This window comes from Mustela erminea, chromosome 14 (assembly GCF_009829155.1).
Source record: "Mustela erminea isolate mMusErm1 chromosome 14, mMusErm1.Pri, whole genome shotgun sequence".
NCBI classification, from domain to species: domain Eukaryota; kingdom Metazoa; phylum Chordata; class Mammalia; order Carnivora; family Mustelidae; genus Mustela; species Mustela erminea.
The window spans coordinates 70,684,551-70,828,729 of NC_045627.1; the positions used below are offsets into that span (position 1 = coordinate 70,684,551).

The 144,179-nt window shown below is 39.3% G+C and overlaps 1 long non-coding RNA gene across 3 annotated transcripts; it reads right to left on the reverse strand.

The window, feature by feature from the left end:
• Window positions 1–34,364: 34,364 nt before the first annotated feature.
• LOC116573342 lies at window positions 34,365–115,567 on the reverse strand. 3 transcript variants are annotated; one of them, XR_004278720.1, is made up of 7 exons: window positions 115,460–115,567; window positions 109,021–109,110; window positions 76,131–76,258; window positions 75,505–75,569; window positions 74,257–74,350; window positions 54,458–54,769; window positions 34,365–35,377 (listed from the first exon to the last, which is right to left on the reverse strand). It is a non-coding gene; the product is annotated as an uncharacterized LOC116573342 (long non-coding RNA). The 3 variants fall into 3 exon arrangements; XR_004278719.1 differs by lacking the exon at window positions 34,365–35,377 and adding an exon at window positions 76,359–76,392 and having other exon boundaries at window positions 52,871–54,769; XR_004278718.1 differs by lacking the exon at window positions 34,365–35,377 and having other exon boundaries at window positions 52,871–54,769.
• Between the last annotated feature and the right edge of the window lie 28,612 nt (window positions 115,568–144,179).

Below are 144,179 nucleotides of genomic sequence, written 5' to 3' on the forward strand. Positions count from 1 at the left end.
ATGATTCTCTATATCTGCCTATCTGTATCTCCAATGCTCAGTGCAGTTTTTGCCTTATGACCTCAATTTTCTGATGAATCTAATAAGAATTATTAATTTTTAGTTTGTTCAGCTTTTCTCTTTTTCTTTTTTTCTTTTTTCTGACAACAAGAGTGAGCTCCTTAAATGATAGATCAGGAACCAGGAATACTCCTTAACTTTTTGTTACCCTTTTAACATCTTTATATTCAGTCTTCTCTGCTCTTTTCCCTTCCTGTTCTTTCTCTTGAGCTGTCATTCTTTCCTCAGGAGTCATCCCTGGTTCTTCATTCTATTACTTCTTCCTCATCAAACCTTCAGACATTTTCCTTCCATCCATTGTGATTCATGGAAACAAATCTGTGTTCTCATGAGAGAATGAGAGACACCTCCATTTCCACCCAAGGTGAGATAAAGGAGCTTCTAGTTTCTGATTTCAGCATAGACTGAACTGTTTGAATTCAGCATAGACACAAAACTGTTCAGTGCTGCTGTGGTTTTAGGAAGGATCACAGATAGAGGTTTGCATAAAATCCAAACAAAGAAAAAGTAAACAGAGGATCTGTAGCATTTTTCTGAATAGGAGCATAAGAATAGAGAAGTAGGGAGCTGGGGGAAGTATAGAAATACTACCCTGTTTGCACACAACAAAACATGTTCGGATAATTTCTTGGGGGAGAAAAGTTTAAACCACTGACTGAGTAGAGTGTTCTTCTCTACTGAGCTGTCAAAGGAAGTATTAAATGAACAAGAATGAAGAGATACTGTCCTGGGAGACAGTGTAAACACAGGCTCCTTTCAAAAGTGATATGAGTACTTTGGAGTTATACACAACAGAGAAATAATTAAGTTTGCAGGTTGACTGGACTCAAACAATCCCAGAAATATAATGGAAGAAGGAGAGCAGGATAACTGAGGACCTCAACACCAGCCTAGAAGCATAGCTTGTGTTTGCCAAATTTTGTAGATACCAGGTTCTGTTTGGCACTTTATAGAGAATTTCTGCCACTTAATCTTTACAACAACCCTATCAAAGAAGAATTATTAGTCTTATTATAAGGATGAGCAAATTAAGCTTCAAAGTATTAAGTAATAAGATCATGGCCACCCCACTTCTTATTTCTATAATCAGGATTCAAACGCAAAGCTGCAGTATCTCAAAAGTCATGCTTTTAAATCATCCTGCTCTCCTCTTAAGAAAGCTCCTTTTTGTTATCACCATTCTCTTGTCATATTAGGAATCGAATTCTTTAGCTGAGAACTTGCTCCAAGAAAGAAATTGAGAGTTCCAGTGCCTTAGAGAAACAGCCTCAATTCCCAAACTGAAAAAGCAGAGTATGTTATTAGTATTTATTTAAATCCACCATACTCTTTTTTCCTTGATTCTTTTTTTAAATTTATTTTTTTAATTTAAATTCAGTTGATTAACATATAATGTATTTTTAGTTTCAAGGGTAGAGGTCAGTGGTTCATCAGTTTTATATAACACCCAGAGCTCATTACATCACGTGCCCTCCTTAATATCCATCACACAGTTATCCTACCCCCCACCCCGGTCCTTCCCCTCTAGCAACCCTCGGTTTGTTTCCTATGATTAAGAGTCTCTTATAGTTTGTCTCCTTCTCTGATTTTATCTTGTTTTATTTTTTCCTCTCTCCACTTTCTCTTTATGAACACATGGCTTTTAGGTACGGCCTGTTAAAAACATATCACATCTTTCTGGGTCACAAGGATCCACTTAACTATGTAATTGAGCTTTATTTTTATTTTATTTTTGTCTGTAAGCTTCACTTACCCCTCTTTCTATAGTATTAAGGCAAATGCCATATTAGATGTAAGAGTACATGAAAATGTCTCTGGGAGCAGATGAATCTAATTATAGTGAACAGGAATGAAGACATTTTCTCTTAGGATGCAGTCTTCTTTATTAGCTAAATCTCTTCCTGGGATGTATTGATGCACCATGTTTTGTTGGAACCTTTTTTATTATGGAGGAGTACAGAGAAGATTGGTCATGAGTAAGGTACTTGTGAAATAGTATTACTTAATTCCAAGACACTTTTGAGAGAGATAAAAGAGTCTCAATCAGTCAGGATGTTGGGGCAACTGGTATAATAAATAGGGAGTGCTTTGGGTGAAGTAAGGCTTTTGGTGATTCTATTTATATGTTACTATGTGTTTGTATTCCTCAGAGTTCTCCAGAGAAAACAAACCTGTAAGAGATAGAGGATACATAGGTAGATAGATATACATAGATAGATAGATAGATTTATTATAGAAATTGACCCATGTGATTATGGAGACCAAGAAGTCCTACAGTCTGCCACTTGAAAGCTAGGGAACCAGGGAAACTAGTGCTATAAATCCTCTGAGTCCAAAAACCTGAGAATGGGGGGACCAATGTAAGTCCCTGTCTGGATCCATAAGTGTGAGAATCAAGATGGCTGATGTCGGAGGGAAGGAGAAGTTGAATGTCTCGGCTTTAGCAGAGAGAGTGAATTCACCCTTCCTCTACCTTTTTGTGGTATTCAGGCCTTCAATAGATCAGATGATGCCCACTGGCATTAGTAAGACACATCTTTGTAAGGACCTATTTAGAAAGAGGCTTTCATTAAAGTTAAACTGTCCCCTATCCCCTTCCCCCAGAGGATTTACTTAAAAACAAGTCCCAGAAACCAGCTCCAGGTAACAAAGCCCAGATACAAGAGTGGGTCAGGCCAGGTGGAGACATCTGATCAGTGGGGGGTTGCATACTGTCTCCGTGGCTACCAAGGAGTATGGGCCCCCGCCCTTTGGGAGCCTTTTGGGCACCAATCCTAATCAAGGTGTAATAGGCTGGTTCAAATGTCTACTAGGGTAAATTGTAATTCAATTGGTCACCTAGCATCACTGTGCAGATTTCTCTGTATGTTACAGTTTCATTGGCCACCTGTGCGTGGCCAGACCCGACCGCATGGCCTTTGCCCTTAAAAGCTAATCTGTGAAAGAGAGAAGGGTCACCCTCTCTTGTAAGAGGTGCATCCCTGAACGTTCGGTTAGATTCTTGATGATTTTTGACCTTTGCTTTATATCAGTCTCGCTCCTGGGGCATAACAATCTTCTTTACTTGGTCTGATTCAAATGTTCATCTCTTTCTGAGACACCCTCATAGACATACCTAGAAATAATGTTTTACCATCTGTCTGGATATTCCTTCAGCCTAGTCAAGTTAACACATGAAATTAACTATTATAACCATCAAGGAAGGGTGAAGGAATTTGGATAATTACAATTCTTGGAGATTTCTTGGGCCAGGCCAGGGATCCTCTTGTGTCAGCTAGTTACTTATTTGCAATTCAAGAGACAATGGCTTACTAAGAAGAAGTCAGTTTATTCAAAATCAGAGTAAAGTCAACGTTGGGGATCTGCGTGCTATTTGAATAACAAAATAAATTGATTCATTGCAGATATTACAGGTTATGACTGTGCCTCACAGGAAACAGACTATATGTAAAGTATCTTCTCTGTTTACAATTTATCCTGAAATACTAAGGTTTAACAAGATCTATTAAAACACAATGTAAGCAATAATCTCTCTCCCTCTTTTCCCCAATTCCACCTATAGATGTGAACATTATTCAGTTTTCTTTTCAAACAAGCCACTTTTTAAATAGTTCAAAATATATTTGTTCCTATGATATTGTAACTTATAATAAGAAATATGTATTTGGTCTTTGTCCCTCTCCTGGTGCAAAGCTCCTAAAAACCTAGGAATTTCCATAAGTGATAGGAGTGGTAAAGTGCATTTTGTCATGTTAACAAAATGAATTTTGGAATGCCTCAAGGTCTTCTAAAGATGAGGACTGGTTACCAGGGGAACCAACCCTGTGATTAGAGGGTTGACTTTGGGGAGGAGAGAGTGGCTGAAGGTTGAATCAATTGACAGAGGCCAATAAATTAATCAATCATGCTCATGTAATGAGGCCTCCATAAAAAATAATTAAATAAAAGGATGGATTCAGAGAGCTTCTGAATTGGTAAACACATGAAGATATGGGGAGAATGGAATAATTGGTGAGAGCTTGGGAGTTCTGTGCTCCTTCCCAAACCTTACACTATGCATCTCTTCTATCTGGGTGATCCCGAGTTCAATTCTTTTATAATAAATTGGTAATCTAGAAAGTAATGTGCTTTGAGTTCCATGAGCTGCTCTAGCAAATTAATTGAACCCAAAGAAAGAGTCATGGAAATCTCTGACAGCTAGTTGGTCAGAAGCACAGGAAACAACCTGGGATTGTGATTAGTGTCTAAAATGTGTGGGGTTTTTGCTTGTAGGATGGAATCATAACCTGTGTAATCTGTGGGATGACCAGATTGGGTAGAGGCAGGCAGTGAGGATGGTGAAAGAATTCACTGAAGACAAAACAAAGGAGATTGAAGTTTGTTGAATAATCTGCAAGGGAGCCATGAGCAGGACAGCAAAGGGAGACTATCTGCCAGTGGGGAATAGTGGGGGGCTCTAATTAAGAGGGGGAACTGAGGAGGTATAGGAATGTATGGAATTTTCTTTTTCTAGTACCTGTGTTAGGTTGTAAGTAGCCCATTGATCAGCTAGGGCTTATGGACAGTTTGAGGTAGATCACCTAATGGGTCTGTTTGCATTCATCCCAGTGTTACTGTGAGCCCCTTTACCTTGATCAGGTTTCTATTGCTCAAGCCTGTTGCCTAAAAGTGGCCTCTGCTGACTCTCATATCTCCAGGTCAATAGTGTCAGAATTTAGTTGAATTCTAGAACACTCAGGTAGTGTTCGGAGAATTGCCTGGTGTTGTGGGGGAACCCCTTCCCCAATATACATTTAAGAATTGGGTTCAGAACCCAGAATAGTTACCAAAAGACATAGTTCAAGACTGTACTCCCATTTTCCTCTATAAGCAGTCCTGAAAATTACAGATTTTCCATCATTCCACAGATCCAGGTCAACAATTCCATTAAATAGATAATATTAAAATCTTATAAACCAGTATACGTAAAAATCATATAGAGCTTTGAGGGGGAAAGATAATCTTTTTTTTTTTTTTAATGTTTTTTTTTTTTTAAGATTTTATTTATTTATTTGACAGAGAGAGATCACAAGTAGGCAGAGAGGCAGGCAGAGAGAGAGAGAGGAGGAAGCAGGCTCCCCGCTGAGCAGAGAGCCCGATGCGGTACTCGATCCCAGGACCCTGAGATCATGACCCGAGCGGAAGGCAGCGGCTTAACCCACTGAGCCACCCAGGTGCCCCGGAAAGATAATCTTTTAATCATAGTTTCTATATTCTCAGAATCAGCAAGATGCCTAATACATAATGGGCACACTGCACATACATACAAACACTATACACACACGTACTGGCAACTATGCATACACACACACACACACACACACACACACACACACATATATATACATCCACAAACACTGCCTATATATGTATATGCACACATATATATGCACGTACACACATACCGCCTATATGTGTATATGCACATATACACATATACATACACATATACACACATATATATGGCATGACAATAGAAAAGTATCAGAAAATTTAGAGGAGCTTGAGGTACTTAAACAGTCTATTGGCATGTATTTTTTTGTAGGACTATCACATAGGAAGATATTTCCATTCTAGTTTTAATACCCCTAGAATTCTTTTCAAGTGACACAAAAAATTATCTGTGAAATGCTTGGTTATAGCATGTTGCATAGAGACTCAAGCACATAGGCCACCATTTCTTTTGGTCCCCAAATGTGTGGGTCAAGTCATTTAATGATGACCACTAAACGGTTTTTGGTAATAATTTCTAATGACCACATTTGATTTCCTTAGTGGTTTTCTCACTCTTTGACCTTGAGTCCACAAGCAAGATGGCAGGTCAGCCATCCAGCACATGTTGAGGGGTGAGCAGTGCCGATGGTACTCTGTTGAAAGCCTCTAGGCCATGTCTTACTACAGTAGCACCTTTGTTTCTTGGCAACTCTCTTAGCAGTCACTCATGACAATGATTAAAAAAGCACAGAAGTGCAAAAAAAAAAAAAAAAAAAAAAAGCCAAACAAAGCAAAACAGAGTTATTAAGGATGGTACAAATATAAATTGAGCTGGTGGCAAAAACTAAGAAGCACAAAGTATTTGGTAATTTATTGGTAATTTATTGGTATTGCTTTAGCTTAGAGGGTCCTCAAAATATTGAGGTATTTTGAGGGTCTTCAAAATATTGGTAATTTATTGGTATTGCTTTAGCTTAGAGGGTCCTCAAAATATAAACGTTCATTCTACAAATATAGACACTGAGGCTCAGAGAAAGGAATGAATTTGTCCATTTCTCATTTGATATAAATCCAAGTGATCAAGGAACATGAAAATACATATTTTTATTTAGACAATGTGTTCTCTTAAGGCAGCAATTTTTATTAGTTTTTCTCAGTTAAATGTACTGTGACTTGAGTAACTGAACTTCTCCAATCTCAAATGGAAGGCCAAATGAGATAATGCATGCAGAATACCTTATGCAGCCTGACACATAGGAAGTACTCAATAAGTATTCAACATGAACAATGGGCATCATCATCCTGTATTATGTCACAGATATAGATTGTGTTGTAATGAAGATAGTTTTCACTGACTTTAACAAAAACTTTAAAAATGAGTCAGAACAAGATGATGGATTATAAAACTAATGTTCAGAAATAAGTGATTTGTTTAGACTTATACAATTTAATGAGACCAAAAAGTTCATCTGTAAATAAATATGAACTTCATCAGAACCCTCCTTCCTACAGTATTTTACCATATTAATTGCTGAAGATGACTGGGCTATGAAAATTGTCTCCTAATGTTATTACATTACTGTATATTTTGATAACTCAAGGAGATTGAATGAGGTTGTTAAAGGCAAATTATACAAATTGATTCTGAATTCTGACTAGGTTATCCCATGGGTCAAGAAAGCCAAATATCCAAATGTCTAATTACAGAATAATTACTAGTTAAAATTTAGGTGACTCATTTTTATTTTTTTTTTTATTTTTTTTTTTAAAGATTTTATTTATTTATTTGACAGAGAGAGATCACAAGTAGGCAGAGAGGCAGGCAGAGAGAGAGGAAGGGAAGCAGGCTCCCTGCTGAGCAGAGAGCCCGATGCGGGACTCGATCCCAGGACCCTGAGATCATGACCTGAGCCGAAGGCAGCGGCTTAACCCACTGAGCCACCCAGGCACCCTAGGTGACTCATTTTTAAACCTACAAATAAAAACAGCAAATGGAAAAGGAAACATGCTTTTTGTAAAGAAACCAAACACAAAAACAATAGAAGTAAGGGGAGAACCTTCAAAATAATCCATTAAAACCCCCAAGTGTTTTTCTGGAAGCCATATTTGGAAGGAAATGCATAGGGGGAATAGGAGAAGCATAGAACACTATAAAAAGACAAAGATGCAGAACTGAAGGTTAATGAGAACAATCCCAGATTGCCACCATTGACATATGCAGCATCTCTGTCTTCAGTGCTTAGCTCACTTTGAATTCACTTTCTTAGGGTGAGGACTCAGAATCTCTCTGCTTTCTATCACAAGATAACCCACAGAGACACCTGCTACCTCTAGAACTAGGAAATAAATTTCATCAGGAGAGACTTACAAGATAATAGCAAGGTATATTTACCTGGGAGTCAGTTCTGAGTCTGAAATAATCAGTCCAGGATTACATGTGGACAAAGTGGACATAGTCACTTCATTTCAGAAACTCCAATTATTAAAGATGTTTCCAACACAGGGGAGATGAAAAAGTACTGGCACTGGCCTAGGCATCATGAGGGTCAATGTGCTTATGATCTAGTAGAGAAGATAAGACAGATACCAAAGGGAGGCAAGATAGCAGAAGAGTAGGAGACCTCATTTCCTCTGGTCCCTTGAATTCAGCTAGATGGCTATCAAATCAATGCCTATGAATTCAATCTGAGATGTAAGAAAAGAATTGTTTGTATTCTTAAAATAGAAAGGCAACCACTTTTTTCAAGGTAAGAGGTGGGGAGAAGTGAATCTGAGGGGATATTTGGAAAGATAAGTGGTGGGGGGAGGGAGCCACTATAAGCCATCTACTGGAAAGTGATGTAGCCCTGGAGCACAAAATTGGAACTTTTAGAAGTCTGCTTCAGGGAGAGTTGTCCCTGCCTGAAAAATGCTCAGGTGTCAAAGTGGGGCGGAATCCTAGGTGGGAGAGTGTAGTCTTGGGATTCCCAGGACCACAGAAAGAACAGGGGTGCCTGAGCTGGCAGAATTCTAAGCATTGGATTAGAGAAATCCACTATGGTCAGCAAGCCCAGGATTTGCCATAAACCACCAACTGTGGCATGATTGGGTGACTACTTTCCATGCAGGTGCCCTGCAAGCAGCAGGCCCACAGTAACCCTTCTCCATACCCTAGAGGATTGGCACAGGAACACACCTAAGGAGTACGCTTCTCCCTCAGGGTTTATGGGAGAGTGTGATCCATGATCTTTCAGTTCCCTTTTTATTTCCATCCTCTAAAGTGGAGCAGAAGCCTTCACGGAACAAAAGCCACATAGAGCAACACAGAGCAACTTACAGTGAGCCCAGCCCCCTGCCAGGGGGCAGTGCAAAGACACCTGAGAATCAGTGCAAAAGGCCCCTACCCCAGGAGACCAGCTGACCAAGTTTACCAACACAGAACTGCAAATTACTATACTAGAGGAAAATAGTATATAGAATTCAAAGTTTTTTCTCATGATTCTTTTATCTTTCAATTTGAAATTTCTTTTCTTTTTCTTCTTGTTCAACTAGTTTCTTATTTAATCACCTCTTTGTTTTTAAGTCTTTTCTTTTTAAATTTTCATCTTTACATTTACATTTTATAGATATAGTCTTTATTTTGGCTTCCTTTAACTGTATTCAATTATTTTTTGTTATATATGTAAGTTTTTATTTCTTTACAATTGAGGGATCAAGTGTCTTCTAACAAACAGACCAAAATACACCCAGGACCAAGGGTATAACCTTTTTCTGTCTACCTGCTTGATTATATTTTCTTTTTTTCTCCTTTTTTGGTTGTTTGTTTGTTTGTTTCCTGATCTCTTCTGATTTATCTAGTGTATATTTTGCTAGGGTCATAGTTGATATTTTATTTATTTATTTATTGTTATCTCATTTATTCTTCTCTGAACAAAATGACTAGAAGGAGGAATCCATTAAAAAAAAGAAGAAACATAACTAATATACTATCTGCCATAGATTTAACCAATATGGCTATAAGTAAAATGTCAGACCTGGAATTCAGAATAATAATTATAAGGATACTAGCTGGGTTTGAAAAAAACATAAAGACACTAGAGAATCACTTAGTATAGAAGTAAAATAAATAATATCTAATCAGGCCAAAATTTAAAATTCTTTAACTGTGATGCAGTCTAAAATGGACTCTCAAATGGCTATGGTAAATGAGGCAGAAGAGAGACTTAGTGATATAGAAGACATAATGTTAGAAAGAAAGGAAGCTGAGTAAAGGAGAAAGGAACAGCTAAAGGATCAGAATAGAAGTCTTTGAGAAATCAGGAACACCAAAAAGTGAAACAAAATTAGTTTACATTTTTTGGGGTTCCAGAGGACAAAAAAAGAGAGAGAGGAACAAAAGTTATATTTAAGTAAAACATACCTGAGAACTTCCCTAATCTATGGATGGGGATGGGCATTCAAGTCCAAGAGGTATAGAGATCCCCACTCAAAATTAACAAAAATAGATCAATATCTCAAATATAATAGAGAAGCTTGAAAATTTCAGAGATAAAGAGAAAATCCTGAAAGCAGCTTGAAACAACAAGTCCTTAACCTATAAGGGTAGAAACATTAGACTGGCAGCAGACCTATCCACAGAGACTTGGCAGGCCAGAACAGATTGGCACAATATATTCAGGGTGCTAAATGAGGAAAACATGCAGTCAAGAATACTTTATGCAGCAAGGCTGTCATTCAGAATGGAAGGAGAGGTAAAGAGCTTCCAAGACAAACAGAAACTTAAGGAATTTGTGATCACTAAACCAGCCCTTTAAGAAATATTAAAGGGGATCTTTTAAGCAAAAAGAGGCCCTAAAAGTAACATAGAACAGAAAGAAACAGAGACAGTATACAGAAACAGTGACTTTACAGGTAATATAATGACAATAAATTCATATCTTTTAACAGTTACTCTGAAAATAAATGGACTAAGTGATCTAATCAATAGACACAGGGTATCAGATTGGATAAAAAAGTAAGACCCCTTCATATGCTGCCTACAAGAGTCTCATTTTAGGCCCAAAGACACCATTAGATTGAAAGTGAGGGGTTTGAGAACAATGTATCATGCTAATGGACATCAAAAGAAAGCTGGGGTAGCAATCCTCAATTCAGACAAATTAGATTTCCAACCAAAGACTGCAGTATGAGATGAAGAGGAACACTATATCACACTTAAAAGGTGTATCCAACAATAAGATCTAACAATTGTAAGATTTATGCTCCTAACTAGAGAGCAACCAATTATATAAACCAATTAATAACAAAATTATAGAAACACTATTGACATTAATACAATAATAGTAGGTACTCTAACATCCTACTCAGAGCAATGAACACATCATCTAAGCCAAAGATCAACAAGGAAACAAGGGCTGTGAATGATACACTGGACCAGATGGACTTCACAGATAAATTCAGAACATTTCATCTTAAAGCAATAGAATGCACATTCTTCTCAAGTGCACATGGAACATTCTCCAGATTAGATCACATACTGGGTCACAAATCAGGTCTCAAGTGGCACAAAAGATTTGGATTATTCCCTGCATATTTTCAGATAACAATGCTTTGAAATTAGAACTCAAGTCACAAGAGGAAATTTGGAAGGAACTCAAATACTTGGAGGCTAAAGAGCATCCTACTAAAGAATGAATGGCTCAACCTGGAAATTAAAGAAGAATTTTTTTTTTAATTCCAGGAAACAAATGAAAATGAAAACACAACTGTTCAAAACATTTGGGATAAAAGAAAGGTGGTCCAAAGAGGGAAGTATATAGCAATACAAGACTTTCTTAAGAAATTAGACAAGTCTCTACACTTTTTTTTTTTTTAAGATTTTATTTATTTATTTGTCAGAGAGAGAGAGAGAGCAAGAGCAAGCACAGGCAGAGTGGCAGGCAGAGTCAGAGGGAGAAGCAGGCTCCCTGCGGAGTAAGGAGCCCGATGTGGGACTCGATCCCAGGACGCTGGGATCATGACCTGAGCCGAAGGCAGCTGCTTAACCAACTGAGCCACCCAGGCGTCCCAAGTCTCTACACTTTAAGACTATTTAGGTGTATGCTAACCTTACACCTAAAGGAATTGCAGAAAGAACAGAAGATAGATCCTAAACCAAGCAGGAGATGAGAAATAATAAAGATTAGAACAGAAATCAATGAAATGGAAACCAAAAGGAGAGTAGAACAGATCAATAAAACTAGGCTGATTCCTCAAAAGAATTAGTAAGACCAATAAATCCCTAGCCAGACTTATCAAAAAGAAAAGAGGAATGACCCAAATTCACAGAATCATGAATGAAAAAGGAGAGATTATGACTGACACCAAGGAAATACAATTTTAAGAGCATATTATAAGCAATTATATGCCAACTAATTAGGCAATCTGGAAGAAATGGATCCATTCTTAGAAATATTAAACCACCAAAACTGAAACAGGAAGAAATAGAAAACTTGAACACACCCATAACCAGCAAAGAAGTTGAAGCAGTAACCAAAAATCTTCTGACAAACAAGAGTCCAGGACCAGATGGCTTCCTGGGGGAATTCTACAAAACATTCAAAATAGAACTAATACCTATTCTTCTGAAGCCATTTCAAAAATAGAAATAGAAGGAAAACTTCCTACCTCATTCTATGAAGCCAGCATTACCTTGATCCCAAAACCAAACAAAGACCCCACCAAAAAGTAGAAGTACAGACTAATATGGATGATGAACATGGATGCCAAAATTCTCACCAAGATATTAATAGAATCCAATGATATATTAAAAGGATTATTCATCACAACCATGGGGGTTTTAATCCTGGGCTGCAAGAGTGGGTCAACATCCACAAATCAAGCAACATGATACATCACATTGGGATTTAAAAAAAAGGACAAGAACCATATGATCCTCCTAATTGATTCAGAAAAAGCATTTGACAAAATACAACATCTTTTCTTGAGTAAAACTCTCCACAGTGTAGGGATAGAGGGAACATATCTCAATATCATAAAAGCCATCTAGGAAAAGCCCACAGTGAATATAATTCTCGAGGGGGAAAAGTCTGAGAGCTTTTTCCCCTAAGATCAGGAACATGATAAGGTTGTCTACTATCACAACTGCTATGCAACATAGTATTAGAAGTTGTAGCCTCAGCAATCAGACAAAAAAAATAAATAAATAAAAGGCATTCAAATTGGCAAAGAAATCAAACTAACTCTTCACAGATGGCATAATACTTTATGTGGAAAACCCAAAAGACTCAACCCCCAAATTGCTAGAACACAAACAGAAATTCAGCAATGTGGCAGGATATAAAAACAATGTACAGAAATCAGTTATATTTCTCTACACTAAGAATGAGAAAGAAGAAAGAGAAATTAAGGAATTCATCCCATTTACAATTGCAACAAAAACTGTAAGATACCTAGGGACAAACCTAACCAAAGAGGTAAAGGATCTGTACTCTAAAAACTACAGAACACTTACGAAAGAAATTGAGGAAGACACAAGGAAATGGAAAAATGTTCCGTGATCATGGGTTGGAAGAATAAATATTGTAGACTGTCTATGCTTCCCAGAGCAATCCACACATTCAATGCAATCTTTATCAAAATACCACTGACAATCTTCATAAAGCTGGAACAAACAACCCTAAAATTTATATGAAACTAGAAAAGACCTCAAATAGCCAGAGGAATTTTAAAAAAAGAAAACCAGAGCTGGGGGCATCACAATGCCTAACTTTAAGCTATATTACAAAGCTATAATCACAGTATGGTACTGGTACAAAAACAGATACATAGATCAATGACACAGAATAAAGAACCCAGAAATGGACCCTCATCTCTATGGTCAACTGTATCTTTGACAAAACAGGAAAGAAGATCCAATGGAAAAAAGACAGACAATCTGTTCAACAGATGGTGTTGGCAAAATTGGACAGCCACAGGTAGGAGAATGAAACCAGACCATTTTCTTTCACCATACACAAAGATAAACTTAAAATGGATGAAAGACCTAAATGTGAGACAGGAATCCATCAAATTCCTAAAGCATACAGGCAGCAACCTCTTCAACCTCAGCTGCAGGAACTTCTTGCTAGATATGTCTCCAAAGGCAAAAGAAACAAAAGCAAAAATAAAGTATTGGGACTTCACCAGGATAAAATGCTTCTGTACAGCAAAGGAAACAATAAAACTAAAAGGCAACAAATAGAATGGGAGAAGATATGTGTAAATGACATATCAGATAAAAGGATAGTATCCAAGATCTATAAGGAACTTATCATACTCAACACCCAAAAATCAAATGGTTCAGTCAAGAAATGGACAGGAGACATGCAAAGAGATTTCCCCAAAGAAGGCATTCAAATTACTAACAGACACATGAAAAAATGTTCCACATCACTTCGCATCAGGGAAACACAAATCAAAACCACAATGAGGTATATCACCTTACATCAGTTAGAATGGCTAAAAGAAACAAGTCAGGAAAGGACAAATGTTGGCTAGGATGTGGAGAAAGGGGAACAATCTTACACTGTTGGTGGGAATGCAAGCTGGTACAGCCATTCTGGAAAACAGTATGAAGTTTGCTCAAGATTTTAAAAATAGAGCTACCCTACAACCCAGCAATTGCTCTACTAGGCATTTATCCAAAGATACAAATGCAGTGATACAAAGGGGCATAGGATTTCCAATATTTATATCAGCAATGTCCACAATAGCCTAACTATGAAAAGAGCCAACATGTCCATTGACAGATGAATGCATAAAGAAGACATACACACACTGAACTATTACTCAGCCATCAGAAAGGATGAATACTTATCATTTACATCAACATGGATAGAATAGGAAGGTATTATGTCAAGCAAAATCAGTCAATCAGAGAAAGATAATTATCATATGGCTTCACTCATATGTGGAATATAAGAAACAGTGAAAAGGATCATAGGGGAAAGGAGGGAAAACAGAATGGGAGGAAATCAGAGGGGAGGACAAACCAGGAGAGACTCTTAACTATAGGAAAGAAACTGAGGGTTGTTGAAGGAGAGGTAGGCGGGGCAACAGGGTAATTGGGTGATGGGCATTAAGAAGAGCATGTGATGTGATGAGCACTGGTGTTATATGAAACTGAATTACTGAACTCTTCATCTGAAACTAATAATGTATTACATGTTTGGCTAATTGAATTTTTTTTTTTTAAAGATTTTATTTATTTATTTGACAGACAGATCACAAGTAGGCAGAGAGGCAGGCAGAGAGAGAGACAGGAGGAGGAAGCAGGCTCCCTGCTGAGCAGAGAGCCTGATGCGGGACTCGATCCCAGGACTCTGAGATCATGACCTGAGCCGAAGGCAGCGGCTTCACCCACTGAGCCACCCAGGCGCTCCGGCTAATTGAATTTTTAAAAAGACCAATACCAAAGGAAATTACTAATATTTAAAAGGATCATAAATATCAAGGATTCAGCAAGGATTTTGAGGACTGAATGAGTTCATAGGGAGAGACCATACGTGCAATCACTGAAAACCTATACAGTCTTATTCAAACTAAGCCAGAGTATTGATACTTTACTTGAAAAAGAGACCTCCAGATAGAAACTTGACCAACCTTAATTCTCAGGCCCATATTCTTACCTCCAAAGAGTTTACTGAAAAATCAATATTTTTGTTACAAAGTGGGTCACTAATAACATTTCTTGGTTTATTGGCTGAAAATTATTCATTGTAGACATACTATACATCAGGCCATGTGCAATTTTTTCACATGGCATAATTCTTATTGGGACTCGGCTGCCTCCTTCTCATACTTCATGCATGCCTTAGCTTAAATGGCAGTCTTCTTTGATCATTTTCTCTAATTAACTCACTTACTCTAGCCACCACCCCACAACACACACATATTTCATTTTCTCTCCTAACATCTGGACTTTGCCTGTTATGATTCTCTGAAGAGTGACATTTCCCTAAAGACCAGTTAACTGGGTTGTATTAAAATTCAAGACTCAGCCTCTCCTGCAGGGGTCAGTAGCTGAAATTGTCTCTCAGCTCTGTGAGGTTCCAGTTGTTGCTTTTCCATCAGCTCCTCTGGGATCTGATTGGCGCACATAGAGTTCAGCAGTCAAGTCTAAGCGAGGAATTCAAATGCAGTTTTAAAGCTCAACTCTTCTGTGCCTTCCTTCTTCCAAGACTTTTCCTTTAACTTTCTGCTATTCTACAAGCCTCCATATCTCTGTCCTCTAATACCTTGGAAAGTTAATTCTGCTGCTTTGCCTTGTGGTCAGCTTTAATCTGTGAATGCGCAGGAAAAAGCCTCAAACTTGAAATTCTCATCCTTTACAGTTTGTTTTTCAAAGGTTGATTGCCCTCTACTTGATTTCTGGTTTTTATTATTCTCCAGAAATCCTCTCTTTTTTTCTCTAGGTTTTGTAATGGTATCTATAGGAGGTATAATCTACCCAAATTATGCCACCATTGCTAGAATCCAAAATTTCCTGAAATATTTTCATAATGGTTGAAAGGAATTTTCTTTTTTCCTTCCTCCCTCCTTTTTTCTTTCTTTCTACCTGCCTTTTTTCCTTCCTTCCTTCCTTTTCTGTCCTTCTTACTCTTTCTTTCTTTCTTTTCCTTCCTTCCTTCCTTCCTTCCTTCTTTCCTTCCTTCCTTCCTTATATATTTTTACTACATCTAGCAAAATCCATAACAGATGTAAAAGATAATCTCTGGAAGAGAGAAGGAAGGCCCTGAGAGCCTAAAGGGAAGATGAGAGACAACATAGTAGCTCCGTACAATGCTGCTGAGGGGTAAAGGCATGGATGAGCCTGCCAAACACTACACATTTTCCTACCTCTTTTACTGGAATCCTCTTTTGGTTTTACAATGGCCTGTGTGCTATAGTTTCTCAACTCATCTCTAGAGTTCTCACAGAGTTATTCTGGTCTATACATTGTTGTTAATTCCATGTCTCTGTTGAAGAAGGAGGGGCTGTAACTTCCTAGTCCACCATCTTCTTGACATTGGGCACTGCAATACATTTTTAGGGGATTTATTTTTGTTATTTTTTTTTCAGCCATTGGTTTCCTCAGCTCATGATGATTGATTTAGGCTAATATTAAATTCACTTTGTATATTCTGAGACTCAGTTACTGAAAGTGGAGAAAGATGACCAGGGCCCATGTTGGGCGTCAGAAAGGAATTAACCTGCCATTAATCTTACTGTGTATTTGAGAGGTTAATAATACAATGAATTCAAAATATGCTTTTATTTCAAGATTCACAAAGCAGAGATCACATTGTAGTTTTACTCAGATTTCCTAGAATTGACTCCCCTCTTAAATACCTATTAATTATGTGTTCTTAGTCAGGTTATTTAAAATGTTCCTACCCTCAGTTCCTCACCTAATTTATAAGGATGATTATAGTACCTAAAATGTAAGATTTTTGTCTAGATTAAATAAAGGGATGCATGTGAAATTCTTAGCATATTACCTGACACATAAGTGTTTAATAACATCTAAAGTCATGTCCTTCTTACTAACTTGGGAGCTCCAGGTAATGTATCCAAAAATATATAAGGAAGGAAGGAAGGAAAGAAGGAAGGAAGGAAGGGTCTTATTTTAATATACAAAATAAAATATCTTAATGTCACTATTAAATAGCATGATTAAACATCAGAGTGCAAATTTACTTTTCATAGATAGCTGAAGTCATGATAGCATTGGGTTATGGTCCCACTTATTCCAATGATATCCTGATGATATGCAAAGCCTACAGCTCATTCTTGTCGTCATTCTCCCCGTGCCCCCACCCATTGGCAAAAATAAGGCATAGAGATAAAGGGAAAACTTGGCCCAAATTAAATAGCAATTTATATAATTTGTGTAAAAACTGAATCCAGCTCAGCCTTCCTCTCAGAAGTGTACCAACTGGAATTATGACCAATAAAGAATGAATCCTGTGTTCCATGTATGAGTATACAGTGTAAGTTACTTTTTTTTTTTTTTTTGCTTTTTTTGTGAAGGATAAATATATAGTATTTCTCAGACAAAAACAACTGATAAAAAAGATTATTGTTACAAGTAGTCACAGAAATACAAGATCAAATATCCCTTTTGGGGTATCCAAATTCTAAAATATATGTGGGTATGTGTTATGTTTGTTAATAACTACTCTTGGCCATAAAGAAGGACTTCACTATTTAGCAAAATTTTGAAAGCCAAAATTTTTTCATGTACTTTAACCTAACAATTCTCCATACAGGAATTTGTCTTATATGTGTAATTACAAATACTGAAAGATTATAAATGTTGTAAGTCATAAAAATATTGAAAAACTCCAAAAGTGGCCACTGGCCAACTAATTTTCAGTACATAAAAATGATGGCTAGCAGTATTTAGCCAATAAAATCAAATTTTAGAAGAATAATTCATTGCAAGAGAAAACAGTTACTAACCATTGAGCAAGAAAGCAGGTCAAATGTCAGGTGTTATCTGAACCAATTTTGCAAAATATGCACAGAAATCATTGGGTGAATAATCAAGAAAAATGTTGTCAATTTTTATTCCTGGGGCACAAATTATGAGAAAATTTTGACTTTATTGTTTATACTCTTATCTTTATTTTCTAAAACCTATTGACAGCCATACCAAGTGAAAGTGGGGATAAAAATTACTACCCACCACTTGATCTGCACTAAATGTCAACATAGGCATTCTTAAAACTGAATAATGAGAAAGAAATTTTGCTTCTTGGATATGCCACTGGCTGTGGAATTCAAATTAATAAAACTCTTTTCTCTAACATTTTCTTTCATGGAATAATGACATCAGTCAGATGGTGTGAAGAAATACATATGCACAAAACATTTTATCTTACTATCTAGCTGACTATAACTAAAGTCATCAGGAGACAAAGCAGGTGTACAAACAAATTTAAAAGTTTCTTAGCATAAAGGGGCAATACAACTCTTCTAGTACTTGGTGATTTTTGTGATCTCTTTCTTTGCTTGGGGGATTTTCCCAAACACTTCCCTAGCCCTTTTCCTCTAGACTGAGCAAGCTGAACTTCAGTTAGTTACTTTTTAAAAGTAAATTACTTTTGTAAGTGGACTTTTATATTATACTAATATTATCAAACTTTTAAGAATTTCTACTTTGTACAACTGTGTAAAACTCTGTTTTCTCTTTCAGTTACCTAAAGCACTATGTTAAGAATGACTTTTGGGTGTCTGGGTGGCTCACTTGGTTAACTGTTTGCCTTTGGGCTCAAGTCATGATCCCAGGGTCTTGGGAGGGAGTCCTGCGTGACTCCCAGCTCAGCAAGGAGTCTGCTTCTCCCTCTCCCTTTGCCCCTCCCCCTACTTGTGCTCATGCACACTCTCTCTCTCATAAAAATAAATAAATAAAACCTTTCAACAACAAAGAATCACTTTCTTAGTGATCAAATTGTCCCTAAAATATCAAATACTCGACTTAAGATCCATACTCGCGCTGACATAATATAGTTGTTTCTCACAGTACGTAATTCATTCAAAAGCTTTCTTTCATTAGCTGTTGTGGTCCATTATTGGCTTACATCCTAAAATTTTCCTGCAACATCTGCAAAGTTAATAAACCAATTATGGAAGCCATCTGGAACTCGAAGAGAGATTAAAAAAAAAAAAAAAAAAACACTAAACAGCCCCCCTCCCCACCTCTCTTCTGAATAGCTGGCACAGTAATGGATGGTTAAGTCACAGAACAGTTATGTTTCAAACCCCACTATCATTAAAGGAGAGAGGAAATATTTTTCCATAAAAGAAATACTGGTAGAGCCATGATAGAGCCCCATGGAAATCAACTCCTGAAACACTTTAAACATCTGTATCTATGGCTTACTTGTCCAAAGGCATGGAGCTCTTAACTCATTTATCATAGGAAACAACAGGGTTCAATTGCATGGATGGGGACACATTTAGTGACCTTGGGCAAGTTAGTCAAGCTCTCTGGGCACTAGACTCATTGATAAAATGGGAAAACTTGCCATTAACCTACCCTCTAGACTTAGCTGGAAGAAAATGTGATTGTTGTTGTAATGCTCAGCTTCATTAGGCATAGGTATCTGAGAAAACAAGACAAAGCTACACCCAAAACTCAGACTGTGTCACTGATAAGTCTGGAATATTCTTAATCCATCAGTGCTGTTTTATGGCCATAGGGGATACTAAATATGGGGTTTGATTAAATGGATTGGTGTCTCAACTATTCTGTTTCAAATTCTAACTCTGCAATTTACGGACCACTGGGATTGGGAAACAGTACCCCTTCTCCAGGCTTCTTTTCCCTCAAATCCTACAGTGAAAACGTCATACAGTTTTAGTTAGAGCTCAATGGTATAATTAAAAAAAATTAATATAGTAGGTTAGTACTCAATAAAAGCAGTTTTATTATTTTTACATTTCATTTTTATTACAATTCAGTGATGTGTATCTAAGTCACTGAATGAATTTCTTCTCTCTCCTCTTTTGACATATTTCCCCCAAATCTTGTAATTAGCCATTAAGATCCCATAAAAATTGGGAAGAATCAATATCAATTTTAAAACAAAGAGAAAAGATATACTCTCCCCATGCTATCCTAGTTTACAGAAAATTCCCAAGACAGGAAGATTTTTGCTCTGAGTCTGCCCCTGATACCTGCTGTTTATTGGACCTTAGAAAATAAGTTACTCTCCTTCTAGAGATTCAGTGTCTACAATCATAAAATACAGAAGTCGTGTTTTACATGCTCCATTCACTCGGCACATGTGAAAATTAAAGACTAATATTTATGGAGAAAATTCTATCAATTTAAAAGTCTTATATATTGTTCAGATCTTTTAACCTAGTCATCCCATTCCTGAGAATTTATTTTTAGAAAATAATTCTAAAGAAGAAAAGAAAAAATATATATTCCAAAATGCTTACAGCTATCTTTCTCAAAAATTTATTGTGAGCATTTCTCAAGTTACGGACAATTTGAAAGAATACTACAATGAATACTTATATAAGAACCAAATAATATCTACCTTTAATGTTTAACATATGAGCTTTATCACAGATCTCCCCAGCTATCTACCAATTTATCCAATCATATACCCATTTTATTTTTTAGCGCCTGTATTGACATGATTGCATAATTTAAAAAATTCTCTTGAAATGATAAATTATACTGATTGATTTTTATAGTCCTGGAATAATCACTTCTTGGTAATAATATGTTATCTTTTTTATATTTTGCTGAATTTATTTTAGCTAATATTTAATGAAGAACTTTTACAGTTATGTGCATGGGGGATATTTGTCTGAAATATTCCTTATTGTAACTGCTTTTGTCAAGGTTTGGTAATAGTCACTCTAGCCTCATTAAACAAATTGAGAGGTGCTTTTTCTTCTTCTATTTTCTAAAACATTTTATGTAAAATGGGTATTACTTATTCCTTAAATATTTAATAGAACTCTCCTAAATGTATGTATTTTTTTCTAGTAAGAAGTCCACTATCATTCACATTGTTATTCTTTCTGTAATGTATCTATCTTCTGATTGCTTTTAAGATTTTTCTTTTTATCTGTGATTTTCATCAGTTAGCCTATGATGTACCTCTATAAAATTATCTTTGTATTTATTCTTTTTGATCCCTTTGACTTCAAGATCTTGGATACTTGGTCTGAATATGTAGTTTGGTGTTTTTTTACCAAATTTGAATACTTTATCTATTTCCTTAAAATAATTTTTCTGACCATTCTTTCTTTCCTGAGGTAATATGAACCCACTTATCTAGACTGCTTAAGACTGCAGCACAATTTTCTATGCTTCCATTTATTTTTTTTAAACATTTTTTCACTTTTTTGCGGATTGGATAATTTCTGTTGAACTTCATATGAATAAGCCCTTTCAATTACAGTCTTAAATATATTGTTCAGCCCATCTAATTCCCGCCCCCCCCTTTTGAGAAACTGCCTTTAATTTCCAGAGCAAAATTACAGGTTTCATTTTTCTTTGCTGGGATTCCCTACCAGTTAATTTGTTCTTATTGAACTTTAAGTCCTTAATCCTAATTTCAACAGTGGTTTTAAATTCCTTATCTTCTGAGGCATCTGGGTGGCTCAGTGGGTTAACCCACTGTCTTTGGCTGAGGTCATGATCTCAAGGTCCTAGGATAGAGCCCTGCATCAGGCTCTCTGCTCAGAGGGAAACCTGCTTTCTTCTCTCTCTGCCTGCCTCTCTGCCTACTTGTGATCTCTCTGTCAAATAAATAAATAAAATCTTAAAAAAAATAAAACAAAACCCAAAAAACTCCTTGTCTTCTAATTGTAAACTGAAGTTTATCTTGGAGTCTTTTTCTAATTGGCACTTTTATGTACTTGTTTGTTTATTTATTTTTAAATTCTTGGGCCTTTTTTTTTCCTTCTTGTGGGGGGAGGGGCAGAGGGAGAGAGAGAGAAAGAATCTTAAGCAGGCTGCATGCCCAGCATGGAGATCATGACCTGAGCTGAAACCAAGACTGATGCTTAACTGACTGAGTCACTCAGACACCCCTATATATTCTTGCCTCTTCCTGTGTTAGGTAAATTTTGTTGTGTGTCACATATAGCATATTATATATAGTAGGAAATCTGAAATAGGTCTTTCCTGACCTATTTAATTTTATTTAATTTAATTTATTTAATTTTGTTCATTTGAATAGTTCAGTTAACGGCAGACCTGTTGTCATTGACCGGCTTCTTTTTTCTTTTGCTATTGTGGTTTTGTTTTCCTGTTGCTCTTAGTCCTAATTCTTCCTTCAGAATCTGGGCATGCTCTTTCCTTCTCATCTGCCTTTTCTGAAGTCTCAGCTAAATGTTTGTAGTGCTTAGTGAGGTCTTTTCACTGGTTTGGCTGCAATCCCATGTCTTCCAACATTGCCCAACATCTGGAGAGTTTCTCAAGTCAAGTGACACGAAACGAGCTCTCTTTGAGACCTTCTGATGGAAGGTCTCATATCTGCAGCCTATCTCGGAGCCGAGAACCGCCGAGAACCGCCGGGGACTCAGGATCCGTGTTCTGCACAGCGTTCTCTTCTCTGTTCCTTTGCCCAGCGTATACTAGTTGCTCAGTTGTCTGAACGCTATCCCTGCCTCTTGTGTTCGGTAAAACGCCCGTCTACTCCAAATCCTGCTGGCCCTCATCTCTCTGGGAAAGCTCTCTCAGTGCAATGTGTGCACGGTCCAGCCACAATGCCCTTCGTCTCCCCTTCATTCCCCTGACTTGACTGAAGCCAGTTCCCCCATTCCTCCCCAGCCCCACTCCTCTTGTCATATCACTGTTCGGGTAGGGAAGAAAATAGCTGAATAATTCAGCATTCCTGCTATGACTCTCACCTATTTCAGTGAATCTAAATTAAGGTTAGGTTACTTCCCTGTGAAGCTGATCATGGCTGTGGCTCCCAGTGGCAAACTTTGAACTTCTACTCTCCTCAGACTCAGTCATCACTCCTGCTTTGAGCCTCAAACAAATGACCTCTGATTTCCTCACATTGTTCATGTGTTCCAGGCCACTCCTGTATGATTTTCCTATTCTGCCCTTGGGATTCATGCAATCAAGCTCTTCAGCTATATATACCCCACCCCACATTCCAATGAAACACCATTTTCTAGCTCTGAGCTTCTTTATTGATCCTTTCAGAAATTATACTGAGGCATTCCAAAATTTCTAGGCACAGCTTTATTCTTAGAGCCTTGAATCAAATGGAATGCCTCCGTTCAAACATGTCCATCCTTTAAATGAGGTATCTAAGTTGTTTGACTCTACCAGTTGCTTGTAAAAAGGTGTGGGGGGGGAGTGTATTGTCTAGAAGCAAATCAGCAAAGTTCTCATGATCTTATAGAAACCTGATAGAGGGGCACCCGGGTGGCTCAGTGGGTTAAGACTCTGCCTTCAGCTCAGGTCATGATCTCAGTGTCCTGGGATCAGGGCCCGCATTGGGTTCTCTGCTCAGCAGGGAGCCTGCTTCCCCTTCTCTCTCTGCCTGCCTCTGCCTACTTGTGATCTCTGTCAATTAAATAAATTAAATCTTTAAAAAAAAAAAGAAACCTGATAGAGATCTGTGACTGCAACTGTGGTAGTGTTAAATACCTTCAACAAAGCTAAACATTCCTATAAATTCTCTCTGTTTTCCCTCTGACAATCAAGTAATGAAAATATGTGTTATGCCTATATATGAAATATTCCTTTTATTTGCTTTTCTATGCAGAAGGAAAGCATACCATAGTTTCTACCCTGGAAATGACAAACTAGTATGGGGATCAAGACCAACACCATGATATCAAGGTGCCCTTTCCAGGAAATCTTGTGGCAATTTATATGGCGCACATTAGAAAGCATTTCTATTGCTCTCAGATGGGAATTTACTGGGAATAAGCTGGAACAAGAAAAACTGTCCATAAAGTTGATATGCAATATCTATTTATGTCTGCATACCTACAATAAAATAACTACAGAAATATAGCAGATATACCTACTACAAATATATAATCAATTTACTCCAAATTCATAGAACAATCCCCACTAGTCCATCAAATTCTTATAAGGAAATAAAAGAAACAGCGAGTAATATCAAACATACATTTTATACCTATTGCTTATCATCTATTTTCATGTTGTTTGTCTCAGTTAAGCATCACAATAACCTAGAGTCAGGACAGGGCAGGTATTTCATTTCTCAGTGAAAAAAGGGAGGCTCAGTGTAGTCAAGTGACTCACTGAAGGTCACACAGCCAGTTAATTATCTATCCGGTCCTCTTTTGATTACACCACTCTAATTTGGCTTCTCCAACATGATTGGGACATCAAGACACTTCAGTAAGTTTAAGCGTTTGATCAATAATTCAAGGAGCTACTAATTGAATGGAGCAATGCTTATGGATTCATTAAAAGGTATCACCTCTCCACGAAGCACTACCAAAGGTCATGTGATAGCTGCCCCTCCCTTGTCATAATCATCCCTCAAAATAAATTATTCAGATTAGGAATTACATGCCCATTAGCTTTAGGGAAAATGCTGATAAGCACATTTATTCTCACACTGCTCCCTAAGCCCATTAATATGTATTTTCTCAAATATAAAAAACAAATACACTTCAACCATGAACAGGTGAAGGCATCAGGAGAGCCCATTCAGAAATGGGGAGAGAGCACATTAGTTAGCTGGTTTCAGCAAACCTACACTATTAGGCCTGTGCTTCCAGCGTGTCATTTCAGAATAAACGTCCTCTGGGAGGACGCTCAGACGCTCCCAAAGCAGAGTGAGGAGTGTTCGCCCCTGCTATCAATGAACGGCAGATGGTTGCCGGTGAGCTGGGATCCCTGACTTTAATTGCAAGAGTGAAATGATCTTTGAGAAGGAAAAAAGCCCAGTGTTATGAGTCACTTTTGTGGAACCCCTGCACACCGAGTAACTAATTACCTGTGAGAGCCAGCTCCGTTGTTCCGAAGGATGTGGAAGGCGGATGGGGGGGACACATGACATTTACCTGCCTGCACCATTTGGATAATTTCGCCTTATCTGGAAAACTTCAGGAAGAGAAAAGCCTGTAGTCGTCAAACTCTCAAGAAATTCCTTTGAACTTAGGTGGCTATTGGTAATTGGTGAGTGGATGAAGGAAGAACAGAAAGTTCTAAAGCAATTACAGTGAATTTTCTTCCCATTTCATATAGAACTGAACACAAAGGAAACAGATACACTGATTTAAACCAAAAACGATCACGAATAAAGAACAAATTACAAAATTGTTAATATTATTCTACAAAGCAAGTATCTAGACTATTACTCTTAATTAAGGAATCATTAGCATTAACAGTGGTTTGGATTAGAGAAGAAGTAGTTTCAGATCTTGGAGTCAGGTAGATCTGGGCTTAAATCTCCAGGGGCTCCTCAAAAGCTGTGTATTTAAAAATACACATTAAAGTTTTTTTCTTTGGTCACAACAGAAACCATCTGAAGGCAGATAGGGAAGGGTACTGGGGTGTCTTTTTGAAACCAATAAATACTTGCATAATTAATTTATGGGAAGCATCAGAACCTGGGCATGTCCAAGGACCTCAGCATTGAACAGAGGGAAGCAAGGTAAAATTCTGCCATTAAATGTGCCAGTTCTCTTGGAGATCACAGCCATGTTCACTTGAGGAGAGGCTGATGTTCTGAACCTCTTGGTAACTTGAATATGTTAGAATGGAGCTTGTTTTATTGGGGCAAGTTACCTTTGTGTTGCACGTCCAGAAGTGGTGAACGTCCTCCTGCAGGTGGGGGAGCACTCCCACAGGCACAGCTGCAAGATATATTTTCTTCTTTTTCTCCTACAGCTAACCAGGTGTCACTCTATCGTAGCAATTCTTCAGGTGTTCACCATAAAGCCCTTTTATAAACCATTGCCAAGGACCTCCTCCTACTCTCATCACTAACTTTTGGTCTTGCAACCAAATATCAAGTCCTCCCAAATTTTTGAACTCCTTCCTCCCGTACCTGTGCAGAAAATGCCAGCTAAGAAGGCAGTCCCTCCTCTCTCAAGAAATGGAAGGTTACCAGGGTTCTGCTTGGGAAACTTGAAGAGAGAAGCTACAGCAATGTCATGTTAGAAACCAAAGTGTCTTGTAATCAAAGAGAACTTCCCAGGGTTTTGTATTCTTAAAACTGATGAGGAAGGTGCTCAGACTTCGAGGATTTGTAGGATTTTAAGCCTGCATTATTTGTGATCCCTAACTTATCCAGCTATTGCCAACCCCAAGAGTTTTCTCTCTGTGAGACAGAATGTGTAATAGGTAGTGTCTTCTCCCACATGAGGCAGAGGCACTACGAGCTATAATGCTGGCAGTATATTGATTGCCTTCTGTGGATCATATAACAGCTTAATTGATCTCTAATAGATATAGGGAAGGGGGAAAGGTGAGAGAGAGGAAGGCAGAGAGAAAGAGACTGATTAATTTATTGTAAAGAATTATGGTAATGGAAGCTGACAGTCTCAAGACCTCCAGACAGCAAGCTGCAGACCCGGGAGAGCTGGTGTCCCAGTCCGAGGATGGGACCAAACCAAGGTCCCAGCTCAAGGCTGTCAGGCAGGAGGAGCTCCCTCTTACCTGAGGGGAAAGTCAGCCTTTTTGCTGTATTCAAACCCTTCTGTCTTATGCTTAGCTCTTAAGTTAAATAAGAGCACATAAGGGACTAGGCTGATTTCTCCATGGATGTAATTTTAGAAACCCCATCAAAATCCTTGCTGTACCCCCAAAACAAACATCCTTGCTTCTCTGATATTTGAAATGTCTTTAAAATAAAATAGCATTTGCATCTCATTATGAGACAAGGATTTAAATGCAATGCAAATCCACCAGAAAAGTCTATGTCTGTATATTAACCATGGGGCTTTTTTACTTGGAGTGGTGGAAACCTAATTTCAAGCTTGTTGAAGGGAAATAAATGAATTCATTTGATTATGTTACTGAAAATAATAAAATTTTATATATATTTGAAATAGCTGGATCTAGGGGTTCAAATTATGTTTTTAAGAAATACAGAAATACATCTCAGTACATTATATCTCTTTCTCTCACCCGTACTTAATTCTGGGACACCTTCATCCTCTGGCAGTTTCTCTCTTCTTGGTGGCAAAGATAGTAAAAACTTCCAGGTACACATGCTTCTTATAGCATGTGAACTCAGGACAAGAGGACCTGCCCCTCCTAAAATCTCAACCTTCTCCTAAAGGAGGCCTCTAATTGCCCAGACTGGGAAGCAAAATCCTTTGATAAACTACACCAGCGCCTGTATCACATTGAATCCGGGAGGGGTTGTTTCCAAAATGGAGGCCTTTGGGGAAGATAAAATGGGTAAAAGTCTTTGACAATGTGACATTCAGACTAGAGTTTGAATGACCTGAGCATTCAGAGGCAGATGAAGTCAGATACTATATTACTATATTTTAGGACCTACCCATTTCATCCTCAAAACACCACCATGATGTTTATTATACATATAAGGGAAAAAGCCTCTGAAAATGGGTTATGGTTCTTAACCCTTCTTTGTTTGCTTGTTTGTTCCCTTGACTTAAGTGTATCTACAGGTAGAAAATATACTTGTCCGAGTCCCTGAATAATTAGCAATGAATCTCAGCATCCTAGGCGTACGTGTGTGTGTGCAGACTTAGAGAGGAGGGTCCAGTTTGTTTTTGCTGTGTAACAAGATCACCCTGAAAGTCAATGGCTTAAATTACAATGACTTATTATTTTTATGTAAATAATACATGCTTATTTATACGAACATATAATTATATATTATTTGTATAAAAAATAATCATTTATTTGTTATTATTTCTAATTCTGTGCATTGACTAATTTCTGTGCATTGACCAGGTTTTCCCTGGTGTCACTTATGTGGCCATCAGCAGAAGGGCTGTGTGATCTAGCTGTGCCATGGAGCTTGCAGGCAGCAAGCTGGCAATCTCAGTTTCCACATGGCTTCTCACTGTCTCAGAAGTCAGCCTGTTTCTTTATTTACTGGTCTCATGATCTAAGATCTCTCCCAGAACTTTATTTATTTATTTTTAAAGATTTTATTTATTTGTTTGTTTGTTTGTTTGATGGCGAGAAAGAGGAAGACAAATGGGTGACCAGGGGATGGGGGGAGCAGAGGGAGAGGGACAAGCAGACTTTGTGCTGGGCACAGAGCCCAAGGTGGGGCTTGATCCCGAGACACTGAGATCATGACCTCAGCCGAAACAAGTCAGATGCATAATTGACTGAGCCACCCAGGTGCCCCTCTCCTAGATCTTTAAACCTAGATTATTCCGAGATAATTGCCATGTTCTATTCATCAGAAAACACGGATGCTCAGTCACGGTCATCAATGAGCCACCTAGTGGTCAGCAGTTCAGTAAACTCTTAATAAAACTCAGTTTTTAATTAATACTGAATTTTAAAAATCTATCTTAATTTAAACTTGTCCCATCAATTAGCCTTAGGGATGAGTAAGTAAACACACATGGAATTTATCACTTTGTCAAGTTGACAAACACCGTGTTGATGTGCTCAGAACCCCAATACAGATCCATGAATTCACACATCTGATGCTTGTAAGCCTTTCTGCTAGCTAGCCTGGCCGTGCTCTTGCTCAAGATTTTAAGGTCAACAAGACGGGCATCTTCTTGCTCTTGCTACTCTCACAGTCTAGAGAGGAGGCTGAAATAAAGGTATTAGCAAACTATTGTAGAAAATGAAGTTGACTGTGGTAGAGATTATCCAGAGGGTGAAGAAGTAGGCAATATTCCTTGAGAGCCTACTGCATGAATTAGCTCATTTAAAGTTTATAAACATCATGTGAGTTAACAACAATAGCTGTGTTTTAGTTTAATAGTTTAAGAAGTCTCATTTAAGTTCAGAGACATTAACTAAGTTTCAGAAGAGCACAGCAAAGAAAGGCTGTGGCCAATATTCCAAACAAGGACGATCTGACTGCAGACCCCTTCTTTTATACAAATTATACTCATTTTAACAACAGACTCATAATTTGGTGTCTATTGTATTAGTTACATGTAGCTGCACAACCAATTGCTGAACTCTCCATGGCTGAACACCGCACAGGCCTGTTGTCTCACAGATTCAGCAGACCACGAAGGCAGGCACAGTTTTACCAGTTTATCAGCTTCAGGGTCTCACTAGACTCCAGACAAGGAATTAGCTGGGCTGTGTTCTCAACAGGATTGCTGGCTGAAGAATTCACTTTCAAAATCCCTCTAGTTTGGGAGGGGTCTTGTGGTTGTCCTAGTGGACGAGCTACTTCCTTGCGGTTGTGACTGAGAGCTTGAGTTTCCTGCTGACTGTTAGCTGGAGGCCACCCTCCGCACCTAAAGGCTGCCCTCTGTTCCCTCTCCAGTGGCTTTCTTTATAGGCAGCTCACAACATGGCAGCTTGCTTCTTCAAGGCCCGTGGGAAAGCAAGAGTGAGTCAGCTCACAAGAAGAGTTTGATATCATGTATACAGTCATGAAAGTGAACCCCCATCACCTCTGCTGTGGTCTCTTGGTAAGAAGCAAGAAACAGGTGCTGCTGCCATTAAGGGAAGAGGATGATACAATGTGCAAACGCCAGCACACAGAGTGTGTGGGGCCCCCCTAAGGTCTGTCCATCACATTGAGGGCAGACATTGGCATTGACTGGGGGTTCACTCATGGACTTCCAAGTTTATGAGTTTTGAGATGCCGCAGGGAGTGCACACACGCGCGCGCACACACACACACACACCTCATGTCACACCTTCTCATACTCCTACACTCACACCCATCTCTCCTAAGCTTCACAAACTATTTTGGAAAAACATTTCATTCATGGCACCAAACTGAACTTTCAGTCCAAAAAGAAATAACCTCTATCCTCACCATTATCAGTAATAAGGTACAGGGATGGGCATGGGGGGGGCAGCTAAGCAAAAACATTCAACTTTGTTCCCCTCAAAACTGAAAAACAGAGAGGCAGAGCTTTCATCAAGGAACTTGGCAGGCCACAAACAGTCCAAAACATACACAGTGAATAGCCACGGATAGAATTCTGTCTAGAAGGCAGCCCTGCAGCCTGTTGACAGTTTCCTTAGCTGGGCTGTCAAACAACGCACAATGTACACTGAAGCAGCTTGGAGTTAGATAATACCTTTGCCTCGAGTGTGGTGATAAACAGAGAGACTGGGGAGCGTGGGAGCATTCTATAGAGTAGAGAAGCAAGGCCAAGACGTGTTCAGGGTTTTAGCCACTCCCCATGGATCTTTCTGGACTTAGAACATTTTCTCCATCTAAGAGAAGAAGGTTGCTCTTTGGGAGTTAGAAAGCCTGTTCCTCTCTAGTGGATGGTGCCCCACAAGCACCATAATATCCTGTAATAATAGTCTTATTCCCAAGAATAATAAGAAAAATGGTGAACCAGTTGTGGGAAGGAACAAGATGTACCCAAAATGTACTCAACAATGTACCCAACAAAAGCGCCACCAAATTCAGAAAAAATCAATATCACAGTAAATCAGTACCTTGGAACATAGACTTTGGAGTCTGGTAGACCAGAATTAAAGCCTAGTTTGCTACATTCTAGTTGTTTGATCTTGGGCTAATTCCTTGTTCTTCTGAGCCTTAGTAAAATGATATTGGATGCAAAAGTAAAGTGACTTGTTTCTATGTGTAAGATTTTGTGTTAACTTCTTCCCATTTATCACCTCATTTAATATGGTAACTATCTGATTGTTCTTAATCAGAAGTTTTCAAAGTATAAACAAGAGAAGTCTAAAAACTCAGGGTCATTGGGGAGGATATGTGCTTTGGTGAGTGCTGTGAAGTGTGTAAACCTGGTGATTCACAGACCTGTACCCCTGGGGATAAAAACATATGTTTATAAAAAATAAAAAATTAAAAAAAATAAAAATAAAAAAAATAAAAACTCAGGGTCAATTAAGCAAAAATAAAATATACTGTTAGTATTAAGATAACGAAATGACGGAGGGGTTACAGGTAAAGATTCTGCTGAAATGAGTGGGTTAGGCATTACTAGTTCTACTTCTTGCATACTCTTTCTCCTCCCACTGACTTTTTGTGCTTTAGTTTTACTCTCCGTCCATTCCATAGACATATTTCCTCCCTATGATAAGGAAGATGGACAAATGAGGTGCAACAGATGGCTAGTTATGATTGTATCACCAGGTAAAGCCTGAAGAAGACATTAGCTGTTCTTCCTTGAGTAAACATATCTATCCTTCTGCTAATTACTACAGCTATGGAGTTGGAATTCTCTGGTTCACTTGCCCTAGGTCACATGTCAAACCCTAAGGCCCAGAATGGGAACTTTCCATTAGTAGCTCCACTATAATAGATCTGATGGGTGAATGAAGCAGACGGGGGAAAAAAAAATCGGTTAACCACACCAGGGAGGTATATTTAGTTAACTATTTTATAGATAAGAAAACTATTTTAAAAATTTAGAGCTATTAAGTAAATGGTGGAAGATTATCCATATATAGATGGTTTGATTTGAGTCGTGATTATGCCTATCATCTATTGTATGGTTAAGTCAGGACAACCAGATTCTTCTCATTGATTCTAGGAGTGAAACAGGAGTATTTGAGTGGACTAAGAAGTATTATAAAAGACTTCTTGTGGGAAAGGTATCTTACATGGATTTGGCTGGTAAAACAGAAAAGCAAGAGAAATGCTACTTTCTTAATTAGGTTTTTTTTTCTTTCAAAGATTTACTTTTAGTTGAAATATTATGGAATTTAGAGTTAAGGAGAAATTGGTTTGTTCCCCTTCTAGTTGAAGATTAGCAAACTAAGTTAAAGGAAGCAGGTTCAAGTCTAGACTTAGCTGCTGATCTCATATCTGATTTTGGATAAGTTATATATACTCCCTGAGCCTCAAACTCCTCTTGATCTAGAAAATAATATTACTTCACAGAGTCTCCTGAGATTCAAATTGGAAAGGAAATTTAAAAGTAGATTGAAAACCTAAAAACACAATCCAAATGGAAGATAATATTCTCATTTCATAATATGTGCTCCCTTCAAGGCACGCTATGTGCCACTGTTTACGGATGTCATTTCTAAAATCAGAGAGAAAGTGGGTCTTTATCATTCTAGTAGTTTTATAACTTGGTAACAGAAGATGAATCTTTTGAGCTAATTTACCTATCAATTTCCATTACTTTTCTTTTTATTTATTTATCATTTTTAAAAAGATTTTATTTATTTGACAGACAGAGATCACAAGTAGGCAAAGAGGCAGGCAGAAGAGAGAGAGAGAAGGAAGCAGGCTCCCTGTCAAGCAGAGAGCCCGGGGCGGGGCTCAATCCCAGGACCCTGGGATCATGACCTGAGCTGAAGGCAGAGGCTTTAACCCACTGAGTCACCCAGGTGCCCCATACTTTTCTTTTTACATATCAGTATTATTATTTAATGTGGTGAAGATAACTTTTATAAGTATTGCTATGGAACAAGATACTTCAAGATCATGTTTTGTACCCAACAAAAGGCTTTGCTTTAACTCAAATTAAATGTATTTTTCTTTATATGTATTACTATTCAACAAACAGGAATATTACATTGGCTTTCATTATACTGGTTCTTCATTTATATCCCTTGGCACTGTTTCTCCTGGACCTTTTCCACTACGAGCTCAGCAGTCCTTTTCACTTTCCCTTGTAAGAAATCTCTCCTTCTCTCCAACATCTCTAATCATCTTCAAGGCTCTCTTCCTATGTAATTCTAGATAAGAATAGGGTATTGATTTATAGTGAGTCTTCATCTACTGCTGTGGAGACACAAAGTGAACTGGTACATCTTGTGAATAATTACTTTAGAAAACAAACCCCCAATGCAGTAAGAGAAAGCAATGGAATTCATGCCCCGTCTCATTCATTTTGACAGTTGCAGGAATCCAGGTCCAATTGTGCTGCCATGAAAACTACAGGCAGAATCTGGCAAAAAGGAAAAGACATGTTCTTGTCAAAGCGACTATCATTGCAGCTGAAAGACCACTCAGTTTTGTCTGAGAAGGACACCAGGCTACTTTCTGTGTTCTTGGCAAGCTTTTATTCAAGAAGGGGATTCTGAGTATTTTTGCCTAGGTCATATGACCAATAAGCAAATAACCCACAAATAGCTGTCACACAGGGACCCTGTGTTCCACGGATGTTCCCATCTGTGACTGCTCCAAGCTGACCTTTGGTTTTAGGTCAGTGCTCTCTTTGGTCGGAGGGCGGGGACAATAATGCTGTAGAGCCTTGGGATGTATGAAAAAAGAAAGGGGAAAAATTTCTCTCGTCTTTTTACTCGGTTTCTCTTTTGGTCACCAGTTTCAGTTAGGAAAATCATTAGAAGTATTCTCAGAAAATAAATGAGGAAATATAGAAAATAAAGACAATTCAGTCTAAATTGAGCAAATTAACACAGAGTTTTTAAAAATTCTTTAATTTTTTTGTTTAACTTTTTTTATTATGTTCAATTAGCCAACATATAGTACATTATTAGTTTTATTTTATTATAACACATAGAGTTTTAAGAATACTGCTTAAGACCCATGAGTCAACAGCTAAAACACTTAAAAACAAATCGCTGAAATTAAAAGCCAGAAATTATTAAAATAAAACTTCTCGGGGAGTGAGGGTACAGGCAATGGACAATGGGGTGAGAAATTGCTGCTTTTCTTAATAAAACCATAGATTAATTTTGACTATGCCATATACTCCTTTGATACATGTAATTAACAGATACTATAAAATATGTCTATAAAATAAAAAATGATTTTGTATAGGATGCAAACTAATCTCATCACTTAATAATATAAAATTTCATTTACTTTCTAACTTTATAATAATAATAATATGGGAAAGTCAAGGTTTATTGCCATATTTGTCGAGTGAAAAAAAATGAGATTCACAAAAGGTAAGGAATTTTCTAAGATTATTTGGAAATCAGAGATACACTATCAGGAGAAAACCCAGGTCCCTGACTGAGACATCCACATTCTACCCGTCGCCCCTCCTCTTACAGAAGGGATATTCACAGGTGCCGCCGTCGCGGCCGGCGCGACAAATCGACCAGGAACGTGAGGGTAAGAGGATGGTGAAAAGAACTTAAAGAGACAAAGAGATGGGGGCAGGAGGAGCACTGAGGAGGATGTCCAACAGTGCTAAGTTTATTCAAAGCACTAAGGCCATATATCTAGTGATAATAGGAGAAGCAATACACCTGTGTCTAGTTGAACAACCACAAGTTTCCATAATAAGTTTCACATTTAACTATAAGCAGACCTCGTGAGGCCAAACGGCTGATGCTAGTACAATTGTTCTGTATTGATACAGCAAAACTGAAAGTAATTTATGAGCAGTATTAGGGCAGCAAGGACCAGCCATGAACTTATGAGCCGAACCGAATTGTTCTCATTTGTTTAGCAAGTGTCGGGGAAGTCACATAGGCAAGCACACAACACATAGCACAAACCCTTTCTCAGTGCTACTCAATTTTTCCCGTCCTAAATCTTTGGTTAAGTTATTCGAACTTTAAAGGAGGCACAAGTCAGGGCCTGGTTGGGTCCTCGTCTCAAGCCTTATTGCGGCCTCCCACGTGCCGCTCACTACAGCAAAACAATTTTAAGGCAAGTGGCAGGAAGAGAAAGCCACAGAGACCGTGACCTCTGATATAAAACAGGTCGAAAATACAACCTGGGTCAAGATTGCTTTAAGTAACGTGGGAGCCCCTGAGTCATGCCGGTTAGGAGGTATCAGACGTCCGTGGGAAGGAGGCCTAACACGGTGAGGCTGATGAATATGCCCTTCTACTCATCATGTCCCACAGACAGAGAATAATGGGACCGCAAACCCCCTTCCAGACTCTTGGGGATCCACTGCCGGGTGCAGTGCATCAAGGTTGAAATTTCGGGAAGAGCGCAGCCCGGGAATATATTTGTCTCACTGAAGGGGGCCGGAGGAAAGGAGCAAGTAGGATCCAGACCAAAGGCGACTTGTGCAGATGAATGGCAGCGCTGACCCGCAGCCTGGGCCCCTCTCTCATCAGTAATTGCAGTACGCTTGTTGGAGGAGGGGGCATCTGCTCTATTCAGGGCTTTTCTGATTGTCTAGATTTCTGTGAAGTATAAAGCCTGCTGCGGCGAAGCTTGAACAGTTTCTCCTTGGTGATTAATTCAGAAGGCATTTGTGCCTTACTCATTCTCTCTCTCTCCCTCTCTCTCTCTCTCTCTCAATGGAAATGAACCTTTTGGTGAAAAATTTGGAGTGCAGGCCTTTTAGGCTATGTGTTGGGCCCCGCCGCCTTTCTGTACCTCTCTGCATTGGCCTAGCTCTGGGTTTGTAAACTCTGTGCAGTCTATACTTTTAAAAAATAATTTTATCTTTGGATAAAAAGTGACTTAGGAGTAGAACAGAGTACGGACAAGCCAGAGTGGTCTCGTCCCGCAGTCCACCTTGTCACGCTGTAGCTGATTACAAGGAAGGAAGAGAGTTGGGGAGTTGTTCTGGAAATAAGATTCTGTAGGTTAAAAAAAGAAAGAAAAATCAGGATCTTTTCATTACACAAACACACATACCCCCTCATGACCCATTCCCAGAGTCCCCCACTTCAAGAAGAGTGTCCTGGATCTCCTTTCCAGTGAGGTCTTAGCAGATGAAAATAGCCCATCCCTCATCTGGTACTGAGACCTGTGGTTTGGTCTAAATTCCAAATTGTAAGAGGGACAGTGTGGGGGTGGTGGCAGCGGTGGTGGTGGTGGTGGTGGGGTGTGTGTGTGTGTGTGCGTGTGTGTAGTAGGGGAGATAAAACTAATAAATGTACTTCAGTTTAAAGCAGCATTCCTCTCTGATACAGGTTGTAATATTGTAGCCACTGAAAGCATTCATTCACTGGGCATTTAACCAAAAATTGAAGAAGGCTGGAAGAGTTTAGGTGTTTTCAGGGACAAAGTTGGAGATGGTAAATAAAGCAAGCGGCTATTAACTTTTCATCAGGGATCAGCAGGAAACAAACAGCAATTAGTCCCCATACAAAGTCACTCGCAGACTGTCTGCACTGTGTCCTAAACCCCAGGCATAGTGTGGATGACATAGCTAAGCAAAGACACAGTCTAAGATGCACCAAGGTGCACCAGAAAGAGAGGCAGACACAGAGCACACAGGGAGGGGAAGACAGGCACACAGAGTGGGAGAGGCAGACACCAAAGCAATGAGAAAAGCAGACCCAAGCTCATGGATATACTGAGTCCCCAGACATAGGGGCAACTTTTTTCTCACCTCCATCATTTTTACAATATCATTCTGTTTTTTTTTTTTTTTGCAATATCCATTATTAATCTGTATTATTATTGTTCTAATATTTTCCTTAAGCAGTAAATAACTTTTATGTAAACATTTTAGCAGAACCACCTATGCAAAGTCAGTATGACATTTAAATTTAAAAAGTAGGAATAACAGTATGCCATCATATGATGGCATTCTAGCTAAGTGTTGTAGCCTCCAAAAGGCTTTGATCCTGAGATTTGCTGTTGACAGTATCAAAAAAAAGGGGGAGGGTGAGGAAAGAGAGAAAAATTAACAAGTGTTAAACTATAGCAGCAAAAATGAGGCTTGTTCTGGGGTACTTGGTTAAATGCCTGACTCTTGGTTTCAGCTCAGGTCATGATCTCAGGGTCCTGGGATCAAACCCTGCGTCGGGCTCCATACCCAGACAGGAGTCTGCATGAGATTTTCTGTCCTTCTGCCTCTCCTGCTTGTGCTCTCTCCCTCTCTTAAATAAATAAATAAATATTTTTGAAAGATTAGGTTTGTTCCTTGATAAAGATCACAGGAGTTAAAAAGAATCAGAAAGTATGAAAAATATTTTTCTCCCTGAGATATAATGTGGCATTCCATGGTGTTATGACTCTGTACCATACAAAGGAATTTCAAGCTCCTGCAGGATGAGTGAAATCACCTGCAGGATGAGTGAATAACACACTTAGAGAATCAATGATGCAGTGGTTGAGAGTGTGAGTGGGCCCTAGACATGGAACTGGACTTAATATTGGCTCATTCATTCCAAAATGTGTGATGAGTACCCACTGGGCATGTCAGGTACTGTTCGAGGTGCCAGGAATAAATGGTAATATAATATAAAGAACCTTCTTTTATGGATCTTTTTAAAATTGTAGTGACCAAATTTTATATACAAAATTTAACATTTTAACCATATTTAATTGTACAATTTACTGACATTAAATACATTCACAATGTTGTGTAATCATCTACCTCTTTCCAGAATATTTTCACTGTCCCAAAAAGCAACTTTGTATCCATTAAACAACAACTCCCTATTCCTCTCCCACAACCCCTTGTAATCTCAGTTCTACTTTCTGTCTCAGTCATTTTACTTTTTTGGGGGATACCTCTGGTAAGTGGAATCATACAATATTGGCACTTTTGTGTTTGGCTTATTTCACTTCCCGTAATGTTTTCATGGTTCATCCATGTTGTAGCTTGCCTAAGAATTCTGTTCCTTTTCATGGGTGAATAATACTCCATTTTGTGTGTAAAATGGAGTATTGGATAAATGGATAAACAGCATTTTTGTTTATCCACTTATTGATTGATGAATACTTCGGTTATTTCCACCTTTTGGCTATTGTAAGTAGTACTAGTATGATCATCCTTGTACAAGTACCTAATTAATTTCCTGATTCCAATTATTTTGGGTACATACCTACTTCCTTCGTGGGTCTTGCTCTTGAAGAGGGTAATAACTTCAACTTTTGAATATTGTGTTTTGGGACACATGTTTTGTGACAAAGGATCACAAAAGAGCTGGACAGAACCCAGGTGGGGAGGAGATTCTTGTAGGGAAAAAAAAAAAAAAAAAAAAGGAATGGCACAGGTGAAACTTCTAAATTGACTGGATGCAGAGTCCGTTATGGAAAAAAAGAGAAATTCGGGGATGCTTCTTAGAATGGGGGAAAATGAGATTAGAGGGAAGGACAAGGAATTGATGTCACAGGGATTTATAGACCATGTTAATGTCATTGAATATCACAAAAAGCCACATGATCCTTTACATCATTCAGATCCCTTAACTGAAATTAAGGAATCATATTCTCATTAATGTCTTCTTTGATCATCATTTGCAATCTGACATATTACACTCATCAGCTTCTTGTCCTTTTCTTGTTTAATTTTTCTCCATAGCATTTATAGTTCATATATATGTATGTGTATGTGTGTGTGTGTGTCCCCTTCTGCCTCTCAGGATAAAAGTTCCATGATGCAGAGACTACGTCTTTTATTTTACTGCTGCATCCCAGGACCAAAGAATATGGCACATAAATGAGCTATAAATTATTAATGGAATTAATGAATGAATGAACCAAGGAGTAAGTGAATGGACTCTCATTTACTAGCTTTATGACCTTGAGTAATGTATTTCCTTTTTTTTAAAATTTAAGCACCTCTTTTGGGTAGTTGTGTGGACAAAGTAAAATGTCCATAAAACACATAATATAGAATGTCTGGCTGGCTCAATTGGTTAATCATCTGACTCTTGATTTCAGCTCAGGTCATGAACTCAGGATCATGAGATTGAGTTGCATGTCAGGCTCCATGTTGGGTGTGGCACCTGCTTGGATTCTCTCTCTCTCTCTCTCTTCCTCTGCCTTTCCTCCTCCCTGCCCTCCAACTTGTGCTCTCTCAAAAAAAAAAAAAAAAAAAAAAAAAAAAGTACTACAGGCCCTAGAGCATACTAAATGTCCAGTAAACATTAGCTCACAGAATTTAGGGAAAGGACATAAGCAACAAAAGGTTGAGGGAGATAAATACAGAAAAACAAAACAAGATAAAACTACCCATTCAGTATTTGGAGAATAATGAATGAATTATTTGGAGAATAATTTGGAGAAGGAGAATTTCTTCCTTGTATTAGACCCATGCATCACAAAAGGAAGCAAAATCAAAAAAGTCAACAAATACATACACTTTTAACTGTCAGAGAAAATAATAAAATAGTAGGAAAGAAGCTGGTTTTGAACACAAGTAGAATTGAATCCTTTGTTTCACAGAATCAAATATCAGATGGTTAGTCGTGAATTTTGCTTTCCTTCAATGATTTACTGGTTTCCACGCAAACTGAGGTGAATGAGTGAGTGTGTGAGTGTGTGTGTGTGTGTGTGTGTGTACGCGCTATGTATGTAAAAAGGTACCTGTGTGAAAATACATAGAATCGTAAGTTTTGGAGTGAATCCGAGCAACATGACCCCAGTGAGCATAATAATTAATCTCTTGTTCCCTTGCAGTACCTCGAGAGACATAGAACCATCAGAAAAATCAGGAAATTTGAAGGTTTTTTTCATGCATCCTCCTTACTTCCCCCAAAACTTCCCTCTCTACTCTTGGGGATTTGTAAATTGTAGTGATGCTTGTTCCTAATTTAATGAAAAACAAAAGTCAATAATATAGCACTAAACCAGCGTGGACCCTGGCAGTAAAAGAGAATCACATCATGGAGGTGTTAAAACACATATAAAATTGGAGATAATGAAGACAGTGTTTTTAACTGTAGCTTTTGGCTTGGACCTGATAAGAGATAATACTCTCCCACAAGGAAAGGCTTTCATTTCACACCCACTTTGTGGCGCTGGCGAAAATTCTGAGGCAGGTTGCAAGGACTAGAACTTTGCCAATTTTGTAGCTGCTCTTGGATCTGAGGAATAGAGATGCAAGTCTCCTTTAGAACTCACTGGGTTGTTGTTGATTTTCTAACTTATTTATTCATCAGCTATACCTTTCCACTTACAAGAGGAATTGGCAATGATTTAAAGCACACTTTCTTCTGTACCTACCAGGGCTGTGTTTTACCACTCTCCCTGCTCCGGGACAGGAGTTGGAGCTTGTTCTGTTGAGTTCCAGCAAAGGACAGCTCTGGCTATGGGTGTGGTAAGGGGGAAGATGAAGGGATTTTCATTTAATATATCAAAATGGAAACCATTTATTATGAATATTTTATTTATTTGTACCCCCTTTAAAATTCCTACTATAATATGTATACACCAGGCCAGTGGTTCCCATACTTAGATGATTGGCAAGGTCACCTGGGATCCTGTTTTAAAGCAGTTTTTCAGGACACAGCTCCAGACATTCTTTTGTGATGTATCAAGAGTTAGGTCTAAAAACCTCAATATTTAGCAAGCCCTGAAGTGAGCCTGATGGGCTGGGAGCCATATTTTGAGAAATCACGTAGTAATCAATACTCACTGATTGATTTGTTAATATTCTGTTCATGACTTTCTCATGAGTTCCTTTTTCTTTCTCCCACTGACCCTAGGGGCTATTCTTCTGGTCCATTCGGGGAAGTTGAGCTAGTTTCTGGTGAAAAAATCACCCCACAAGACTAAAACCTTCTTTTAACAGTTGAGGAAAGTACTGTTTGGAGAGGACAATGGGCTGGGCCAACATTAAAGAGGAGGGGGAGAGGTAGAAAGAACACAACATGTGGGGCTCCTATTAACAATGGCTATTTCTTGAGAGGCCAATCATCAAGAAACTGGCTGTGTTAAGTCCTGTGTCCTTGAGAAAAAATTAATGTAATAAAGAAAGAAGCAGAAGTTAGGTTTTGTCATAAAAGTCATAATGGGGGGACTCCTGGGTGGCTCAGTCATTAAGCATCTGCCTTCAGCTCAGGTCATGATCCCAGCATCCTGGGATGGAGTCGCACATCTGGCTCCTTGCTTGGCAGGTAAACTGCTTCTCCCTCTGCCTCTGCCTGCCACTCTGCCTGCCTGTGCTTGCTCTCTCTCTTCCTCTCTCTCTCTCTCTGACAAATAAATAAATAAATAATCTAAAAAAAAAAAGTCACAATGGGAAAGCCACTGGGATATAAAGCATGAAAGAATCAAGGTGAAAACATAAGGATCTGGTTTCTGTTTTACTTAAGAGTCAGGGTAGGTTGGGGAGATGAGTGTGTGTGTGTGTGTGTGTGTGTGTGCGCGCAGTAGACTGTAGACTTCCAGGAAAGGAGATTAAAGTCTTCTCCATCCAAACAAGATGAATCAGTGTTGATCAAAGACTGACATCAAACATACGGCCTCCATAATTAAACCTGCTGTTTGTAAACCCTCATCAGAAAGCAAGAAGGATCATTGTGAGTTTCTCGGGTCACAGATATTAACTCCACATCATTCTAATACCTAGTCCTTGGTCACTCTCTGACACATTCTTTCACTGCATTTCAAAATCAATTTGTAATTTAAAGTTGTGGGGTCTGCCAAAAAAGTTACGTTTTTCTGTCACCAAAGTTGCAAGTAAAAGTCATTAACACATGAAGCACTAAAAATCAAGGTGAAGCCTGAGGCTCTGGTTTCATTTCTACCTACAGTCAGACTATGTGAGAAGAGAGGGTCCAGCCTAGGGGTGTTGGGTGAGAATGTGCATGTATGCAGGTAATAAACCTCCATGAAAGGGGATAGATAGACATGTTGTCTAGACAGAAGGAGTTGAGTTGGTGGTGAACAAAAGCTGTATCAAATATATGCCCTCAATAATGAAATCTGCTCTCTGTAAACCACCTTTTGAGAAGAGGAAGCTCCACTGTGAGTTTCTCAGGAACATGTGTTAGCTCCACATAGTTTTAATTTCCAGCCCTCAGTCACTCTCCAACACACCCTTTCTCTGCCCTCTCAAATTCAATTTGCAATTTAATGCCATGAGGTCTGCCAACGATGTGGTCTTCCATGTCCTCAGTCACATGGAAAAACATACAGCATTCTGTGCAGGGACGTTACCCATAAAACACCAGTGGCATTAAGCCATCAGATTGAAAGAAAATCACATTTCATAAATTCTAAGTTTAATCTATATGTAAATTTAGCCAACATTTTTAAAGAATAATAATTCATGAGTATTGATGTTTACACTGCTTGGCAATGTTTTTTTTATTACTTTAAGTAATGATCCAGATACAAACAACATTCTTTTATTTTATAAAAACAGGTGCTTGGTTGACTGAAGAGATGCTGAATAGAGACCCATCTCCTACTTTCAGAGGAACAAAACTACCAGAATATTTCCTGAGCTAAGAAGAAAGAATAGTGATACTAAACAGAGAGCTACCAATTCTCAGCAATTTACATTAAAGCTTTTCTAAGGAAAATGTAAAAGTTTCCTCCAGATGCCCACTTCTTTTCATAATAACTATAAATCAACAACAAAAATCAACTAGTAATAACTAAGACACTGAGATTGTTCTAACATGGAGTTATGGTATTCCTTTCATGCATGGATATAGATCAACATCACTAAGATTTGGTGAGTTTATTTGAAAATGTAGTTTCTTTGGCATTTGAACAACAAAAAGACACATATGATTTAATAAGGGTGCTGGGTCCAGAATTAATATGACAAGAATCTCTGAATTCTAATTCATCAACTCTATCTCCAGTCTAAAACACAGGCAAATCCACACCAAAATGTCCACACCATCCTGTAACATGATATTTACATGAAAATCCTGAGTTGGGGGTCTATGAATCTGCATTTTAATAAATTATCTGGAAAATAATAATGCCTAGTCTAACATTTTTGTCTGTTTGCTAAGTGCCACTAAGTGTCCTAAAGGCTTTATTATAAATCAACTTATTTGATTTATTCAATTATGTTCTTACTTTTTTAAATTTAGTGTTCAAGAAACCGAATGAGATATTATTACCTCCAATTAATAGAGAAAAAAACCTGAGGCACAAAGACTAAGTTGCCCAAGCTTATTCTAGAAAGTCTCCAAGCTTATTCAAACCAAAGCAGGTTGAATGTAGAGCTTTTATCTTCCTCACTATACTATACCTTCGTGACTTTGATGCATATTAAAGCCTGAAAAGCACTGAGTTATGAGATAGCTATGTAGGGCCTTCTAACGTAAGTAGTCTAAAGAGCACTTTCAAAAACATGGAAATAAATTTTAAAAATAGTCTTTACTTTTGCTTTCAAACTTATGTCTCCAGTCCTAACATTTCTGAATTCGAAATCTGTATATTCACATACCTTTTTTTTTTTTTTTTAAAGATTTTATTTATTTATTTGACAGACAGAAATCACAAGTAGGCAGAGAAGCAGGCAGAGAGAGAGAAGGGGAAACAGGCTCCTGCTGAGCAGAGAGCCCTATGTGGGGCTCGATCCCAGGATCCTGAGACCATGACCTGAGCTGAAGGCAGAGACTTAATCCACTGAGCCACCCAGGCGCCCCAACATACCTTTTTTTTTAATGTGTCTCAGTTCAACTCTTCATGCCATAGAACAAATTCAGAAATTTCTCTGCTAATTTCTTTCTTCAGTGCCCCCTGTTGCCTTCCACCCAGTTGAACAGACCTAAAAAGGAGGCAGTCATCCTCACGCTTTCTTTTCTTAATCATCAACCTTCCCTGACATCAATGACTAATCCCTATCACCTTCCTATTAAGTCTCTAGCAAATCCAGCTCTCCCCTTCTATAGAGCAAGCCATCGTTATCATCACCATCATCATCACCACCATCATCATCATCACCACCACCATCATCATCATCACCGCTATCATCATCATCACCACCATCATCACCATCACCACCATCATCATCACCACCACCATCGTCATTACCATTATCATCATCACCACCATCATCATCATCACCACCATCATCATCATCACCACCACCATCATCATCACCACCACCACCATCATCACCATCATCATCATCATCATCATCATCATCATCATCATCAACATCATCTTTCCTGGACTTCTGCAATTGCTTTGCATCTTGTCTCCCACTTTTTCCCCCCAATCATCATCATCATCATCATCATCATCATCATCATCATCATCATCATCAACATCATCTTTCCTGGACTTCTGCAATTGCTTTGCATCTTGTCTCCCACTTTTTCCCCCCAAGCCAGTCTTCACACTGTGGCAAAAATGATATTGAAACATTGTAGCCCCAGGTCTTTGACATTTCCCCCCAAATCCTGCATGTGCCATCCTTCCTATCTCCTTGGCCTCCGATAAGATGACTATCCCCCAATACTTACACTCCATGGATGTCAGCATTCCTTTAGTTTCTCCAGCTCCCCACATTCCTTTGGATTCCCATTTTCACATGTGTCCCTGTGTCTGGAATGCTCCCACTAGGAGTAACTCCAGGCCTCAGCTGTTTCAGCTATAAAATGAGAATAAAATAACTATAGATCAGGGTTGTAAAACTATGAAATATAGGATGACTGGGTGGGTCAGTCAATTGAGTGCCTGCCTTTGGCTGGGATCATAATCCTAGGGTCCTGGAATTGAGTCCCACATCTGGCTCCTTGCTCAGCAAAGGAGCCCGCTTCTCCCTCTGCCTGCCTCTCCCCCACTTATGCACCATTCCTCTCTCTGACAAATAAATAAGTAAAATCTTAAAAAATAAAACTATGAAATACAAGTATTATATATTCAATAAGTTTTAATTTCCCTAAGTATGTTCAAACATTTTTAGATATCTTCTAATAATTTTCATATTAAAATATATTGAATAATGTATTCCTTCCCACCATTTCACCATTTATAACTTCACAGACTCTCAAGGTTAGATGTGTCCTTTAAAAAACTGTTTATCTCATTTCAGAAATTCATTAAAATTATCACAAATCTTGCTGTGAAGTATTCTTGCAATTTTTAATTGCTGGCTAATTAACAATATCTTTCAGAATGTTGCATCTTTCTAAAAATGTACCTGTTGGATAGCTATAATTTTCAAAATTATTACTTTGTTCTATAATCCATCAATGAGTCAGTAAAAATAATTAATGGAATTTTCACATTTTTGTGGGCCTTGACAGAAAAAAAAAAAGATTACAAATAAATGAGCAAGCAAAGGAGCATTAATTAGCATCTAATTTGTAATAGCAGAGTTCAGTGCTCAATAATTTGAAAATTAATTGAACTTTTATGTAGATGTATAAGGTAAAAACATGGCCAAGTTCTTGTTGAGCAAAGATTAATATTACCTTAGTAAAATCTCTCAAGACTACTAATTTGTTGAAGAAATAAATGTATATTGTATAAATGTTATCAGTAATATAATCCAGCAAGAAGGATGTTATGGCATCGTATATGTGAAATATGGAAATAGAAAGAGACAGAGAGAGAGAGAAGGGAGAAACTGAGCAAATGTTAGGAAATGAATAATAAGGAATTTAGGATTAAGGGGATCCATGACATGTTCGTATTCATCTTGCAACTTCTTTATACATTTGAATTTATTTCAGAATAACATGTGTGGAATCTGGATGCAGAGTACTCTTTTAACCTTTCAATAATTATAAAATTATTATATAAATTTTAAAAATTTCATTTTGTCCCTGGATCACCTTCATTCATGTCCTAATTTTCTCTACAGCATTTCCTATTGCTTAATATATAGTTGACCCTGGAAACAACAGGGATGATAGGGGTGCCAACCTCCCACACAGTCAAAAAACCACCTATACCTTTTAATATTTTTTAAAGGTTTATTTATTTGAGAGAGAGTGCATGAGCAGGGTAAGGGATGAAGGGAGAGAGAGAAGGAAGGCAGGCTCCCCACTGAGTATGGAACCCAATGCAGGGCACGATCTCACAACCCTGAGATCACGACCTGAGTCAGAACCAAGAGTTGGATGCTTAACCGACTGAGCCACCCAGGCACCCCTCCACCTATAACTTTTGACTCGCCCAAAACTTATCTATTAATTAGCTTACTGTTAACTGGAAACCTTATCAATAACATACACACTCAATTAACATATATTTTATATATTATTCTTATTATATACTGTATTCTTATAATAAGCTGGAGAAAAAAATTTAAGAAAATCATAAGGAAAACACATTTACACTACTGTACTGTATTTATCAAAATAAATCCACATGTAAGAAGACACAGTTCAAAACAAACTTTTGTTGTTCAAGGGTCAACTATAGTATATGATGTTTTAATTTATTATTAGCTGCCCCCTCCAACTAAAATGTAAATTTCTGAGGCTAGAGATTTTTTTTTTTCCATTTTATTGGCAGCTGCACCCTTTGGACCTTGAACAAAGTTTCAACACAATAGGCACTGAGAAAATTTTTGAATGAATGAATGTTTGAATGAATGAATGGACACATGAATCTATAGTGTGGTGGTACTGAGGGTCAGCATAGTGTATTTTCATTATACACACATGTGAGGCACCAAGCACAGTGTCTTAAGTTACTAAGTTAGGACTTATTTTTACTGAGTAGATGGGGAGGTTTAGATTTCCTGCTGTGTGGTGGTAAGAGATAGGACTGAGGAGGGACGCCTGGGTGGCTCAGTTGGTTAAGAGGCTGCCTTCGGCTCAGGTCATGATCCCAGCATCCTGGGATCGAGTCCCACATTGGGCTCCTTGCTCGGCAGGGAGCCTGCTTCTTCCTCTGCCTCTGCTGCCACTCTGCCTGCCTGTGCTCACTCACTCTCTCTCTGGCAAATAAAATAAAAATCTTAAAAAAAAAAAAAAAAAAAGACTGAGGCCAGGGACAAGGGCCACATAAGGAAGGCACGTGTGGCTCATCCTAAGAAAGTTCTTTTATTCCATAGCAAGTGAGGAGTGGTTTATTTGGATTTGTTTACATGAATTTCCCTGCTATAGGTTGGATTGTTTCCCACAAAATCCATGGGTCAAAGTCTTAATCCCTAGTAGCTCCAAACATGATCTTAATCTGGAGATAGGGTCTGGACCAAGATAATGTTATAATGAAGTCGTTAAGGTAGTCATGATCCAATGCGACTGATGTCTTATAAAAAAAGGAATATTTGGAGACAGACTTACATAACAGAAAGAATGTCATGTGCTCATGAGCAGGGACTTCTCCAGGCCAAGGAGAGATCTGGAGCGGACTCTCCCTCATAGCCCTGTCAACACCTTGATTGCAGACTTTAGCCTCCAGAACTGTAAGGGGATAGATTTCTACTTTTTAAGGCACCCAGTTAGTGAAATTGTATTATGGCATCCCTAGAAAACTAACACAATCTTTTTGGCCATCATGTGGGGATAAGTGGGAGGCAGGCTTGACTAAAGCAGGGCAAGTCCCGTAACCCTTCCAGGCTCCAGTTTTTTCATCTATAAACTGGAGACAATGCCTGATAAGCAAACCTCATGATTCCACATCAAAGAAAACCTGTGAAAGTGTGTAAGGGGAACTGATGAGAAACGGGAAGGAAGATGAAGAATAGGGCACATAAGGCACAATACGGGCCCCCTAAACCCATAGGACTTCTTTTATCCATTAGAGCTTTTTAAAATATTCATTATAAGCAGCTCTCTCTTCCCTAGGGAAAAATACTGTCCATAGTAATTCAGCCATCCTTTTCCTGAGCAGAATTTCCCACCAGGGTATCCTCTCCAGTTGCAGATGGACGCATCCGTGAAACGTGATGTGGACAAAGAATGAAATCTCTGTGATCAACATGGCATTTTTCTCCCACAGAAGCAGGGAAATGTGAAAAAGTCTGTCCTGAAAAATAACTGGCAGTGAAAGTCGAACCAACTGCTTATCCTCCTCTTGGGTGGGCACAAATGATTGAAGAGCTTAATGGGTGAAGGAAATTGCCCCCAGGGAGACAGAATCCTTTGAGAACACCACACTGGACCTGGCCAGTCCGAGACCCAGTGAACCTGTTGTTTCGTATACATGAATGAACATAGAGCTTACCGCCGGAGGGAGCACAAATGAACCAGTTCTTTAACTTCCATTTTAAATTAAACAAATGGAAAACTGTGCTTTCCAAATCTATTAGCACCTTATAATGAAGTCCTTAGCAGAGGCTCAATAATTGAATACTCCATCTTTTAAGGAAAATAAATTGTTGGCGGTTCACTTTTAGGTTGAGTGTTGTTAGTCTTTTACCTAAATTGGGACTTCATGAAAATGGAGTACTTACAGATTCTTGAAGAAAACTGTTTTGTTTTTAGGTGTCAGTCTGGTGTAGTACGAAGCCAGGCCACATCCACAAGCAGAGATCTGGGCTGTGAAAGGGTCACAAAACTGTGAGCTTCTTAATGTCCAGGATTGTGTTTTATTTGGATACTCACCCCCAGATACCCTAAATAGGAGGGCTTCAGAATATTCTTTTTGCTAAATTAGATGATAGATGCTTATGTGTGACTCAATAGGAAATGTTAGAAGGCAAATATAAGAGCAGAGGCAAAAATGTAAGAAAAATGGAATTAGTCTTTGTCACTCCAAGTCTTAGAGGTCAATATCTTATGTCTGAAACCTCCCCTTCATATATTATTCATGAGTCTTTCCTTACTTCTTTTCCTCCAATCATCATTCTATTAACACCTACTCTCAAGAAGGAATCTGAAACTCATGCACAGAAAGGGGTAATTGACTGTTGTACCAACTTAATGACCATACTATAATCCCAACAGGAATTAAATTCTTAATTGAACTAAGCTAGACACTTTTGATTGTTACAACCCATTGATGGGGAGTGGTGGGTGAGAGGAAGCTGTTGAATATCCTACAGTTTACAAGGCACCCACCCACCCCCAAAAGAAGAATTATTTGAAGATTTATTGGTAACAAAGTTGATGAGGTTGAGAAATCCTGTTCTAGGGGAATAAAATCTAAGCATTGTGATTCTCAGCATAACTGGCAGTGAAGAGAGGAAGAAAGGATATTTGTTGAGAAGAAATTAAAGCTCATCTTTATAAGGTATCGAAGTATATAAAGACAAGTGATATCCTTTTAGAGAGGCAGTCTGTGTAAGTAACTAAATACAGTCAGACCCTTGCCTACAGAATGGAGGGTCAGCCTGGCCGCATGATGGCTGAGCCTTCTGTGGGCATCAAAGCCAGATTTCAGACTGTGGCATTGGCGTTGTTTCCAATCTTGGGACCTGGTCCTCAGGTTCACATCCCTTTCTCTTAACTTTGTGATTTCCATAGAGCAAGTCTCAGTCCTCCTCATCTCCACATTCCCCACTGCTGGTCCTTCCAGGGGACTTGTATAAGGCTCCCACATCTCTTCAAGCTCATGTTGTCTCCGTTGTAAAATAGGAATAAGCCACAACAACCAAAGTGATTCACTGAGTGGGTTTCTGTAAAGTCTGGGATGTACCTGGGACAGAGAAAGGGGTGTCTCACTTCAAGTTTTTAGTACCATTTCATTTTTTTAAAATTTTAATTCAAGTGTAATTAACAATGTTATATTAGTTTCAGGTGTACAGTATAGTGAGTGATTCAACAGTCCCATATATGACTCCGTGCTCCTCAAGATAAGTGCACTCATAATCCCCTTCACCTATTTCACTCCCCCATCTCAACCATTTGTTTGTTCTTTATAGTTAAGAGTCGGTGTTTTAGTTTGTCTGTCTCCTTTTTCTTTCTTTAGTTCATTTTTTTTTTCTTAAATTACACCTATGAATGAAATAATATGGTCTGACAGGCTCTTTTCACTTAGCATTATACTTTTTATATCTATCCACATTGTTGCCAACAGCAAGATTTTTTTCTTCCTTTTTATGACTAGGTAATATTCCATTATATACCGGCTGCATTTTCTTTATCCATTCATCTACCGTGGAAGTTGGGCTGCTACCGTAGTTAGGCTATTGTAAAGAATGTTGCACTAAACATGGGGGTGCATATATCCCTTTGAATTAGTGTTTTTTGTATTCTTTGGGAAAATATCCTCTAGTGCAATTACTGGGTCAGAGGGTAGCTCTATTTTTAATTTTTTGAGGAAACGTCATACTGCTTTCTACAGTGGCTGTGACCACTGTGCTCTCTGCATTCCCACCAACAGTGCAAGAGGGTTCCTTTTTCCCCACATCCTTGCCATTTCTTTTTGTTGTTTGTGTTTTTGATTAGTCATTCTGACAGATGTGGGGTGATATCTCATGGTGGGTTTGATTTGCATTTCCCTGATGATGAGTGATGTTGAGCATCTTTTCATGTGTCTGTTGGCCATCTGTATACTTCTTTGGAAAAATGTCTATTCATGTCTTCTGCCCATTTTTAAATTATTCATTTTGAGGATTTGAGCTTTATCCATTCTTTGTATGTTTTAGATACTAAGCCATTATCAGATATGCCATTTGCAAATATCTTCTCCCACTCAGTAGGTTGTTTTTTCAGTTTTGTTGGTTTTTCAATTCTTTTTCTATGCAGAAACTTTGAATTTTGATGTTGTCCTCAGAATTTATTTTTGCTTTTGTTTTCCTTGCCTCAGGAGACATATCTAGAAGGAAGTTACTACTACCTATTTCATTCTGAGCTAATTGCTCAACTCTCAGAGCTCTCATTTGTGAGATGCATGTTACCTACATCGGGAGGACATTGTGAGGATTTAATGGGAAAATGGAGAAGAGCAATGAGCTTTAGTCCTCTCACACTGTCAAATAAATCATATTGCTGGTGAGATCACTGTTATCATGGATAATCTTTTCTATGGATTATCATTCACTGATTCACTGATTGTTTGGCTTATTTGTTCATTCATTCATTTATTTGACCAACATCTAGTAAGATCTTGCCATAGCTTATGTATTATAGAGATAAGTATTTCAAAAATCATCTTTCTTGGCCAAAAATACTTTGTGAAGCTGAAACTCTGAACTTGGGAGAAGCAGACAGAGATAGCCAATGTAGAGAATGAATGAAAGTAACCCGTGTCTGCAAGTCGTCTTGTGTCCTAGTGTCCCCAGGAACGCTGTACCACATTTTTGTTTTACAGGTTTCATAGCCTTTATAGTCTCTGAGATTCTCCTAGTGGCCTGTCAATGTGTTTATGGTCTGCCTTTACCCTGGTGTATAAGCTCCATGAGAATCACACTGTGGTCTCTCTTGCTCCTGCTCAATCCTGTGTGATCAGAAAAAGTTCAGAGTAAATACCTGTTGACAGAAGAGATGAAGAGACAAGGAGTGTAGAAGGTAAAATAAAGCTTGAGTCAGGGGTGCCTGGGTGGCTCAGTGGGTTAAAGCCTCTGTCTTCGGCTCAGGTCATGATCCCGGAGTTCTAGGATTGAGCCCCACATCGGCCTCCCTGCTCAGCAGGGAGCCTGCTTCCTCCCTCCCCTCTCTCTCTCTGCCTGCTTGTGATCTTTGTCAAATAAATAAATAAAATCTTTAAAAAAAAAAAAAAAGCTTGAGTCAGAAGTCAGAGGATGTACAACATCAGAAGTATGATCTCATAAAGAAATAATTGATAAGATGGACTTCTTGAAGATGAAAAATGCTCTATAAAAGATAATGTCAGAGAAGGACAATGGAAGAAAATATTTGCAAAAAACATTTGTAATAAAGGAACTGGTATCCAAGATATCAAGAGCTCTTAAAACTCAACCACATGATTCAGCAATCACACTATTTGGTGTTGACCCAAAAGAGACAAAAACTTAGGTCACACAAAAACCTGCACATGGATGTTTATAGCAGTTTCATTCATAATTATCAAAACTTGGAAGCAACCAAGATGCCCTTCAATGGGTGAGCAGATAAACAGAAGTACACCCATACCATGGAATATTACTCAATGTTAACAGAAATGAGCTATCAACCTGAAAATACGAGGAGGAAACTTACAGACAGGTTACTAAGCAGAAGAAGCCAATCTGAAAAAGGTACACACTACAGAATTCCAGCTCTGTGACGTTTTGGAAAAGGCAAAGCTGTGGAGACAGAGAAAAGGTCTGTGGTTGTCAGAGGCTATGGGGAGAAAGGGATGAACGGATGGAGCCCAGAGGATTTGGGGGGGCAAAGAAACTACTCTGTGTGATGCTATAGTGAGTACATGTGATATACATTTGTCAAAACCCATAAGAATGTAAAACACCAAGAGAGAACCCTGACATAAACAATGGGCTGTGGGGGATAATGAGGTGCCTGTGTAGGTTCATCATTCACAACAAATGCACCGATTCGGTGTGAGATGTTAATAGCAGGTGGGCTGTGCTTTTGTGAGAGGAGGAGTTATTCACTCTCCATACTTCCTCCTCAATTTTGCTGTAAACAAAAAGTGTTCAAAGAAGAAGAAAAAAAAAAAACCCTTAGAGAATGCAGGATCCGGACTTTATTCAAAAAAGGAGGACTTGGGGTTTCTGAGAAGAGTATCATTTTCAGAGCTCTGCTTTTGGCTGATTTGTATGTATTCAAGAAGCAGTGGCTAGGCATGGACAGAGATCTTGACAGTGTAAGGTCATGGTAAGCATTTGAATAAAGAAGTAAAGTGTATCTAATAAAAAGAATGATCTATGGGAGCACAATTGTTCTTCTCTACGTGATGTCCATACCGAAGAGAACATCAGCTGATTTTTTTTGTGTCTCAACACTGGCTACTCTGCAAAAGACTTATTTCTTCAGATGAAAGTTTTGTAACCAGAAACTACCCTCTTCCACATGAATCTACAATGGCTCTTTTCCCCCAGGTAATAATAGCCTTGAGAAAAGACCTTGTCTACAGTTTCTCGATCGGACAACAAAAGCACAGCAACACTTAAAGCTTCTTTGACAAAGAGAAACTTTTCATTTTCTTCCCTACTCCAGGCCCTCATGTGCCTTGGCCAGTTATTGGCAACCTTCCAACCTTATCTCCCTCCCCACAAACCCATTTCTATTTCTATTTTGACTCTATTTTTTTTTTTACACCAATCATGTTATTCACTCTTATTTTTCACGCTTTTATATTCAGTTGAGTACATTTTTTCTGCATGCTGATTTTTGAAAGTTTTGGAGATTTAGCTAAATTGACAGGTGCTGTATTAGTGCAATTATTTCCACTATCTTACAGCTTTTCATTTTGTGACTATATCATAATTTATTCATCACTTTTTCTGTTGAGGCTCATTTAAGACATTTTCAATCAATCTTAAAATTTTTTTCTTTTTCTTTCCTTTTTTTTTTTTAAAATACTTTATTTATTTGACAGAGAGAGCACAGCAGCAGGCAGGGGATGATGGGGAAGCAGTCTTTCTGCTGAGCAGAGAGGCTGATGCCGGGCTTGATCATGACCTGAGCCAACGGCAGGTGTTTAACCAACTGAGCCACTCAGGGGACCCCTAATCTTAATTTTCAATTTAAAGTGTGTTTCTGAACCACATACAATAACATAATGGATAGTTAAGCATTCATTGTCTTTTGCCCATGCATGAATATTTCTTCAAGGTACATATATAGCACTTATGTCACTGGGTTAAAAAATACATATATAACACAATTTATTCAATATTGTCATTTGTCCTTCGAAGATGTGTGCCAACTTTCACTGTTTGGAATTTCCAAATTTCCCAGATCTGTGTCTAGCGCTTTGGCATTATTTGACTTTAGATTTATGGAAATCTCAGGGGCACAAAATAATAGCTTTCTATTGTTTTAATCTGTCTTTCTCTGATAACGTTTCAGATTGATGACATTCTCATGTACTTATTGGCCATTTGGCTTTCACCTTTTGTGAATGACAGTTTCATATATTTTGCCCACTTTTTCATTAGGTTGTTTTATCTTTTTTTCATTTTGATTTGTAGAAGCTCTCTATAAATTCTGGATACTTCGCTTTTGTCAGTTTTATGCATTGCAAATATCTTCTAAAAATCTGTTCCTTGTCTTTTTACCTTGTTTATGATGTCTTTCGATAAACAGATGTTCTTTATTGAATGGATTCAAGCTTACCCATTTTTTTTCCTTTATGGTTCATCCTTTCTTATGTCTTTTAAAAGGGAAAATCTTTTCAAACCTAAGATTGTAAATATAATGTTTCACATTTTATTCTAAGTGTTTAAAAGTTTTACTTTGCACAGTTGGTCTTTTGTCCACCAGAATTTAATTTTGCATTATCTCTTGTTCCTCTTATTATACACCCTCCACTAAAGTACCTTCCTTTATTGCCTCAATAAATCTTGATTTGTTATAAGACAGCTTCATTCCCACTTTTCTTATGAAGCCATCTTTGAGCTCTCAATGCTTTGCTGACTTCTCTCTCCCTGGACTGCTAAAACATCTGTCTCTGAAACTGTAATGATTTTTATCTGAGTACTGAGAATGTTAATAGATACCTGTAGTGTCCAGACGGGTAGCCCAGAAAAGTGAAATGGGTCAGAATGAACATAATTAGTGGGGAATGTGACAGGTTAGGATGCACAACACAGCATATGACCTACTCATTGGTGAAGCTGCTACACAGGTTTGGTCAATTATTGCCATGGAAACCATGAGCCCACAATTGCCAGATCTTCTGACTTTCATTTTTAAAAGACACCAGGAGTTTAGATATTTACATAAAATCTTCTAAGTTTTAAAGCTGGCAACAATTTGAAATGTTTAAATGAATAATAAGGGGATCTGGGATATATGATCTAATGCCGTGTTTCTCTACCTTTTTGTCATTATTGCCTTCTTTAAGGAGGCTTACATTTTTTTCCCCCTAATCACTTACCCATGGGATTAAATATTTAAAAAATTCATAATCACACTCAGATTCCAAGGAGAGAATTTAGAAGAAATTCTACAGTGTGACCAGGATGCTTTCTCAGTTACTGAACATCTTTCACCCCAGCCAGACCCAAACCCTGAGAAAATGGCAAACACAACCTCTTCCTGAAGTTGAAGTTGTACCTCCACTCTTGTGGATAGAATGCAATTCCCTCCAAGAGCTTTCTGAGATGTCACTGAACCGAAGGCGTAGTTTCATAGTCCTCAGGAAAGCAACAGAGGAATAGCGAGAAGTAGACCGAACCCCATTGTCTTCCAGGGGAAGGCCTGCTCCCTGGGAGGAAGTTCGAGAGTAAGGCCATTGGGCTTTTAATTCAGTCTTGGTTCCTAAGCTTCAGTTTCTTCACCTTGCCCAGTTCACATACAGTTTGTTGACTATTTCAAAAGTTAGCTTGTCTGGTGACATCAGCCCTAGAACAGGAATCAGAGTATTAGGTTCAGGTCTGTGTGCGCCCCTGGGAGCTTGGTGCAAAGTACTCTGATCTTCGGTTTTCCCATATGTAAAGTCAGATGAGCTGTAAGGTCAACCCCAAGCCCAGGGTCTGCAGAAGCCTTGACATACAGCTGCCAAGAGCACTGGCTCTTAGGTCCATCAGACATGAGTTTTGACTTCTAAACATGCAATGCAGTGGCTGGATGACCTCAAAAATGTTACATAGTTTCTCTTGGGAGTATTTTCAGCAAGGGTAAAATGTTTGTAAATGAATTCTTCTTCATTTGGTTACTCTGAAGATCAAACGGGATCACAGGGAACAGCTCTGATATGATTAATTTAGTACATACAAGACAATTTATATTACAAAAAGCCATAAAGACATTACTTCTTTATTATCATTATTACAGGATATTTTGTTCTACTGTCAGCATTCAAACCTGAATGAAACATTCTTTACTTGCTCCCCGAATTTTCAGTTTCCTATGGGAGGAACATTTTCAATAGAATCTCCTTTTCCAGAAAAATATGTGTAATTTTCTCCTTGGAGGCTGGAATTTCAGTCCTGCCTTTCACAAAGCCCACCTGGGCGAGGGGCCAGGGATGCAGCTGAGTCTGGCAAAAATATTATCCACCGATAAGCAGCGAATAATACCACAACGCCCCTCCAGAAACCCGCAGACACTCACAAATGAAGAAGACCCAGAACTACTAAAGGAGATAGCCTGGGTTTGTCGGTGTCCTCTTACATCTCTGTTTGCTGGCTAAGTGTATCTCAGCAATTCTTACCCTTAATTTTTCAACAGATTTACTGAGATATAATTAACAAACTATGAGGCTCCTTCAGTAGTGATTCTTTCTGTTTTTGAGGATCTCTGATGGTTTTCCTGTGTGTGGGCTTTTGATAAGCATCCAGACATATATGTGGTGGGTGGCGCCTGGGTGGCTCAGTCAGTTAAACACTGCCTTCAGCTCAGGTCATGCTCCCAGGATCCTGGGATCGAGTCCCACATTGGGCTCCCTGCTCAGCGGGGAGCCTTTTTCTCCCTCTGCCTGCTCCCCCTGCTTGTGCTCTCTCTTTCTTTCTCTGGTGAATAAATAATAATAATAATAATAATAATCTCTTTAAAAACACACACACACACACAAAAAAAAAAAAACAAATAAGTATGTGCTTGTGTTATCTGTGTTTCTGTACCAATACGTAAATCTGTGTGACTCTGTAACTGTAGACCTCTTTTCTATGAGGTCTCTGTGTCTATGTGTGTCTGAGTTTGTACATATCTCAGAGCCTGTTTGTGAGGTTCTAGAAATGAATCTGTGTCTGAATGTGTATCTATAGCTGTGTGGTATAAGTTAAACCTGTTAGGGTCTCTATGCCAGCTCTATATTGTATGTTTCCTGAATGCGTAACAGTTCTGAACATGTGTATGCCAATATTTGTTACAAGTGACAAGGTTAAATAATGTTAATTTGGCCCATCAAGGTTACTGAATTGTCCAAACAAGCATGGTGAAAAACACAGGTGAATGATTTTAAACTTGGATTTTTTTTTTTTTTTTTCTTTTACTTCGGGATCTCTATCCTACTGCTCAAGTTGATTTTTGGAGGATGCTGAATGAAAAGCGATTAGTCTTAAGTGGCTTCAGTCATAAGAATTTTTAAAGGTCCCCAGGTAATTCTAACGTGCAGCCTAGGTGTTGAACACTTGCACCGGGAAAGTGGCTTGGTCCTTGACACTTTTCTTGAAATCTGCAACCTGCTTTCCTCCAATTTAACATCAAGTTTGTAACAGCAGGGAGGGAGGTTAATTTGATACTTTATTGGATGTGAAAAAGAACTTATCCTCCTTTTGCCTGTGGAGCAGGGAAGTGTCCCGGGAGACCTGAGCCCATGAGCTAACAGCTCCTAACAGCTGAGGAGGAGTCCCCCCCAGGCCCAATCCTCCTCCCATTCCAGCAGGCAGTGGGCTCCTTTTATGAGTACATCTGTCTAATTAGACAGATGTAGTGCTGCCTTAATTTCCATATACATCCTTCAGATCCACTGTGGGTCTTTGGCAAATCCGAAGAGAATTTACTAGTATAATAAACAAAATGTTTTATTTAAAAAAATTGCATGTTCTGCAACATTCCTCTAATGGGGAGGCTCAGGAAAGAGAAAATGCAGAGGGGTGTAGGACGGAGACCTGAAGAGGGAGGGAGAACGAGACGAAGGAATGAGATGAATAATGTCTTTGATACTTAAACCCCAAGAGAGGGACACCCATGAGGTACGAAGCAACTATATAAAAATTAGAGCGAAAAAATAAGCCCCCCCCCCGTTTTTTTTTGTTTGTTTGTTTCAGAGTACAGACCTCACTTATGGTGCCAATAGGACTCTTTGGAGTGAGAAACTGATTGCTGACATTTTCCAAACCCATAACTCCCAACCACTCTCCATGGAGAGATTTCTCAGTTCTGATCATTTGAATTTTGATATTCATAGCAATGAATCCAGATGGGTAGGAGACTTTCATTCACTGAGACTAGACAAAATTAGATTCCTTAATATTCGCACTATCCACTACCGCAACTAGAAGTTTACATGACGCACAGTAACTGCTCAATAAATATTTGAGGAATAAATAAATGACAGGCCTGGCTTTAACAACCTGATAGATCTGAATTGGCTACCCAGAGGTCTCTCTCTAACAGAAAGAAAAGGGAAATAATCAGTGAGAAAGCTCTCTTAGGTCTCTAAATTGTTCACAAGGGAACTATTAAATGAAATAAAGTATTCCTAAAAAAAAACAAAAATTTAAGAGGATAGAAGTAGAGGCTATGAGTCAGTGTTTATTAGCATAATTTAATGATGTTTACAGATGCTTATAGAAGGAAAATAAAATGCGAAATACCTTAATACCACAATCCATCTGGAAGTTTCAGTTATATGTTAAATAGTACTTTATACCTTCTAAATATAATTCAGTTAAAAGGCTTTGGGTTGTTAAAAATAATAGCTAACGTTTACTAGAACCAATGATTTACATAAAAGGCTTCATTTCGTATTTTCATTTACCTCGGTAGGTTGTTTTATGACACCACAAATTCGCAGGTAGGAGAAATTAAGACTCAAGAAGTTAAATTACTTGCCTCCGTTCACATGACTCTAGAATTCTAAAACAGGTCAACTGGCCACAGAGCCCATATGATTAACTGATTAACTATTACACTACTCAACTTGACTTTCTCAATTCAACTTTCTCAACCACAGTAGCACCAGGTGCCAGCCATCCTGACCTCCACTGAGGTCTTGATGGAAGAAGAATTACTGAATAAATGGGGACACTTGGAGGGGGATGACTTCAAACGCATGATTCACTTTTCTTAAGTCCTATGCCTTAAGACACTTTAGATACAACGCAAGGTATCTACCATCCATAAGTTTGGGAATACTTTATTATGGAAGGCATGAGACTGTTTTGCTTCACAGTTCTTAAGATAGGCAAGATGACCACCCCCCAGAACTTTATAGCTATCCCTGGGACAGTTCAGTTTAACTTCTGTTCTTTTATAGTTGAGGGTCCTCTGGTCCTTACACCTGGAGAAAGTTTTCCAATAACAAAGCAGTCAGTGACAAAACCGGGATGAAAATTTAGTTCTGCCAACTCCCTGGCTATAGATCTTTGGATGATATCAGATGTTTAATCTTTTTCTTGAAACATTTCAAAGATGGGAAGACAGATTTGTTGACCTTAGTGATCTCTGCCCACACTAAAATAGCCCCAGGGGATTGCTATCCATTGATCCAAAATAAATTCTTTATTTATTTTTTTTTTAAATTTTTAATTTTTTATAAACATATATTTTTATCCCCAGGGGTACAGGTCTGTGAATCACCAGGTTTACACACTTCATAGCACTCACCAAAGCACATACCCTCCCCAATGTCCATAACCCCACCCCCCTTAATAGGAAGATTAATCTCTTTTTTCTCAGATGGAAACCAAGAAGGACTCTTTCCTCTTCTCTAGACTTGGCATTTATAACAAGGGGGAAAGAGTTACAAGCATTATGCAGTCTTATTCCATAGACCGAATCCTTTGGAGTAGCTCCTGTCACTATTTTGGCCTCAAACACAGAATGATAGATTCTGGAGTCGGGCAAAGATTATCCTTATACCCAAACAACAGCATTTCTCTGCAGTAAGAAAGTCAAAATAAAAATGAAAAACAATTTTTTTTTCTAATTGTGGTTTCCCCAAATCTTCCCTGAAAGAACCAAAATTTTAGAATTTTCTTAGTGCATCATGCAGTCTTTTGAATCAGGCTCTCACTAGAAATTAGTCCAGCAATTTGCTAAATTGGTCCTACTTTTCCATTAGATGTGGCTTTTATCTGATCAGCAGCCTGTTATCTCCCATTTAATACCACGTGCAGCTGCTTCATTTCAAAATGAAATGAGCTTCAGTTTATTGATGAGAAAGAAAGGAAACAAAAAGGATCTTAAACAACTGAGATGAAAGACAGCAAATTTTAGGTTAAAAGTTGGCACGTTTTAGAAGGTGCTCATTGGAGCGGCCGCTAGATAAACGGCATCGACATCTTGTTCCTTGAGGAGAAAGATAAAGAGTAGAGGGGAGGTGGACAAATAGAGGCAGCATCGAAAAGGGGAAAAGGATTCTAAAAAAAATTTTCAGCTCTGAATTGAACAGTTGGAGATAAACTCACTTCTATGTATTCTTTTATCCCCAAGTGCAGAGTCAGGATTCAGAGACTTGAGGGTTTTTTATTCCAGATGTTACTCATTCATTGTCTCTGACACGTTCCAACCAAGTAGCTGGTTGGCCCATGTTTAAAAAGCACCTGACGTGTTGAATGGACAGACTCGCTCCTCAGCTCATCCCTTCGTTAGACGTTCTGATGATGCTGTTTCTTCACGAACAACGTTTAAGTGGGATTCTCAACTATTTTCACAGACTGGATACATGATCATTTCCACTGATAATCAGAGATTTGAAAAATAAAGCCTCAAGATGTCATTTTATAAAAGATAACTTAGCAACATATATTTGTTAATGATACCCAAGACAGATTTATAACTTTTTTTGATCCAATCAGAGACATAATTGGTCACACACACACAGTAACTGGGAATACAAGAAAGACAAGAAGCAAACACTGGCTTGAGTTGGGTTAGAAAGTGGGGGAAGGACAAGCATGCATGGTGAGAAAGTTTAAAGCCCCAGGAATGACTGAAATTAGGAGTCAGCATTCTCCTTGAGTTTTGTTTTTTGGGTTTTTGTTTTGTTTTTGGTTTTGGGTTTTGGGTTTTTTTTTTTGTTTTTTTGTTTTTGTTTTTGTTTTTTTTTTTCCTGTAGTAATCTCAACAGGTGCTCCTACAAAGATTATAGAAAGTCTTAAGAAAATGTCCCCCATCAGGCAGACCTGGAAGAGAACAGTAACCACACATAGTAAGGAGCAGGACTCCACTTGGACACACCTCCTGCTCCTATTGAACACATACTGTATCAGAGTTAGAAGATGCACTGTGTTGGGCACCTGGATGACTTATCTGGTCAAGCTTCTACCTTCACCTCCGGTCATGATCCCAGGGTCCTGGGATCGAGCCCCACGTGGCTTACGCACTCACTCTGTCAAATAAATAAAAACTTTAAAAACTGATATAAAAAAAGAAGATGCATTGTGTTGAATGGTGCCTTCCTCCTTCATGAATAAATGTCTATGCCCAAATCCCTGGGCCCTATGAATATTACCTTATATGGGGAAAGGTGTGATTTAGGATTTTGAGAGGAGCAGTTTAATTGGGATTATCTGGGTGCGCCCTTGGAATGTAAACCCTGGCAGTTGCTCTTTTTATCTCTTTTTGTAATGCAAGTGCCTGACCTAAGTTTTGACTGCTGGGGTATCCATTTCGAAGAGGCAACCACTTAAAATGAATAAATGCATTGTCAGAAACAGGACTAGATAAAGTGCCAGGCCACCTCCCTGACTGAGGTTCCTTTTCTCTTCCACTTTTATTACATTTTATTTATTTAAAAATTTTATTTATTTAGGAAAGCAAGAGAGGAAGAGGGAAAAAGAATCTAAAGCAGATATCACACATGAGCGCAGAGCCTGAGGTGGGGCTGAACCCCACAACTTTAAGACCATGAGCTGAAACCAAGAGTCAGACACTTTCCTGGCAGAGCCACCCAGGCGCCCCAGCTTTTAAGTTCACCAATAAGAAAGGAGCCTGTGAAACCCTAGGCCCTCATCCTTGACCTCAGTAAAAGCAGAACAACCTGCCCTTGGACTCTCTCCACGCCTGGGCTTGACCTAGCTGTGTGGCCCCAGGTGTGCTGTGTAATTTCCAGGTCTTAGAAATAATAAACCTCCATATTTTTCAGAATTTCCTGATGGTTGTTGATGTAGGGCATCTTGCAATCATAACAAGAACCACCAGGGCTTACCCAGCCTCAACATCTGTTCTCGATACGCGGAGACCTTCACAAAACAACCCCAAATGCCACAACCTGTATTCTGACAAGAGAGACAACCGAGAAGAAAACACAGTGAGGGAAGGACGATGTGAGGACAGAGGCAGAGACGAGCTAAAAGCACAAAAATATTAGGGCAGCCACCAGAAACTGGAAGAGGAAAGGGCCAGATTCTTTCATAGAGCCCCTGGAGAGAGGGTGGCTCTACTGGATTTCAGACTTCAAACACCCAGAACTGTGGGTGATGATATTTATCATTTTAAGCCACCAAAACTGTGGCAATCACTGCCACAGTCTCAGGATCCTAGTCCAGAAAGACAACAAACATGGATACGCTAAGGATACTAGTGAAACCTGGAGGAAAAACCAGAACAGCAAAAACAAAAACAAACAAACAAAAAAAAACCCAGGGGCACATGGATGGCTCAGTGGGTTAAAGCCTCTGTCTTCATCTCAGGGTCCTGGGATCGAGTCCCGCATCTGGCTCTCTGCTCAGCAGGGAGCCTGTTTCCCTTCCTCTCTCTCTGCCTGCCTCTCTGCCTATTTGTGATCGTTCTCTCTGGCAAATAAATAAAATAAAAATCAAAAAAAAAAAAAAAAAGAAAGAAAGAAAAGAAAAAAGAAAAAACCTACCCTTGGAGGAAGGGGAGGAGTAGGCACTAGAGCCACAGTTACAGCCACAGGGTGTTAGGAGCACTGACCCGACCACAGACCCAGGGCCATGGTGTCACTGAGACCCAGGCTTCATCAGAATAACTAGATAAGGTCCCACCTGCCTGCCCCAGCTGAGGTAAGAGGCAATGACTAACAAATAATGGGGAAATCATGCTGGAAGCGTAGGAGAGGGACGAGAAGTGAGAGACCCGGGAGGTCTTTTTGAGATGGAGGACAAAAGTTGCACATGGAATAGATGCTGAGAAAAGCTATCTGGCAAATAAGCCCCTACTTGAAGCACAAGGTTTTGCCAGAGGGATCTGAAGGCCGTGGCATCCTGAGGATAACATTATAGACCGCAAACTTCAAACCCCAAGTCCCAATTAGAATAACACCAAACTTCACTGTGAAGTCCTGGCAGAGGGAACGTTTTACCCACAACTGGGTTAGATACTCACCTTGCTACAAAAAATTAGGAGTCCTACAAAAAGTAAGAAAATACAACATTTTTTAAAAATAGCTTATTTATTTATTTGAGAGAGAGAGAGAGAGGCATGAGCTGCGGGGAGGGGCAGAGGGAGAGGGAAAGTCTGGAGCAGACTTCCAGCTGATGGCACAGCTCTGAGATCACGACCTGCACTGAATCCAAGAGTCAGACACTTAACTGGACCACCGAGGCACCCCTGCAACACGTTTAAAAAAAAATTATTTATTTGACACAGAGAGAATGAGTGGGAAGAAGGGCAAGGGGAGAGGGAGAAACAGACTACCAGCTGAGCGGGGAACACAACACGGGACTTGATCGCAGGACCTGGGGATCCTGACCTGAGCCGAAGGCAGATGCTTAACCAACTGAACCACTCAGGCGCCCCTATAACACACTTTCTAAAGACAAAGAAATCATCATTACGGGAGACTCAGATCTGACAAATATTGGAACTGTTCCTCAGCGGACTCAAAATAATTATAATGAATAGGTTACCAGGTTTAAAAAAATAGAAAATTTGCAAGACCGGAGGAAGAGTTTCAGCAGAGAGATGGGGACTATAAGAGAGAGTCAAATATAAATGTTTCAAATGAAAAACACAGCAACTAAGATGAGGACTACTTTTGAAATGTTCATGAGAAGGCTCAATAGTGTGAAAGAATCTATGACTTTGGGGATTATCAATGGAAAATAAACAAAGTGAAAAGCTAAAAATAAAAATGAAAGCAAAACAAAACAAAAACCATGTAACTAAGAGCTCTGTGACAATGTCAAGTGCTCTAACATCTGAGTAACTGGAAGTCCAGAAGTTAAAAGAGAGGTATGAGCAGGACAGAGTACCTACCTGACGAGGTAATGGCCAAGAGCTATCTAAAATTAATTGCAGATCTAAAAAGCTAAGAGAGTACCAAGTTTCACCACCCTACAAACACAAACATACCCAAATACATACAGTCCTATGCTTTTCTTATTTAAATTGCCTAAAACCAAAAAGAATATCTTGAAAGCAACCAGAAACCCAAAAGAAGTCATTGAGTGATGACACAGTAAGAATTATAGTAGACCTCTCTTTCAAAATCATACAACCTAAAAGAAAATGGAATGGTATCATTAAAGTGCTAAAAAAAAAAAAAGGAGTTCAATAAATGCAAATGACAGCCCAGAACTATAAAGAGCAAAGCAAAAGTAAATACTGATTCAGAAAATCCAAAACAAAAATTGAGGTTATTCCTTACCAGAAGATACATGCTATTGAAATAGTAAAGGAAAATTTTAGAAAAACAACCTGATAATGGTTGGAACTTGGGTCCACACAATGAAATTACCAGTACTGGAGATAGCATAAATGAAAGTAACATAAAACTACCTTCTTATTTTTAATTGTTCTAAGATATAACTAGTTGCTTAAGGCAAAAGTAGTAATAATGCATTTTATATTTTTAACGTATGTAAGTATAAAATATATGGTAATAATGGCACTGATATTATTGACACCAGTATTATTCTAAGGTTGGACTTGAAAAAATACTGTCATAAATATTGAGCTATATTATTCAAATGTTGATTCAGATTGTTCAGAAATGTTAAAGGAAATTCTTCAGGCATGAAAAATGTGTATATTTATAGAATTTGCAAAATATATAACAGCAAAAATACAAGGATGAAAAGACTTGGAGTCTACACAGTCGTATGGTCTTAAATTATACATTCAAGCTGTATAACATTATTTTAGGGTAGTATTTAATTGAATAAAGATATATAATGTAAGATATATAATCCTAGGAAAACCACCACACTTTTTAAAGAATTTTAATAATAAGTCAATAAATATATAATCATAAAATAAATATACAGGAGATAAAATATAATCATAAAATGTTCAAATAGTCCAAAAGAAGACAGAAAATAGAAGAAAACAAGCAAAATTAAATGGAACCCATACATGAACAATATGGTAGTCTATAGTTCAGTTACTTTAATGATCATATTAAAGGTGAATTATGGTAAATACATGACTCTATGCATATTTTCCCCAAGTGATAGAACTGTATACCACACAGAGTAAGTTTTACTGTTTGGATTTTTTTTTTCCAAATCTACCAGGATATGCAGGGAATTCAAGATATAGTAAAAACTGTGATGAGTGATTCTGTGTTGCCAATGAATCATCTCACTCCTCAAAATGGGATGGGAAAGAAAGGAGCTGACCTAAATAACTTTGGAAACCGTGCTTTGATTGTATACTGTAAGACAAAGATAACTCATAAAAACTGTATTCTGGTTGGTCAGTTTGTTTAAGAATGAGCAACTCTATGTGTACACTGCTGTCGAATGAGAGTTCCTCACTGTTAGAGAAAGAAGCTGTAAGGGTAAAGACTAGAGTAAATGAGCCCTGAATTGCCAAATTGGAATCCGGGATATCATCACAAACTATTTTTTATATACAAAGGGTATTTGCAAATAATTATTTGGAGGTGGGTTAGTATACATTTGTATATTTGTCAGGTACATTCACTAGAAGAACCAAGGAGCTGTGCCAGCACAGTATCCATAAGAACACCTAATGCCAGGCACCTGGGTGGCTCAGTCAGTTAAGCATCTGCCTTCAGCTCGGGTCATGATCCCAGAGTCCTGGGACTGAGTCCCACATCCAGCTCACTGCTCAGTGAGGAGTCTGCTTCTTCCTCTGCTCCTCCTCTGACTCATACTCTCTCTCTCGCTCTCTCAAAAAATAAATACATAAAATGTTTAAAAAAAAAAAAAGAAAGGACCCTTAAAACCTAGAATTTAGCTTCTGTAGTCCATGTTCTGATAAACACAATCTTCTTGGAGAGATGATTCTTTTTAAGACTGAGACAAGCAAAACACAGAATGACCCCAGAGTATCTTGTGGTATGTAAAATATGGGAGTCCCTCCCCACTCTTCCAAATAGAATGGGAGTATGTTGAAAGAACACAGACACTAATCTGAAAGAGCTCCAGTGGTCACAGCCAGAAGAATTGGAGCAACATAAATAGCAATGTGGATCATAATCCAAAGACTAAAATACATATCTATGGGTCCATGTTAATATAAGTACATGGAAGAATAAATGAATAAATAGAGGAAAAAGGATAATTCTTCCTTACAGAATAACCTCAATAAATATAGAAGAAATAAGGAAACTAGAAAAATCACTGTTAAAAGAACATAGTAATATTTGTTTTGATTCTTGAAGTACATGGTTTCAAGGCCTTTGTAACAATGAGATGGGACAGAATACTGATGTATTTTCAAAACATTCCAACTCCCAAGTACTTATTAATTGCAGGAAAGTAGTTATAATTACAAAGGTGGCAATAATGCTCTCCTATATGATACCCTGAGTTGGTCCCATCACTTAACATAATGAATATTTCAATTTAATCATTAGAAAATATCATATATACACATCACACAAACTCAAATTGAGGGGTATTGTGCAAAATAACTGGTACTCTTCAAAACCTTGGAGGTGGTAAAAACAAAGCAAAACAAGAAAAGATTAAGGAACTATTACAGATTGGGGAGACTATGAAGACATGAAAACTATGTACAATGTGAGATTCTGGATTTTTCTTAGTATTGAAGGACATCAGAGTAAAACTAGTAAAATCTGAGTAAAATCTGAAGTTTAGTTAACAGTACTTTACCAAGGTTGACTTCTTAGTTATGTTAATTTTAAAATAGCTATGCATGATGTTAAAATTAGGAGAAATTGAATTAAGAGCACTTGGCAACCCTTGCTTACAATTTTTGTAACCCTTCTGTAAGTCTAACTATCTCAATGTAAAAAAAAAAAATAATATGAAAAAAGTCTTAACATTTTTGGAGTTTAAAACATAACGCACATATCAATCATATTTGGAAAAGTCAGGAAGGTAAGTGGGTCCGTTTGGACAGGTAACTAAGGAAATAAGTAGATAGAGAGTTGGAATGAGTCTCGAGACTTCCATTCTTTCTCCCACAGTCACACGCTCCTTGACCACAGCCATCATCTATAGTCTCAGACAAGATAGCAAATGTGGGGGCTACAGTGGAACAAGTTGAGGTTGGACAACCTGAGTACATGATAAAAACTTGAATGCAGGGGTGAAAATATCAACTATCACGTCTAAACTCTCCATAAACTAAAAAATACATTAAATACCATACCTAACCACACAGTGTGTGTTGATCCTGCATGCCTTGACTCCCAAATTTCACACACAGCACTCCGTGATACATTTGATTCTTTTTTATTTTTTTTAAAGATTTATTTATTTATTTATTTGAGAGAGAGACAGTGAGAGAGCATGAGCGAGGAGAAGGTCAGAGAGAGAAGCAGACTCCCCACGGAGCTGGGAGCCCGATGCGGGACTTGATCCCGGGACTCCAGGATCATGACCTGAGCCGAAGGCAGTCGTCCAACCAACTGAGCCACCCAGGCATCCCGATACATTTGATTCTTAACATTAATATTCGTTGCCCCAAAGAACATGTAACCTGCTCCCAGAATCATTGCCAGCCAAGCTGCACAGCTATTTGGGCATAAAACTCAGCAGCAACCAGGATAAAAAAGAAAGGATGAAAGGCAGGCAGGCAGGCAAGTGGAGGAAGGAAGGAAGGAAGGAAGGAAAATGGACAGACTACAATCAGTGCAATCAAAATACTGATTCACTTCAAAGACTGAACAACTTAGTTGAACCATCCTCATTTGAGATGGTCAGAAAATTCAGTTTTAAGCAATAATAATTGCTTTTCTAGACTTTGTAACTATTATTATTATTATTTTGCTGGTACTTTTCCTTCATTTTATAAATATGGAAATCGGCAGGCTTTAAGTTTAAAAACAATATCGATTTCAAATAATTTGTCCCACCATGAACACAAAAAGTTGTAAAGAAATCAGCAATTTTACCAACTGACTCAGCACTGGTTGGAAGAATTTATGTAGCTTCTTGCATGAGCAGGCCAATGGTATATGGTCATCAGTGAATGTGTTGGATGTGATGACTATATTTACGCAGCACATGCTGTCCATTTTTCTTTATATCTCTTTTTTTTTTTTTCATTAAAATATTATGGGTGTAACCCTTGGGCCTATGAGGAACATAGGTACATTTCTTAGCAGTCTTCAACCTGCTTTGCTTTCAACCACCAAAGGAAAAAAAAAAAAGGCACCAGAAAAGTCAAACAGAAGATGTTTGGATGCTGCATATGTTAGAAAAAGTTATAACATTTGGTCACAGTTCAGAGCATTCAAAAAGAGGCCTTTGCTAAGTTTGAACACTTGCAATATAAAATACAGAGTTGGGATAAAGAAAATAAGGTAAAATTGCTTATATTAGGGAGTACAAATAAATATATATATTGACAACATTAAGCTGCCCCAAGATAGTGACATCCACTGTGGAGACAGTCATGATTAAAGGCAGCAGCCACCGAGAAACCATTTTCCCCTGCCCTGCCCTGTTATCTTACCTGCACTACTCTCACCTCACCTTCACAGGATGGACACAAGAAGTCTAAGCACATTCGATGCAAGTGGAAACGGAAAGGTCTGGTACCTGAGAATTGCTTCCTGTTGGGATGCTTAACCTTTACCAACTGTGCTTCCATTTTGTGTACTTGACCTTACTGAGTCACCTAGCCACCCCTCACTGGAAGGGAAGCTGTCAAAAGGTCAGTACCGTTATTACACTTAACACCACACTCTCCTCCCAGCCCCAGAAAGAAGAAAATGCCGCTTTCAGGAAGCAGCACTAACACTGGGTAGAAGGACTCCTGGTGTGGTGCGGTGGGGGCAACAACCGAGAGCACCTTCTAAGGCTATCTACTTTGGCTCAATGCCTTGTTCCATCTACAACTCTGACAAAGACACCAAGCCGCAAAATAGAACATCATGCCATGAGCCTTCATAATAGCACCCTCTGTAGATATGCGGGCTGTGCCCTATGCTACTATTAGATTGAAGCCATCAGTATGAAAGTAAGCAATCTAAATCAGCTTTGCCACATGTCCTCTACTGAAGATTAGTCCTGAAATGGCCCAAGAGAAAAATGTTCCTGTTGTCAAATACATTTGGAGCATCTTAATGTGCAGTAGAATGTTAAAGCCTCTGGCAAGTCCTGAAGTTAAATATGCTTCACATAATGTTTCCCAAATGACAAAACATACTTTTTGTGGTGTATATTACTGTTCCTGAGAATTAATTTGGACAATATTGATAAAACTTCTCTCATAAGCCTGGAAGGCTAATCCTTGTTTTCTGCAGAGGAACATTTTTGATAGAGGATTTCCTAATAAATCTACTGATATCTCAGCTCATTGTTAACAGTGCTGCTTGTCAAAATTGTTTGTATTTTACCTTATTTTTTCAGTTCGAGCAATTGGATCAGGTTGGAATGAGTAAGCAAGCTTACTCTTTTTTAGTTAACAGGTCTCTGACAGAATCCAGTAGGTTTTACTGAGTAAACTGAGATTTAGAAATATGACATCTTGAATTATAATATGGGCAAATAAATATCATGTGAGAAATGTTTTGTGATTAATCAAATAAAGATTCCATTTAGCTCCCTTTAAACATGACCCTCCTTTTCAAGAAAAGGAAGAGAAAAGCCACTGACTTAGAAGATCTCTCATGACACTTTATCTCATGCTTTTCTCTCATGTCTGTCTCCCTCCAGACCTTTCTGTCCCCTGTCTTAGAGTAGACAGATCCCAAGTAGTCAGAGTCTGAAAAGTAAAGATGGACCATGTCTTAGGGTTCAATAATATTGATCCCCAGGCTCATGACCTGACATGTTAATGGATGTAAAATGTGTTCTCTTCTCAATATTCTAAGTCCACATTTCAAGGGATGGACCAAGAAGTAATACAAGTATTTGTTGGCACTCATGTGGGAGGAATCACAATCAAACTAGTTAGACAAACACTTGGTTCAGACGTGAAAATTAGAGAACATTAAGAATGGAATACAGCCACTACAGAAATGCCTTTTTACTTCAAAGACTCTTTAGAAGACATGGCTTCAAAATATGATGAGTTAATTTCTAAGTAATGGGTTTTCCCCTTGCATAGTTAAGTAACCAGAACTCTTCAATATGCCTGGAAAACTTTTTCCTACAAATATGAAATGCAAACACACTGGCTGTAAGGAGAGTCAAAATCTTAAGACCTTGCAGCATTTTACTATGAATTCTGACTGAAAACAAAAACAAAAACAAAAACAAGTATACCAGAGCTTTGGAGTCTAGATGGCTATATTAAAACACACACACACACACACACACACACACACACACACACACACGTTTCTGAGGGTATCACCCTCAGCCTCACATTAGAAGATGTAGGTTAAGTGGAAAGCACACACAGGAATGGAAACCTTGGTATCTGGGAAAGGTCCAGTGAATTCATGTGAGAAGGGGAAATTCTGAGAATTTAATGTAATTTTCATCAGGAAGTGATCAACTTTCCTATACAGTTCCATCCCACCAGAATGTCCACATCAGTCAGAGCCTTTCAATCTTATGTTAAATGCAGCTTTGGACTTTTGGTATCTTAGAATCACCTCCATATTCTAGGTCTTCCACATCTGTCTCTTCCACAGAGCTTCCCTGGCCCTCGCAGCCCATGCCTTAGGGTAGTCAAGGAACTTAGTAAGGACGCCTTGCTAGTGAGTATTAAAGTTCAGATTTGGACAAGAGTCTGTCTAAATCCAAAGTCCAACATGGTCTTCCTTTGCTCAAACAGAAATAATTCTCTGTGGCTTCCCTAGTAAAAGGTGGAGTTGTGAAGTCTAATCCAAATGGAGTAAGTGCAGAGTCCACACCTCTGATGACTTTATTTCTCTCACCCGCAGAGGCATACTGGGATCGTTGTCTAGACTCTACTGAGTGACACCCACCTACTTTCTCACAGTCCCCACTTGTCAGCCTAGAGTTACTGATGTGTTAGTGATTCAAGGGAGGAATATTTTGGAGAAGATTTGAAGAAAAAAACAGTCGGGGCACTTCACATTAATGTCCTTATAGACGGTCAACTTGTGGCTTTATTGGCAGTTTCAAAACAACATTTTGGACATGCCTCAAGCAAGCGATTACTATAAAGTGAGATTCAAAACCCAATCAACTTTACGAGACAGCTGACACATTGACTTCCCTGTGACATGTTTGTGTGAAAAAAGCATCAAAAAAGCAGCTCCATTTATTTCTGGCAAGACTTAGCTTCTTAACAAGTGCCAGTTATTTTATAGAAGGCACAAGATGCTAGAAGATCCTTTCCAAAAGAAATTCCAACTCCTTTCCAGCTTAGGCTAAGCTACTAAGTTACTCCACTGGACCAAACTGGGGACAAACATATTTTAAATCACTACCTCCACAAATCATTTTCAACTGTGAGCACTTTCTAAAATTATTAGCTATTACATTTTCAGATTAAAAAAAAAAACAACTAGATTGAGGATTTAAACAATTTACTTAGAAATATCATTTGGAACTTGGTACTGTCACTGCCATCATATTTAACCGTCTCATAGGAAAATAACCTATGAGAAAATCTACATAATACTTTAAATTCCTTATTATTCCTCCAGCACCAGCACCACCTCAATTAATCGTTACCATAACACTCAATACATCTATTAATTAACCTTTAAAGAATTAAAGTGTCCCAGGGATATTTTTTTAATTATAAAAATATGGCTCAAACCAATCTTCTCAGTGGTGTAGCTCAGTATTGCAATTGTACACTTTCTTTCTCACTTTGCTCTAAAGACCCATCACTTTTTACAGCTCAGCTCATAGGTTCTCACCCACTCTCTGGATGGAATCCCTCCCTCCTCTGGACTCCCATAGTCTTTTGTTTATTCTTGTCCTAATGCCTTTATAATCGGACTTGCTTTTGAGATACTCTGAAAGACTGCAAATTCTATGAAAATGTATGGGGTTTTATTCATCTTTGGGGCCTCCACCACATCTAGAAAGAACATAATTATCCTAAAATATAATCATACTGAAATGAAGTAACTCAGTAAAATCTTACTAAATAAGAATATGCTCTCAAACCCAGTACTTAGCATTATTGAGGTGATCGGACACCTTCAAAAGAGTCTGAACCATATAAAAATAGATTAATACAAACCTAATGTTTATTATCAGGCAGGCTGAGATTTCAACACTGCCAGTTCCTAAGACTGGGCAATAGTTAAAGCCCTAGAAGTTTTGAGTTTTCAATCTGTACAATGAATTATATGAACACAATGTAGTCGTTAGGATTACTGCGAAGAAATACGCTGTCTACCATAGAATAACTTACCAGTGCAAGGTCATCATTTACATTCACTGACATAAATCAGGGGACCCTCCCTGCCTCAGTCAAGATAGCTTAAGGTGATTGTTTTCAAAGCTGGACTTTGGGCGAACAGCTCTGGCATCATGTGGCCGCTTGCACTCCTCGCATCCGTCACCAACCTACTAAATGAGAAACTCTGGAGGTGTGCCTGGCAATCAGTTTAAAAAGTCCTTCAAGTGATTCTGATGAAAGCTCCTCTCAATGCCTAGTGGCTTAAAAGGTTTACTTCTCTTGTATAGTACATGCCCACTTGATGGGAGCTTCGCTCCGAGTCAGCCTCAATGGAAGGCCAAACCTGAAGAGTTTTCTCTGGCACATGCTACTTTCATTTACATTTCATTGTACAAAACAAGTCTAACAGCCGTACCTGATTTCAAGTGCAATCTTAAAATATGCCCAGAAGAAGAAGAAAAAGAATATATATGGGTAGCTCCAGTGACAACGGTGGTTGCTTTCACCTTTTTATTTTCTTTCTTTGGTGGAAATGGAGCTCCTGGTTAAGTTAAATGCTAAGATTTTGACCTTGCCTCAAAGGAGGGAGGAGGTTATCAACCTCCACTCATGTAGAAACTTGACTGAAATACTCTACTGCTTTAAAAGGAGCACTTTACCCAGTTGTCATCGAGAAACTAAACAACTGGGTTAAATTTTTCTCAAGTTTAAGTCTTTCTTTCATAGTTATTTAATCCTCAAAGCTTGATTCAACTTGCTAATATTGGACCTAATATACGATAATGCCTGATAAAGACTGAAATACTTATATTTCATTGATATTTCAAGATACTCTGTAGAGACCCCTATAACCTCCAGGCATTCCACCTCTGCCGGGTGTATGTATCAGAGCATCGCCCCTGCCACCACAGACAGTCAGCTCCACCTAACTCTCGGTAGGCAGGACCTAAGAAATAGAAATGGAAGGACTTTCTCATGAGTTTTCTATACTAACCACCAAACCCTGGAGCCAAGGTGTGTGCTTGTACAGGTTGTGTACTGAAAGGAGTAACACACTAGAGAGCATCAGCACATCGCCAACATCAGATCTTTGTATCTTTATTAAGAAAACATTGACACAACCAGCAGCAAAATATCTAATTTTTCTAACAAGTGAATTTATCACCATAGTCTAAGAGAAGTAAATTGTATTGAGAAAAGGATGATCGATCTTTCTTTCTTTCTTTCTTTCTTTCTTTCTTTCTTTCTTTTTCTTTCCTTCCTTCCCTCCTTCTTTCCTTCCCCTCTCCCTCCCCCCTCCCTCCTTCTTTCTCTTTCTTTCTTTCTTTCTTTCTTTCTTTCTTTCACAAAGACAGCTGAAGGGTCAGAGTTGACCTGTGTACCATTTCATCCAAGATTTTACTTTAGGCATTGTCATATGTCTACCTTGTTTCACAACCTAGCTATAGTCTTAAAAAGCTACTTATAAAAACTGAGCTTTAACACACTAGAACTCTTTTACAAATAAAAGAGACCCAAAATTGTTTAAAAGCTGAGTCCTTTAGTAATACTAGCAATTACTATCCAGATACACCCTGGATATATTTTTTCAAATCAATCTGTTTGGAGAATTCCCCCATGTATCTGTACATGGGGGAATTCTGCTGTTTTAGCCCATCTAAGTTTAAGCAAATTTTACACCATTATAGGGAATAAGAGAATGATCCATAATTACTTAGAATGAAGTCTCTAAATGTGAACTTCTGGGTCAGTTAGATAAAAGTTTGGGGAAAAGGTTTTGTTTTTGATTTCCTTAACAGCCTTCCCATAGTCCTGGCTCTTGTCATATCTATTCCTACACTACATTGTGACCACATCTGGGTAAACAGTTGGCACTTAATAGTCAACATGTTAACTCCTAAGCTTACGACATTCTTAAAAGAGTATGTAGGAGCACGAGATTCATGATGAGAACTACGTTCAGTCTGGTAGGAAAGTACATGTGTGTATTGACATGTATTAATAAAGACAGAACGCTGATGGGCTCACTGCAAGGCTGAGAAAGCATCACTTTTTGCTCCATGACCAACATCAGTCCCTGCCTTATTCCTCACTTCCAGCCACTTCTGCTGGACTTCTCCAAGGTTCCTAACAGCTCAGCCAAAAACAAGAGCTGGGATGTCAAACATTCTGCAAATACACCAGTCACCTATTGAGTAAATCCCTGCAAATGACCTTCTCCGGGGATAAGCTTCACAGGGTGTTTGAAGGAAAATTCTGCTTTAAGCATCCTTAGGTATATACAAATGTGCAAGAATGAAGGGAATCTTAATTTGGGAACTGAGCTGCAGAAATCACATGCAAGTCTTCGAAAACTAAAGCCAGAGTCTTTCAAAACTGTTAGTCTTTCTTTACACATTTATTTAATTTACCACAATTTTACTTTTAGTGTATTCAGGACTTTTCCACTGCACTAACCAGTCATTTAAATCAACCCTTCCTACTGCCAGCAAAAGCTGGCACAGGAAGAAAGAATGCAGGGTGGAAACAGAGCTCACCTCTTCTGATAGACTGGCTGCATCGTTCACAAAAGCCGTAACGCACATGGTTCAGGCCTGGAATACTTCCCTGTAACCACTGAAGGTGCATGATCTGCAAAAGTAATCACAAAATGACTTGGATCTTTGGATCTTTGGATCTTTGGATCTTTGACTTGATCTTGGATCTTCATACACTTTGTTATGGTGTTTGCGATCCACCCTCAATAGATTTTCAAGTGTAAATATAGTAATGTTGACCATAGGTACGCTGCGTACAGCAGAGCTCTAGTAATTCCTCATTTCTGGAAAACCTGCATCACAACCACAAGGAGGTACAACTCATACCTCTCAGGTTGGCTGTGATCAAAAAGACCAAAGGCACGTGCTGATGAGGATGTGGAGAAACCGGAACGCTTTGCACTGTGCGTAAGAATGCAAACTGGTGCAGCCACTGAAGAAAACCCTGAAGTTCCTCAAAAACCGGAAGGGGAACCACCAAGTGAAAATGCAATCTTACTTCTGGATATTTATCCAAAATAATTGAAATCAGGGTCTTGAAGAGGTATTAGCACTTAGATGTTCATCACCGCATTACTCACCATATGCAAGGTATCGAAACAACCTAAACTCCCATCAACAGTGAATGTATAAAGAAAATGTGATATATACTATGTTCTGAGTATATATATGTATAAAATAGAATGTATTCATATACTTTTAAAACACCTACTATTGTGACCTTTACTCTCTCCTCCTTAATACACCTTTAAAAAGTCCCCAGCCCTATAAAACTACATACAAATCATAACTCTAGGTAGCAAGAGACTATTGTCATCATCATCATCATTGTTTTCACTGTACCTCTATTGTCCTTCTCCCCTTGCACTTTTCTTTTCTTTTTCTTTTTTTTTTTTTTAAAGATTTTATTTATTTATTTGACAGAGAGAGATCACAAATAGACAGAGAGGCAGGCAGAGAGAGGGGAAAGCAGGCTCCCTGCTGAGCAGAGAGCCCAATGTGGGGGCTCAATCCCAGGACCCTGAGATCATGACCTGAGCTGAAGGCAGAGGCTTTAACCCACTGAGCCACCCAGGCGCCCTCCCCTTGCACTTTTCAAAGATACTTCAGTGAAACAGGAGGTAAGAAGCAATATTAAGAGAGGTACAACATTTTCTTTAAAGCTCCTGATGAAATGGGAGAGAACAATTTTGGAAATCTCAGTCATTTCTATACAGCACACTAAATTAAATAAAATGTAATACTTACCTCATATGTTGTTTTCTTTTTAAAGCCATGTTTTCAACTTTCCTCTAGCTCTAGCAACAAATTACCTGTAAGCATAACACCCACATGTACAGAGATTTTTTTAACTTCTACTTCCTTTTAAGTACTCGTGTCTAGGACTTAGCAACAATTACTCAAATTTAGTGCTGACCTATCAAGAAAGTTCTATGAGTTTGAGCTTAGAAAATATAGACGAGGGCGGTACGGGTTTCTTTTTCATCAAAGTGCTGGTAGTTGTGTTAAGAATACTATTGGAACATTTATTTTAATAGCTTTTCATTTCCTGTTTCAGTTTGTAATACCTATGGGACTTGGGAAATAAGTGCTATTCTAGATAAGTTTCGTTTGGTAAACATTGATTCCTTTGCTCTTATTCTGATTGGAGCTGAAATACATTGTTCTCCTTCCCTGTTTTTATTCCCCAGCACCCCAGATGGATGTCCTGATCAGACCTGTGTCTGTTGGTCACGATGTGCTCTCAGCACAATCCCTGCCTCTCACTTTCCTACTACAGAGGAGGAATTTTTTCAGGGTAAAAATGAGGACTCATCTTACTTCCTTTTGCATGGAAAACAAACAAATCTACTGTAGGAAAGAGGAAAACAAACCTTTTGAGGGAACAGTATTTGTTCAACTGTATAGATCAGTTTTCTGATACATCTTCCTTCATATCATAGACTGGCCATCTCCATGGCCTTGAACAAGTGATGTCATTTCACCAGACCAGTTCCTGCATCTGTAAAATGGAATTAATAATAGTATTGTCTTCAGAGCACTATTGTGAGGATTCAGTAAATACTGCTTAATGAATAGAAATTTAGGCAAAATCTTATTACCTTGATACCTATGCATTCAGCCTAGAGCATGGTACTAGAAGGAAAAAAAGAAACAGCAAGACATAGCACTGGAATAGCATTGGAAGAGAGAGAGACACAGACTCAAACAGACACAGGGAGAGAGTGAGAGAGAGAAAGAGAGAGAGAGAGAGAGAGATGCTAGTGATATATTGTCTTGCAAATGCATAAAGAATAATAATACATATATAATAATTTAAAAAAGAATAATGTACAGTTCACATTTACTGTGCGTGTTGAGGATGAGTTAAAGTATATAAGAGTTCATCATATTATTTTTTTCTTTACTGGGTAGGTTTAAGATATTGCACAATTAAAATATTAAAGAAAACCAAATTCTTGATATGTAGGCCCCTACAACTGTGGGAGAAGCAGGAAATCTGCATGAGCTTAATTTTTCTTCTCTGCATATATTTTTTAAATTTTTATCTAGAAATAGCCTATCCTCATTCTTGCCTTTATTTTTGCCAGGACATGCTGCTGGGTATGTGTTTTTTGAGCAGCTCTGAGAATAGGCTTGGCAGTAATATTTCCCCTTAGTGAAGGGGGAGGCAGAGGGCAAGAGAAGGTTCCCAAATTCCCCAGGGAAGAGGGTCTCCCAAGATTTCAACATACAAACTGCCATAGGCTTATAGGAGATTGCAAATTACCTCTCCTGTTTTTTTTGTTTTTTGTTTTTTGTTTTTTTTTTTTTGGATCCTTGACCTAAAGGAAGCCAGGGAAACTGACTCACTGAGAAATAATGCATGGCATCCAAGGAGGCCATCTGGAGCTACTGTAGTAGAAAAGGCTGTGTTGAGAAGATTAATATGACAGCAAGTTCCCCTCCTTTCCTGGAATTAGCTTCTGACCTTCTGTTCATCTTCTTTAGCCCAAGGTACAGGGCACCATAGGCCTGAGAAGCTCCAAGGGGCTTGTATGAACATGAGGCATTATCAGTATTAGGTCACAGTGTCTGAATAAGTAGATGTTTCCATGTCAGTCAACCTGAGATTCAGACTTTTGTCATTAGGAAAAAGCCAGAAAGTGTCTTGCTGGGTGGTTAATGGTTTGTTTGATGTCTGTCTTCATTAAGAACAATTATGAGAAGAAATTTTATGACCCTCTTTTTCAAGGCTTTGGACAAAGGCTTCCAGGGGAAGATAGATGAAAATGAGGCTGAGCATGTCTTGATCCGAGCAAAGAATAATGTACTAATCATCTACTGATAAGTCACAGATTACCCCAAAACTGAGTAACTTAAACAAGAGCAGCTTTCTCAGTTTCTTTGGGACCATAATCTGAGTGTGGCTAATCTGGGACCCTCTCATTCAGGGTCTCTCATAAGGTTGTGATCCAGCTGTGGACCGAGCTACCATCATCTTAAGACTCACTTGGAGAAGGTCCCCTTCCAAGTTCATCATATGGTAGTTGTCAGGATTGAGTTCCTCATGGGCAACCCATCACAGACATCAGTGAAAGAATCCCAGGGATTGGTTTTGTTAATATTTTTCTTGCCTTTTACTTTTGATGGGATGTAACCCACACATTCTTCATAAATTAAACTAACATCTGTCTATCTGGAGAACACACACTATCAAAGTGCCTCAGTGTGGCCCTGGCATCCATCACCGAGCCAACTTTCAACTTACCCGTCACATCCCAACATCAGTGAACTTATCATTGCTTTCCCAAACAAAACCATGTGTTACATAAAATGATATAATTAATATTCTGTGATTATTTGTATTATAATGTTTCATGGGCAGTACGGTTTATGGAAAATAAAATAAAAAAAAAATCAAACCTCAAACACGAAATAAGGAAATGTGAGTTCAATGCCCTTGATGCCAAAAGGAAACTGAGCTAAGGTCACCTTCTCTTTCTGAATCTCAGATTCTTCATCTCCCAAATGTGGGACCAGATTGCCCAGTTCCCTTGGGGTTCAGAGTGTAAGAACTTCTTTCATTGCAGACTTAAAGGGCTCCTGCTTCCCACCACCATCTCATCATGACGTACCCCTTCAAATACTTTGAATATTCAGAAGTCATATTCCAGTCAGAGTATATGTAGGTAGAGCCATCTTCTATTTCAGTAGATGGTGAACACTAAGTGTCCACACATATGACCTAGTCTCCATGAACATTGCTTTTCAGCTCTGGGGGATGTTCTCCATTGTCTCTGGGTCCTATACATGAGCATCACCACTACTTGTGCTGAATCTCTTTCCCCAGAAATACAGACTTCACCTGATTCTCCTGGAATCTGGCAATAATATCCTCCACTCACAAAGTAAATGCTCAGCAAGGGTATGTAGACCCATTTAAAAATAAACAAATAAAAATAAGTGGATGAGTGTCAGAGGGACAGAGTTCCTTCCAATTAGTGTCCCCCACCCTGGTTCTGGGAGAGCACATAAAGACATTTCATGATTTGAAAGGGGTCAGTACCCAGGACTGGAGGATGGTACCATTCACCCAAATGCACTGATAACAGATTTTAGTTTTAGTAAACTAAAGATGAGTAGAGATGAATATGTTCAATGATTAAAACAATCATGACAACTTGGATCATCTGGTGGCTCAGTCAGTTAAGCGTCCAGCTCTTGATTTCGGCTTCGGTAGCCTAGGGTGGAGACCGCCTTGCACTCCACACTCAGAGGGGGGTCTGTTTGAGATTCTCTCCCTTGCCCTCTGTCCCTCCTCTCCCCCCACACACTCTCTCTCAAATAAATAAACAAATCTTTTAAAAAACGCAATAATAATTGGAGCACCTGGGTGGCTCAGTGGGTTAAAGCCTCTGCCTTCGGCTCAGGTCATGATCTCGGTGTCCTGGGATCGAGTCCCACATCGGGCTCTCTGCTCAGCGGGGAGTCTGCTATCCCCTCCCTCTCTACCTGCCTCTCTTGCCTGTTTGTGATCTCTGTCTGTCAAATTAAAAAAAAAAATTAAAAAATTTTTCAAAAAAAGCAATAATAATAACTGTGTCCTTGCCTTTTGTCCAAATTTGCAAAGATAAAAGACTCAAAAGAGTAAAGCTAACTAAGTTTTGCGTATTACCCTTTCCTCCAAGTTCTTTTCTGTTTCTTTCACGTTTTATAAGGGAAGAACCAATCCCTCAACCTGTTTTTATCATTTTTTCCCCAAATTACCAAAGGCTGATAGGAACACCAGAAAAGGATATCTACATTTTTACCAAAGAACCTTCCCTTCCCTGAATAAGCCTTTTTCCTTTCTTTTTCTGTGGAGACTTGAGATAATCCCGCGGCACTTTCCCTGGAAGGAAGAAATCAGATCCAACCCTTGTTGTTGCCCCAGCCCTCCCCATCACTTATTTTCCTGATTCACAGAGGAAGAGAGAACCTTGAACTGTACTTTGCACACCTGCCTGTTTAAGGAAAGAAACACAGAAGTCACTAGAACTAACATTATGAAATTTAGGAAATGAAACAAGATTGAGGTTTTGCACAAGGACCAAAAAGGTCAGGGTGAGGATTCTGGCCTGTAAGGCCCGTGTTCTTTAAGACCCTCTGTCCTGGGTGCCTGGGTGGCTCAGTGGGTTAAGCCACTGCCTCCGGCTCAGGTCATGATCCCAGGGGTCCTGGGATCGAGTCCCGCATCGGGCTCTCTGCTCAGCAGGGAGCCTGCTTCCTCCTCTCTCTCTCTCTCTCTGCCTGCTTCTCTGCCTACTTGTGACGTCTCTCTGTCAAATAAATAAAATAAAATAACTTAAAAAAAAAAAAAAAGACCCTCTGTCCTGCTCTAGGAAGGGAGCAGAGCCAGTGTTTTGAGGGTTTTCCCCACAGAGACATCCAGCACATTTCAGGGCTTCGACGGGCCACTGTTCTCCTCTCATGGTGGCACCTGTCTCAGTGGGAAGAGCACTGGCTAACCAAGCCATCCATTCAGCTTACGAAACAGGTGCAAAGAACGGAAGGAGAATGCATGCCTGTCTTAATGGATTGCTCTGAGGACAAAGTGACATGGCATGAATGTACTTTGTAAATGATGGGTATCAGCACAGAGAGCTGACTGAGTGCCAGGTACCGTGTTAGGGAGTGTTAGCAGAAGTCAGGGAGACGTTAGGGAGAACTTCGGCAGACATAAGACACCTCACTCACCTAACCTTCCCCCAAACCTTAGGGGACATGTCTTCTAACACGTATGCTATAAATACAGGAACTGAGGTCCAGAAAGTCTAGGAGACTTAACCTTGTTCTAGGTTGTTACATGGCAACGTGGGGCCTCACACTCAACTCTCTGACTCCAGAGTTTAAACTCCACCAATAATTCATCTCTTTCCTTTGCCCTTATTTATCTTACATGCAATGCATACAGAATCAGAGAAAACCTTTGGCACAAAATCTTTCCTTCCAGCCAAGTTTTAACGAATACCCCTACCAAATCTTGGAGAGTGACTGCCAACGAATCTGTGATTGGGTCTCAGCCAGCAACAAACCCTGTCGTCCGTGCGGAGATGGGGACTTAGGCATATGACTCAGGGAGGGAGCAGCGTGTTGAGCCAAAAGGTAACATTTTATGTAGTTCCTTTGTGGGTTGTAACTGCATTCCCTTTAATGCCCTTTGATTTCTCACTCTCAAGTGTGGGGGTGAGAAAAGAATTAATTATAGTGAGCCAACACTCCTGCCCACGACAGAAAGCTGCTCATAAACTGTCGGCTAGGGATAGATGTTCCTATAAAAAAATGGAATGAGAGGCCATTCCTCCCCTGGAAAAGGCTGAGAATAGGCCTTGCTCTACTTGTGTTGAGAGATGCTGTGACTATTCAAAAGGTACTTCCTTTTCTTACCAGGGGCCACATCCCTTGAAGTGACAAGATCTTCTCTCTCCTGTTCTAAGACACCTGTTCTTGTACATGTATGGATTCACATGCACAGATCTAGATACAAGTGTGACATGTGTGTGGACTCAGACACATGCAGACAGACAGACAGACAGACATACACACACACACACACACACCAGACCAAGAGAGAAGCAATCAAGTCTCAGAGCTGGCTCTGAGTCTGAGAGATTGCCCCTCAGACTTCAGGCCCGCCATGCATTATCTGGAGAACTTACAATTCTTTCCTTTCCTCTCTGAGATTCAGTTTTGTAGAGCTATAAATTAGGTGTAATACTACCTCTTTAAGGGATCGTAGCACAAAGTGAATCAAGGGATACAATGCATGAGAAAATAACTTAATACAGGAACTTGATGTGCAGTAAGCACCAAGGAAATCCTTCACAGAGCACTTACATTCCAAATGTGGAAAACTCTGAAATATGGGAGTTTGATAAATTTGATAAAGCTGGATAATAACCAGTAAAGAAATATTCATTACATCATTTTCTACTGTTTTTTGTATGCATATAATATTTCATAATAATATTCAGGCTAATGTTTAAAAATCTATATAAGTACATAGAACCTGAACACAGGATGTCTCCCAAAAGCAAAATGGAAAATAATAGCATTATTTAAAAATGTATGCCCTTGTGTATTGTTTCAATTGTTTCAAAATATGTGTAATATTTTTGCAAAAATGTTGAACTCTATACAGTCTTGTTGGCTTGACTGTTTAATATAAAGAAACCATATCTCATAATAGTTAGCCTGCAGACCACCAATCAAAATTGTCTTTTCCTTTCCTATGTGGCTGTCTCATACTGAAGCAACCTGTAGAGGGCTTTTTACATTTTTGAGCTCCTCTTACTTGATTTTAACAAAACATCTCGTAATTGGTTGGGTTAGGAAGAAAGGAGTACAAGAAGTACACTCACTGTGCACCTCCCTAAACCCAGAGGAACCCTCCCTCGCAGCCCGGAAATGAGCCCTGCTTTGGACACCTCTCCATGCTTGGCACTTGTTCCTCTGAGATAGCTCCTTTACCATTGTTCATACCTCAGTAATTATATAACCACAGAAAGAACCCTTTAAACCGAGCCAATGAGAAGATGAAACCAGAGGGCTGGGTCCAGGGACAGATACCTGAAACATATGTCAAGAATCTTTGTCCTGCTACCTAGAGGGAACAAACAGACCAAAGAGTAACTACATATTTTCACATTATATTAAAATAATGACCAGGTCCCATCAAACAAAGAACAAAGCAACCCATTTAAATAACTAAAAGGGAACTGGAGAGGATTGTAGGATGCTGGTATACTCAGTGCTTGCAGCAAAAAAAAATTTTTCCATTTTTTAAAAGGACAATCTGAACAGGTAGCAAGAGCCACAAAACTGATATGCACTTTGATCCAGTGATTCCAAAGGTGGGAATTTATCCTAATGAAAAATAACCTTAAAGCAAGTAAACAAACACTCCCAAAATAGCAAAGAATGGATAATTCAGATTCTAATAGGAGTTTGCAAATTTCAGGGAGATAGCTGAAGAGACCACCATGTAACCACAACAAATGAACTTTCTGAAGTACATGTTGGTGCTTGGAGAAGATGTTGTGAAATTATCAGAGTAGGAAGAGCCCTTAGAAATAGACAAGTTCATCATACTTTTGGATGGTCAGTATCAGTTTTGGAGTTTAGTAATGTAGATCCTCAGGCCCCAAATCTCAACTGCCCGTTGAGCTATGCCTAAGCCCAGGCTTCATTCCCATTCTTGGCTCTCCAAGGCTGGCTTTTTGCCACCTCATTATCCAGTTGGGTGTCTGAGATAGCAGCAGATGTATTGTTCTGCCTCTGCTGAAGACTGACTACAGGGACTCTCTTACAGTCTCCTGTGGTCCTGACCAGGAGGAATTCAAATGAATAATCCAGAACATGAGTTTACTGCCAGCAGGATCAAGCTCTGCTAAATCCAGTCTCTTTTCCTTTGCCAGTCTTTCCGCTTGCTAAAATGATCACCAGAGAAAGGTGTCAAAGAAAAAATATTGCACCAGAAGCAGTTCAATAGGCAAGGAAGTCTTTTTATTTTTTTTTTAAGATTTTATTTTTTTATTTAAGAGAGAGGGAGAGAGAAAGCATTAGCAGAAGGAGGGGCAGAGGGAGTAACAGACTCCCCACTGAGAAGGGAGCCCAACGTGGGACTGAATTCCAGGATCCTCGGATCATGGCCATAGCTGAGGGCAGACTCCAGGTGCCCCTATTTTTTTTTTTTTTTAAATAAAGCAGCTGGTGATCCAGTGGAAAACTATTAGAGGGCATTAGAAAAGAGTTTGGTTAATGTGATTACACCATGTCTGTTTGCTAATTGGTGTTTATTCAGTTAGCCTCAAAGACTGGGATATAAGATGCCTATCTTCCTTGATGATTATATTTCCAAGGGACAGTTTCTGTCCTTGAGAAAGACACTCCTGGGTCATAAAACTGGCAAATGTTAGAGAAGATTTACATCTCAAAGGGCAGAAAAAGCATTTATAATTCCAAGTTTTCTAAAGCAATTGCTCTAAAAAAGAATGCAGATCAGGGACCCATGGTCAAAAAGAAACTTTCCTGAAGTTAAGTCAAGCTGAGGGAATGTTCAGGCAGTGATGGCCAGAGAGCACATCCATGAGTGGACAGCTGACTGTGATCATGTTTGTTTGAGAATCAGAAAAAGATCCTATCTTCCTGGACTTAATACTGATAATGATACCATATTGCCATCAATTTCTTTATGGCTAAATAGACCCAACGTAATTTTGCATGGTCCACTCCTTATCAATTCCATCTGTCACAGGTCGTGTGAAAGCAGACTGTGGGACGCTGACTCTACAACAGAAATGTGTGTGCAGGAAATTTACTAGGGAGTGTTCTCAGGGTGGAACTCTGTGGGGGGAGTGAAGGAAGCAGGGTCAGACAGAAGAAAAAGTTGAAACGTGATGACTGCTCCAGGAAAGTCTCAGTCAACGTCATGGGGAATTTTGGAGTGAAGAAGGTTCTGCACAGTTGACCTTCATTAGAATGAGATACCCAGGTCTTTACACGCTTACTTGGTGAATCATTCCATGTGAACTACCCCCATAGTTCCCTGGAAGAGAAAATGATCTTGGATGAAGCAATACTCTTCAGCTGAAGGCAATCCCTGGAGTGGGAAAGTCATCTGCAAGGTTTATCATCTAATTTAAAATATCCCATTCAGATTCTCCTTATCACAATTATAAAGGATGCTTTTTATTTTTTACATGAAACTCTCAAGTTTATTTGTACAATTATTGTACAAATGTTTGTCGCGTGTCTCCTTCCATCTAGAATGTAAGTTCTGTGAAGACAGGGACCTTTGTGTGTTATTTGTCTGTATTCTGATCACTTAGCATAGTTTGTGGGTTATAATAAATAGTGGTATTTCCTAACTAAATCAATAAATGAATATGTTGAATGCTTTCTGTGTATGAACAATTTGAAAGCTCTGTGAGAAATTTTTGACCCTACTTCCTAGGAGGCCCATCTCTGAAAATCTCTGGTTCCAAAGAAGTTCATCTGAAGCAAATCTTCCTTTGGGGCATTCCTACATTAGGGCATAGATTTTTTTTTTTTTTTTTCCTCTGTGACATTTACAATAGTTGGCATTTAGTTGGTGCTTTCTAAGTATTTATTTAATGAATAAATGAATGAATGAAATAATAAATTAATCGATCTTAACTCTGTCCCTTGGAGCCACATGAAATTAACACTCCTCCATTTAGTCTCTGAAACCCCTGATCCTACTTAATTTCTCCAAGGCAATAACTCGGACATCTTTTCATTATTTCTTAGATGACCAGTTTCCAAACTCCTTGAACATCCTGGCCTGGCTTCAACAGGAGGCCATGGCCTCTTAGTCATCCTGACTAAAATCAAGATGGTCAAGAGGCTTACTCAAGTTTTACTGATGTATAGTTCCCTCCACATCTAAGATAGAAGATCCTGGAAGGCAGAGTCTGCGCCCTATTCTAATTCCCACCCTGCCTAAACATTTGCAAATGAAGTTGTTAGCTATGTCCAAGAATGCAAATTGATAAAGTTTAATTAAGCTAATTAAGTTGCCATAACTAAACCTCTTTACCTTTCCTTCATTCTTTAGACTTTATTTCCCTTTCGGTCTCTTTTTTTTCTGTGTAACTTACCCTAAGGAAATGTTACCCCCTTCCAGAATCTAGTTAAGATTTTCCAATAATTATAGTAATTGCCAGAAGACATGCATGCCTCGGAGTCTAATAGCAAGCAGTTTTTGAAAGCCAAGGTGACTCTGCCTACAAATCTTTCACTTTATATAGTAAGTAATAAAATCCATAAGAAAAAATTAAAGAATTAAAGGACAAAGTTAGAAAAAAAAAAAACCACAAAACCACAAAGAACAAAGGTAAAGAATATGGGGACAAGAACATGAATTTGTTCCAAATAAGGTATAAATAAAACAGAAGGACATAGAGTGTAGAAAATTAGAATCTCCAGCCTTATTAATACTCTCCATATTTAATGAAAATGGCCTCATTCCAACAATTCTGAAAATAATTTGCACAATTCATTAGTCCATAGAAATCTACTATTTATCAGCTGCACATGTCCCATAACTCCCACTAAAACTTTATTTCCCTAATCCCTCTTGTTTGTCTAGGCATTAGTTCACACTGACTTTGTATTAGAAATTATGTTTAGTACCAGGCATCCAGTGGTAGAGAAGACAGTCAAAGCTCCAAATGCTTGGAATTACATTCAAGCATGGAAGACAAACATCCAACACAAAACTACGCAATTGATTAAGCACAGTGGAGAGGCATTTTTCTGGTTAATCTCAGGCATATATTTTCTTGGCGTAGTATCAACCTTTCATTTATTAGGTGCTAACTCTATGCCCAGCACTCTGGATGATGGCTCACTGAACAACGTTCTCAGCAAGTAATCATTCGTTTTCCCATTTCATTGTTTTCTAAAGCAGATTGGCTTTTTTGATATAGAAGACCCTTACGTACATTATTTCAGTCACTCTCATAGCCATCCTACTGAGATGAAGAAGCTCAGAGAAGTTAAGGGACTTTTCCAAGGTCACAGGGCCAGAACGTAGCAGTGGTAGAATTTAATCTACTACCAAATCCCATGTTCTAAACCCTGAGCAGAGCTGAGTATTTTCGGGCAAATTGAAGCCTTAGAGAGGTGAAGTGATGGGCCCAGAATCACACACCTGATAAGTAAAAGAAGATGTAACCCAGCATGTCTGACTGGAAAGTGCACGGGGTGGCTCAGTGGGTTGAGCCGCTGCCTTCGGCTCGAGTCATGATCTCAAGATCCTGGGATCGAGTCCCGCATCGGGCTCTCTGCTCAGCGGGGAGCCTGCTTCCCTCTGTCTCTCTCCCTGCCTGCCTCTCTGCCTACTGTGATCTCGCTCTGTCAAACAGATAAATAAAATCTTTAAAAAAAAAAAAAAATTCCCTCCATGCTTTAGCTGAGGATGGAGAGTATCTTGATTTGGGCTTAAACTTCTCCAGGATAGAGCCAGCCTTGCCTGTCAGCATTTGAGGAAATAGACATTGCTGGTTCTGGCCCATCTGCTCCTACAGACCAGGAGAACTTTCCCTCCCTTTGCCAACCATACTATCATTTCCTTTCTCTATTCCTTCTGCCAAACTCTCCTTCTCTGCAAAGCCTTCAGCCGTTACACCAAAGCTGACGGGTTCTCCCTACTCTGCATCTTTTCAGCACTTTCCAGCTCCCTAGGCACTTCATTAATCGGCACCTGTTTATGTGCTGCTCTGAAAATGTCCTTAAGTCATTTTCATGTGTGTGTGCACTCTTTCTCCACAATTCAGCTTTATGTACCTGCAAGGCAGAAATAGAACACCTTAACAGTGTTTGTAGTGGGCTTCAGAGAGCCTGGTTCAATTGCACACAATGAGATTAACGAAGTCAAGCAACTCTCCTTCTTTCCCTGGACAGACTGATGTAAACTTCATGATAAAGGACAGAAGACAGAGAGACAAGGAGAGTAAGCATTTGCAGGCACTGTTCTTGCAAGGAGAAAAAACGGTGTTCAGATAGAACACACTGCAGAAAATGTTGCCCCTATTAGGAAGAGTTCGACACTATCTCAGAGGGTTGCATGGGTTAGAGAGAAACCTTCCATTTTAAGAGCAGAGAACACATTGGGAAGTCAAAGAGAAGAGGATATCTGAGATAATCTTTAAAAGATGGTAGTAAATGGGTATTTAGAGACGGGAGGGTATTGAAAATGATAGAACAATGGAAACAATGTCTCCAATGGGATAACTGCTGTCAGACTTGAGGGAGAGGAGATGAGTCTGATTAGTTGGGCCACTGGATGAAGCAATGTGTGTGAAGGAGAAAAAAATGTTTGAAAGGTGAGTGGGGTCTACATATAGGAGAGCTTGAACAGCAGAACCTAGAGCTTGAAATTTAATCAGTAGGCGAGGAGGAACCACAAGAGCTCTTCGTGTCAAAGACTGGCATGATTAGAAATGTGGTTCTGGAAAATTCAACTCCTTTACCATGGACAACCGGCTGAATGGGAACAGACTGTAGGCAGGAAAACAAGTTATGAAGTTATTCTAGCACATTGGAAAGAAGGAACAATGGTCTCAACTAAAGTAAGAATGGCAAGTAGGCAACGGGAAGGATTTGTGAGGGCTCCACAGAAGACGAAAGCACAGGACTAGGCCTAGACGCCTATATGGGGGCAGAGGAGAGACGGGGATGAATGCAAGGTCAAAACACCTACTCTGGTAACTGAACATAACAATGGATAACATTTTCTGCTCACATCCTCTGCTGCACGTATCATGCTAAGCACCTGTTCCACGCCTTACCTCATTTCATCTTTATAATAACTGCTTTGAAGGAGGTATCAGCTATGAAGTTAGATACTGCTGTAAACCTCATTTTATAATTGCAGTAATCAATGCAATGAAAGGTAAAATAACTCCTCCAAGTACACTCCTCTATTAAGTGACAGAGCTCAAATTATGAATCCACGAAGTCAGGCTCTTCAGCCCTCAGACTTAACCATAAGACACAAATGGAGTGTCAAATGCAGAAATGGTAAACAAGGAAACCACAGGGGGTAAAGGGTGACTGGACAGAAGGATCCCAGGAAACATCACCTGAGACAAAAAACCAAAAACACAAAAACAAAAGAACACCAATGTGGGGAGCATGGGATAGTTTCAACCAGGAAAATGCAGTGCCGTGTAATGAATTCTAACTGTCCCACACATGCACAACATATTGTGAATACTTTTCCTGTTGAATAAATGTAACTACATTATGAAGCAGGCATTACTACTACTATTCCTTTTTTAAAAAAAATATTTTATTTATTTGACAGAGAGAGAGATCACAAGTAGGCAGAGAGGCAGGCAGGAAGCAGGCTCTCCGCTGAGCAGAGAACCAGATGTGGGGCTCCATCGCAGGACCCTGGGATCATGCCCCGAGCCGAAGGCAGAAGCTTTAACCCACTGAGCCACCCAGGCACCCCTCCTTGTTTTTTTTTTAAATAAATGAAGAAATCAAGGCTCAGAATAACTAAGTAACTTGAGTAAGATCACATAAGATTGCTAGGAATTGAACCCAGGGTACTGCGCCAAAGCCTTTGCTCATAACCTTAATACACCTGCGGTCAATGTTGACAAGTGTCAGTGAGAATGAGGACCCAGAAGTGGCCATTTATATGGTGACTAAGATGTTATGTTGACCACCATGGATTCTCCAATCTGTGAGACTTTTGTGAATTTAAAAACAGAGATTCATTAGTATGAGCTCCAGGATCACAAGTATATACAGTAGTGATCCCAGGAAAATTAGGATGTGGGGAAGTCCTGCCAAGAGGACATGGGCATCCTTTAAAAAAATAGAATTGACAGACCTGTGGAGTGGAAGCCAGAGTTCACAGACTGAGAAGAAAATTGGAGATGAGCAACAGGAAGAATTAATGATTACATATTTTCTTCAAAAATGTCAAGATGTGAAGAAGGAACCAAAAAGGAAGATTGGGCCTGACTGTGGGCTGGGCTGGCATGTGGACCCAGGATGGGCACCCAAAACTTATCTGATGACTCACTGTCAGAGACAAAGAATAGTGCTACTTTTGTTTATTTGGCTTTACTTTTGTTTACTTTATTTATTCTCCAAGAGGAATATTGAGCATCTCTGTAAGCAGAAAGGGAGGACCCAGGAGGAAGAAAGATAAAAGGTGTGAATGGGAGAGGAAAAGGTAAAAAGAGAATGGTTGCAGAACTTGAGGTGTTCAAAGAGAGGAGTCATCTTGGAAAGAGAAGAAATTGATTTCCTTAAAGAGATAATACCACGGCCAAAAGATGGGCAAGTGTGAAAGAGACCACTATCTTGCAAGAAGTGCCCAGCTCCCTGGTTGAAGACAGGGGACAGCCACATTCATTCCAGGCCTCCTCAGTAAGTAGAGAGAGGGTGTCTACAGAGTGCCTGGCAGCTGAATGAACACACTCATAGAAGGTGGGCCCTTCCTGGTAGAGACTTCTCAAGTTATGACCATTATCTCAGGATGAAGGACCAAGCAGCATGGCCAGGGAGCTGGATTAAGCTGAGAAAGCTCTGTGCCCAGTGGGATCACTGGTGGCTTCACAACTTTGAACAAGATGGTTTTCCTGCAGCTTCCTCGCCTGCCAAGAAGGGAAACCAAACCATATCAGTGATTTCCAAATGCCTATAGGTCTATAGAGGAAGACAAATCCTTCATTTTTTACTTATTTTAATTGAAGCATGGCATGTGACAAAACTCCTGTAAAAGAGTGTATGGCTTGCTGAATTTTCATAAGGTGAAGAGACGAGGGCAACACCACCTGAATCAAGAAACAGAGTGTTACTAGCACCCTAGCACCCTAGAATGTGCCCACCCTCAATCCCTTCCAGACTCTCCCCAGACCCTTCCCATGTCCCTCTTGATGATAACCCACTGCCCTGACTCCTATAAGCAGAGAGTAGCTTCACCTGTTTATATCATTTCTACAAATGGAACTATACAGTAAGAGCTATTTCGTGTCTGGCTTCTTTTACTCACCATTAAGTTTGTGAGATTTATCTTTATGGTAGAGTGTAATGTTGAAAGGTTTAGTGATGCATGTTTTAAATATAAGAAAAAAATATGAAAATGAAGTATGTTTTTCATAAAGCTAAATTTATTCAAAATAAATGATTGTCGTTTCCTTTGAGATTATGTGCTTCCATCCTTTTGGGGACAAAAATCATCTTTTTTGGGGGAAATCTTTTGTTAACTGCTGGAAGTTTAGTTTTGGTGCTTTATTTGTTTGTTTTTATTTTCATTTTAAGAAGGTCCCTTATCAAATTCAGCTCCAAATTATGCCATGCTGAAAATTTTGACCAGGGCTTGAAATCCCCAATCTTGGGTTCCATGGGGCTAGGAATCCTTATGTTCTTTGACTCTGTGATTTACAAGCCAACTAGAGGCTCTAGGGCTTTGGTTATAGCTACTTTTTTTTTTTTTTTAAATAAGTGCTGTTGGTTTTTATTTTTTTTTTAATATTTTATTTATTTATTTGACACAGAGAGAGAGAGATCACAAGTAGGCAGAGAGGCAGGCAGAGAGAGAGGCGGAAGCAGGCTCCCTACAGAGCAGAAAGCCGATGTGGGGCTCCATCCCAGGACCCTGAGATCAGGACCCTGAGATCATGACCTGAGCCAAAGGCAGTGGCTTAACCTACTGAGCCACCCAGGTGCCCTGGTTACAGCTACCTTTGATAGCTAACTCCTGTGGACAGAGTCTCAAAGGTGCCCACAAAAACCACAGCTACCAATTATTAATGTATCTTCACAGGGACAAAAAGAGGATTTTTGTTTTTTGTTTTGTTTTGTTTTTTCATGCTTGTCATTCATAATTTAAAGATAACAAACAGGGGCGCCTGGGTGGCTTAGTGGGTTGGGCCTCTGCCTTCGGCTTGGGTCATGGTCCCGGGGTCCTGGGATCGGGCCCCGCGTGGGGCTCTCTGCTCAGTGGGGAGCCTGCTTCCCTGTCTCTCTGCCTGCCTCTCAGTCTGCTTGTGGTCCCTGTCTGTCAAATAAATAGATACACTCTTAAAAAAAAAACCAAAAACTTAAAGATAACAAACAACAGTGTCAATTTCACTAAGTATCAGGTAAGCTTGAGTTTCTTCAGAAGCCCTTAAGAATTGCAAGGGGCGAGGGGAGGCACTGCCAGAAAGTCTGGACTAGGAGGGGACAAGTGATCCACACGTAAGAAAGGAGAAGAGGACAAAGATAATCAGCACGAGATTTCTGTGCCCCAATGAACTTCTGGAAAAGGAAAATGTGCCCTGAGCTGGTGTCCTTAAGGAAATCATCATCACCAGAAGCAGAGTTTAAAGAAAATCTAGGGCTCTTAGCATGCATTCAATTAACAAAAATGAGTTATTTAATTGTCTGGAAAAGAGGACAAACTCGATCACATAAGTCAGAGTTGAAATAGCGTGTATGATTGCAAAGAAGAATCATATACATGCTCACACAGATGAAGAAAAAGAAAAGAGAAAGGGATCCCAGTACCTTTGGTTCTAAAGAGATAATTGTCTGGTTGAAGTAATGGGATCTGTGATGGAATTGTCCATCAAGATCTATTTAAAAAAGAAGCTTCCTGAAGGCAGAATTCAGAATTCCCTTCCTTAAGAGAACTTAATTATGTATTCATAATTCATAAGTTCTTTAAGAGAACTTAATTATGTATTCAGAACTTAATTATGTATGTCCCTTAAAACAAGGCATTATCAGATAATTCTACTTTTAAACAATTTGAGGCTTATTTGGCATTTGCATTACTAGCTGTGAAAAGATACATCACCCAAATTATTCTGACTAGATTGTTACCCTTTACAACTGAAATAAGAAACATTTTAAATACAGTTTTTAGAAACCTGTGTATTATATAATTATATATATAATTATATATAATATTATATAATATATAATATATAATTATATTATATTAATATAATAATCTATTATATATCTATATATCATTATAATTATATTAACATAATATATTATAATAATATATATTAATTATAATAATATTATTATATTATATTATTGGTATTATTAATTATATAATATATATTATATTATTATTATATATGTAGTTATATATATTATTTTATATATATGATATATATAAGACAAGGCAAGACAGATGTGCACGTGCATGCACACCATATATATATATATATATATATATATATATATATATAGTTTTGACAATGAACTTTCTAGAAACCTTGATGTCAATGCTTATAGTGATCCCAGTGATTTAATGGCTCTTGTCCCAGTAGCATCACCTTTTTGTTGTTGTTGTTATATGAAGGTGACATAGGTGGCCCAACTTCTATATCCAATTCTCATTGAATGAGGTTTCCAGGGATAGTGATCAGCTGCACTGATTCCTCCTTGCTCTCCCTTGCCGGATCGCTGCTGTGTCCAGGGCTACAGAGGGGTAGGCCTTGTGTCTCATGACTCTCCTGGGAAGGGAAAGAGATCACAGCATGGCCAGTTGGATGCTCAGCAACACAAACATTCAGAAACAGAGAAATTGTGTTGAAGAGTAAGATGAATGCTGGTAATTTAAGCTGGTGGTCACTCCAGAGAAACCTATCAAAAAGGAGGATGCCTTGCCAAATGGAAGGAACGTGGACTTGGGCCATTTGAGTGTGAACAAATCTGGACCTTCAGGCTGATGGTCGGCATCTAGATGTAGCACCTGTAGCCAGGCCCAGAGAAAGAGGCCCAGGATTGCGGGGGGTGGAAAAAAAAAGATGGGCGAATGGGAGTGAACCTTTTTACACACAGGAGCTTACTGTGTATATTGTTTCTAGTTTCCACCATACCCTACAAGGTAGTATTATTAATCACCACCACCCTTTTTAAGAAAGGAGGAAACTGAAGCTCAGAACCAGAGAACTTAGGTAAGTTCTCACAGCTACTATATAATGCAACCAGAATTTAGACCTCTCTTCATGTCACCTTGATTGTACCTTTGCCCTCCTAGGGAACCAAAAGAGGTCTGGGTAGGAGATCAAAGCTGTATCTTAGACAAGGAGGATATTCAGCCCCTCAGTCCTCAACCTGATCATTAATAATGCCAAGGACACTTTCTAGACATAGACACAAAGAAGTAATGGGAAGCCTTTGGCAGAAAGAATACCTAGAATCAGCCCAGCACTCAGCTTGACTCCTCTTGACTGATAATTTTCCCTTTCAAGGATTTTACCATGGAAAGGGCAGTCAGGATCCCTGTAGTGTCATTTTTTCAAATAGTCTAGGGACGCTTATTTTTATAGTGACCCACCAAGTCTGAAGAAGGTGCTCTGAGAAGCGTTTTAAGAGAATGATTTTCTTTTCTCCTAGCAGGAGAAGATTACTTGGAGCCAAGGGTGGGACTCAACCTAGGGAATATTTTTGGTCCAAAATTATGGAACAGTGAAATGACAGTATTGATTTTCTTGTGATGCTTGTAAACACCCATTAAATGCCCAGTGTTAACCCTATTTACTCCACTCCATGAAAGACTATGAAAGACTGAGGTAATGGAATAAAATATTAATTTGTCTCTGGGTAGCTTACAAACTGTCAAGAAACATAAAAGGTAAAACATACAATGAGTGCCTTTAAGTACAGTATTTAAACTCTCCCTGACTTTCTCCATACTATTTATGGGCAGCTTAATTGAACACTATCCTAATTCAGCATAAGGAGACCCTTGGAGACATAATTTATACCTTCAAACTATAAGTGTGAAAGAAAGCTTTGATTTTGGAAGCTTTTGTTCTTAATGATGTTTAGGCAACTTAGAGAACACTCATGAGTCACCCAAAATGCTCTTGCTTTGGTCACCTAAGACATGATAGCACAGACCTGCTTTAATGGGAGGGACTATTCACCACACACTTTCCAGGTTCCTCTGTTCTTTAATAACCTGAAGTTCTCACTCTGTAGTGTATCATGCTGATAACCTCTATTTCCACAGATACTCTGGATCTGTGGAGCTGGGCTTCAGCTATACCCACAAATCACCACTACCCTGAGAGGTCTTGATGGAATTTTCTACAATAAGCAGGATTTTTGCATTTTAACATCTTCAAAGTTCTGGATGCATATTAGAATCAATGGAATATAATAGTCAATATCACCTAGGTGACAGAATGTCACTGAAATAAAACCTTCTATAGACAGCTTCTGGAAATATCAAGAAGGCACCATTATCAAAGTATTAGAAGTACTTTAGAATCAATGAACTATGAATGTATGACCACTTTCCACAGGCTGGTATATCAGCTAGATACCAGTTACCTAACACCACATTAATGCTGTCTAACCAAAAGCCATAAAATCTCAGTGTTGTACAACAGTCAACATTTATTATTTCTCATGAATCTATGGGGTGACTGAGCAATTCTGCTGATCTACATCAAGCCCAGCTGGATTCACTGTGGGTCTGCACGTGGCTACAGCTGCATGAGTGGTTCTGCTGATCTCAGTTGTGCTCTCTCATATTTAGAAGTTAGCTGGCTCTAGTTGGGTTACCTGGGATATGTTTCCTTCCTCTGGTGATCTTTCACTCGCAGGCAGATTAGTCTAGGCTTATACTCCTAGGTAGGAGGACTCCAAAAGAGAAGGACTCATGCAAGCTGTTTTTCAAGCTTCCTCATGAATAATACCTTTTAGCATTTTATTGGCCGAAGCAAGTCATTTATTTGCCTAAGCCCAGAGCGAGCCTTAAAACAAACTGAGGATTTTCAGCTCTTCCTCTAAGTTTGCTTTGGCATAGTTTAACACTTAGCTGGAGATGGACATCTGCTGCCCCCTGTAGGGTTGGAGATCACTTTTCAGTCCATCACCTCCTGCTGGGCCAATCCAACTCAGGAACCTTACCTACCTGATATCTGTGGCTTTATAGACCATGCATATTAGTTAATTCTTAACATCTATCCTGTTAACTAACATTATAATTAAAAATTACAGTAGAGCCTTAAAATAGGCAAACAGATTTTCTTAAGCCTATCCATTCTCCACAAAGCCAAAAGTGTTAGAGCTATTGCTTAAAAGTGTATCAAAAATCCCTCATATGAAATCTTTGGAGGAATTCTGTTACATCTCTTCCAATGAAATCCAAGCTCGCCAATTGTTGATGAACGCCAAGGCCAAAATCTTGCTCTAGACTGGTGATCAGAGTTGCAATTCCTCTTAAGCCAGCCTATTGAAATTTCTCACTTTGAATCAATCTGATGAGAATGATTGATCATTGCTGGAAGCCAGTAATGTTAGTGCTGGGCTTACACGGATTATCGGCCTTACAGATAAAACTTCAAGTAACGGATAAAGTAGTGAGTCAAAGAAATAGGGTGTGGGGCACCTGGGTGGCTCAGGGGGTTAAAGCCTCTGCCTTCAGCTCAGGTCATGATCCCAGAGTCGTGGGATCGAGCCCCACATTGGGCTCTCTGCTTACCAGGGAACCTACTTCCCCATCTCTCTCTCTGCCTGCCTCTCTGTCTACTTGTCAATTCTGTTTGTCAAATAAATAAATAAAAATCTTAAAAAAAAAAAGAAAGAAAGAAAGAAAGAAACAGGGTCTGCTCATCTGTAGTAATTTTGTAATTTTAGCCTTTTACCTCAAATATTTTTTAAAAAACCTTTAGATAAAAGTGAGGAAGAACAGTTCTTTCAGGCTACATGATTTTTCTCAAGTCATCTTTTTGAGATATGTGCATGACTATTTTATTGTGATCTTCAACCTTCATGGGGACATCTCATGAAGTTGATTTCTCTCTAACTTAAATGCTAACTGATGGCAAGGCCCAGGAAAAAAGCTTCAGACAAGCAGGACACCTAAATATTTTTACTCCTTCTACTTGTACAATTAAATAAAACTGTGCTTTGTAGGCTGCCTCGGGAAATGACAGGCTTAACAGCTGGCGAATGAACGGTGGAGTTGCCATTGCACTTGAGGTAAAGTTCATTTAAACTTCAAATCAGCTACAATTCAAGGCTGACATTTCCCAAGCAGGTGGGATGGAAGAGGTTTCAGGATACAGTAGATACTACTGACTAAATCCTAAAGAGGAGGTTTCCAGATTTTTAAAGGGGATGGCAAACAAACAATAAATTGAAACTCTCCCTAAATGTTCAAAGAGAAGCCCCTTTTAAAGCCTTACTTATGGAGTACCTCAGAAATGTAAGCATGTATAAATCAAACGTATCCACAAATGATCTCTAATGGATCAAAATTTAGACTCCTGTTATAAAATAAAACATCATTGTAAGCTTCCCTGGCTTGATTATACATATAGCCTGAGCAACAGAATAGTGTTAAGATTCCTCTACACTATTTTGAATCAGTGGTTCTTGGAAACCCACAAGAACAAAAGCCCATCTGCTTATCTATCAGACTAAGTTGTTTTCAGGAACTTCTTTGTGAGTAGATTCACCCGATTTGTTTAATCTAGTTTGCTGCTATTTATGCTGGTGTATTGGACAACTGTAGCTGCTGGTGATAAATACAGATTGGTGTCCTTAATTTTCTGGGCCTCCAGCTTGACCAAGTAATGCATCATCATCTCTGCTTTGATAGGTGGCCAAAACTATGCTTTTGTTTGTTCCCTTTTTAAAGTTATACAAATTAAATATGCACTGAAGAATTAATGAGAGGTCTTAAATACATTCATTTAATAGACTCTTTTTTTGCAGCCATTAAATAGGGTGATATAACATTAGCATCAGAAATGAAGTACTTAGGTATAAATCCAACAAAACATTCAAAAGAGCTACATGAAGAAAATTACAAAACTCTGTTGAAAGAAATCAAAGAAAAACTAAATAACTTGAGAGATATTTCATATTCATGAGGAGGAAGTCACTAGTGTAAAGATGTTGTTTCTTTTCAACTTGATCTATAGATCCAATGGAATCCCAGTCAAAAATCCCAGCAAGTTATTTTATGGATCAACAAATTGATTCAAAAGTCTACATGGGGAGGCAAGAGACTCAGAATACCTGACCCAAGATTGAAGGAGAAGAATAAAGTTGCAGAATTGACACTACCTGACATTCAGACTTCCTACGAAGCTACTATAATCAAGGCAGTGTGGTATTGACAAGAGAGTAAACAAATAGATCAATGGAAAATAGTAGAGAAAACATGCCATTCACAAACATTAACTCAAAATAGATCATACCCCCAAATTTGAAATACCAAACTACAAAATCCCTAGAAGATAGCAAAAGAAAATATAAATGACTGAGTTTCCCAATGACTTTTTAAACATAACAGCAAAGGAATGATTCATGAAAGGCACAATCCACTTTGAAAGACAGTATGGCAGGTTGTTTTTCACAAAACTAAACACATTCTTATCACACAATGCAGCCGTAACATGCCTTGGTATCCACCCAAATGACTTGAGAAGTTGGGTCTACACAAAAACCTGTATGCAAATATTTACAGCCATATTCATAACTGTCAAAGGTTGGAAGCAACTGAGATATCCTTCAACGGGGGAAAAACTGTGGTACATTCATACTATAGAATACTATTCAGCTCTCAAAGGAAATGAGGTACCAACAAGCCACACCAAGGCACGGAGAAACCTTAAATGCATATTACAAAGTGAAAGAGGTCAATCTGAAAAGGCTATATACTGTTGGATTCCAGCTATGACACATTCTGGGAAGGACAAAATTCTCCAGATGATAATATGATCAGTGGTTGCCAGGAGTCCAGGGGAAGAAGGAAGGTATTGGAGGAATACAGAGAAACTCCAGGATAGAGAAACTACTCCTGATTCTGTCATAGTATGTCACTAGACACTTATCAAAATCCCTCAAGTGTACACCATTATGAGTGATTTCTCATGTAAACTATGATTGATAATCATGTGCTAATGTTGATTCACAAATTGTAACAAATGTACCACTACATTGTGGGATGTCAAAAGTGAGGGAGGCCATATGTGTGACCAGGAGAGGGTATGTGGGTACCTCATGCTCAATTTTTCTTGGACTCTAGGACTGCTCTTAAAAATTAAAATTAGTTAAAAAAAAAAAAAAGAATGAGGTAGATTTGCATGGATCAAAAGGGTAAAAAGACGAAATCTGTTGTCAGGGGAGAAAAGGCAAGTTGTATATTATGCATTATAAGAACTGATGTCTTCTACGCGGGTGTCTGTGCATTGAAACATTATTTTATAAATATACACACAATCATTTCGTATGTTCTGAAAGCATCACAGGAAAACTGGAAGAACAGGGACACCTGGGTGGCTCGGTAGGTTGAGCATCTGCCTTCGGCTCAGGTCCTGATCCCAAGGTCCTGGGATTGAGTCCCACATCTCTCTGCTCTGCTGCTCTCCCTGCTTGTGTCCTCCCTCTCTCTCTCTGATAAACAGATAAATAAAAATCTTAAAAAAAAAAAAAAAAAAAAAACAGAAAGAAAGTTGGAAGAATATGTGCTGGTTAATGTGGTTGTCTATAGGTAGTAACTCAATAATGGGTGACTGTCACGCTAGATTTTATAATTTATGTTCCTAGATACTTGTGTCAGGTATTTGTTGCTTTTATTATCAGAAAAAAAAAAGGGGGACTGGTAAGAAAAGCAATAAAGTTTATAATGAAGCAAATCAAGAGTTCTCTTCTTATGTTGGGGTAGGTGGAATGCCCCTGGAATTTTTGTCCCTCTGACTCCCGCCCTCCTGTGTGGGCCTGTTTTCTCTGCTGTATGTCAGCCCGACCTGCACTGGTTAGGATTCTTGGCTCTGCTCCTACTAAAACACGGGCAGGTTCCCTCAGGCCCTGCTCCAGGACTCCAAGCCTCTCTCTTCAGCATTTACACAGCCTTTACTGAAAGGGTTTTCAAGATCTATAACCTTCTGGGCCTAACTGATGCCCAGACTCTGAGACTTGTTGCTTTTGGGGAGAGTCTCAGAACCATCTCAACCTCTCTCCTTCTGCTTAGGAGACATGGGCACATGCTCCTGAAACCTGCCCCTTCTTTCCCGAATTCTCCAGGAAACCCCGGCAATGAGTAAACAGCCCCCGAGGCTGATCTGCATTTCTTGTGGTGAACAACAGTTCAAGGGAGGGATGCTCCCTTGCGCTGTCATTCCTGCTCTGAGGGAAGCCAAGTACCTGTGTAGCTCCTTTCCACAACATCTAACAACCCACCAGCACTGACAGAACAAAAAACACACATGCCTGTTGCAGGTGGTGCCACAAAGAAAAGAGAAGCTGTTTTTACTTTCAAGCAGCTCACACTTTGGAATGTTTTTAAAAGTGACAAGTAGAGAAGACTCATCATACCTCTCTCCCATTCCCCTTCCCGTACTTCTCCCTTTCTTGCTTTTTCGTAATTCTTATCTATTATTTTTGTCTGGGTTAGGACCAAAGTTAGAGGTTTAAAGATCTGGTTTCCCTGGTTGTTGAAATTATACCATGGGAAAGGGAAGAACCTAGAACATTCACTCTTCTTTATCACAGCCCACCCTTATAGGAGACCCATCCCTCAGATATGGACACCCTCACTACTGGAACCAGGTCATCTAGCGAGGTGATTTTTCATCTTCTCATAGGCACATGAGATACACAATTAGGAGCTTCTCATCTGCACAAACAGAAACCTGTGTCCTCAGGAATGTCTGGACAGTGTGTTGGAAGGAGCCCAGACACACCAAGCCTAATAAGGTTGTTCTTCCAGGCTGGAGACAAAGCACAGATGGAGGGAGGCTGTGTTTGGCCTTAGTCGCTTGTATTGGCTTTTGAGAATTCTACCGAGGCTAAGCAACCACAAGTTTCTGTTTGGTTTTATTTTGATTTAACAGTCAACCATATGCTACTGCCTTAAATCGGCCAGTCCCCATAGGTGATAACACAGTTTGAATCCATTCCACAAGGGTGATATTGGCCCATGATGAAGGGAGCAGCTGGTTCTCTATTAGTGGCAATGCTTTTGGGGAGCAGGAGGATCCTTCTTTCAAAAATGATCACTTCTATATTGGAGAAAATCCCTTCCATCAACCTTGCTATAAGTTTATGAAGCTACTCGTTTCCAGTCATGTGATTTTTTTTTAGTCTCTAAAGATGAAACAGGGACAAGGTGGCCAAGTGGTTAAGGCGATGGACTGGTAAAGATGCAACAATTCATTAAGTAAAGCCTGATTCTAAGACATTAATACTCCTTGGAAGTATAGGTGTGGGCAATTGTTTTTCAGGCTAAGCTGATAGCCTAGAAATGGGTCATGATCCATTTCTTACGTTTACCTGACAAAATTTGCTTGGGGATTTTGGAAATGACACAGATTTCTAGTCCCCTGTTTTGGTGACTGGTCTATGTCTTCAGAGACGGGGGGTTTTGCCCCCCTTAACAGTTACACCAGATGACTGATCTGATTATATGGGAGTGGAGCCTTCATGGTGCCAGGGCTATGCCCTAAGAAAGAGAGTCCCAGCTCATGGTAGTGGAAAATGTATTTGGGATTCTTGGATTTTCAGGTGGGGGTTCAAATGCATTGAAAGTTTTCTTCTTGACACTGAAGGACAACAATTTCTTGATACTTGATTTTTCTTGATTTCCTTGATCAAAGGAAAACCTTCCTATGGAGGAAAAGAGACCACTCAAGCCCTTGGTGGACCCAATTTGTATAAGTAAATGAAACAAACCCAAACCTCTTATTAATCAGATAAGTCACCAGTATAGCATTTTACATTTGGACTTGTGAGTTGCACACATACACACACATCAACCCATTTTTTCAGCTTTCTAGCTCTAACAAGATCTGGTCTATATGTCCTGTTAACTGCCCACTTAGGAAAAGAAGAATGGGGTGAAGGGATAACTCGGGATAATCCTTCTGCAGGAATCTAGAGGTGCTGCCTTTTCCCCAATTTCTGTTTCTCAAAGAGAACAGCCCTGAAGCTCTTATGAACCAAGAAACTGCAAATTAGGGATTACAATAAGGTATAATTCATCAATTATAGTATATTCATTTAATATAATATTATGATACAACCATTATAATGATAACACTTATAAATAATTGATAATGGCACTGGAAAAGAACATAATATTCAATAAGACAGCAAAATGTAGAACCACAATTACACATAAACACATATATGTAGGAACACGACCAAGGTATGAGATATAAAAATATAATTTTATTTTTTTTACAAATAGATGGGTTACAAATGACTGCCATTTTATGCCTTAAATTTCTTCTCTAGGTTTCTCTCTCTCTCTCTTATTTATTTATTTATTTTTAATTTTATGTATTTGACAGAGATCACAAGCACAGAGAGGCAGGCAGAGAGAGGGGACCCAGGCTCCCTCTTGAGAAGAGAGCTCGATGCGGGGCTCAATCCCAGGACTCTGAGATAATGACCTGAGCTGAAGGCAGAGGCTTAACCCGCTGAGCCACCCAGGCACCTCTCTTTCTTTTTTTTTTAAACTAAAATCTGATGTGTCTTTAATTAATTATTCAGAATAAAAAATAATTCAAGGTGATAGAAGGGAAAAAACTTCCAAGTTAAATCTAGTAATTTAAAGCCATGTTAAGAATCATGTGTTTCCAATTATGGCTCTAGGATCTGTGCATTCCCACTATGGGTGGGACACCTGCCATTAGTAATAATTAGTAACACCTGCCCCCGGGGAACTTCAGGGTAAGTTTTATAACCGATGCCACAAGGATCCCTTAGAGTCAGAGCACCCTGCGCCATGTCCTGCTCTGTGAGGTCAGTCTAGATCAGAAATCCCGAGGCAGAGCAGGCAAAGTAGGTGAAAAGATGATCTGATAACTGGTTAAAAAACTGTGGTGGGACTTTTTACAGTAGTCTTCAATTTACAGACTACTTGGGGACAAAATGTGTTATTGAGTCCAGAGATGAAATAAAAACTAGCAGGTTTTTAGTTACTGGAGGGTTCAAATTTCAGCCCAGCCCATCGAAGACCCTTCTAACAACTGGAGCTTCTGAGGAGGGCAGCTCCACAGCCAGAGCTCGGTTTGAAGCTGGAGGACCATTTGTCCTGGATGCCAGTAAGGGGTGGCTGTTTGAAGGATACAAAGGCTGTGTGAGGGGGCATCGAAGCTTCCTACCCAGCTCTGTGACCCCAAGTTTTCAGATGCACAAGGCTGGGATGTTATTTGATCAAGCAAGCAGGACAGGCATGACTACTCCCATCATACAGAGGAGCAATTTGAAGCTCAGAGAGATTAACGGAAGGTCCAAATCTAGAGGGGGCAGAACCACAGACTTCACACTCAAACACCAGGGGAGATGTACAGAGCCAAGATCCCAGTAACTCAAAGATTCAAGAAGACAGACCCTCAATAGGTAAACAACAAGGAAAAAAAGGCAACTTCCCCTCAACCTTTGGCCTTTGTGACTGGATTATACTGCGGAGAACATCTTCTTGTGTCATCCAACATGTAGTTTGCCAGTAAAAAGAGTCACAGTGGAAGCCACAGTCCAGTCCAAAGTTGTGTTGTCTGAGAGGCACTCTAAACTCTCTCAGGGGGCTCAGGGAGACTCCAGGTAGCAACCCTACCTATCTTGACTTGGTCTGAGGCTGGGGTGGGAACCGCTCAAACAGGAAGGGGAAAAAAATGCCTGATTCCCTGAGGGAGAACATGAGGGAAGCAGGAACCTTCTCTCTCTGTGTTTCCAGGAAAAACTCTACCCACAGCTACTTGGCTCCTGAGGAAATACGTAAAGCATTCCTGCCAAAGAAAACCCAGGGGCACAGACGATGACTAGGGAGAAGGGGTGGTCTTTTTCATCCTAGGTTTCTGGCAGTTTGGCCTCAGGCTGGAGTTGTTGTCATGGTTGTTTTGGTGCTGCTCTGCCACAAGGAGAAATCAGGGTTGGGGGAGGAGGGGAGAGAAAAATTCAGGTGAAATAAAACTGGGACCATAGACACATTTTCTTTCTCTTCAGAGAACTGCCAGGACATTAACATGACATTCACAGTGTACTCAGCATTCTTGATTTCATGATGGCTGATTTCATGCAAGCGAAAACTCAGAAGAAATAAAAATCATTCCATTAACATTTATTGAGCACGTATCTTGTGACAGGTACTCTCTAGAACACTGTCCATGTGTTGGTTCACATGGGCTTCTTGAAGATTCTACGAGGTGGCTATTATCATTACACTTATTTAGCAGATAAGGAGAGAGGCACAGAGAAGGTTCTGCCACATGTCCAAGGTTTTGGACTCTATTTGTTATTTATTAAATAGCAGAGCTGAGATCGAAACCAGAACAGTCTCACTCAGAGCTCAAGTTACACTGGATTGCAGTGTTATACTAGCAGTCCCGATATGGGAATGGAATCGTTGAGGAAAGTTACATAACTTGTTCAAAATCCACACACAAATGAAAGATAAATCAGCACTAAACACTCTAATATTCCAAGATGAGGTCAGACGATGGTCCCCCAGCCCAAGAATCTCCTGGACCAGTACTCACAAACCATGACCACTGGCATTTTGTTCAACTTCCAGAATAAATGTCTTAGAAAAGATCGAGGTAGATGTTGAGCCAAACACTCACTAGGTACCTACAATGAGTCAGGCCCTCTCCGCATTGGCCATTCTCCTAACTCATGGATCCCTCACAGCCAACTTTGTAAACACCATTTTTATCTCCTTGCTTACAGATATTAGCACCATATTTGAGGTCACAGAACCAGTTAACAACAGAGAAAGAAGCAGCAGGTCTCCTGACTCAGCCCAGGCCCCTCCACTTTATGTCTCAGTTCACTTCCTCAAATGTAAGAGTTCTTTTTTTTTTTTTTTTTTTTAAAGATTTTATTTATTTACTTGATAGAGAGAAATCACAAGTAGACGGAGAGGCAGGCAGAGAGAGAGAGGGAAGCAGGCTCCCCGCTGAGCAGAGAGCCCGATACGGGACTCGATCCCAGGACCCTGAGATCATGACCTGAGCCGAAGGCAGCAGCTTAACCCACTGAGCCACCCAGGCGCCCACAAATGTAAGAGTTCTTGAAATAACACAATTTCTAATACATTTAGATGTGAATCTTATCACTTTGACCTTAACAGAAGGCTGATAAAATTTTTTGAAATGTCCTCGCCTTTAATAATTAATTAAATGGAGCTCATAAAGGGGATAAGTTTGACTCTACGGTAATGAGATGTTTTATTCTCCCTCATATAATTTTACGGATATTTGCAATCACTTTTCATGAAGTTAACGTCCTTCTCAAGGAAGCAAGTTTGTTTCTCTAAGGTTTGGATTCCATGTTACCTTCTCATAGACTCTGAGGAACCCAAAACCCACAGACTAAGTGAAATTGGTGGAGGAAAGCATTTCCAAAAGGAATAGAACAGATCCAGTTTTTAATCAAAATGAGCCTCTGGAGACAGATAGATTGATCAAAAGATAGATAGATAATAGAAACTGAGAGAGAGAAAGAGAGAATGAATATGTATCACACAAACAGCCAATGTGATAGGAATGAACTCAGCCAGACCTTGGCACTTAATAAATTACCAGTTTCATGGGGATGGTTTCAGTAAAGCTCTGAAGTCAGCAGTACAAGGAATTCTATAACGCCAAGACAGCAGTCTGTTTTCAGAAGAACTGGACTCAAACCGGAAGTCAACTACTCATCCTAAAATGGCAAGAGATTCACTGGCAGACACTTTGGGGGTACAGAGGTGCCAACTCTTGGGATGACCTCACCATAAATTCTGAAATGGATAATAATACTTTTTGGGATTCTGTTAAAGTTCATCAGTGAAAGTCCCAGCCATTACTTAAAAAGCCCTAATACTTTCAGTTGACTATTACTATTAATAGTAACTCACCAATTCAATCCAAAGTCACGCCTTCTACAGAGTCGGTTTTAGCGTGTTTCTTAATTAGGTTTTCCCATTAGCCACGTTCATAACTTCCAGGGGAAATGGAGCATTAGAGGTCATTGCTGTGAGGGACTGCTGGCCAAATCACTGACAACCCATCACACATTCTCTGTGCTCTTTAGACACCACTTTGCACCCTCCCAGTGTCCCACACCAAGACCTAATCCTAATCTTCAGTTCTTCCCTGAGAGGCTGAAATAAAGAATAACTTTGAGGAAGCAAGACACGAGAGAAGCAAATCAGCAGTGAAGGGGCAGCCTTCATCTCTCGTGCACTGATTAATTCATCACGGATTGAATAAATGAACCTCTCACTTCCTAAGATCCCCAGGATACTTATTAGTAAAGAGGGTTGACTGAAAATGTATCGGGGCGGAGCGGAAGACTGTGAATGATTCCCCAAATTTAACTTTTTAACATAAAAAGCTCTCTTTTGGAATTAACATGTGAAGGCGGTCAAAATAAAGACCTATGATAAAGCCATGCCAATTAGAATAATATAACATTAACATAAGGAAAAACCAATGAATGGATCAGAGTGGAGGGCGCAGAAAGACAATGATCAATACGCAGTCAACAAATCTGTGGCAAAGGTCACTCAGCAGAGAAATGAGGAAACAATGATGTTATCAGTGAGTCATCCTTTGTCAACTGCATAGCTGTAGAGAAAAATCACGATTGTATGTATTTTTACCTTTATATTATACCATACACAGAAATCTGCTCCAGATGAATTACAAATTGAGGGCACCTGGGTGGCTCAGTCATTAAGCGTCTGCCTTCGGCTCAGGTCATGATCCCAGGGTCCTGGGATGGAGTCCTGCATCAGGCTCCCGGCTCAGCAGGAAGACTGCTTCTCCCTCTACTACCGCCCCCCGCCCACCCAGCTTGTGTTCCCTCTCTCGCTGTCTCTCTCTGTGTCAAATAAGAAAGAAAGAAAGATCTTAAAAAATTGATTTTTTTAAAAAGATGAATTCAACACCGAAAAGCAGCAGATAAGTAATAAATAGCTTATAAGAAAATATAGGAAAATGTTTTTGATGACTTTGATGTAGGCTGGTTTTCTTAAACCAGTCCCTCAAAAGTTTTGAGCAGCAATAATTATACAGGAATGAATTACAGTGAAGAGCCTCTGTTCACATAGTCACACCACTGGGCCAGTGAAGAGACAAATCCTGTATAGAAAAAGACACATATATATGACAAATGACTCAGCCAGATTAGACGTATAACAACAAATATAACAAAAAACAAAAACTCCCCAAAAACGCTTTGAAAAAGATAGGAAAAGAATAAAATTGAAAAGATTTGAACAAGGAATTTGCAAAAAGCATGATATCCAAATGAACAATCAGCCTTAGCAGTAATCAGGGAAATACTTATTAAAATCAATATGTAACAGTATTCCATAATCGAAGGATACATAAAATAAAAAAGATGGAAGATCTTTTATCCATCTGTATGTAGAGTCAACAAAACTATTCCTCACTGCGATGGAAGTATCAACTGGTAGAATTACTTTGTAAACATATTTGGCAATGTCTACTAAAGCTGAACATACCGGTCCCCGAATTGGAGATGGGTCTCTATGTTCACCAAAAGACATAGAAGAGAGTATTTATAGAAGAATGACTCACATTTATCTCCAATTATATAGTTTAGATAATTCACAAGTAAATACAATATGGAAGAAATTCAAAAACATAATATGGAGCAAAAACACAAGCATAAAAAAAGGACATAGAACTAGATTCCATTTTTACAAACTTCATATGAAGTATAAAACCAAGTAAAACCCACCTATGCTATTTAAAGTCAAAACAGGGTCTCCCCAGGGGAAGAACTGACTATCAGGGGGCATGAGTCAAGTCTCTGGGGGAGCTGCTCGTGGTCTTTTTTTGATGGCAGCGTTAGCTACACAGGTGTGTTCATTTATGAATGTAATGCAGTAATGTTGTGGACACTTTTCAATGTTTACTTACTTAAAAAAATCCCATGGTGGAAAGAAAAGATGAATAGGAGTCATCGGAGGGAAAAAAAAAAAAATGACAAATTCTGGGAACAGTTAACTTTCTACTTTGGGAGCATCTCTGAGAAAGCTGGCAAGGTTAAAACCAGGAGGTAAGAGTACCTCCTTGACGTACACCCCTCTCACATTTATATGTGTATAACAGGTAGACTGTAGATAATAATGATGTCATTCCCTCTTTTGTCTATGGTCATATTTCCCAGGGTAACAATACTGCACTAATAGAAAATGACAACAAACTTGTCATAATGCCCCCAACAACCGCTCTGGTTCAGGCCCCATGCCCAAGGAAATGACAGAGCCACTCATTCCCATCTGGTGTCAAAGGAGCAACATAACAAATATCAAGGGGAAAGAAAGCTCGTCACAACCATGCTAGTCAAAGTCTACTGTGGAGAGAGGAGAGAGGACGTGTGTTTGAGAGCTCAGAGCCTTCGGTCTAGTCAAAGATGCGATGCTCAAAGGGAAAAAAAGGAAATCAAAGGTGGTATTGAAGGGCTGTTAGACTGAGTCCCAAATGGCATGGACACAGAGGAGACTGAAAGGAAGAATGATGGATCACATCCTGTTACATGTACGAAGAACCACAAGGTAGACCTAGTTCTTATAAAAGGGAGGAAAAAATGGCTACACAGATCCTTTCCCTCCCAGCAGTCCCTGGGTTGGCAAATCCCTAATCTTGTTTAAAGGCCAAATATTAATTCCTTATAAAGTCACTCCTTCCCCCTCCCAGAGATCCTCACAGGACTTCACACAAATCTAGATTTTACTTACTATGCACTTAGGACTCTAAATTACATTTTTTATGTCTGAGTAGCTGGCTGCCCCCTCCACTATGGGTAGGAAACCTCAGAGCAAAGCATCTTAGCAAGTAGCACAGTCATCTGAGATGTCTTCATAGTCTTTTTTAAAAATAATTTTGTTACAGAAGGAATACATATACATGGCAAGAAAAAAATTAAAAACAGCAGAGACCAGTATAAAGGGGATGGATAAAATTTCCTCCCCACGATCTAGCCCAGCAATTCACAAGCTTTTCTTGCAAAGGGCTAGATAGGAAATATTTTAGGCTCAGCAGGACTATGGTCGTTGTTAGAGTTACTCAACTCTGCCAGGTGCTTCACAAAAACAGCTATAGATGATATATAGAAACAGATGAATGAGGTTGTGTTCCAACAAAACTTAACTTTGAACAACAGGTAGCAAACCAAATAGTTTGCCCACCCCGATATACTGAGTGATGGTCTCATGCCCCAAATTAATGACTGTTAAAAAGGTTTTATAAAATGTACTGTTAGTTGAGTATATCCTTTGTGCAGCCCCACTAACCAAAATGTAGCTTTAAGGTCAGCAAAAATACACAGTGATTGATCTGTACCAGTTTCCTCAAAGGAAAAAAAAAAAAAAGTTCCTAAATCACTTTCCCTCCACCATAAAAAACAGGTGTATGGGGTGAGGTAGCTACTAACTACCTTTGTGGAACCTCTGCAGAGTCAAAAATGAAAGCAAATGTATCCAAGTCGTTGGCGCTCCCATATCGCCTAAACGTACAGTTTTCACTAGAAATGAAATTACTAATTCTAGTTTCATGCTCAGATGAGCCTGTAAAATTATCTAACCCATTCGACATATAAATTGTGACATAAGCTCTAATACAAGGACCCTAGGATTTTGGGGGCTGCTTAGAAATCTATCCACAAAGGTGAATAGTATTTCAAAAGTAAAATCCATTCCAAGCCCAGAGAAAAAAAAAATTAAAATACCATCTCTTTGTAACATCAGAAACCACAAGCACATACCTTCATAAGGGGACTGAGGTGGCCGTTGGTTTTCCTTGCGCCCCTCAGTTGGGCGTAGATTTCAGGTCCTTTAGTAGTGAGACATGGTATCTGTGGAAGAAAAAACATTAGAACTTATACTAAAACATAAAACAAAACAAACAAACAAAAAACCCTTATTAGTAGGAAAAGTTCTAGTGAATCTTAAGAACAAGTTCCATTCTGGAACTCTGAAACACATTGATGAATTATAGGTTTTCCACTGTCACTGGCTTCCCTGAGTTTCTCACTCTGCCGACGATTTGCTCTTTGGATCTCTGGGTCTCCATGTTTCTGACATAGCCTCTTTCCCTCTCTGTCTCTCTCACTCCTTCCTGCTTTTCTCTCTCTCTCTCACTCTGGTTCTATCATAGTCTTTGGGATCTTTTCTCTATCTCTCTCTGTACCTCAACTTCTGTCTATTCTGTTTCTCTTTCTTTCTCTATTCCTTTGTCTGAGGTTGCCTCGCAATTAAGCAATTCAATTATCAAAGTTCTTTTCCGTGGCCATGTGAGACTTTTAGTGACTCGCCTTCATGGGTGAGGAGTTACAGGTAGAATATGAGTGCTTGACTCACTATGTATTCATATAGCTCAGGTGTGTGTATATGTGGGGGGGGGCGTGTGTGCATATATGAATATGTACACGTAGGCAATTATGTAGATGAATATCCAGATGAAGCTAATGTCTGAGATTTAAATTGAGATATATGTTTAATTCGTTGGACTTACAGGTCACCAAAACATCTACTATATAGTACATAGTCTTGTTGGGGCAAATACCTCCATATATGTGTCTCTTTTTAAAAGACTTTATTTATTTATTTGACTCTCCCCACTAAGCAGAGAGCCTGTGTAGGGCTCAATCCCCTGGGACCATGACCTGAGCCAAAGGCAGATGCTTAACCAACTGAGCCACCAGGCGTCCCCAATACCTGTCTCTTTTCTAATTAGAAAACCAAACTGATGAGGAAAGGCTTGGTTGCATTCACTATCACATGAGGAGGAGAAACATACAAAGTGATCTCCTACCACCTTTGTCATCAAAACTATCTACACTAGTAATTAGAAATTTGGGGGTTTTTGGTGAAATCTAGGTGCTAGAATTAAGTATAATGACGCTTATGAGGTTCATGATCTTTTTTGGTTTAGTTTAAAAATTTTTTTAAGGAATAAAAGTAGCATATATTCATAGAAGAAAAATTTTTAAAAAACAATTTAAATGATAGAACAGTCATGATCAATGATAATATTTTAGTCTTCCCTTTCTACTTTTTTTCATATTTTCTTTCTTTTCTTCTACAAAAATAGAAACATATTCGATAAGGTATACAGAGCCCCTATTATGTACCAGATGCCCTGTTAGATAATTAAGATACATCAGAAAACACAACAGACAAAAATTTCTACCTTCAGGGAACTTGAAATATTACTTTTTTAAAAACTTATGGTTTTACTTTTGCTTTGCTGTATACATTTTCTAAGTCATTTAATACAAATTTATAGTGCACTTAATAGGTATATAACATTTTATCCCATTGATGCAGAAGAAGATGGGTATTATTTGCTTTTGTGGACCAAGAAAAGTCCAAAACCACCCCAAAACATACAAACCCAAAGTCACACAGCAAGAATTTAGTAAGTATTTACTCTGAGTGAATAGTTATAAGTGCTGTGAGGGATATACAGAAAAAAGAATAAAAACTATTTTTTCTAAATATGAGGGATGACCCCAGCCCTCTAAGACATGAAAACTGACAAGAGAGGGAGCATAATTGCAGAAAAGAGGACAATATACATTATACATCTGCTCCATGGGCATTACACGTTCTTACGAGGGTGTGCTCTTCTTAATTCAAAGACGACATCTACTAGTACTACTACTACTACAGATAATGTTTATTACTACGTGCCAGGAACTACGTGCGGTAAGGGCTATCCAACCCATTTAAGACTGTTAACAACCCTATAAAAAGAATATTTTTATGTATGAGGAAAAGAGACATAGAGTCATAGTTATTTTCATGAAGTCACAGAGCTAGTAAATGATGAAGCAGCATTTCAAACCCAGAAAGTCTGTTTCCAGAATCTTTACTACTGATCATTATATTAGAGTTAAAAAAGTATATCATGTTTCATCCTCAGAACACAAATCTTATTTATATGGAGAACCAAGAAAAATGGTACCAAAAACTCATTCCCATACAAACTTCGAAGTGTTTATTTCAACAGTAGAAAGAATGCTTTCCAGGGAAAAGCATTGTCTTTCCTCTTTCTGGTATCTTCTACGTGCATCATTCTCTCTCTTCTAGTCAGCTTCGGCAGGTCTGACCCCATTGTATTCAGATTGTTTTGAGAGGTTATTGAAAGCTGTGGACTTCAACTTTTTCCAGAAAAATAAAACATGCTCATATACACACAATGTGCAGGCAATCTCAGGAAGTTCATGGACCCTGAAGCCTGTAGAAGAATTCTCTAGGGAAATATTTTTCAAACTTTAGTGTTACTAAGAATCACGTAGGGGATTATTACAACATAAATACCCCTGCTCACTCTCCTACCCCCTTTAACAGAATAAATACAAATTCTAGAGGCTACATTTACTTCAAACACCCCAGGTTATTTCAAATGTGGGGGCCTGAGGAACACCCTTGAATGTAGTCTTGGTTGCCTGTTGGAGAACACAAGGCTGCTCAGTTCACAACCGAGGGCTGGTCAGGTGGAAATCCAGATGTGGGTGACAAAAGGCTTTTAAATGATTCTTATCAAAGGAAAGAAGTGAGGAACTAAAAAAAACCTTTGACTTTCCAAACAGGCAAGGCCCGGATCAGATGACCCATGAGTTAGGGTCCCTATATCCTCTCTCATTCTCGTTAGGGAAGTGGCCGGAAACATCAAACCTCTGGCGCTTGGGCACAGTATGATTAGCTAATTACCCGATAACATGTCTTGGTAGCCTGAGGTCCATGTGAGTGTCCATATCTCTCTAGAGCAGTAGCCAACAGGGAGAAATCAAATGCTAGTTTGCACACATTCATTCTTCCTGGAGAGCAAGCTGGAGGTGACATGTTAATGATGTCACAGGAGTCACTCACAGGAATGTGTGGATGTCATGAAAGGAATCAAACACCTGAGAACCAGCCAGCACCCTGAGAGCAGAGTAACATGGAAGGGAGTACACTTAGATTTTTCTGTTCATGCCAAGGATTCCCCTGTCATCACTTGAACTGGCTTAGGAATTCCTCTCTAAGAAATTTCAGAATGAACCCAATACACAAAGGCAGTATGACCATAGAAAGAGCTTTGCAGTCAAAGTCAGAGCAAAACTCAAATTTCTGATGTACAAACTTTTACCAGCTAGGTAATTTGTGGCAGCTTTCTTAACCCCTCTTAAGACAGAGTAGGAGCAGACTTGGATTCCCTCAACTCTGACCTTGAAATCCAGCATTTCTTGGTAGCTGAAACTTTTGCCTCTTGAGTAGGTATCTTGCAGGTACATGGAAGAAGTGTGTTTACCAAAAGAGGGACTCACCAGGAAGACTGGTGAAGGCCAAACAAAACCAGTCTGTGCCCCAGGTGGACCCCAGGCCTGACCTGACCTTTCACCAACTTTCTCCCTCACTATAACACTAAAAATCATACCCAAGGGTGGAGATTTAACATGCTATGGAGATATGTAGTCCATGGTGAAGCATATTCTGCCCAATGCACCTATTTTCCCCACCTCCTATATCCCCCACCCCTACATGCTCAGGTGTCTCTCCTTTCCCACTTCAGCCTCCTCAGCCTCCATTCTGAGAGCCAGCCTGATGATCCTTTCCTTTGTTCTGTCTCCCCTGTGCTTAAGCATAAGCCCCAAGGGCCTTGCCCAAAACTCCTATTGTCCTCTAATAAATTTCTGTCCAAGGATCCCAGTTAGCAATACCCTAAACCTCAATTTCCAGTGTTAGAATGGGAATAATACCCACCTCACAGGGTTGTTGGAAGGATTAAATTACAAGACATAGTGATGATACTCTGCAATGGGCTTAAAGAGGGTTGCTGAAAAGCTAATGGTGACTTACCATAGCTGTTAAAAGTCAGCTTCTGTTATGTGATGTAGAGAGCACACCTGGGTGGAACAGAGTTGCTCGGGAAACTCCCCTCTGCCTTGTCTCCAACCCCCCGTCTCAGTCAGATACAAGAAGAGTGAAAGGAGCCAGGGATGACTGATTTACAATTGTCAGCAAAAAAGTAACACTTCTATCATTAGGCAATGTCACCCGACTTGAAGTAAAGCTTATTGGCACCCTGTACGATCACTTTACAAGGCTAATGATAGCCCATCCATTACCCTGTATGAAACAACCTGTTCTAAAGCCCAGCACCTATCCCTGCATCCGTTTTCCTGAACCCCAGGAGCTCTGTGCCCCAACCCACTGGTGGTTCCTGATGGGCAGGAAGGAGGGCTTAAGCCAAACATAACCCTGTCCCCAACCCATGGCAAATGGCCTGAGCACGCACAGGTATCAGTGGAATTCTGTGTCCTAGGTTGTAGCCTCCCTTTCTTCCAACACCTGACACGTACATCACACTGTTAAACCAGCCATCCCTCAGTTTCATCTCGCACAAAGTGTAGGTAATATTATCTGTCCTTCTTATCTCGTAGGACTACGATGATAATAAAACTGAAGCAATATGACAAAAATCTTCAAAAGTGAAGCATTTTGAACAGTAAAAAGGCACATTACTGATCTAAGGTAGTAGAAAAATATTCAGTAGATCTCAGCAGAAGCAGATATGATGGCTTTGATGGACAACTAAAAGTACATGCCAGGCTTCCTTCAAGAACATTCAGGTCCTTTTATCCCCATCAGAATTTTAAAATAATCTCTGTTCTTTCAGGATGAACCTTGCGTAGTAAGATTTCACCTTTGTTTCTTGCCAAGCTTTTAACCATTGCATCTGTAAGGGTGAAGAGTGGGCTACATGCAAACGTGTTACTTTGGCACACTGATTATTTTAAATAAAAGTCACTTACAAGATAGCCAGTACAAAAAGAACACTCTGATCGCCACCCCCACTCCTCAACCTGCCTTTGTCTCCAGAAAGCAAGAAATAAATCTCCTTCTCTGTACCACAGGTAAAAAGAATCTTTCCTTTACAGGAAATTTGGCCCAAGAAGGCTTTATAAACAAGCGTGTTACTTTTTTACGCTTTTACTTTCCTAGCCAAATCCGTTGAAAATTCCTTATCATCTGTAGCTCCCAAAGTTACATTTTCTTGTCCTGTCAATTCCTCAGAGATTTATCATCTCTTCACCTAAAAAGTTGTAAAAATTGCCTGCCCTGGTCATTTCCTGAAGTCTCAATTTCATTATTGTGCCACTGTGTGTACTCTGGTTTGGTTTTGTTTTTATCCTGTTACTCTGTCTCATGTAGATTTAATTCCTAAACCAACTGGAAGAACCTTGGAGGAAAGAAGGAAAATTGTTCCTCTCCTGCACATACATCTGATGGGAGCAGAGTCTGCTCTCTGCAGCGGCTGTCATATCTCTTAGAGGCCAGCATCTCTGGCCATGGCAGGGATGAGGTCTGGCCAGTTTGCCTTTGGAGACACAGGTGCATTCTTCATACTTTTGAGAAGTATGGGACAATAATCCAGATACACATAAAGAAAGATTATAGATTTTCATATAAATTTAAAGACATAAAACAAAGTGGCATTTTGGGGAACCTGGCTCAGGATGTGTCTGATAGAATTCACTCAATAAAAGACAGTCTTCGGGCGCCTGGGTGGCTCAGTGGGTTAAGCCGCTGCCTTCGGCTCAGGTCATGATCTCGGAGTCCTGGGATCGAGTCCCACATCGGGCTCTCTGCTCAGCGGAGAGCCTGCTTCCCTCTCTCTCTCTCTCTGGCTGCCTCTCCGTCTACTTGTGATTTTTCTCTGTCAAATTAATAAATAAAATCTTTAAAAAAAAAAATAAATAAATAAAAGCGTCCGGTGTCTTGGAACACAAAAAAAAAAATTAAAAAAAAAAAAAAAAAAAAAGACAGTCTTCGTTTTGAAAATCGTGCTTGAGAAGTAAGTCAGGATAAAAAGAAGCTATGACATCCAACATGAGATTTAAATGGGCAAATAAGGACCATCATAACTTTAAGGGATGAGGTAGGGGGTTTTTTGTTTGTTTTTGTTGGAGGGGGCACCAATGTTCAATTTTTCATTGGGCATATAATATACCCATAATCATTCAAAATTGATAGCATATATTAAGGAATTTCCTCTCTGTTTTCTCCTGCCGTTCTTCTGCCTACCATGAACAATGGCCATCTCAAAATTCTCCTTTTAAAGTCCTCACTACTATTCGTTGTCCAATTAAAGCATCGTCCTTGCTATAAGCCTTCTTAGCCATGCCTGCCAGAGGGTTCCCGTCTCAACTTTACCTCTATAGCAGCTCTGCTTTCAGATGACCCGTGTCTTCTAGAACCTCATAGGAACGTTCATCACTTTCCATACCACGTCACACACATCTCTTCATCAGTGCCTGGAACATCACAGGTGCTCAGCGATATCTGCAGAATGAAAAATTAATAAGATTATTTGCACAATGTTGTTAGTGTTGTCCCTGGCACATGGTACTCCTTAAATGGTAGCAACTGTTCATATAAATAAGAAAACACTCCATATAGTTTGTGCCCAATTCTATGGTTTCATGTCCAATTCTATTCTATTCATACTTTTTTTTTTTTAAAAGATGTGAATCATCCCGAGTCATTTTTTTTTAAGTTTTAATTTAAATTCCAGTTAGTTAACATAGAGTACAAGGCTAGTCTCATATAGTGATTCATCACTTCCACACAACACCTGGTGCTCATCACAACAAATATCTTTCTTAATTCCCATCACTTATTTAACCCATTCCTCCACTCCCCTCCCCCGCACCAGAGTCAATATTTAACGATCTTTTATAGAAGGTCCCAGCAAATCCCAAAATGAAGTGTCATTTCTACTCTTGGATTATGCATTTTGCAGCTGAAGTTTCCATGTTTTCCAACACAAAGGTGATATAAAACAAACTACTTTTTTTTTTTTTTTTTTTTTTTTTTAAATATTAACACGAATACCAGTACCTGATTTAAACAGTGGGTTTCAAACTTCAGGGATGTAAACACATATGTATGGGAGCAATAGGGAGATAATCTAATCACGTAAAATACAAGGCTCCCTCACTCCCAAGTCAAGGACATAGATCAACGTGTTATCTTTGTGTGCCCAAAACTTTACTTACAAATACAAGGAGCTCAACACTCTCAAAACGAAGACACAAAAATGTATCTGACCTGAGTAGAGCTTCAAAGAAACAGACTATGTGTCCTCAGAAAGCAGAAAGCTGACAGTCTTTCTACTTTAAAGGAGATTCAAATTGGCCCATCTGCCCCCACGTCTTACACCTTCTTCCTCTACAGCATCTTGCTTTCCATGTCACAATGTATCAGCCTTCATAATCAGGACCGGAGCCCTGATCAGCAAAGGAAAACTATAAGTTTGTTAAAGAAAGCCAATTCTATGAAAATTTAAGTGTATATAAATGATCACCCAACCTGGTTTTCACAACCGATGTCAAATTAAAATCGGGTTTTTTGTGGACTCGGTCATGTATGAAGTTAAGATCTCAAAATTTTCACACAAATTTGTGCTCAGTGAATCACTCACGTGTTGCTCCTAAGGCTCTCTGAAGATGAAGAGGGGAGTGTGAGAACAATGGAATCACTTTGGAGTTCAGGAGTGAAATTGGACAGGTATGTATTAAAAGCGTTCTTTTTTCTCAAGGAGACGGAGCATCCGTACCAGGACGTGCCTCTTCCCAATATCCTCTGAAATCCATTCATGAGGAATAATTTTACAAGAGACCTCGACTGGCTCTGATTTCTATGTCCTACCTTAAAATCTACAAGGCATACATAGATTTGGGAGTCAGATCCAAAAGGTTTGCAAACTGTGCTCTGTCCCTGATGCTCACATAAGAGCCTGACCAGGTGACTTATTCTTTCTGAACCTTGGGTTCCTGTTTAATGTCATGGGAGTGAGTAATCATTCAACACTTACAAGATTATTGTGACATTTTAAAAAATGACGGATATACAACATTTTACAACAGCGACAAAAAAATACTGGCCCGGTTCAGGGACACCTGGGTAGCTCAGTCAGCTAAGCCTCTGCCTTCAGCTCAGGTCATGATCCCAGGGTCCTGGGATCCAGCCCCACAATGGGCTCCCTGCTCAGCGAGAAGCCTGCTTCTTCCTCTCCTTATGCCTGCAGCTCCCCTTGCTTGCGCTCTCTCTCTCTCTCTCTCTCTCAAGTAAATAAATCAAATCTTAAAAAAAAAAAGAAAAAAAAAACTGGCCCGGTTTAGTTGCTAAGGTAGTGTTGATATATTTCAAGTCTAAAAATAACCGAGGGAGAAGACATGCACGTCACATAATCAGACAGTCATGGCAATTTGATAAATGCAACATTAATACCATCGTAATGACATAAGTTATGTATGCAGATGACTGTCTATGAGCAATGGTGCCAGGGAGAAAGAACGGGAATAAGAAACTGAAACATTTAAATTGCATTCAGCATAAAAACGTGAGGAAAAGATATTAATGCTTACCACCTACCTAACAAGAATTTCACAGGCATTAACGAGCTAGTGCTGGTTAGCATTCCCGTACTCGGTGGAGGAAGGAATAATACACCGAACACACCCCACAAGGCAGTGCATATAATCATATAAAGTTAGATCGTATGAAATGAGTTGTATAGAAGCAATACGTTCTTGCTCCTGACAAATAATCTGTGCTCAGGCCCCTGAATGCCATAGTACACCCTCATTTGGTCCAAATCTTGCAAAGATTCTCATCAAGAAAGTCTGCCCTGGATGACAAGGCTGCAAAGGTCAGTACCTGAATTTAAATAATGGCTCAAAATCTTAGAAATTCCTCTGAACTCACTCTCTCTCAGTCTCTCTCTCTCTCCCTCTTTTTCTTCTCTCTCCCTCTCTCTCTCTCACACACAGAATAAAGCAAGGTCTAGTCATGTGCAAGGCCAAAGTTACATGCATCCTCGGATGGCTGGCCCAAGAGCATTAGCAACATGCACAGGAAAGAGGCAAGAAGGAGAGGGGAAGTAGGCAAGAAAAATATTCAGAATATTTGAAAAGTTATATTGGCGGTCTATAATCGTATAATCACCATATCCTTAGTTCAGTCTTTTAGCTAAAGATCAGACAGGTTCAAAGGATATGTGATGGCTTTGCCCCACTTTCTGGGGGAGAATCATAGTGACCAACCATGAATTTCAGATGTTGTGTTCATATTTGGGGTTGATGAACTATTTCCTTTACTACTGATCAGAGAGAAAAAAAGTGTTGGAAATGGCAGTGACACACACATGAATGAGACTTCAACACAACAGTGTCCTTCCATGTGCATCAAGATCTGTCATTCTGTCCATTAATTCTGATTAACACTGACCTCACTTTACAGGTGAGGAAATCTATACTCAGATTATGTGAGCTTGCCGAAAGTACATGACAAATAAAGAGGGCTAGCACTCATATCTCCACTCTACTTTTCATTTCATTACTGAGAAGTTTCCTCTGATCTGAGAAGTTTTCTCTGATTCTACACTAATTTACAAAAATAATAACTTTATGTTCTCCATGACACTGAAATGGATATATCTGGGTAGATGAAATTGATGAGCTCTGCCTCTGAGGTCAGAGAGGGAAGGTTATGGGGTGTGCATGCGTGGGCAGTTAAGATTAAAAAATGAAGGACTTCAGTCAAGAGAGAAATCTCACTAGTTAGCACACTTTGAGTGCTCAAACATCATCAGTCACCACCCTTATTACTACAATAAGTAGCCCTCGTAGACGCACAGCAGGTCACTGATCCAAAAATCTGACCCACACTCCCCCTACATGACTTAGAAGTATAATCATATGACCGTGCTGGCAACACACACACACCCCACCCCACCCCACACACACAGTCTGGCAATACATTTAAGTAATTTCTTTTTTTTAATTGTGTTATGTTAGTCACCATACAGTACATCATTAGTTTTTGATGTAGTGTTCCAAGATGCACTGTTTATTTCTTAAATGAACAAGTATCTGGTTTGCCTAAAGTGCATTCTCCCCTCTCTCATTCTGTTCAAAATCTTTCAAGATTAGGTAAGGGATAATTTGAAGCTTGGATAACAGTATGTATTTCTAGCCCAAAGTCCTTTGCTTCATGGTACCTATATATTTGATGTGTTTGCAACTTCCTTTTACAGTCAGAAATTTGGAGGTAAATGCTTAAAGAAGTGAAAAAGTTTCAGAAACTTGAAATTTAAGTGGAATGAATAATTTTAATGGCAATGATACTAAAAATGTGATTATTAAAGTAGCAAGTAAGAGGAGTAAGAGCAAAGGTCTCCATGGAGCACCATGGAAATAATCTCTGCTTCAGTTGTTTAAGTAAATGTGTTTATGAACAACCTGAGCACCAGAACCTACATCCTCCAGGCTAGATGTTGGAGCAGTCTGGACGCTCTCAGGACAGGGCTAGGAAGACTAACCGCTATTCTGTGATCGCATCAATACATTCTAAACCTATGCTCATTCCTACTGAACAGATTTTATCTTAAAATACTCAAAATTTCTATTTCAGAAGTTCACAACGAGCATAACTAGAGTGGGAAGTTTTCTAGCAATCTCACTATAAATGAAGTCATGGTAGAAGGTGCTAAACTGATAATACGTGCATATTTTAAAGAAGAAACTCTCAATTTCCTGATTGAATCCACTACTTACGTATGTTTATTTTTCGCCTGCCCTTTTCATAATGTTCTCAATGTCTGCTCTATGGTAACCTAGAGGAATTGCACACGTTTCTTAAATGGTCTTTAATCACAAGCACCAAAACCGTTGTTTCACCGTTTCCGCCAAGGAGTTTCCAGATTCACTTTAAATTGACAGCTCCAACAGTGGAGGGCCGCAGACATACTCCCCAAATTCTAAAACCTCCTTCGGCATGGCCAAAAATCATGACACGCCTCCCTGCAAGCGTCTCCGTGTGCAGCAGAAGCCACCACACCTACTGTCTCAGTGTCCGCCTCTTGTCATCCAGCAGCCCCTTCACCTCCGAAGGAAGGGTCAAGCCTTTATTTGTGCGCTTCACTGGAAAAGGGCAAAGAGTGGGGGACAACAAGGGATTGCTGTCACTGGGGTCTTGATGTTTCTAGGACTGGATCACACTGGAAAACAAGCAGCAAAGCCCCAGCTCTAAACACACACATACACACAAGCCCTTAGAAGGTGGTACAGGCTCTCTCTGGAACTTGCATCTCCTGAGTGCCCAGAGAGACAGACTGCACAAAGGACAGTAACTGTCCATGGCAGTTCTCATCCACTTTAAATCTGTCATCTTGGACTTCCTGGAGCCATCAGTTAAGTCTGCACCAAGTGGACGGGAAACCATTCCAGAGAATGTCCGACAGCCCTGAAAGTTAACCCTCTCACCCCCACATTGCAGATACTTACTAACAAACCCACTCTGCCTGGTCTTCAACCCCAGGGACAAGGTGTAGGATTTACCTGCTAATTTGGCAGTTTCTTTCATGGTTGGGGCTTGGAGAAGATGGAGGTCCCGGAGGGATGGAAGCATTTTGGAGGTGATACAGCTCCTGGGGAACTTGGGCAGTCGTTTCTTTTTGCACAGTTCCCAAGTTAGAAGCCTCATATGCCCCTGTCCGCCTGACTCTCCTACACACTTCAGCGCTTCCTCCTCTCACCCCTTACCCCCTCACCTCTTCCATCGCGCCCCGCCGCCGCCACTTCTCCGCGCAGGACGCTGTGGTGGTCAGCCAAGGGGCGCGGCCTTTGTGTGCGGAGTTCCTTGTCACCTCCAACGTGCAGATCGTCCGCTCAGCTCCTCCAGCCCGGAAGCCTGCAGCTTTGTTACTCTTGCTGAGGAGTTCCAGGGTCCCAAGGCTCAAAGTGCCCCCGGAGCTTCCACTCTTGCTGGGCTCCAGGTTCCCGCTCTGCGTCGGAGGAGCTCCGGGAGGAGGGTGGGGAGCCGCAGCACCCGGGCCTCGCGGGTTTACGCGCGGGCGCCCCGGGGCGAGGCCCTGGGACAGCGGGACACCGCAGGAGCGGCCACCGCAGGCGTCCGGGGCGTCCCGGTCCCAGAGCCCAGCGCCCGAGAGGAGCGCGCTCAGCCCGGGGGTGGGGCGGGGGCAGCCGCGCCCCGCGGCCACTTTTCCCATCTAGGCAGCCGAGAGGGGACCCGGGGCGGCGGCGGCGGCGTGGGGTTTTCCGCTGGCGGGCTGCGGGGGGCAGGCGCTCAGGACCCCAACTCCAGCCAACTTGGGCTGCGGAGCGGGCGGGCGTTGGCGGCGCCGGGAGGGAGGCGGGAGGCGGGGCGCGCGGAGCCAGGCGCCGCCACGTGGACTGCATCCCGGGTCTCCGGATGGCCCAGTCCTCGCCTGCGGACCCCAAGCGCGGGGGCCAGGGGTAGCGCAGGCTCCCTCTCCGCCCCCCGCTCTCCCCTCGACTGGGCTGCGGGCTGGGAGCGGGCTGGGAGCGGGCTGGGAGCGCCAGGGACCTTTCCCCTCCTGCTCTCCTCCTCTAGCGTTGTTCCCCCTCTGTTCTCTCCACTAGGAGTCCGGATTTCCTCTGCAGCCAGGACCCTTGTCTGCGCCTTTGGAAGGAGAGAGATCTAGGGATTCCTCATTTCCCCTTAGTCTCTGTGAATTGGCACCTTGATCTGACCCAGAGCACGGGCAACGCATCTGGGCCCAGGGAATGGTGTGGGGTTGTGTGTAAGACGATAGATAGGTAATAGATTGATAGATTGATAGATCTTAGAGATAAATAGAAATATAGTCTATCCATTTAAGATCTATTGATCTATCATCTAACTCTCCAATAATGATAGTATGGGTATTTAAGAGGTTCTCCAGTCAGTGGCCATGCTTTGCTCTCTCTCCCTGATCTTCTATAATATTCTTTCTAAAGCCAGTCTTTTTGTATGACTAACCATGCTACTAACCATGCTCTAAATATTTTGGGGACACACACTTCCACATCCTCTAGAACAAGACAAAGTCCTGGGTGAAACGAAAAAGAAGCTCGAACTGTGGGCTTGGGACCATTTTGGGTTTTGCACAATGTTACACATCCAATGGCTTAGCACAAAATCTAAGCCTTCATAGGTAATCAGTAATATACTAAAGGTGTATTGATTGCATCTATTATACCTGTTCTGTACATTCTCTGTTTCCTTGTATCAGTCTTTACCCTTCTAGTATGAGACATGCCTTCTGAAATCTTGGGATAACTTCCATACAATTTAAAGCCTTCTATGTGTGTTGAAATCTGCTACTGATTTGCTGTGAGAACTTAGTGAATCATCATGCTTGGTGGCCTAAACTTGAAAATAAAAGGGTTGCCACTGAAGAACAGTCTAAAAAATGAAAAGCCAGTACAATTTAAAAACAAACAAACAAACAGGGACCCCTCGGTGGCTCAGTGGGTTAAAGCCTCTGCCTTCGGCTCAGATCATGATCTCAGGGTCCTGGAATCAAGCGACCCCATTGGGCTCTCTGCTCAGCAGGGAGCCTACTTCCCTCCTTTCTCTCTGCCTGCCTCTCTGCCTACCTGTGATCTCTATCTGTCAAATAAATAAATAAACAAAATCTTAAAACAAACAAACAAAAAGATGTCAATATCATGAAGGACAGAGAAGCTGAAGTTCTGTCCCCAGTTCAAGGAAATTCAGGAGACAAGAAAACAAATGGTGTGATCCTGGACTGGTTTCTAGACCAGGAAAAGGACATCAGTGAGTCAACCGGTAAAATTTATATAAGGTCTATAAATCAGTTGACAGTATTAAATCACATTTAATTTCCCAGTTTTGAGATGGTACCATGGTTGTACAAGATGTTTATATTTATGGAAACTGAATAAAACGTATATAAGAATTTCATTTCTGCAACACTTTGTAGTCTGGTACTATTTTCAAAGAAAAATGAAAAAAAAAATTGGCCTGAAAAATATAATGAAAGAATTGGATTAAATGACCTTTAAAACCTTTCGGAGCCTACAGTTCTTCTATCTATAATATAAAATCTACCAAGCCAACTTTCCTACTGAACTTGTTATAAAGTTCAAATGGACATTTTACGGAGGAAAAATGACTTCGGAAATTGCAAAGTAGGGGTGCCTGGATGGCTCAATGGTTAAGTGTCTGCTTTTGGCTCAGGTCATGATCCCAGGCTCCCTGTTCAGCGGGAAGCCAGCTTCTCCTTTTCCCACTCCCCCTACTTGTGTTCCCTCTCTCACTGTGTCTCTCTCTATGTCAAATAAATGAATGAATAAATAAATAAATTGCAAAGTATTCCTTAAATTCCACAACTTTTCAGTTTATTTTTAGAAGGGTAAAATGCCTTCAGATGTCTTCACGACCTTGACAAAACTAATAACACTCCTGTTAATAACCAAGTAGCACCCAATACTCAGTAAATGACTGCCAGAGAGATAATAGCTATAATAATAAAACAATAAAAATTCTCCTAAATATATATTTTGTTTCCTTTGTGGTAACTTCATTGAAAAATATAATTTCTGGGGGCACCTGGGTGGCTCAGTGGGTTAAGCCTCTGCCTTCGGCTCAGGTCATGGTCCCAGGGTCCTGGGATCCAGCCCCACATCGGGTTCTCTGCTCAGCAGGGAGACTGCTTCCCCCTCCCCCTCTGCCTGCCTCTCTGCCTGCTTGTGCTCTTTCTCTCTTTGTCAAATAAATAAATAAAAATCTTAAAAATATATATATGACTTCTGGACCTACAAAGGGACCATTTAAAAGATAACAGGGTAACTGTTACTCATTAATAATTAAACCTTTTCTGACTTGACTTCTGTAAGATGTGCTCTTGGAAGACTCTTCTGAGTTATTCTTTAGACCAATCTAAGATGAGCAAAAGCAAGCAAAGCAGTCAGCACTGCCGTCAAATTTCACTGTTTTCATGAGTAAGAGAGTGTCTTAAATGGAAGATTAGCTCAGTCATTAAAGGAACCTGGAAAATTCTCCCCCAAAATACCTTTACTCTTCATGAATAAGGGCTTATCCTTGGAAAACAGACCTGTACCCTGTGAGTGAAACAAAGTACCTGCCAGTTGTGGTTTATACACAGGAAAAAAGAACTGTGTTTCTCTTTCCTCCGCCAAGCCACAATTGCTATTTGTTAAAACCCAGAAAACCTGTTTCTCTCTTCTCTCGCAATGGTTTCAGAAATTTGCAGATGCATTTGCTTAGAGTCTTTTCTAAAAGCCTTCCAACTTCCTTTCTAGCTCTGATAAATGTGTGAAAATAATTCCACAGCTGGGAGACAGGACTAAGAAGTCAAAGTAAAGTGGGTCTCTATTCAAATAAGGAAAGAGGTGAAGCAAAGAAAAAAAAAAAAGAAAGAAAGAAAGAAAAAGAAAAAGAAATATGTTGGAAGAGTAAGAATTAATGTTGATTTTGAAATAATGTTTTTAATATTCTTGTTCTAGATTATTGATTATCTGCCTAGTATAAAAACAAGAATGGATAGCCACACTGAAATAGCTCCCAGAGAAAGATGGTAACGATACAAATGCTTTGGTTTGTTTTTGGTTTTGTTTTCCTCCATATAAATGTTACTTTCCCCAAACTCCCAAGTACATATTCCTACACCATTCACTTAAAGAGGTGGTCCAAAAGATTCGTTTATGGGAATTTATGGAGGATGGGCATTTTTAAAAGTGTATTTAAAAATGAAACTATATTTTGCAGAACAGCTGTGGAGCTACAGAAAGAGTGTGAGCATCCTCAAAGACTGGGATCTGAAGGTGGGCATTCTTCAGTGGGAGTGGCAAACTGCGGAGACCTGGGACACTTGCCACCTTGCATCAACAGAACATTCAGCAACTCAATGCACAGTTTCATTCACAAAGAAGCTGGCCCTTGTCCCCACCGCCAAGCTCAGACCCATGGGTCAGATATTTTGCCCTTGGGGAGAGGCAGGCCAGAGAACAGAGCTCTAATCTCATCTCCAATCCCCAAGGAATTGATTTCAGTGGCAATAAGTTCAAGCTTAAAGTCACTGCACAGAAGTCAAGATTATGGAGAAAGGCAACTGCTAGGAGATCTATAAATGTGTCTGTCGGTGATAAAGCCTACCTGGGGGGTTGTCCTCATTTCAGTGGAGAAAAATGAGGACAGTGACAGCTGGGAAGAACCCTCTTAAGTCAGACAAATATCTGTCAAGGACCTCAGGAACTCTCCCCTGAAAAGACGCTAAATTGGATTGGAATTCTATGTAAAAGGATTTATGTCTCAAGGCATTGTTGGAAATAAGAGAGCAATTAGTAAGCAACTAATGGAGCTAGTAGCTGTGTGTGATGAGGAAAAGAGAGAGCTCGACGATAAGCACAGTCATCCTAGGGTAACCTTGGGCAGACTCAAGTCTACGTCCTCTGAAGAGAAAACTCAGAGGCTTCACACTGGGGTGTGATGAAGTGTTGGCATTGGGTAAGGATAGACATCACTAAAATAATCCAGACTCAATCAGTAAATGAACAAGAAAGAGAATAATGATAAGCTCTGGAAAGACAAAGAAAAGGCCTAGAATTGCTACAGATACAATTCAAAATGTCACACTCACGCACACACAAATACGGGAGACAAAGTGGTCATACTGGAAAAGTATGACCCATACACCAGAAAAAAGCAAAAAAGATTATGGAAAGTGCCTGTGAGAACATTCAAATGTCCGGTTTTTTAAAAATCGAAGTATAATTAACATACAATGTGGTATTAGTTTCAGGTATATAACGTATCGATTCAAAATTTCTGTATATAACTCACTGCTCACCACAACAAAAGTAGTCACCAGCTGTCACCGAACAATGCTATCACAGTATTATTGACTATATTTCCTATGCTGTACTTTTCATCTCTGTGACTTATTTATTTTATAACTGTAAATTGTACCTCTTAATCCCCCTTATCTTTTTTTTTTAGATTTTATTTATTTATTTGACAGACAGAGATCACAAGTAGGCAGAGAAGCAGGCAAAGAGAGAGAGGAGGAAGCAGGCTCCCTGCTGAGCAGAGAGCCCGATGTTAGGCTCGATCCCAGGACCTTGGGATCATGACTGGAGCCGAAGGCAGAGGCTTTAACCCACTGAGCCACCCAGGTGCCCCAACCCCCCTTATCTTTAACACCTATCTTCCCACTCTCTCCCCACTGGCAACCATCAATTTGTTCTCTGTATTTGAGTCTGTTTCTGTTTATTTATTTATTTTTTTAGAGTCCACATATAAATGAAATCGTTTGTCTTACTGTGCCCGGTTTATTAAATGTCAAATTGAACAGACTTAAATATGCTCAAAAAATTAAAAGAAACAATGATTAAAGTAAAAGAAAGTATGATGATGATATAATGTCAAACAACTAATATCAAAAAGGAGAAATTCTAGAAAAAAATGTAAACTCTGGAGTTAAAAAACATATACAATCAAAATAGAAATTCACTGGAGGGCTCAATGGTTGATTTGATCCAGCAGAAGACAGCAGTCTAAGACTTTAGATAGATCTATAGAGATTATGCAACCCAAAAAACACAGAGAAAAAGAGGAAAGAAGAAAAATGAACAAAGCCTCAGAAAAATGTGGGACACTCTTAAGCTCTCCAGCATATAGTAAAGACAGTACCAGAAGGAGAGGAGTCAGAGAAATGAGCAGATAAAATATTCAAATAAATAATGACAGAAAGCTTTCCAAATGTATTGGAAAACTTTGATCTACAAGGAGCACAACCTTATTAGACTTTCCAAAATATTTTATTTTATAGAAAATCTTAAAATACATTATTAGGTAAAAATTGGTCTTGAAATCACCTAACACATTTTATTTTAGTCTTGCACTTCATACATTAGTCTTTTTGTTTGTTTGTTTCAAATTTTTATTTAAATTCTAGTTAATTAACATATAGTATATAATTGTTTTCAGGAATAGTGTTCATCATAACACTTACATATAACACCCAGTGGTCATCATAACAAGTGCCCTCCTTAATACCTATCACTGTTTTTGCCCCCTCCCCACCTGCCTCCTTCCATCAATCCTCAGGTTTTTTCTGTAGGTAAGGGCCCCTTATGGTTTGCTTCCCTCTCTATCTCTTTTTTCCTCCCTCCCCATATGTTACTCTGTTTTGTTTCTTAAGTTCCACACATGAATGAAATCATATGGTATTCCCCTTTCTCTGATTGACTTATTTTGCTTAGCATAATACACTCTAGCTCCATCCATGTTACTGCAAATGGCAAGATTCCATTCTTTTTTTTTCCATTTTTTTTAAGACTCCACTCTTTTTGATGGCCAAGTAATATTCCATTAAATATATACACCACATCTTCTTTATCCATTCCATCAGTTGATGGAAATTTGGGCTCTTTCCACAGTTTTGTGATTGTTGATAATGCTGCTATAAACATTGGGGTGCATGTGCCCCTTTAAATCTGTATTTTTATAACCTTTGTATACATTAGTCTTGGAAGGAACCATCCTCAACCAACCCTTACAGTCCTCTGACGTACTAGTCCAAATTAAAAAGAACATGATGCATCAAATTCACAAAGCCAACCCTTTAAGACATAAATGAAAATAACTAACTGAAGAACTAATTATAATTATAACTAATTCTTATAACTTCTTTGGGATCATCAGCTAGAAGAAGGACAGTAAGAGAACTGAACATCTTTCCAAATCTTTCCTTAAGTAATAGTGGCAGGCCATCTCAGGGAAGTTTCAAAGAGCTTATCCCAAGATGAATGAGGTTCATTGAAGCCAGTTCAATAGATTTGGGGGTCTACTGTTCCAACAGAATATATTTGCATAAATTGAATAGTAGCCATTGCAATGGCAGAGAAATAGAGAAGTCCCTTTCTTACCATAGGTTTTGAGTTGATATAGTCAACAACTGGGGTACAGGAGAGACTTCAATGCTAAATGAAGCTCAAATTTCTTACTAGAGTTGTATTAGGTATTCTAATTTCTGATTGGAGATTGCTTTGGACTTAAGATTTTTCTTTTACCGAAAAGAGAACATAAAAGTCATGAACCTGGAAGATTTTTACTCAAGAGCAGAAAAAGATCTGCTCATAAATATTGTAAAGGAACAGTGGCTCAGTGGGTTAAAGCCTCTGCCTTCAGCTCAGGTCATGATCTCAGGGTCTTGGGCAAGTCCCGCATTAGGCTGTCTGCTCAGCGGGGAGCCTGCTTCCCCCCTCTCTCTGTCTGCCTCTCTGCCTATTTGTGATCTCTCCCTCCCTCTCTCTGTCACATAAATAAATAAAATCTTAAAAAATAAATAAATAAAGTTGCATTTTGATTAAGTCATGAGTCATGCTTAATCAATATACTGGTTTCACACATGTTGCATCTTAAATAATTTGCTTCAAATTCAAGATGTTTAATGAGCCAGAGCTGAGCTAAAAGCAAGTCTGTTCATGGACAAATGCCAGATTTTCAAGGTGGCATCAACTGTGAGTTTAATTTTTAAAACCTTTTGTAATGATAAAGAGTAATTTTGCAATGGCAATTCAGCATAATGAATGAAGATTTTCTGCCTCTTTATCTAGTCCTTCTTCAAAGTCCAAAGTCTACCATACATTAGTTGTGTTATATGGAATGTATAACACATCTCATAGGACCGTGTAATGAATGACTGGTATGGGCAATTGTTAATATTGATAGGATGCAGTTCTACAGAATTATTTAAAGGTATTACTGTCTGAATGAAATATGAATTCCTGTTTCTATCAATTTATTATAAGGTGACCTTTGGCAAGTTGTTACTTTCTCTGAACCTCATTGTCTTATGCTTAAAGTGACTGCCTTACAATCCTACAGAATGTGTATAGACTCAAAAATATAAATATCTGAATATCATTGAAGAGTTTTAGATGCTCTGGAAATGCAGGATACAATGGTAATCTTATTTATTTATTTATCTATCTATCTATTTATTTATTTATTAAGACTTATTTATTTATATGACAGAAAGTGAGAGAGAGAGAGAGAAAGCATGTGGCAGGTGAAGGACAGAGGGAAAAGGAGAGAATCCTCAAGAAGTACCCCCATTGAATGTGGAGTCTGACACAGTCTTGAGATCATGAACAGAACTGAAACCAAGAGTCAGATGCTTAACCTACTGAGCCACCTATACACTTGACAATGGTAATTTTAGATAATATTCTACAACAATGTAGTACAAACCCTGACTGAAAACATTCCATGGTGCTGTCAGTGATGGGAGAGAATTCTAAAGGTTATCAGCCATATCTCTCCCTCCTCCTCACCCCATTTTTATTCCTAACCAGATGCTATTCATTCCCTAATTATCACAGGCACAGATACGCATTAAAAAAAATCAGATATGCCAAATCTAGATTCTCAAAAATCTATTTCACTTTAAAAAGTTTTTAGTTATTTATTTAGAGAAAGAGAGGGCATGAACAGAGGAAGGGCAGAGGGAGAGGGTCAAGCAGACTCCCTAATGATCTGGGAGCCCAAAATAGGGGTTGATCCTAGGACCCTGAGATCATGACCGGAGCTAAAGTCAGATGCTTAACCTAATGACTCACCCAGGAGCCCGATATGGGGCTCAATCCCAGGACCCTAGGATCATGACCTGAGCTGAAGGCAGATGCTTAATGACTGAGCCACCCAGGCACCCCTATTTTATTTTTAAAAAGAGGGGTTCAAAAAGTAAACAAAAATATTTTATTTATGTTATTTATTATTGTATATGTTACGTATTTATTCAACTTATTTATTATATATTAGAAGTTATTTATAAAAATGACAGGAGAGTGGGAGCACTGGGGAGATGTTGGTTAAAGGATACAAACTTCCAAGTATAAGATGAATACATCTCAGGGATCTAATGTTCTTCATGGATTTTAGTTAAAAATATGGTATTGCATACTTGAAAATTGCTAAGTGAATAGATCTCAAGTGTCCTCACCACATGCAAAAGAAATAGTGGATGTGTTAACTAGCTTGATTTGATTGTACTACAAATTCCAGAATGTATTTGGACATTATATCATCATATTGTGCATTTCCAAAAAATCACATTGTATGACCCAAATATATAAAATTTTTATTGGTCAACATACTTCAATAAAATTGGAAAACATGCACAAATAGCATTTTTTAAAAAAGAAAATAATGGGAAAGATTAAGCCATATGACAAGGAAGAGTGTTTTAGGAAATAGAACTGCAAGTATCTAAGAAGGGACCAACCTTCATATCCTACAGAAGGAGAGAGGAGAACAGTGTAGAGAGAACAGAGTAGAAAATGAGGAGACGGGTATTAAACAATATTAGGACAATATTCAGGAGGCAAATCACACAGGTCTTTGTAGGCTAGGTAAAGACAAGAATCATACCTGTAAATACCTGTAAATAATACCTGTAAATCATACCTTAAAATTTGGTGGTGCATTAAATATAGCACTCCTCCACCCTGAAAAGAAATTCACATTCGAGAAACCAGTTAGGGATTTAATCATGATAATTTATTATATTAAAAATTATTTAATTTTTATAGTTCGATCTAACAGTTATTTGTGGTGTGTTTTGGACTAGGTCATGTAACAGGCACAAACCTACAAATGACAGTTTGGAACAAAGTTCTTACTCTGAAGAATTCAACCTAGTTGGGATATTATATCATAAATATCATAATGGAGACAAGCACAGGGATGTATGGTAGACAGACCAAATCAAGCATGACAAAGAAGGTTTCCTGGAGGAGGTAGCCTTAGCTGACTCTTGAAGATGAAAAAAGAAGCAAAGGGCATTGCATATCATGGGAATTGCTTGATGAAGGATATAGAATTATAAGGCAGCATGGGGCAACATGCAAACTTCAGTACTGCTGGGGAAAAGGTGAAAAGCATTAATTATTCACTCCTGTTTTAACTGACCTTCCACCTGTCTCCCAAACCCAGAGTTTCATATTTGCATGTGTTTCTACCTGTTCTCACTGTTCGAAGCTCCATTTAAATATCACCCCATCCCTCCTCGAGGTATTTTCAAATGTCCATAGAAAGAAATGTTAGCATGTCGTGATCTCATAAGAATTTTCCACCAAATGTTAAATTCTTTGTAGGTAGGGCTCATGTCTGATTTATTTCTATTCCTACTATGATGCCCAGCAGGGGTTTTCCCACAGTAGATGGTCAAAAACATTTATTGAATAAGTAAATTAAACTAATCTGTCTACATAATCATCTCCAAGTTGATTGTCAATACCAACTTGTATCTCAAAATTATTTTCACTAGGTTTGACTCAGTCTTACAAAGAGTTCCTCAGACTTAATAGACTCTTATAACTTCTATTCAGAAGATACCATTTTCATTAACCCCTTTATTTATTATTTATTTTTTATTTTATTAACATATAATTTATTATTTGCTTCTGGAGTACAAGTCTATGAATCATCAGTCTTACACAATTCACAGCACTCACCATAGCACATGCCCTCCTCAATGTCCATAACGCAGACACCCTATTCCTTCCCACCCTAGCAACCCTCAGTTTGTTTCCTGAGATTGTGTCTCCTGGATTTTAATGCTTCTTCCCTTCGCCAAGTTAGTGAAATTCTCAGTTATAATTTGTTCCAGTATACCTTCTGCCCCTCTCTCTCTTTCTTTTAGGATCCCAATTATTCTAATAATGTTTCATCTTATGGTATCACTTATCTCTCAAATTCTCCCCTCATGGTCCAGTAGTTGATTATCTCTTTTTTTCTCAGCTTCTTTATTCTCCATCATTTGGTCTTCTATATCATAAATTCTCTCTTCTGCCTCATTTATCCTAGCAGTAAGAGCCACCATTTTTTATTGCACCTCATTAGTAGATTTTGGGGGGTTTAGATTCTAGTTCTTTTAGTTCTCCAGAAAGGGATTTTATTTCTCCACAAAGGGATTCTCTAGTATCTTCCATGATTTTTTTGAACCCAGCTAGCACCTTGATTATGGTCATTCTGAACTCTAGTTCTGACATCTTACTAATGTCTGTATTGATTAGGTCCCTAGACACAGTACTGCCTCTTGTTTTTTTGTCATTGTTGTTGTTTTGTTTTGTTTTGTTTTGTTTTTGAGGTGAGTTTTCCTGCTTTGTCATTTTGTCCAGATAAGAATAGATGAATGAGAGAACAAAATACTAAAAAGGTAGCAACAACCCCAGAAAAATACAAACTAACCCAATTGGAAAAGATCTGAAACTGGGAGGGAGAAGAAAGGAGAAAAAAGAAAAAAAGAAAAAAATATATATATATATATAACTAGTCAATAGAACAGAGCTATACATCTGATTTGGGGTATATTTTGGTCTGTTAGAAGAAACTGCCTCCCAAATTTTTAAAGAAAGAAAAACATATATATATGGGTAAACATGATGAAGGGATGGAATATGACTGTAAAGATGAAAATTTAAAGTGATTCTAAAAAAGGAATTGATAAGTAGTTGGTTGAAAAAAGAAAAATAAAGAGGAAAAATGTGATCAGGCTGGAGACTAAACCAAAGCCATGTGCTAGATTTAGGGTATATTTTGATCTGTTAGATGAAACTTTATCCCAAAATTTTAAAGAAAGAAAAACCTATATGTATACAAAAGATAAGGTTAAATACAATGAAGGGATAGAATATGACTATAACAATGGAAACTAACAAAGATTTTTTTAAAAAGTGTTGATAAGATAAAATAGTTTAAAAAGGTTAAAATAGGAATGAGGAAAAATTAAAAAATAGAATAAGAAAAAAATATATACAAAATTTAACTTTGAAAGATTAAAGAATTGTGGGAAAAGAGCCATGAATTCTATGTGATGCTTTTCCTTAGCTCTGGAGTTCTGCAGTTCTCATTGATCAGAGAACTTGGTCTTGGCTGGATGTTCTTGCTGATCTTCTGGGGGAGGAGTCGATTGCAGTGATTTTTAACTGTCTTTGCCCGAGTTGGCAGGGACCAGGCTAAGTAATCTCAGGTTCGCTCTCTGGAGCTCTTTTTCCCTGATTGCTTTCCATACAGCTTTGGAGGCAGAGAATGAAAATGGCGGCCTCCCAATCTCTGGCCTGTAGTTGCTGAGAGCTCAGGGCCCCACTCCTCAGTGTGCCCTCAGAGAAAAATGTTAATCCCTCCCATCTCCCTAGTCTCTGGCCACACTCTGTGCTCACCCATCCTATAACCAAGCATTTCTATCTCTGGTGCATGGTTCTGTCTGGAGTCTCCAAACCCAGCATATTCCTGCCAAGCACTCCCGTGCCACTTCTCCTGGAGGACAAAGGAAGAGGGATCTTCCTGGATCTGTCACTTGTGGGGTCCCTGCTCAAAAAGCAGTGGTTTGACTGTGACTTGGATCATGGTTTATAGCAATGACTTTCATTAAACCCACCCCAAGGGCCTACGTTAGAGAGACATTTGTCTTCATGATAGAACAAACTTCATGTCAGAGTGAAGAAACATATTCACCCAGAATTGATAGCAACCTAGAAGTAATTCTAAAGGTAAGCAGAAAATTTTTATAACAGTAATGGCGTACTGGATTTTTATTTATTTATTTTTTTTGGCTGTGGTATGAATTAAATGGCATGAGGAACATAAGACATTTAACAAATCTCTTGGGTCATATTTTGTCTTGGTCAGTCATGACAATCACTATCACATCATTTTGGATTAGTGCTGGGTTGGCAACAGTGCAGATGTACAACAAATGAGTCAGGAAGGAAGTCATATCTTATATTTTAGTGACCCTAATATCATTACATATGCACAGTTTTATTTCATTCTGTATACTAGGTATTATTGTCCCAGTATATAAATGAGAAAATTGAAACTCAGAAACATTAAGTGTCTTGCTCAGCATCATACAGCTGTGGTGGATCTTGGTGTAGAGTCCTCATCTAACTGCCTGCCAAAGTCCATGTGATTTTTGACCATCAAAGATTTCCTCATTTTTGTCACAACATTTGCAAAAGGGGTTAGATTAAATGCATATATAGCTGACCACTGATTACAACTGAGGATTCATTGTTTCAAATCTAACAGTTTGAAGTTACTAAATAAAAGAGGAAAACACAAAATGAGCATTTCTGATATTCCTGCCTAAATGTGTCACAAATACATGATATGAGCCATCTTGGAAATCAGGTTGGTTCATGGTCTCCATACATAACATGTCCATTGATGTCTCTTTACCTTTGGTCATGCTATTCACACTACCTGTAATGCCATTTATCTCTATTGGCTTTTTAATTATCCCTCATTCTTTCAGGACCAACTTAAGACCTACCTTGGTCTTTCTAGTCTACCTGTCCTTTCTCTGAATTCCTATTGCAAGAGTGCTTGGAACATAAAAATTAGTGCTTCTCATTGTGAGATATCCTTTAGTTAAAAGCAATAGATGCTGGTCATACTAGTCTTAAACAAGTAAGAGAAAAGGGAACAACAAAAGGGTTTCTTCTATAACCCAAGAACATATCATGCATGTAGACCTTATAAGGACTAGAATCAAGAACAGAAAGCCTTTAAGAACAAAAGCTTTAAAGCTATATCTTCCTTTCTCTCTCTTCCTTCTCTACCTTGTCCCTTCTTATTCTTTCCTTACATGTGTTTTTTCTGTGCAACATCATAAATATGATGTGGTCTGGACTTCCTAAATCATACATGTTCTTCTAGTTCAACTGTCCAATATAGACTCACATAATTTAAATTTTACAGGAAAGAGACTCTTACTTACAGGGGTCCATTACTTGTCTCTTCAGATTGTGATCCAATCACAGTTGTGGTAGAGTTGTGAGTGGTTTAATCTACTTTATCATTTGGTAGATACTGTCTTTTATAATTTTTCATATAAAATAATTAGCATAGATTTTGCAAAAATGTAAAACTCTGAATGGAAAAAACAACAGCTTGACTTATTTTGTGCCCTTCACAATGCAGGTACTCAGCATCTTATGGTTGATTAGTTTATTAACTCATTAGGGGAAGCCAAAGGACACTGGTATCCTTCCTTGAGTCTTAATAAGTTGGAGGGTATGAAAGTAGATGTTATAGAACCCCACACTTGACCAGAACAAAGATACTGTCAAGCTTACATCCCAGGAGCAAAATCACTGCCCTGAAACAACCGGGTCTGAGTAGAACAAAGTAGGACATGGGGAGGAAGGAACTGAGTTATCCGCTCACTAAAGAGGAAACAGTCATTCAAAGCAACCCTGAGAATTAGACATTATTAGCAATATTATTAGACAATATTGCTACTACGGAGAAACTTAAAGGGAAGACCTTGAAGGTTTCCAGATGATTCTTAGGTCAGGGTGAGGAGGCTGGACGAAAAACCTGGTTGAGCCTCAGCATCTCCAGGAAGTCACATCTTTGGAGGTCTGGGCTTTGTGATATGATGCTGTGGCAGATGATGTTCTTTCAGTTTATATTTTATTTGTCCAGTGGCCCTTACTTTTCATAAGAGAACAATAATTCATTGTTATGATCAAAATCTATGCTGAAAAAATCTGAGAATGGCAATTACATATTACTACTGAGGAAGGCCTGTGTATCTTTCCCTAGGAAGTGAGGTATTTTATACCTGTCTCTGTAGAAAAAGCTATTTGTATCTAAGTATGTGATTTTCATGGTAGCTGGTACATGCTTGGGAAAACAGCCACAAAACAATGAATTCTGGCAATAACCCATGATCTTGGAAAAGGCTTCTGTGTCTAAGATGAGAATTCAATCCCACACCAACATCTTGATTTCAGCCTGGTGATATTCGAGCAGAGTAATCAGCTAACCTGTATCTGAACTCCTAATCCAAAGAAATCATAAAATGCTAAATGGGTGTTATTTAAATCATTGTTTGTGGTAATTAGCTACACAGCAATAGGGCACTAACAAAACATTAAATAAATAGTTAATACATTCATTTAATGATTTAATAAATATTTATAGGGAATGTTCAGATGGCACGCTAAGCATCATGGTAGGTAAGGGAGAGTCAGTCAAACACCACCACCACCATCCCCATGCAAATAAGAAGAGATTCTAATTAGGAACCAATTTTCCTATTAAAAAAGAAAGAAGTCCCCAAACTTCTCAGAACAGCATAATCTGTTTATTAGGGGCAAATTGATAAATTCGGTTTGCAAAAGGGGAGAGCTAGAATTTACACTCAGACTTCAGAGAAGGCAGGGTTATCATAGGATTAAAAATGGTTTCTTCATGTGTTACAACTCCCTTGTTCTCTCTTTTCCTGTACAAGCCAGAAACAAAGACACGAGTTCCATGTTATGAAGGCATATGTTGGGTAAAGAGTATTCCAGTATTTTGAGATGTCCACTTTTGCAAAAGCATCCCTTCTCCTCCCAAAAGTCTAAGATTCAACTAGCCGCAGATTTCAATTTGTGGCTGCAGAAATCACCCTGGTTTCATCCCCACCAAGGTTAGGGAAGAATGAGTAAATGACAAACAAGTCCAGAATAAGGGGCTGTAACTTTCCCCACGGCAGCTCAGGCAGAGAACAGCCCCTCCCATCTTTACCCCAACTCACACACTCACACACACACACACACACACACACACAATCTATTTCCATATTTTCACACCTCTGAGGCTCCAGATGGCAAAACTGCAAGCACTTTCCTTAAACTAGAAGTTTAAAATCCATTTAACTGATAAAACCAGAAATACAATTCATCCTTTGGAAAGTTTTTTGTTTTTGTTTTGTTTTGTTTTGTTTTTCCTCTTTCAGCTTCTTTATTTGGAGTTATGAGGGGAAAACTTATCTTTCTCTGAAGAGACTAATGATTCAACGTGCGAGACCTGGAGAGAGGAAGAGGGAGAGAGGGAGGAGATAGAGATATATCAAGAGGGAAAAGGAGAGAGACAAAAAGGGAGAGGGAGGGAGAGAGAGAGAGAGAATGAGAGAAAGAGAGAGAGAAAGGGACTAAGAAACTGAAAGAAAGCTTCTTGTATCATTGGCTAGCTGTCCCCTATGTGGGAGGCTTGGTGCAAAACGTTTACAGACAAAAAGTTACCCGAGTTTCAGGTTGTTGACATGGCAACCTGGGAAGGAGCAGCTCCATCCTGGGCCTGGAAATTCATTTCAACAATACCCGTATCATAATTGTGGTGTAAACACAGGTTTCCTCTTATGTAAGAAATTATTCAATTTCTCCTCACCATTATTACTCACACACAATGATGATTTAATGGCCATGCAAATATTAGAGTTAACACAGATAAATCCCATAGTTGTCTCTGATAGAAAAACTCTATAAGCTGTAGCCATAATTATCATCATCAGAGTGTTCAGTATATTTGGGTGAAGGGGCAGTTATCTACTTTTCAGTAGAATATCCTAAAATTAAAAAAAAGAAATATTTTTGTCATTTCATAGGTGATTCTGTCTTCCACCCCCACCCCCAAATTATTTCTCTCACAACATGGTTTTCTTCTAATTATCCTCAATATTATTTAAACACAAGCTTAAAATACCCAACTTTCTTCACCTTGACATTCCTCACCCCCGCCCCCGACCATGTAGATTCCTGCACTCTGTCTGCAGAACTGACCTATAAAATTAATTCTGAGATTGCAATCCTTGCCTAAATGAAAACTTAGACATGACATGTATCTTCTGTCCATTTCAATAATATCGTGTCTCTTGCACCTGAAGTGTTTGATAGATTATAAATTGAGCTGCTTCTAATATGAGATGTGAGTCCTTTATATGTACCTGTCTCTTGAAGCAATCATTCTTAAGGATGGTGTGAGTGGTGATGTACAGAAGACACAGGGGCCACTTTGATGAATTTTGATAAACAGAAAGGTCATTTTAGGGTTTTAAACAGTAGTAAATAAATCAAGCCATTTCAGGCTGCTGTAAAGACTGGGACCAGAGAAAGAGGCAAAATATATCCAGAAATGCTTACGCAGAAGAGTCCCTCCCAGTTTCTCCATGTAAAATCTTGCAAGGACCCGTTTCAATATTATTTTTCTCTGCTACAGGCTATTACATTCAAGCCAGGCAACCACCCCCTCTGCCCCACACCAGTCAATGGAGCTGACATCCTTTTTGCTTATAGTATTTAGAGAAATTAAACTGTCAGTCTTCATTTCTCTTGATGGTTGTACCAGCATGTCCCATTTTTGTCTAAGAAGCTTATTTTGAATTTAAAATCAACCTGGGTGACTTCAGAGTCCCAATTTCAGGCTTTGATCTTCTGCTGAGATCCAGGATACTGGTGTCCAAGCCAGCAATACAAATGAAGTCTGACCATATCGCGGGGTTGGGGGGGGGTAGGTGCACCCTTTTCTTCTTTCCTGTCTTGGAATGCTCTAAATAAGAAGCTCAGGAGACTTTCAGGTCCAGAGATGACCTCACTGTTGCTGAGACAGGAGGGCAGAGGCCTGAAAAGTGTGTCCCAGGATTACAGCAACCAGGAGGGAGGACAAACCTTATCTTATCAGAAGCCTGAGTCCCATCAGATGGGGACTAATCTTTTTATTTTATTTTTTCTCCCAACACTCCTTCATCTATTCCTTTACTTCTGCTCTGCTGCCTGAGATCATTGATGTTCTTTAAAAAACATCTTATTTATTTATTTTAGAGAGAGAGCAAGCAGGAGAGAGAGTAGAGGGGGAGCCAGAGAGAGAGAGAGGGAGAGAGAGAATCTAGAACAGGCTCCCCACTGTGCACAGAGTCCAGCTGGGAGGCTCAGTCCCACGATCTAGAGATCATGACCTGAGACAAAATTCAAAGTCAGACACCTAAATGACAGAGCCACCCAGGTGCCTCCCTAAGATCACCTTCTACATAAATCATCTTATCCAAATCTTGTCGGGATTTGCTTTGGGAGAAACTGAATCTAGGCATTTCTCTTCTTATAAACTCAGACTGTTCTAGAACCATCTCACTCTTCACCATGTTCCAAAACTTCAATTCAGAATGCTGTTATGTTAATAGGTGCTTTTAGGAGAAGGAGGATTTAAGCAGTTTTCCTTTACAGAAGCATTTATCAGAAACAGGTGAATTGAGATGCTCCCAGAGGAGGTGGAGATTATTTAAAAAAAAAAAAAAAAAAAAGCACTTTTCAAATTTACTTGATCAAAGAAGCCTTTGGTAGTATATTCATCTGCCAGGTTGTTGGTGATTTTTAGAGCATAGTTTAGTGAATGATAATGAGAGTTTCAGAATTAGAATATTTAAGAGGTGCAAGCGATGAATGGAAAAGACAGATGTCAGGGAGGTCGAGGGTTTATTGCACACAGCAAAGTGCGAGTCTCCTAAAGGCATTGGGTTCTACCCTCGAAGATCTGCATCCAGCTCCTACTGGCCAGCCTTGACTCTCTCACCTGTCCTGAACCTTTTCTTCTCAATTATAAAGCACAGGTACTGATTCAGAACTAAACAGGCTCCTTTCAAGCCTTAAGTTCTGTAACTTTAATATGCATTAATGTATTTTACTGCAAAGATGGAGTCTAGCAAGAGGGTCCTTGATCTGACTATCAACTAAAGCACTGTCTGCTGCACAAAAAAGGAAAACCAACCAAATGATTATAGGCTGAGAAGGAATTTACCAGCTGACATGACTATAAAGGCAAAGCTTAAATGCTTCAGGAATGAGCTAAGGTGAGACTTGAAACCTTTCACCAAGACCCGTTTCCTTCCATCTCCTCTACTTAGTTCTGTTTTCTTCCGTGTGTTGACTTTGCGACCAGGCCAGTATGACCTTTATCCATGTGCACATCTGCTCTGAATGTGACATATATATTCATAGATCATATACATACTCATATATATACACATATGTATTTCGTATTTTTACTGATTTTTCTCAATCATTTCTGTTTCCATTTCATTGATTTTTTTCATATAATCTTTGTCCTTTACTTTTTTCTTCCTACCTTAGGTTCAGTTTAACCTTTTCCTATTTTTTTTTAATAGTTTCAGAGGTAGAATTAGTGATTCATCAGGTGCATAGAACATCAGTGCCCATTACATCAAGTGCTAATTTCACATATTTTTAACTTCACCTTCAACTTGAAGGAGAGAGCTTGTTTTTCCTTCATAATCAGACATATGCCCAGGGTAAGACTCTCATTGGTTGAATTAGATCAAATACATACCTCTGAATTAATCACTATAGGTGGGGAGATAAGCTCTCCAGTTGTTGAAAATTACTGTCTGCACCTTAGAATCATCTGTAGAGATTTAAAAAAATACTTAGATTGAGGCCTGCCTTAGGCTAATTAACCCCACACATCCGTGAGTGGGAATCAGGCATTAGTATACTTCAAAGCTCCCCAGTGACTTCAGTGTCTGTGCAGTCTTAACCATTGCTTTAGACCCAGACTATATGATTCATGTTTATAGAATTCACCTGGGGAATATTTCAAAAGACAGATTCTGATTCAATAGGTCTGATGCAGGGCCCAAGGCACTGCGTTTCTAATAGGTTGTCAAGTGATGCTCACGATGTGGTTCATAGTCCACACTTTGATAGAAAAGTCGTACTATTCAGTATCTATTCCCACAACAGTCAGTAAGTCAATTCTAACCAGAACACGTGGGGTAGGAGTGAAGAAGGTATAAAGCACCAAGGGAAATTTTACTTAGCTCTGATGAAATTTTCATTCCTTCTGATGAGAGACTGGAACTTACAGAATCAGCTTTTATAAGTATGTATAATAGCTCGGGCACATATTCATAACTGTCTTTCTAAAATTCTGTACTCTAGTGAATAAGAAGTACAATTTAAATAGAGATCATTTACCAGAACCCACGAAGTGTTAAACTTACTTTTATCTTTCTTCTTTCCTCTGAAATAGGAAAAAAAAAAATTGGGCATGATTCTTAAATAAAACATAAATTACAAAAAATATCTCTTAATATATCTAAACCACAGTGTTTTATTGATAAAAGTTTCATTTTAATGGATAAAAAGTAATTGCTGTGAAAAATGAGTTTCGAGAGGGCATTCTGCAGGTAAAGATTATTTCTTAAAAAAAGAGCAAGTATCTACTCACAAAATTATTTATTTAGATTTGGGCAGGAAAACAAAAGAGGACTTTGAGTGTAACGGGACAGATCCACCCACAAACCCCTGCATAACCATTATTAGGTGGCCACTGGCCCCATGGAATACTCAAGCCCAGGGCTTACTCTGACTGCTTGCAAACGCCTTTTAAAACAACCACCACCACCATAATGAAAACAGTTTTTATTAGCATAGTTAATAATGCCAAAATAACCCAATGATTGACCTTGCATGGAAATGCTCAATGCCATGGAACATTTTTTCTTGGTAAAACTCCACAATGCACCTAAACTCTGTGCGTGTGTGTGTGTGTGTGTGTGTGAGAGAGAGAGAGAGAGAGAGAGAGAGAGAGAGAGAGAGAAAGAGATCAAGACTTGCCTAAACAGCAGAACTAGGGAGGAGTGATGAGATCAAGATACCAATCAGCTTGGCAGGGCCAGATCTAGCACAGGCTCTGACTGTGTGTGTGATCAAGGCTGACCAGCAGCCTCACCAGCCTACTCCTATGAGGAGAGAGTGTGAAGACAGCCTGGGAGATGGTGAATTTCCATGAGGGTGAGGGTTGGGTCCCTCTGGACCAGGGGAGCACCTTGGTCAAAGAGCACCCCCAGGAGGCTCTGTGTGTCTGGCAAAGCCAAGTCCAAGGGGAAACTATGGTGCCCTCTGGTCACCAGGAAGGCCCCACTTGTTCCAGAGCAGCCTGCAATGAGGCCCTCTGGTTAGCAAGCCCTCCCTTCCCCTGGCCCCATCATTTCTGCAGAGCCTCCGAGGAGAGGGCAACCAAGGCAGCCAGACTTGAAAGAAGGGCTAAAACAGTAAAAATAGATGCTATTGCAAAGTGAACAAATATGGACCCTTTTAAAATCTCTGTGTTTCCATTTTCTTCTTTGTGTAGGCATGAGGAGTGTGGGATCCTGAGGCCAGATGGTACAGCAGCCAAACAGCCGGAGGGTGAGGAGTCCAAACCCAGAAGGTAACTGAATGGTCGTATCTTATACACTCTCAGGAAATTACATTCCTGCCTTGTCATCAGATGATGAAGTATGCTCTTTCCTTCAGGGGACTTTTTGAGAATGTTCCCTTTTCCTTAGATTTCCCAGGTGGTGACTATTAGCCCCAGAATGAATTAGCAAAATACCTATATTCTTGAAATCCAGTGGCTTTTACAATCAACTGACCTGTTCCATTTCTCTCTCTCTCTCCTTCCCGAATGCATCCCAAGGTTCACAAAATGTTAAATGAGGATATTAACTTCTGGCCTGTTGCCTTGGCTTCATTTCCAGGGACTATAGCATATCAAACCAACATAAAACATGTAAAATACACAACCTGAGGCTAAAACAACACCCAGAGCCCTAATTGTATTATCTAAAAGTCAATGACCATGCAGCTCAGATGCATGCCTAACTCACATAGTATCTCAAAAGTTCTGAAGCTGTCATGAGTTGTAAAGAGCTGACCAAACATCCTGCCATGATGCCCCAAGTTGTTCCTTAGTCCCACTTTTGGTGAGTCAACACATTTTGGATCATGCTAAAGAAATCCTATTCAGCCCCAGTGTTAACTATCTAACATGTAATCCAGCCTGGCTCTCTGGCATCTTCTACCCCAGCTGCTCTAATCATCCCATAACTCTGGAGCTCTGTTCTCACAGTGCCCTGCTCTTCTTGCAAGTCTTAAAAAAAAAAAAAAAAAGAGATATGTTATTATTGACCATGTGTATAGTTAAAGAAACTGAGGATCAGAGTTAAGTAATCGTTCTTCAATCATACACATAAGAAGGCCTAATATGAATAAAAAGAAATGAAGAACATCAACATGAACATCCCACATTTAATGTGGTAAGCTTTCCCAGGTTCCTTCCTGCAAGAATAGTCATTGTCTCAGGTTTTGAATGCTTGGAGAGCAGCAGTTGCTTCTCATTTGCTCTGAAGGGCTCCCTGCCCTGCACAATATGCGGCCAGAATGACCACTCTTTAAATGTTTGTTTGAACAGAGAGATGGACAGTGTGTGGTGAAGATATTTGCATTTAGGAGGAAGATTTTAGCTTTCTCTAATTTATGCTTGGGTTGGCAACTTCTTCACTGACCCCATATACCTTCCACAAGGAAACAGAAGGACCTTTATTTCTGTGGTTGGTCCAGGCCTACCTAAGTACTTCCTGGTTTTTGGTCTCAGGGCAAGAGCCTGGTAAGAATAGACACAGCCAGAGCAATTACTCCTGTCTTCCCATTCTCTCCTGGTTAATTATACGATGATTTCAGTATCCTACATATTCACTGAGTAAGAAAACCCTATTTACTTACCTCCAGTCAGGGATATTTATTCCTCTAAAAACCCATGGAACCTGGTACATAATAGCTCAAAAATACTTAGAAAATATTAGAAGATGGTGTAATGGGAAAAGTCAATCAGTCCAATTCCTTTATACGATCGATGACAATGAAATCGGGAAGGGGAAGGTATACTGATTATCAAAGGAACAGATTACTTTTTCTGGCTTGACTAAATTGAGACAGGAAATGACTTACCTTCCCTACGATCTATTATGCAGGTTGAGACCTATATCTTTGGAAAGTGTCTAGAGCATTAAACATAGGACTCAAAAAAATTCAAATTAAATATGAACATGTGATGGGACCCTTGAGGGACTCCTTCTGCCAGGCTAGACACTCTGACCCTAAAAGTGTTCATAGTGAGCATTTCATTTGTTGATGCCCAGGGTCAAGAATATGAACCTCCAGCAAGAAGGGCTATGGGGACTGCTTTCTCATCATGAAACAAGGATAATGTGGGATACTAGAGGAGATTCAGGTGCCTCTAATATCTGGAGTAGCAACCACACAACCTGGGTTGTGTGGGTTTTTCCACTTAAAAGTTTTTCCACTTTTAAGATTAAATAACACATACTGAGAGACTTAACATCTGAGCTACGATACTTATCTTTCAGTTTTCTCTAAAATGTATATGTGTATTGCAATAGAGGACA